The sequence below is a fragment of the Schistocerca americana genome, chromosome 4 (assembly GCF_021461395.2).
Source record: "Schistocerca americana isolate TAMUIC-IGC-003095 chromosome 4, iqSchAmer2.1, whole genome shotgun sequence".
In the NCBI taxonomy this organism is placed as follows: domain Eukaryota; kingdom Metazoa; phylum Arthropoda; class Insecta; order Orthoptera; family Acrididae; genus Schistocerca; species Schistocerca americana.
This window is the reverse complement of record NC_060122.1, coordinates 548,892,696-549,036,874: the sequence shown is the minus strand read 5'-3', so window position 1 is coordinate 549,036,874 and position 144,179 is coordinate 548,892,696. Positions and strand designations below refer to the sequence as shown.

Sequence of the window (144,179 nt, the reverse complement as noted above, 5' to 3'; positions counted from 1 at the left end):
AGCCATTTATATTAATAAATAACACAAAATACACCCTCCTATTTTGAAGTGATTAGCACTTAAAACTTGTGCTGTAGACGTAGACTCGATGGGAACGTCATAGTAATTAACACTCACGGTTCACTTGGACTCCATCAGGTGTTTTTAAGTTATTTATGAAACAACTTCTCTTATTATTAAAGTTTTTACTTTCCAAACAGATGACACATGGTAATATTAAGACGACGTTTTGATTTAAATGTTTAGGGCAAACCTATGAAACAGCTGTACTCAAGTTCCTTGCCAGTCCATCTAACCTTATTCTCATACAGTTTTTAACGTGAGTTATCGTAATCAACTGCTATTGACCACATTTCTGTAGACATATTGAGATTGCAAAACAAATTGTGTGAATACTCGTAGTTTAAGTATAAGGCTAATGAATGAAAAAGTAATTGAAGGCTAATAAATGGAATACGATCGTATTAGCACATGGAATGGTGTTCAGAACCCACTTGGAACCAGTGAAAAACGTAATATATGCCCTGAAGTAACATACAGTTCCCAAGAAAAGAAAGTAAATTGAAATTTCCGTTTTTCTTTTAATTTATTTTTGTGCAAGTATTAGCGTAGGGGTTCGGAGATAGACTGCCACTACTGTTAAACATAGCAGTTCATTTCCGATGACAGAACTTCTTGAGATAGTGGTGTTAGAATACTGGTTGAAACTGCTTGGCACATCGCTCATGTGTGGCGGGGTCGTGACCAGTGACCGATTGGAGCGATATCGCATGCGGCAGATCGCCGCTCGTGCGTGGTGCCCACTGTTCACGCATTGATAGCTTTCAGCTTATGCGTTATGCCTGCCCACTCCACTGTTTCGCACTTTGGCGTAGCTTGAGAAAAGAAAAACCGAGCGTGGTGGCGCAGTGGCTAGCACACTGGACTCGCATTCGAGAGGACGACGGTTCAATCCCGTGTCCAGCCATCCTGATTTAGGTTTCCCCTGATTTCCCTAAATAGCTCCAGGCAAATGCCAGGATGGTTCCTTCGAAAGGGCACGGCCGCCTTCATTTCCTAATCCGATGAGACCGATGACCTCGCTGCCTGGTCTCCTCCCGCAAAGCAGTAGCTTGAGAAAACGTCTGAAATATAGTCCTCGTCCTCTAGCACTGGTCTGATCAATTGTAATGAAACAAAAATACAATCGATCACTAATTTGACTCAACAAATAGTACCTCTTCAAAGAGAGCACCCCGTTCCCTTTGTGCAAAGACAGTGATGACTACCACGAAAAACAGCTGGCGACTGGAATTTCCAGGAATCGAAAGTGTGAAACATGAAATAGGCTGGAGTGTTTAAATTCATCAGATAAAATGCTACACCATGAAACGGCCATATCGGTCGCTTTGGAGCGCTGTACAACTGGTAACAGGCAGTCATGTGACCATCCACCTCTTCTTTTCTTCTTTGTCTTGTCTCTTTGTCACACATCGGCGCAGGGTCGATATGGTTATTAATGGGTCTGGCATGGTTGATTTAAGGAGCTGGGTGAGAAATATGAAAGTGTTCAGGTATCTGGGTTCACTAATTGATAGAACAGGCCAGTGTGAAAGGGACCTATGCCACAGGATAAGTCAAGTGAGGGTAGCTATGAGGTTATTAAATGCTATCTTTTGGGGTGGGCACTTACCAAGGCGAACAAAGAAAGTAGTGCTCCATGCTGTGGTTGAAAGAATTTTGACATATGACACTGGACACTGAACATTAACCCTGGACATTGAACACGAGACAAAGGGGCAGAACTGAACCTGCCAAAATGGACAGTTTATGGCAGAGTTCGGGAGGGACTCATTTGGATCGACAGAGAAATGGGTGTCTACGAATGGAGATGAATATGGTGGAACCAGTCACTGGACTGACGCTCGAGCACTGAGACGATATGGACATGTGTGAAGGATGGAGGGATGGAGAAACAATAATAGCTGCACTGTTTGCTCCACTGGTCTCTGCGAGGGAGAAGGAGCCGATGGAGATCGATGGCAACAAGAAGGGGAACTATAGCCAAAGCCATGTGAAGGAGAGGTGTATCGGAAGAAGATTGGCAGGATAGCAGTTTGTGACATCTGAGAACGAGCAACTACTGATGAATGGAAATCCCAGCTAAAGTAAAGTGAGTAATGTCCTTCCTGTCGCCCTTTTCCCTTGGTTGGACTATGTGTACCGTAACTGTGTGTGTTATGTTATTCATTCGAAAGTGAGCGATATGTTTCTAAATGTGTTCAGACCGTGTAAATGAGATGGGGCTTGGGAACCAGTCCAGTAGTCACCTAGCAGGACGCTAAAACCCAGGCTGGCTAGCACACCAGCTCTCGTTGTTAATACACCAGGCGGATTTGATCTGGGGCAGCATTCCTTCCTGCCCGGGAAGCAGTGCTCTAACATGCAAGGCTGTCTTGGTGGGTCATGTGGCCATAAGTGTGTCCACAAGACTGAAGTGGAGTTTTTGTGCATGTTGGATTGTGGAACCAGTACAGTAAGATGGAAAGACGTGCAGATGTCACAATATGAATGAGCTACTGTGCTTGAACATGCCTATGACCACACCATCAATGAAACAGTCATGTAATGCATAGGAAGAATAATGTCCAAAAAGGATCATAACTGGCAGGGACCAGAGAAGAGCGTCATGCCTGCTCAATGATTATCGATTTCATACTCGACAGAAATTGCTGCTGTCAGTGAGGTTGGAAGGAAACTGCAAGAGTGTCAGTTACAGGCAAGCATAGGTGTTACGCTTTATAGAATATAATACAGCCTTCACTGATTTGCGAGACAAATCAGCCTGGCAGCGTGTGGAAACAGTTGCCACAGCAGTACCCAAGCTGTAGGTGCCCTAAGCCTTTTCAAATCAGTGGCTACTGAAATGTTTAGCATACATACAGGGCAGTCCACCCTGAGACCGCAAGATCTGGAGCTGACATCTCACTGGCCCTGGGAAACACCTCGCTGATATTTGACTCGAGGGCAGTGAGGCACTGCCATTACATCCAGGGGTGGTGGCAAGGAGGGAGGCTAGGGCGGCTATAGCCCCCCCTTCCCCCCCATGGAGTATCATATTACCCTGGATAAAATGACTTCAGAAATCAGCTAATACACTCCTGGAAATTGAAATAAGAACACCGTGAATTCATTGTCCCAGGAAGGGGAAACTTTATTGACACATTCCTGGGGTCAGATACATCACATGATCACACTGACAGAACCACAGGCACATAGACACAGGCAACAGAGCATGCACAATGTCGGCACTAGTACAGTGTATATCCACCTTTCGCAGCAATGCAGGCTGCTATTCTCCCATGGAGACGATCGTAGAGATGCTGGATGTAGTCCTGTGGAACGGCTTGCCATGCCATTTCCATCTGGCGCCTCAGTTGGACCAGCGTTCGTGCTGGACGTGCAGACCGCGTGAGACGACGCTTCATCCAGTCCCAAACATGCTCAATGGGGGACAGATCCGGAGATCTTGCTGGCCAGGGTAGTTGACTTACACCTTCTAGAGCACGTTGGGTGGCACGGGATACATGCGGACGTGCATTGTCCTGTTGGAACAGCAAGTTCCCTTGCCGGTCTAGGAATGGTAGAACGATGGGTTCGTTGACGGTTTGGATGTACCGTGCAATATTCAGTGTCCCCTCGACGATCACCAGTGGTGTACGGCCAGTGTAGGAGATCGCTCCCCACACCATGATGCCGGGTGTTGGCCCTGTGTGCCTCGGTCGTATGCAGTCCTGATTGTGGCGCTCACCTGCACGGCGCCAAACACGCATACGACCATCATTGGCACCAAGGCAGAAGCGACTCTCATCGCTGAAGACGACACGTCTCCATTCGTCCCTCCATTCACGCCTGTCGCGACACCACTGGAGGCGGGCTGCACGATGTTGGGGCGTGAGCGGAAGACGGCCTAACGGTGTGCGGGACCGTAGCCCAGCTTCATGGAGACGGTTGCGAATGGTCCTCGCCGATACCCCAGGAGCAACAGTGTCCCTAATTTGCTGGGAAGTGGCGGTGCGGTCCCCTACGGCACTGCGTAGGATCCTACGGTCTTGGCGTGCATCCGTGCGTCGTTGCGGTCCGGTCCCAGGTCGACGGGCACGTGCACCTTCCGCCGACCACTGGCGACAACATCGATGTACTGTGGAGACCTCACGCCCCACGTGTTGAGCAATTCGGCGGTACGTCCACCCGGCCTCCCGCATGCCCACTATACGCCCTCGCTCAAAGTCCGTCAACTGCACATACGGTTCACGTCCACGCTGTCGCGGCATGCTACCAGTGTTAAAGACTGCGATGGAGCTCCGTATGCCACGGCAAACTGGCTGACACTGACGGCGGCGGTGCACAAATGCTGCGCAGCTAGCGCCATTCGACGGCCAACACCGCGGTTCCTGGTGTGTCCGCTGTGCCGTGCGTGTGATCATTGCTTGTACAGCCCTCTCGCAGTGTCCGGAGCAAGTATGGTGGGTCTGACACACCGGTGTCAATGTGTTCTTTTTTCCATTTCCAGGAGTGTACATTACTTCAACAGATTCAATCATTTTTTTTTATAATTATGCAGCAATATAGGTTGCAATGTATTTCAAACACATTTTAACCAAATAGTAAGAGCGGCAAATAGTTTACTTTCTAAAACAATAAATATCATTTAACTTAAAATGTGCGTCTTATTATTTATTAATATACATTGGATGTATGTTAATGTACAAGTACTACTTACAATAATCAAGAAAGCTAAATATGCCGAGTATGCCTACCAACACTTAAATTGCTGACCCCAGACAAAATCTTCGAAATTGGCGGACATCTGGATCAAATCATATTATTTTCCTGGGCACACACATGTAGCCACGTTTGTACCTTGAACTCCAAAACAGTTACCAAAAACTACTGTAAGCAACACCAAATTTTACCAGTTTGTCGGTGGAGGACCCCAACTCTCCTTTTGTTAAGCGATAATCCATTCCCCCAAACCCAATCCCACCCCCCTCCTCCGCCATTAGCCCCCCCCCCCCCTTGACCGACTTCTAGAATCGCCCCTGATTACATCACTGCCTTCTGGATAGTGTTGGGTGCTTGAGAGACACCACAAACATGTGGATACAGTTAGCCAAAGCTGGCCAGAGGCAGGCTGACATAGGCAGTTGCGTCAAAGGCCTTTGCCCTGCCAACGCTGTTTTCTGTCAGTATTGTAGGCGACTAAACGCAAGAGGCCTCGGAATTCTGCGGCCAAGCTGCCGCTTCCTGTACTGAGCTATGACAGGGTGCCATGAAGAGGTATTTGGAATTAGAGGCTGTTTAATTGGTGCTGCACTCCCAACCAAACTCATCACCAAGCTGTCGCACTTCATTAAGGTCATGGCTCACAGTGAGGACTCCAGCGAATCCCAATTTTACCACTTTTCAAATGATCTCATTCTCTGTGTTCACAACGGCTCATTGCAACCTTTAACTCACAATATGAGAAGAATGTAACATACTGAGGAAAGGGCCAGATTTCAGGCTGTCAATGTAACTTCATACACGTACACACCATCGGCGGGTATGTAAAAGATTAGAGGCGCAATTCCGTGACAGGTAGAACGATCACCAGAAGGCATTTGTTTTCTTCGGGTTTTTAGTGTTGTTACTAGTCCTGGTGGGATATATAACGGGCGTTAACAGCGTCTAATGTTGAGTGATCACTGTGAAGAACACAAAGAAGCTGTATACTCCTGTAAGACGACATTATCACAATGTGACATAGTTTGAAAAGGGCCTGATTGTGGGTCTCCATTTGGCCAGCTGGTCGAATCGTGCAGTATCGAAATTTATGAGGCATTTGGATATGACAGTGGCCTGATGTTAGACTGCATGGGAATGTAAGGGCAGGCACCACCATTGTCAAGGTTTTGGTCGACTACACTTCATCACTACAAGGGGGGCTTGTCCTATTGTGCATCAAGCGTATCTTAACACTTTCTAACCTGTGTCTTCCATCCAAGGACAAGTAATATACTCTCTGTAACATTCTGTGTCATCCCACACTATTGGTCAGAGACCAGCAACAGCTGGAAATTAACAACCTACAGACAGGCTACCATTAACTCTACAACAAAAAAGGCTGAGTTTGAAATGGTGCCTCCATGGGGAAGCATGGACTGCTGATGAATGGCATTGCATCATATTCAACGATGAATTGCAGTTTTGCACTATCCTGGAAGATCATCATTGGTGAGTTTAGCAGCGACCTGGGGAAAAGTCATATTCTTCAATGTTTTGGAGAGGCACAGCAGTGTTACTCCTGGCATCACAGTGTGGACGGCCATTGGGTATGACTTCAGATCACAGCTGGTAGTAACAGAGCGGACTCTGACACCACAACAGTATGTCTTGGACATCCTGCATCTTCATGCAAAGGTATCGTGCTACCATTGCTCGCCCACACATGACATGAGATTGTATGAACGGTCTGTGTGATCTTGAGGCACTCTCATGACCAGCAAGACCCTCATCCGTCCGCTATAGAACATCTGTGGGACCAGTTCGGATGTCAACTCCATCTCAGTGCCAGTACGCCGGATATCACATACGAGTTAATAAAATTGTGGGTCAGCCTGCCATGTGAAGTTTCGTTTCTTTTCCTCCTCTTCTGTGCGCTTCTCTCTCTCTCTCTCTTTTCTTTTCAGGCTGTGTAGTTCAGGCTGAAGGTAAGTCTGTAATATTGGTGGAGGGAGGGGAGGGTGTGTTATACCATAACTTGGGCTCACTCATTCGGGTTTACATGAACCAAGGTGTTTATTTCTTCTTCTAGATCTGGATGGTGAGTATGTAGCAGACACTTCCAAGATGAAGACAGCCTTGTTGAAAGCGCTGCACACATACATTCTAGATTTGAAGAAACATTTAGGCAACCTATGATATTTAGTTGATCCAGTCATATGGAACGTTTTGAGGACTGCGATACTGTTGTAAATTTATGAAATAATTTCTACTGCTTCAGTCATTTTTTGCTAATATTTAATTAGCACGACGCGTTTCGGCGAACTGCTCCCATCATCAGATTTTCTTGGTGTGCTAGGGAGTTTATAGGAGGTTATACAACGAAATACAGTCATGTATAGAAAGATTATACACTGATCATCCAGAACATTATGACCACCTACTTACTAGGCGGACGTCCACTTTGGCATGGATAACAGCGGCGACACATCGTGGTATGGAAGCAATGAGGCCTTGTCAAGTCGCTGGAGGGGGCTGGTACCACATCTGCATACACAAGTGGCCTAATTCCCGTAAATTCTAGGGAGGGGGCCGATATGCTGTGACAACATATTCAATTACGTACCAACACACCACATGTGTTCGATCAGGTTCAGATCTGCCGAGTTGGGGGGTTACCACATCAACTGGCACTCGCCCCTGTGTTCCTCGAACCATGCCATCACATTTCTGACTTTTGACATGGCGCATTGTTTTGTCGAAAAATGCCACTGCCGTCGGGAAACATGATAGTCATGAAGGGGTGTATGTGGCCTGGAACCGGCATATGATACTCCTTGGCCATCAGGTGCCTTGCACGAGCGCCACTGGACCCACGGATGCCACATGAATATTCCCCAGAGCATAATGGAGCCGCCGCCAGCTTGTCTCCGTCCCCAAGTGCAGGTGTCAAGAGGCTGTTCCCCTGGAAAACGACGGATTCCTGTGCCCCCATCAGCATGATGAAGAAGCTATCAGGATTCATCAGACCATGCAACACTGTGCCACTGCGCCAACGTCCAGTGCCGATTGTCACGTGCCCATTTCAGTCATAGTTGGCGATGTCGTGGTGTTAACATTGGCTCATACATCAATCATCGGCTGCGGAGGTTCACCGTTATCAGGGTTTGGCGCACTGTGTGTTCAGACACACTTCTACTCCGCCCAACTTAAAGTCTGATGTTAGTTCCGGCACAGTTCGCCACCTGTCATGTTTTACCGGTCTGCCCAGCCTACGACTTCCAACATCTGTAAATAGGGGTGGCCACACAACCCCATGATGTTTGGACATGGCTTCATCTTGGTTTCCCCACCTGTTGAAGACACCCACCACAGCACTCCTCGAACACACGGCCTAGTCGTGCAGTTCCTGAAATGCTCCTGCCGATCCTCTGGGCCATCACAAACTGCCCTCAATCAAACTCACACAGATCACGTGCTTTCCCCATTCTATACATTGACAGCATGCTCACTCATACTACATTCACCATGCTACTGCCTAGCTAGCAGTCATTCCTCGTCAGGAGACACTGCTGTCGCCTCGACGGGTTTATATCGATAACAGGTCGGTGGTCATAACGTTCTGGCTTATCAGTGTACTTCAGTGTGTACATTAAGTGATTTGCAAAATGGTTCAAATGGCTCTGAGCACTATGGGACTTAACTTCTGAGGTCATCAGTCCCCTAGAACTTAAAACTACTTAAACCTAACTAACCTAAGGACTTCCACACATCCATGCCCGAGGCAGGATTCGAACCTGCGATCATAGCGGTCGTGCGGTTCCAGACTGTAGCGCCTAGAACCGCTCGGCCACTCCGGCCGGCAAGTGATTTGCATATTTAGATCATTTGATTAGTGCATTTACTTATATTTTGAAGGATATTAAGTTGTCTGTAACACAGAGCACAGAGACAAATTCATCATGGCTTAACACTTTCACATACAGTTCTTTACATCATTGCAAAGAACCTTAACTGCTAAGAAAACTTTGTTTAAATTGCTAAGATGGTAATATGCAGTGATATTAATTTCTTCAAAAGCTTCTCGAAGGTTGAATGTTTATGTTATTGAAAATATTGTCTTCAACAACAAAAATTTGTCTTTATCGTGTAATCATACTATCTAATGTGTGCTAGGACATATATGCATCTAGATAGAAAAAAGTTTCATATTCACTGTATATTACTACCTTAACAATTGAAACTACTTTATCATAGCTATTAAGACTCTTTGGAATGATGTAAAGATCTGTATGCGAAAGTGTCAAGTTATTCTATTTTGTCACTGTGCTCTTTGTGCCAGACTACTAAGTATTTAACAAAATGCAAGTAAATATGCAAAAGAAGTAAATGTGCAAATCACTTAATGTACACATTAAAAGACATGTATCTTTCTTGTACGGAATGTACGAGGTGTTTGAAACAGCGTATACGTATCACAAAGTATTATGTTGTCAAAACTATGGATCGCTGCGCCACGGCTCGGCTATTGGAGGAACGAACACATTCTCTAGTTTGTACTCATTGACACTAGATGTCTGTTGTATTCTATTTGCTTGGTTACCGTCACATGTTGCAAAATGGCTACTCCACAGTAGAAATCATTTTGCGTTCTTGAGTTTGCGAAGTGTAATTCGGTGATTACTGTACAAAGACGTTTCAGATTGAGATACAGAACTGATCCTCATAATGAATGGAACATTCTCCGAAGGTATCGACAGTAGGTAGCCACAGGATGTGTGTGTGAAAGAAAGAGTTTTGGCCACACTCGTGTTTCTTACGGAAATTTCGCACGAATTCAGATGACTTTCTAAAGTAGCGCTACAAAACTTGTCGTGCTAGTTGGGATCTACAACTGCCTACAATAACAGTTTGACGTCGGTTGTTTATTCAGTGATGAAGCGACTTTCCACCTTAATGAGAAACGAACGCCTGCAGAACCCACATGCATACACTGAATGTGTGCGAGAGTCACCCAACGCCAATGCGTTTTGTGCGATACCCACACATTCTTCTTTGAGGAAAACACGATTAACGCTCAGCAGTATCGGTACAAAACAGGTTGTTTCCTAGGCTGAACGTGGGCAATTTCAGCCCCCCCCCCCCTTTCACTGAAGTCGCCAAGCTCGTGAATATCCGATGAAACTCTACCGAACCGTTGAACTGGTCATCAAACAGCCGGCGATTTAGCATTTATAAGCTGTCCTCCACGATCACCAGATTTGGCGCTTTGTGGTTTCTTCTTGTGGAGCTTCATTAAGGACAACATTTATACACTAAAACACTACCACAGAACCTAAAGGAGTTGAAGATCGGTCACCAGATACGACACCCTGTGGCTTCTTGTGGGGTTCCATTAAAGACAATGTTTATGCACCAACTCTACAACAGAATCTAGGACAGTTGAAGAACTCGATCCATACTGTCATAAAATCAGTGGCGATGGACATTCCTACCCGAATATGGGAGAATTCGAGTGTCGATGTGACATTATTCACGTCGCTTATTGAGGACATATTGAACATCTGTAATCTAAACATGAGAGATTCGTAAATTTTTGTCTCTCTTTTCATAGTTATGTGTCTTATAATTTAATAAATATATGATTTCGAAATATGTATACTCTTTTTGAAATACTCTGTGTTTTGACACATAGCCTCACTGGCACATGCAACGAATCAGCCTAATCACACTTCTGATTAACTTAATGTACATGTAATTGGAATGCACCTGATGATGGCAGCAAGCTGCCGAAACGTCTTGTGCTAATTTAGTCAATAAAAAGTAACTGAAACAATAGAAATTATTTCATAAAACCTCGGCTGGCCCATTAAATCACCCTGTCTTAATTCCACAGAAAATGTATGGGATTGTTTGGAACAGTGGGTGAAACACAGTATTCAACATTGGTAGCTCTACAAGCTCTGTTCATGGATGAGTGACTTCAGCTGGACATGGCAAACCTGAAGAAAGTTGTGGACTCAGTCCTTCTACGAATTAAAGCCGTTATCAAAGCTAGGGGCGGTGTTACTTGGTATCAACGTGATATCTTCGGAGGGACGGTCATCAGCGCCCGTACAAATTCTCAATTTTTACACAGTCCATTTTTTATTCACAATCCAGTCCAATCACTGTCATAAATTATGATGATGAAATGACGAGAACAACACAAGCACTCACTTCCGGGGCAGAGAAAATCACCAACCCGGCCGGGTATCGAACCCGCGACTCTGTGATCCAGAGACAGCAACGCTAGTCATTAGACCACGAGCCGCGGACGAAGCAAAGAGAATGTTTTACTAATTTCAATATAGTTCCAGATCACGAATCACTTCATTAACTGATTGTATACGAGTTAGGTTCCCTTCAGATTATGCTAATACAATAGCTCCAGACTTAGCAATCATTTATAGCCGCTCGCTCGTCGAAAGATCCCTACCTACAGGCTGGAAAGTTGTACAGGTCACATCAGTACTCAAAAATGGAAATACGCGTTATCATCTGAGTTACAGATCCATATCACTAAGGCGATTGCGTTGGGATTTTGGAACATATACAGTTTTGGAGCATTATGAATAACTTCGAAGGAAACGATTTGTCGACAAATGGCTAAGGCGGATTCGTTCTTGTGAAACACAATTAGCTCTTTATTCTCACGAAGTAATCAGTGCTATCGATAGGGGATGTCAAATTGATTCCATATTGTTAGCTTTCCAGAAGGCTTTTGATGCCCTTCTTCACAAGCGACTTGAAATCAAATTGCATGCCAATGGACTTTATTTTCATTTCTGCGACTGGATTCGTGATTTCCTGTCAGAAAGCTCGCAGTTCGTGGTAACTGATGGAAGATTATTGAGCTAAACTTAAGTAATATCTTGCGTTCCCCAAGGAAGTGTTACAGGCCCTTTGGTGTTCCTGATCTATATAAACGATCTACGAGACAATGTGAGCTCCACCCCCCCTCCCACCCCTCTTAGGCTGTTTGCACGATGCTGTCGTTTATCGTCTTGTAGTAATCAGATGATCAAAACCAATTGCAAAGTGATTTAGGTTCAAAATGGCTCTGAGCACTATGGGACTTAACTACTGAGGTCATCAGTCCCCTAGAACTTAGAACTACTTAAACCTAACTAACCTAAGGACATCACAGGATTCGAACCTGCGACCGTAGCGGTCACGCGGTTCCAAACTGAAGCGCTTACAACCGCACGGCCACACCGGCCGGCCAAAGTGATTTAGACATGATATCCGTATGGTGCAAAAAGTGTCAATTGACTCTAAGTAATGAAAAGTGTAAAGTCATCCACTGGAGTAGTGAAAAGAATTCGTTAAATTTCGATTACGCGATGCATCATACAAATCTACAGGCTCTAAACTCAACTATATGCTTAAGGATTACAGTTACGAAAAACTTAAATTGGAATGATCACATAGATAATATTATGGGGAAAACGAACTAAAGACTGCGTTTTTTTTTGGCAGAACACTAAGTGGATGGAACAAGTCTACTACAGAAACTGCTTACACTATGCTCATCCGTCCTCTTTTGGAATATTGCTGCGCTGCGTGGGATCCGCACTAGATGGGATTGACGAAGGACACCGAAAGAGTTCAAAATAACAGCAGTTAGTTTTATGCTATCGCAAAACAGGGGATAGAGTGGCGTGGATATGATACACGAATTGAGGTGGCAATCATTACATTAAACGCGTCTTTCGTTATGGCAGGCCCTTCTCACGATATTTTAATCACCAACTTTCTCCACTGAATGCGAAAATATTTTGTTGGTGACCACCTGCGTAGGTGATCGTAATAATAAAAGTAGAGAAATCCAATCTCGCACGGAAAGATTTAAATGTTCGTTTTTTCCACGAGCTGTTCGAGAGTGCAATGGTAGACAAACAGCTTGAAGGTGGTGCCAGGCACTTGTTTATGAACAGCAGAATAGTCATGTAGATGTAGATGTAACTGCTTTGGCCAGCCTTTGTGGCAAAGCGGTTCTAGTCGCTTCAGTCTGGAACCGCGCGACCACTACGGTCGCAGGTTAGAATCCTGCCTCGGGCATGGATGTGTGTGATATCCTTAGGTTCGTTAGGTTTAAGTAGTTCTAAGTTCTAGGGGACTGATGACCTCAGATGTTAAGTCCCATAGTGCTCAGAGCCATTTGAACCATTTATTGTAACTGCTTTAGACTCATCACTGAGTCTCTGAGAGCGTCTTACGCTCCGTCCTTTGCCATTGTTCGTCCAGCCGCTTCTCTTTCAGCTAAATAATTAAACGGTATCGACGCAGTAAAATTAGACGGCCTGTATATCGACAGCTACCCCTCAGACGTTTTACAGACCCATGCCGCGAGATCAGAATTTAATATTCACCTCAGCTGAGCGTCTGTGCCCCATTTCTTTCTGTCACTATTACCAACTCACATAGTTATTACTACTGCCAGTCTCGTAAGGTACTCACAAGGGAACATCCCCATCGCACCCCCCTCAGATTTAGTTATAAGTCGGCACAGTGGATAGGCCTTGAAAAACTGAACACAGATCAATCGAGAAAACAGGAAGAAGTTGTGTGGAACTATGAAAAAAATAACCAAAATGTAGAAACCGAGTAGTCCATGTGCAACATAGGCAACATCAAGGATAATCTGAGCTCGAGAGCGCCGTGGTCCCGTGGTTAGAGTGAACAACTGCAGAACGAGAGGTCCTTGGTTCAAGTCTTCCCTTGAGTGAAAAGTTTATTTTTTTATTTTCAGACAATTATCAAAGTTCAGGCACTCCACACAATCAACTTCGCTCTCCAAAATTCCAGGACATGTTCAGATTTGCTTGGACGTATGCAGGATTTAACGGTCTACACACGGAAACATTTGAAAACGTAAAAAACATATGTTTTGACAGATCACAGGGAAAACTGTGCGACTGTGAAACTGTTGCATTCATTTGTTGCAGTTTATGTGGCAAACTCTTATGTTTTCACAACTTTTTTGGGATTGATTATCACATCCACAAGAAAACCTAAATCGAGCAAGGTAGAAGAACCTTTTTACCCATTCGCCAAGTGTACAAGTTAGGTGGGTCGACAACATATTCCTGTCATGTGACGCACATGCCGTCACCAGTGTCTTATAGAATATATCAGACGTGTTTTCCTGTGGAGGAATCGGTTGACCTATGACATTGCGATCACATGTTTTCGGTTCCCATTGGAGAGGCACGTCCTTTCGCCTACTAATCGCAGGGTTTTGCGGTGCGGTCGCAAAACATAGACACTAAACTTATTACAGTGAACAGAGACGTCAATGAACGAACGGACAGATCATAACTTTGCGAAAATAAAGAAAGTAAACTTTTCACCCCCGAGACTTGAACCAAGGACCTCTCGTTCCGCAGCTGCTCACGCTAACCACAAAACCACGGAGCTCCTGAGCTTACAATATCCTTGATGTTGCGTATGTTGCTCATGGACTAATCACTTTGTATATTTTACTTATTTTTTTCGTAGTTCCACACAACCTCTTCCTGTTTTCTCGATTGATCCGTGTTCAGTTTTTCAAGGCCTATCCACTGTGCGAACTTATAACTAAATCTGAGGGGGGTGCGATGGGGAGGTTCCCTTGTCAGTATTACTAATTGTATAATGCTTTCTTTGGGTTAGTGTTGTTACTGTTGTAAATACATCATTTTCCTAAGCACAATCTTAGAAAGTGAGCTCTGCTGGAAAAAAAGTCAGGTAATAAGCTTAGCACTGGTTCTCTGTTACAAGTGTGTGCCTAAGCTATATTTCGTGCATTTCGACAAAGATAACAACACATCGGAGAATATTTATGGAAGTTCAGGACACAGTATCAGTGAAGCTACGAGTTCTGGAAAGTCATCTTTCGTTTCAGACGCTCTTACGCACTTTCTCAGTGCATTAATCTCACATATCACACGGTAAGACTCTACTGTGTAATGAACGTGGCAGTCATGTGTGGTAATGATGTGTGTGTTTGTGTGAGCTACAACCATCCACTGAAGTGGAATAGCGTACTCACAGGCTGGGGATGCGATGTTGGTAAATTTAATTAATGTTACTTACGAGTGTTGCATTTTAAGTTAGTTTTGGATAGATCCGTGATGGTAATTCAGTTTCAATATTGTAGATGCTATGAAAGAGACACCAGACGCCTACAAAATTTTTGCCGCACGTTACTGATACTGACTAAAATGTATAATGTAAGTTTATGAACTTCCAATTTTCAGGAATATTCTGAAACTCTTCAGGGCTAGTAGTGCACTGAAAACTATTTGTAGGCCTCTTATCGATTTAGAATATTCTACAAGAAGATTCTCCTACGTTGCCATATCAAAAGGAAGAAAGAAGATTGAGGTCTAAAGTCCAGTCAGTGACGATGTCGTACGAGGGGCGTTCAACAAGTAATGTAACACAGTTTCGTTCCGGACAGTTTCGGTTAAAAAAATGCGGAAATTGTTGTGGGACATCATGGAAAATTCCCGCCTCAGTCTTATAGTTTCATGAAGTTCCGATAGGTGGCAGCACTATACGTACCCTTAAAAATGGCATCTATAACAGAGGTGCGTTCCAAGCAGAGAGCAGTCATTGAGTTTCCTTTGTTAAAAAATCAGAGAATCGTAGGTATTCATAGGCGCTTGCAGAAAGTCTACGGAGAGTTGGTAGTGAACAACAGCGCGGTGAGTCGCTTGGCAAGACGTCTGTCATTATAACAACAGGGTCGGGAGAAGCAGTCCGATCTCCAACGTGCCGGCCTGCCGCACACAATATAGTGATACCATGTGGGCATACAGGCTCTTCCAGTAAGGTGGCGCAAGGGCGTCGCATTGAACTGAGATTTTGTTGAAAAATAGGGTTTATATATACATATACGAGGGTTGGAACTTTAATTAAGGCAGCTATTTATTTACAGCTTGTACAAAATAGATATGTGTTTCAAAGTTTTACTGACCTTCAATGTAGTCACCAGCATTGTATATAACCAGTTTCCAGCGATGTGGAAGTCGTAGGATACTCTTAGCAGTGCCAGTTGTGTTGACATTTCGAGCGGCGCGGTGTGTTGCCCGACGAATTTGTAGCAGTTTGAAGCGAATGGTTCATATGGCTCTGAGCACTATGGGACTTAACATCTGAGGTCGTCAGTCCCCTAGAACTTAGAACTACTTAAACCTAACTAACCTAAGGACATCACACACATCCATGCCCGAGGCAGGATTCGTACCTGCGACCGTTGCGGTCTCGCGGTTCCAGACTGCAGAGCCTAGAACCGATCGGCCATGAAGCGAATGCCGTGAAGTGTTTCTTTCAGTTTAGAAATCGAGTTGAACTCAAGAGGGCTTAAGTCAGGGGAGTGCAGTAGGTGGTATAGCACTTAGCGGCCCATCAGTCAAACAAATCAGTAACAGTTTGCACTGTACGTGCTTGGGCATTGTCCTGCAAAATGATGGCCAGGTCGTGCAGAAAGCGTCATCACTTCTGTCTCTATGCTGTTTATTTTTGGAACACAACCTACGACCATCTTAGAGACAGAAGTGATGACACTTTCTGCAGGACCTGACGATCATTTTGCAGGACAATGCTCAAGCACGTACAGTGTAAGCTGTTACTGATTTGTTTAATGGGGCTGCTAAGTGCTATACCACCTACTGTACTCCCCTCACTTAAACCCTCGTCAGTTCAACTCGATTTCTAAACTGAAGCAAACACTTCACGGCATTCGCTTGAGAACTGCTACAAATTCGTCTGGCAATAGACCGCGCCGCTCGAACTGTCAACACAATTGGCACTGCTAAGAGTATCCTACGACTTCCACATCGCTTGCAACGGGTTATACACAATGCTGGTGACAACTTTGAAGGTCAGTAAATGTTTGAAACAATTACTTTCAGAAAAACGCTCCTTGTACAATACGTACAATCTCGAATTGGGGAAGAAAATCGACCGTGACCTTGCAAATGTACTATTCTGGGGTTCACCTTAAGACTTTAGGGAGATCACGGAAAACCTAAATTAGGATAGCTAGACGGGGATGTGAACCACCGTCTTCCCAGTTACGAGTCACTCCAAACTTTTCTATGGCGCAGTATCGTACTGGTAACGTGATGATTGGTGCAGATCGCTTAACTTAGGCTGTAGAACATACGTTCTCTTTATTTTTGTAGTAGATAATGGGATCCCTTGTCTCCGAAATCGTTCATGTCACAGATGAAAAGGTGGAAAGATTTAGTTTCGTACTGAACAACTATCTTAGTATAAAGCAGGCAGGGCATTAAACTGGAAACGGTTGTCACAAGTGCCAAAGTTTCATGTGGTCACTGATGATTCACTTGCTGGGAAATCCTTCCCTGTGCGTTTCTGATCACTGAGATAGAGCGGAATGTTAAAGATTGTGCCAGAAATCTGTATAATGTGATCATTATAGCTGGTAGGTGTTGATATTGGACTACAGCTATACAGAAGCGGATGATTTTGGCACACCCACATCCTACTCTTGTCATATGCGTACAGTGTAATGTTGTTGCTTTAATTTGTTGTGAAAGCGGTGCTGATAGACAATAAAAGCGGGTTAAAAGCTGTGAGCTGTCTGGGGAAGTTAACCTTGCATTACTGCGCAACTGTTTCACCAGGTATCCAGTCTAGCTTACCAAATTCCCAACCAGACTAACATTAATTATAATCTTTTAATAGTCATACGACAACTGGTGATATATATATATATATATATATATATATATATATATATATATATATATATAAGAGAATTTAAATAAAAAGAAATAAATCCGTTTATATTTGGAAATTTATTTTAACATTGATCATTGAAATTACAGCATATTAAACTTGATTCATAACTGACCTGGTGCCTTATTTAGGATTGTGAAAATGTGAGTTTGTAATCTTACAGAACACATCAAATACGGAGCCAAGATTGGGAGACTGCATACAACACTGCATTCATAAAATAACACACGAAGAACATTGAAACATATGCAAGAGGAAATTAACAACAACCAACCGATTCAATTTTCACCCAAAGAAGTTACATTCGTAGCGCAATCCTGTCCGTCATGTAATTACCACACACTGGTATACTAAATTCATACTAACTCTCTGTGAAATCTTCCCGAAAAGAATAGCTGAGAGCTACTTTGATGATTACACCACATGCTTCACGTGGTCAACTTGGTTTACACAAAGAGTATAACTAAAACAATAATTATGATAATTAAAATAAATTAGATCGAAAAGCAATTTACAAAAGAAAAACCTCGAACTGGTTACTAACGTCTTACTATTAACCTGATGGGTCAAACAATTGTATAAGCACGTGGTACTGGTCTCACAAAGTACACCCAAGTGGGTTGAACATAAAGAAAAGTTGCTATATTGAAAAATATTGTCAAGACGAGACGTTATAATCTCACTCATATTCGCATTTAAGATTGATGATCTTAGTTAGAGTTACTGATCAACACATGGTTCCACTTTACTCACAAAGTAGTGACAAAGCAACTACTGGAATATTCTGAACTGTACACTCGAATCACACTGCGTTGCAATTTAAGATAACATTAGATATTTTATAGCTAAACCTGAAATAACGGTGATTAAATTTTCAATTAGGCTGAACTTAAGAAATCCATTGTCCTACGGACTTTGCAGAGACGCGCTTAGCCGGAGATCTTACCACTTCAGACGCTCGCCACGGACAGACTGACGTGCTCCCTTCCTGAGGGTGACTCACAAATACAAACGGAAGCGGCCAGAGAGGCAGCTTCCTATACCAACATGACAAGGGACGGACGGGACCATACCAAGGATAGAAACCTCTTTGCTTTTAGAAAGCGTAGCTACCTGTTCCGACGTTGGTCCTACTGTTCTCTAGCAGACAGGCTTGTCTGCTACCATCCAGCATGCAACTAGAAATACATTTGCTCATTCATCCTCTCACAAAGAAGGGAAGGGGGATTACAGTATCTTATCATATACAGTGTATAAAAGAAAGCAGATGTAGGTTCCATATGAGACTGTGTGACATGAATTACATATAAACTGTGTTTTAAAGTATAGTAGTGTGACAGATCATTCTTGTTTATGTGTAAAAGTAACACATTTCACTGCTCAGTCTCCTCCCAGATAGTCAGAAACACCACAGTAAATTTAGAAGAGGAATTTATGCCATAAATGACAACCGATTTAAGAAATTAACATGAAAGGAATCCAACAGAGACCTTACATAACCCCAACGCTCCAGCAAAAGACTGTGCAGGGAATTTTCTGGCCATGCTAGGACATTCCCAAGCAGGCTTCTCACACCCAACTTAAATCAAAAATGTAATGAAAAGGCAAAAGGTCACCAGCTACTTGCTAAAACACGATAATTTCAACACATCTTTAGAATCTACCAATTTCAAAGAGAAAAAAACAATCTGTGACACCTATTTAAAAGATAGCAAGTAAAAACAATGGTTCCTGTGTCATTAATATGAAAACAATTTCTGGTTGTTACCCATATGGAGTTCACCAGTATTTGCTCATTGCAAGAGCCAACTGATCACAGGAAAATTTATGACTGTTTATTAACAAGTAAAATTTATGAAAATAGCAAAGGTGCACAAGCAAACATGAAAATAACATCAGTATTATAAAGCAGAACATTACAATGCACAATCCGCAAAAGCAAAAAGAAAAGATAAGAGAAAAAACATGTTTTACAAAGTGGTTATCACAAAAAATTCTATATCTTATAAAACTATTAATTTGTAGAATTAAAATAACTATGTGGCACTAATTTAATGACTCTACTATATTTCAGTTAGTTAGCAAACAATGGGCACTGTGTCATTATACTGAAACTACAATAATTATGTGATTCTTACCCTTATGGGGTTTTCACTATAAATATGCCCCATGCAAAGGCTAATCGATCACAGTCCAATGAGAATGAATAGCCAGCTGACTGATAAACGAAGCAATGCCACAGGAATGAATTTACGAAACAAAATATCACAAATCTAATACATCACACAAGAACAAACATTGATCAATAAAACAGCTCTGAAAGTACAATAGTCAACATCTAAAAAAAAACAATAAATAAAACACCTGCAAAATACAAGAGTCAAAGCCTAAAAAAACAATAAATAGAACACCTGCAAAATACAAGAGTCAGTCTTATAAAAACCAATAAATCGAACCCCTGCAAAACACACCAGTCAAAGTTTCTGTGACAGAAACACACGAATACGCATTGAACTAAGAACCGTATAATCAATGTTCACTGACACACTCAAGTTCCACTGTTCCGAGGCACAATATAAGGGAAGGGGGGGGGGGGGGGAGGGCACTTCGTCGCCGCAGCTGTCAGTAGGGATTTTTTGTCCATCTGTTGCGTGCCATCCCGCCGTCTCTGCCCTCTCATGAAGTTTCTCTTGGTGGCCCGTGTCACGTACATCTCGATTTGGTTCCATGTTTGTGTTGTCAAATTCGTGCGGTATCCTCATTTGACACACCAGGTTGATATTCCTGGGCAAGAATGACACTTAATGGCTCTTCTTTGTGCCACCCTTAGCTACCAGAGAACATCGAAGTATGATTTACTGTCGCTTGACAGTGGGCATCCGTCTGGACATGTTGATAGGCGTCGTTGAAGTCTGCCAGTTTCTCTGGACAGTATGTGTCAAAAGGCTCCACGCCCCTTGTGTTGTTACATTCTTGAGTTATCCTCAATTGGCTCGCTGGTTTGATATTCCTGGGCAAGGATGACATTTAATGGCTCTTTTTTGTGCCACCCTTAGCGACCAGAGAACATCGAACCATGATTTACTGTCGCTTGACAGTGGGCATCCGTCAGGAAATGTTGATAGGCGTCGTTGAAGTCTGCCATTTTCTCTGGACAGTACCTGTCGAAAGGCTCCACGCCCCTTTATCCCCTGTCTTCTGTCATTTCACCGCGCCCGTCTCGCCACGGTCACGTGCGTGTGGTGCGTTGCCAGCAGATGGATTTCCGCGCGGTGGACCGCTCGTCCATCTCAGGTCATCACCTCCACGAAGGGTCGCACTGGTGCGGCCGGCCATTAGCTCCAGGTGCAAGGGAAAGTATTTGTCCCGTACCCGTCTTTTGTTGTCGACCTCGCTCCCGAAGTGGCCTGGTTGACAGTGTGTCCTGCTGGGAAACCCGCCTGTTTGCAGCTAGTCCTCCTCCTCTTTGCCCCCGCTGTCTCGTAAGAGTTTAGCCGGTTCGCTTTCATGTTCTCAACTGCATTCACAGAGGATTCGGATCTTTTGTGTCTATTGTAAGTTCAATACGTTAAGATGAAACTGTTTTACAGAATAGAGGTGACCACAATTTTGCCATTCACGAGAAATGAATCCAGAATGACCACCACAGGCGAAATAACTGATTTGGAAGCGAAAGGTAACTTAAAGAAGGAACGAAATGGGTAAGAAAATGTAGTATAACCTGTATAATGAAAATATTTTAACCCTTCTCAGAGTCATGTGTGATTAATTCTTGTGATAACGTAATTTTAGATGAAATTTTTCTACTGTTTTATGTGTGAATATATGAGTATGATAAATGTATAATTGCGAGTCTCTTATCAGATGTGTCAACTGGTATAAATGTTTTGGCGTGTAAATAACAATTGTTCTTTTTACTGTGTATGTTTAAGGAAAGTTTCTCCATATTTATCATGTGACAAGACATATGCCATGAGCGTCAAGAAGAGGACGAATTACAACAATGTTGTAGTGGGATAAACACTGTGTTGAAGTAGCATTGAAGTAGCTTGTTGGATTAACTAGTAGTGGATTGAAGTAGAATTTTGAGTAATACATGTTTATGGGTAGTTAGTTTGTAGTATAGACAACAGGTGTGCTTGTGTGTGTGTGTGTGTGTAAATAACATGTGAACCCTATGCTGTCCTGACCTATGCTTGCACAAGGCATAATCCTATTCATTTTAGTGAATTAATAAGTAGCATTTGATTTATTAAAACGCAAGTGAACCACATTAGTGATGTGGATTTAGATATTATATTGTCAGTTCATTTAATTTTTATACTGTCAAGTCATTTCACTTTTATTTTTATATTGTCAAGTCATTTAACTTTTATTTTTATATTGTCGATTCATCTAACTTTTTTATTAAAAAAAATTAAGTCTCACTTTTGGTCTTAAAAATTGTGAAAGACAATATTAAGTGGTATTATGTATGACATTTTGTAATCACATAACTTTTCGTTATTTAGAGTAAATTGCCACTTTTCGCACTATATATCATGTCTAAATCATTTTCCAGTTTAATTTGTTCATATGGTGACTTAACAAGATGGTAAATGACAGCATCATCTGCAAACAATCTAAGAGGACTGTTCGGATTATCTCCTACATCGTTTATGTAGATCAGGAACAGCAGAGTGCCTATAGCACTTCCTATGGGAACGGCAGATATTAATTCTATTTTACTCAATGACTTTCATAGAGGAATGCAAATTGCCACCATAAGGACACCATAACAATGTCAACCAGTGGATGGGCTTGCCTGCTCGTCTAGTGGACAATAGCTTTGCATCTATCTTCTACACGCTATACACTGAGGTCACCTAACATTGTGTCGAACATCCTTTTGTCCAGCATAGTGCATCAGTTAGACGTGGAATGGACTCAATAAAACGTTGGAAATCTCCTGCAGAAATATTGAGCCATCCTGCCTCCAGAGCCGTCAATAATTGCGAAATTGCTGCCAGTGTAGTATTTTGTTTACTAACTGACCTCCCGATGATGTCCCATAAATATTCGATGGGGTTCGTGTTGGCAGATTGGGTGGCCAAATCATTCGCTCCAACTGCCCCAAACAATTCTGGCCCAGTGACACGGCGAATTGTCATCCATAAAATTCCATTGTTTCTTGGGAACATAAGGTCCATGCGTGACTGCAAATGGTCTCCAAGTAGCCGATCATAACCATTTCCAGTAAATGATCGGTTCAGTTGTACCAGAGGACCCAGTCCATTCCATGCAAACACAGACCACATAGATATGGAGCAACCACCAGTTTGCACAATGCCTTGTTGACAACTTAGGTCCATGGCTTCGTACTGTCTGTACTACACTCGAACCCTACCATCAGCGCTTACCAACTAAAATGGGGTATCATCTGACCAGGCCATGGTTTCCAGTCGTCTAGCATCCAACCGATTTGGTCACGAGCCCATGAGAAGCGCTGCAGGCGATGTCATGCAGCTATCAAAGGTACTTGCATCGGTCTGCTGCTGCCATAGTCCATTAACGCCAAATTTTACCGCTCTGTTCTAACGGATAGGTTAGTCGTACTTTCCACATTGCTTTCTATGGTTATTTCATGCAGTACTGCTTGTCTCTTAGCACTGACAACTTACACGACGCTGCTGCTCTCGGTTGTTAAGTGAAGGCTGTCGACCACTGCGTTGTCACTGGTACAAGGTATTGCCAGAAATTTGGTATTCTCGGCACATTCTTGACACTGTGTATCACGAAATCTTGAATTCCCAAATGATTTCAGAAATGAAATGTGCCATGCTTCTAGCTCCAACTACCATTCCTGGTTCAAAATCTGTTAATTCCCATCGTGCGGCCATAACCTTGTCGAAAACCTTTTCACACAAATTGGAATGGAAATGAAGTCCCATACTTGAGTACAAATGGAACCTCCTCCAATGCATTGTTCTTTTATACCCTGTGTACACAATACTACTGCCATCTGTATAGGGGCTTATCCCTATCCCATGACTTTTGTCGCCTCGGTATAATCTAACTTGAGTAATTCCATTCTCTGTTCTACACCTCCTTCCAGTTTCCAGGCTAAATATCAATTATTGCAAAGATTGTTGAGTTTTTCCATTCTGGTGCTATAAAGTTCTTCGGTTAGCCGCCCCCAGCTAAATATACGTGATTTGAGTACTATCGCCGTAGTATCAGTACCATAATTTCGTTTAGTCGCGATTATTGTGGAATGATTTCGTATGTTTGGCTTGATTTACCTGTTTCTTTCCCTTTTACCTCATGTTCCCAACAAACTATGGAATATTATGGATGACAGTTCGCCATGTCACCGGGCCAGAATTGTTTTGGACTGCTCGAATGAATGATTTGGCCACCCAGATCGCCTGACTCGAATCCCATCGAATATTTATGGGACATCATCGGGAGGTCAGTTTGTGAACAGTATTCTACACTGGTAGCACTTTCACAATTATTGACGGCTCTAGAAGTAACAAGGGTCAATATTTCTGCAGGAGACTTCCAATGACTAGTTGAGTTCATTCCACGTCTAGCTGATGCACTATGCTGGACAAAAGGACGGCCGACACAATATTAGGTCACCCCAGAGTACGGCGTGTAGAAGATAGCTGCACAGCTATTGTGCACTAGACAAGCAGGCAAGCCCAGCCTCTGGTTGAGAATGTTTTGGTGTCCTTATCGTGGCAATTTGCATTCCTGCATTTCAGTCATCGAGCAAAACAGAAGTAATATCTGCCGTTCCCAGAGTAAGTGATATAGGCGCTCTGCTGTTCCAGATCAGCATAAACGATTTAGGAGACGATCCGAGTCGTCCTCTTCGATTGTTTGCAATGATGCTGTCATTTACCGTCTTGTTAAGTCACAAGATGAACAAATCAAATTAGAAAATGATCTGGACACAATATCTGTATTGTGCAAAAAGTGTCAATTGACTTTAAATAATGAAAAGCATGAACTCATCCACATGAGTACCAAAAGGATTCCGCTAAATATCGGTTAGACGATAAAGCACACAAATCTAAAGGCTGTAAATTGGAATAAATTCTTACCGATTACAAGTGCGAATAAACTGGAACGATCACATAGACAATGTTGTGAGAAAAGCAAACCAAAGACTGTGGTTTTATTGGCAGAAAGAAAATGCAACAACTCTACTAAAGAGATTGCCTACACTACACTTGCCCACCCTCTTGTGTGTTGCTGCTGCGCGTAATGGTATCTGCAAAAGATAGGATTGACGGAGGACTCTGAGAAAGTTGCAAGAAGGGCAGCTCGTTTCGTGTTATCGCGAAATAGTGATTAGAGTAACACGGATATGAAACACGAATTAGGGAGGTAATCTTTGAAACAAAGGCACTTTTCGTTGCCCATGAAATTTCAATCACAAACCCTCTCCTCAGAATGTCAAAATAATTTGCTGGAGCCGGCCGTTGTGGCAGAGCGGTTCTAGGCGCTTCAGTCTGGAAACGCGCGACCGCTACGGTCGCAGGTTTGAATCCTGCGTCGGGCATGGATGTGTGTGATGTTCTTAGGTTAGTTAGTAATAGTAGTTCTAAGTTCTAGGGGACTGATGACCTCAGATGTTAAGTTCCATAGTGCTCAGTGCCATTTGAGCCAATTTGTTGGAGCCCGTCTACATAGTGAGAAACAATTATCATAATAAAATAAAATAAATCAGAACTCACTCGAAAAGATTTTCCGCGTGCTGTTTGAGAGCGGAACGGCAGAGAAATAATTTGAAGATGGTTCGATGAACCCTCTTCCAGGCATTTAATTGCGTTTTGCAGAGTAAACATGTAAATGTGTATAAGTCGGATATTTCAGCATAAGGCAATGGTTGGATTCATATGATTTCATATTAATACGCTGAGTTTTGAAAGAGAGTCTAAGGGTCGATGACCTAAGCAGTTTAGTTCCTTACGAATTCACACACATTTGAAAGAGCATTTTGCAGCTTTCTCTGAGTCCAGTGGTGTTTTCAATTTCTTGATTAACTTAGACCACAGTCAGAGGAGGTGGCTTACATCTGGAAACTTTGATCAATTGCTTGAAATCTTCAGGTGTTCCATTAGTGCCATCGTATTCCATAATCCAATAATTTATAGCATTCTGAGAACGATTACCCATGTACAGAGAATGTAATTTTTTATCTTCTTCAAGTCACTAACGTGACTGAGGTGACTGAGAAATGGAGGGGTAGACGGTGAGGTTTTTATTTTGACCATCAGAATAATCACAAAATGTGCAGGATGTCCCAGAGGCAAGTGTCAGTATTCAAGGATATGATCGGAACGATCATTCGAAGTCAAAAAGCCTAGTAACCATGGGCTCTAAAGTGCATAACTTAACTGCTATGATCACTTATTCTCCTTCGCTATGTGAAACAAATTTATTTTACTGAGGATGTGGCCGAGGCTCGTTAGGTATGCATTTTAGAGTCCTATACGTTTTGGTTCGAATGATCGTTCCTGTCGTATCCCGGAATATTGACCACACCTCCTAGGACACCCTGTATACAATCTTCAGTACCTCATCCACGGCATGAATGCCGAAGTGAAAAAGGAATGACGTTACTTCATTTGCGCTGTTTTTCACAATTCTTTCAAGATAAACATAAAGGAGAATTAGCCCATTGACAGAGCATGGATTTTGGCAAGGTCTATATTTTTTGCAATGTTTATGCAGGTAGCCATTTTCTTCTTGTTTTTCCTTGACTCCAATTTATGGAGAGGTGGGGCTTGGGGAAGGGAGAGAGACTGCATCAGAATTCTGTTTGCTCTGCCCTCTCGTTGCCGAATGAAAGTGGTTCAAATGGCTCTGAGCACTATGCGACTTAACTTCTGAGGTCATCAGTCGCCTAGAATTTAGAACTAATTAAAGCTAACTAACCTAAGGACATCACACACATACATGCCCAAGGCAGGGTTGCCGAATGAGTCACCACTGACTTGGACTTGCCAGTTTCTTTCCCCTGTAAAATTATCTTAACTGGTTCATTTCCCTTACAGCAAAACTTTGAACGCTAATATCTCTGGAACCGACTTACTCTTTTTTTCCAGTTTTGCTCTCTGAACAGAAGTGTATGATCAATCTGAATGGAGATGTCACAATGACTCAAAATATTACCACAAATCATGGAAGACAAATCGAGAGCCAAGTACTCGACGAGCTCATGTTATTATATGGCTGGAACCATCTGTGCACAATAAACTACAGTCCTGCCATTAAAATGGCATGGTGAAACCTTTCCATAGCACACTCAAGAAATCGCTAATCTATTATCTGTCAGAGTGGACAGTAACACTCATTGAGATTACGTTTTTCAATAACGTAAGATATTCAATGCTCTCCAACACAATTACCTTACGGTGAAAAATTCTGAGTTCCAGTGAAAATAATCTTGCCAGCAAACGGAACCACAGTTTTGCACACAGTTTGTAGAACAGCTTAGTGTTCGAAAGAGGAACATAGAACCAATCAACACCACCAGACAGTAAATGAAATTATTCTTCCACACATCCCATGTGTGGCTTCAGTCCGATGCGGTTCGTTCCGCACCTATTGCGCCATATGCTGGTCGTTACAAAGTGATGAAAAGGGGAAGGCACACTGTCAAATTCGATAAACACAGGAGAAAAGGAATGGTCTCCATCGAGAGGCTCAAACCATCATACATGGAAGCCGAAGACATCACTTTCTGAGGAGCAAACTGATAAGTGAATCGACAGTTCCACGGAACGGGCAAAGACATCAAACCCAACACTTCAGTCTTCACATGAGAGCAACCTACTGCTGCACCCACTATTTGTACGAGGACCGGCCATCAAGTAAGTGGAAGTTCCCTTACATACCAGGAACGCCTGGCTTTAAGGAAAAGGGGGACCCATGTGGTGACATCAATCAGACGATGCGTCACAACAAGTGGCTAGTGTTCTCTCTGGAATGTAAAAGGATTATCTTTGCTGCTGTCAGCAAAGGAACTCGTGTTTGCTCCCTTATGTTTTCCTTTGTAATGTGAGTTTGCGAGACGCAAATAAATTATTGTTTGAAGTAACCTTTCGTATTCTTCTGCAACAAATGCATATATGACGAATTCCCAAAATTCCTCGATGAACTGATGGGGAAAGATAAGCGACGTTGTTTACTCACCAAACATTCTCCCTAACTGACACAACAGTCGGTGAAGTTCATTCCTTTACACACCAGTACCTCTCTCACATGTGTAACGATCTGATGGCACAATTTTTTATCGTGAACCATGTGCACCACGACCATATTATTGTCAATATATTTTCGATAAATGGCAGCATCAGGTGTAAATAGTGAAATCCGTTATTTTGAACAATAAAGAATTTCAATATTTACGACCCATGCTGCCACTTATCCAGAAAATATATACAAATTTTCATTTAAAACATTCAAGTTTTCAACATGTTTCGACAAATTTACCAGACCAAATTTCGTTAACTCGCTTGCACTATCGATATCGGCCAATGAAAAATTACTACTGTCATTACTGTCAACCACAGGGCGTGTTTTATCTGGACACAACAAAGTAACCATTGACAAACATCAAAGTAACCATTGACGATTCTGTGTTCCATTTAAGGAAAACAGTCTACATTACGTTTTGTTGATACATGTGGATGATGCACATACTCCACCTTTAATCTCCAGAATTAGCGTTGTTCCTTTTTTGATACTAAGCACATACCTATGTCCAACACAGTTCCTACCAGAAACACTGAATTTTAGTTCACACTCAAAAAGCTCTCACTAAGTAGTGTTTTGATAAATTTTACCCTGTTCCATGCATACAGTTTCACAGTACGACACCCAGTCCATCATGAAGTTTACGATCACCAACAGCAACTTTCATTGAGCAGTTTCTGAAACAAATTCCCTTATTGCACATATGCTCATTGGTAACTGCAACCATGAGCCAGTAATCTTGGTCAACTCCTTGACTCATACACATAAAGGCATTTACATTCTGAGTCTTTTTGCCTTCCTTGTACTTCAACGCTCTGCAGTCTGTCTTCAAATGACCTCTTTTCTTACAATAACTGCAGCTTCTCGTTTCTTCCTGCGTTTTATTTTTTCAGTCTTTTGCAAGACAGCCCTCTTTATTACAAGCATAACAAGTAATTTCTTGCTACCGTCTTGCACTGGCCAAAGCTACTTCCAGCCTATGGTTTCTCTCTCCCTCAGTGAGCAGTCTTGTTGTTAACTCATTAAGAGTTTGCTTCTCAAAAGGGACGAACTCCCATGCTGAACAGAAATGTTTGCACCTCTCGGGCTGAACAGAAATGTTTGCACCTCTCGGGCAATGACACCAACACCTTTGTTATAATAATTTTCTCTGAGAGTGTTTCACCGACTTGCTTCAATTTAGTGTTAATTCTTCTATATTCGATATAACTGTAACTACCAAGTCATCACCAAACTGGAGTGAAAAAACGTTTGCTGAAGAAGATGAATGCTCACTGTGGCCTCCTTCTCGTACATGGTCTCCAATTTGGCCCACATGTCAGCTAATGCCATCCATATCACAATAAGTTACTGTGACTTTACATCCTTTTCCAGCCATGTTTATCCTCTGCTTCTTTCTCCTTCGGAAGCTTAATAGCTGTGCCACTGACAATATCTAAAAAGGCTTTTTCTCTGAATATCACTTCCATTTGGAATTTCCATACTGCCGAATTGTTCTCTCCAGATAACTTCAACCATTCATACATAGATTGTTCCATGCCAACAGCAATACCGTAATGACAAATTTTCTGTTGCTCTTCATACCCCCAAAATAACTCTGCCAATATCTGAAAAAGAAACTTATTCACCTGGTCCCATAACCTGTTATGCACAGAATTCAGTTGTTATCTCTTCATTGAGAGTCCTACAGTCTGCTTACAATGATACATCCATTCATATAACATCACCAAAAACAGCCATTGAAGCCGTTATCACTGAAAGGTTGGCTTGAACATTCGATTGGTTTTCTGTTGTAGGTGATATGCCTTTGCCTCTAACCTTTCAATTGACCTACTGTCTAACATGGACTCAGAACCATGCTACAACTATGTATTTTACACATATAGAAATCATTGCCAGAAGTAAAAGAAATAAAAAGAGACAAAATATTCTTGAACCCCAGAGCCTTGAATGTTTACTCTAACACCCACCTAGGCACTGAACACACACACAAACACACACACACACACACACACACACACACAGACACACACACACACACACACACACACACACACACACACACACACACAAACACACACAACCTATTTTTGAACTTATTCTACTTGCAGTTAAGAACCTGGCTGTGGAATTTGAATAATCATCTTATTATTTTCTTTGGTAACAGACAGAACAGAATGTTTGGCAGATAAAGAGCACTTTTTCATGCTTGTATTTTGTGTGTATTTCTCTATGAAAATTGTCACTATTTCTTGTCTCATACCTATGGACTTGACTCTATAACACTGAGAAATCCAAGAGTGCCTCCAGAAAACATATACTTTCATGAATGTAGGTGAATGATAGGGTCGGGATTTTATATTTCTTGAAAATAGAGGGTGCTTGATTCTCTATATATGACTCCTTTAATTGCTCATATTGTTGCTTTTGATAAATGTGTATAAATGATCATTTAATCATACTGGTATTCGCCAAAACACTATGCCATATTGAAAGGTTCCTGTTGTCCCCTTACATTATCTTCATTTACCTTCTGGTGATACAAAAATCTCTGGCAGGCGTGAGTGAATCAATGTGGGTGTGTTTCTTGTTGGCATACGGTGGTTTAGTCTGCTGCAGAGAATCAGCAGTAGTCGTACAGAATGGCCAACCCCTCTAGTTTTCAGGAAGGCACAGGGGTTTGCTCTCCTTGCTTAAAAGTTACTGGTGTTAGGTTCGTGGCGGAAGTCTCATCTCTGGGTTTTCCTGGCTATGGAATCGCGTAGGAGACGTTGGAGTGTGCGAGACGGTCAGTCTGCTTCCAGCGCGCCGAGGGTCTGCAGCTGATTCAAAATGGTTCAAATGGCTCTGAGCACTATGCGACTTAACTTCTGAGGTCATCAGTCACCTAGAACTTAGAACTAATTAAACCTAACTAACCTAAGGATATCACACACACCCATGCCCGAGGCAGGATTCGAACCTGCGACCGTAGCGGTCGTCCGGTTCCAGACTGTAGCGCCTAGACCCGCAAGGCCACTGCGGCCGGCGTCTGCAGCTGAGCTCTCTTCGAAGGCAGGTGAGTTGGTTTAACTGCGTGGCGCGTTGTCTCGTAGCGAGAGGGGAGCTTTTAGCTTTTGGTCTCGCATCTCGTCTTATAAAGATTCTTTAACCTTGTCACAGCAAGGAATTCGAGGCTTCTGTTGACTTTCAGTTTGATTCCTATTGCAGACTTTGAACCGTAAGAAGAACATAACACAAAGATGTTTCATATGTAAGAAGTGCGCCCTCGGTTAAGTGTGAATGTTTGTCTGCCGGCAACTGCGCCTGTTTACGTTCTAATCTTTCCTGAACCTTAATAATTTTGCCTCTCCGTGAATTTTCTTTGTCTCATTTACCTTTTGTCCATTGGAAGCCATCCACGTGGTTTAATATTGGAGCTTGTTGGCCCACTGCCATCACCTTTTGTCCATTCAAATGTGCCTTCTGAAAAATGTTAATTGTTCGCGGCTGCGTGGTTTAATGTGGTTAAAACTTGGCCACAATATGTAGAAACTGTGTCTCTGCAAACCACGTGTGCATACGAGTGTGTTGTGAATCGTGTACCGTTTCACAAGCAATTGAACTTAGTTACCAGGCAACAGCAGTTTAGTAGATGCATTACATCAATGTACTAAGGAATAAATAATTTTACCACCAATCTTATCCTGTGTACCGACGTTATGTCTTATTACCTACGCCATTTACCTTGTAGTTTCCTTGTTAGTCCATCCATAGCGTTTCCATGTGCACAGGCCCAATAATTAGTGTTCCCTTTTCATTTAAAACAAATTCTTTAGAATAGATGTTGTTTTCAGGAGTGCTGCTGCAAGTTGCTCTTATGCACAGTGTTCACACATTATCTACTTTATTTTAATATTTGATTCATGTGAACGATGCCTGGACCAAACTAGTAATTACATCCCATTCTTTACGAGTGATAGGACAATGAATGTTCTCTTATGAATCTTTTTCTCATGATTAAATTAATTAATTTTCCAATTCAGCCAAACCCTTTATTTGTCATGTGGGTAGAGTTACGGGTGACCCAATATTTTACATTGATTTCAACGTCAGATAGCATTTTCTTATTCAAAGTGAGCTTCACGCAACTTACACATAATGCCATTTTTTTCCCACAACATACATATAGTGACCATGATGCAAGCTAACTTACAATACCTTAAAATGTTACATTTGAGTGTACAGTAAGTACATAACACTGTTTCAATACTAAAGGAATTTTTAAACAATGTTAGTACATGATAGTACTGATTTAATTTTTTTGTTTGTCGATTCTGTACATTTTACCTATCTTAAATGTTCATCCAGCCATACTCCTAATAGTTAGTATGTGGTATCTGTTCTGCTTTATGCTGCCACAGTTCTACTGTTAGGTTGGTTCCTAGTTTCTTTGTTTTTTGGGTAAAGTTAATATGTTCTTCTTCTGTTGTCACTGTGACTTTGTACGGTATGTCATCTGCATTGACTGAATTAACAAACAGTAGCATCATCACCAAACAATATTTTATCTGCTGCTGATATATGGCTTGGTATGTCACTCATAAATAATAAGAGCAGTAGTGGTGCCAGTGCAAAGCTCTGTGGCACCCAATTCAAACTCTGAAGTATGCTAAGAATAAATATTAATGTCGTATCTATACTCTTTGATGGCTGTTAGGAGGATGGGATTTCAACCAATGATATATCAGTACTAAAGGGTAAATTGTTGTTCAGTAATTTAATCATGCTTATATCTCAGTGTGCTGAAACTGGACTGCTACACGAAAACTCCCTTGTGCAACCAGTGGCAAACTTTATTGAATGTGTTCACAACAGAAACGGCAAGGCATCCGATGTGAACAGTACATTCAGCTAATTCCATAAAGATGCACTAATAATTAGGAATGGAAAATACTAAAACATAAATCAAAGACTAAACAAAACCAAAACACACGTGTGAAACACTGTGCCTCTGGTGTCTGGCATGAAATATGTGACAGTGAAATGTTTGTAAGCACATGCACTCGGCGTAAACGACACAACACTACGTAATGGAAGATGGTCAGTACATCAGTCCCCTCAACGGAAGTGGAATGCTATCAAAAACGTGGGCTGGAAAACTATCATTACGGCTTAATCGTTAGACGTGTTCTGCTGGTGGATTCGCTAATGCTGGAGTCTTTACTAGTGATGGTGGTGTTGGTACAGCTGAGAGATGAGGTTGGAGCCATAGAACTTCTGATGGGAGTGCTTCTTGAAATATGTATTCCAGCTAGACTCTGTTGATGGATCATAGTGGATTTCCCATTAATCGAAATGTCAAGTGTTTATTTTACCCTTACTAGCACACTATGTTAGCCTCTGTACTTATGCTGTAGAGACAGTTTGATGTTCATCATGTAGCATGACATGGGAACGGGTACTGAGGTCCTGATACACAAAGGTACAGGATGTTTCATATTTGGAATGCTCGCTTTTTGTGGTCTCTAAGTTTATGGACAATTTTGGGCTGATCTTGATCCAGCAACGGCAAAGTGTTCCAGTCCACAAATTCACCTGATATATGCAATGCTTCGCTGTACGCTAGTTAAGCCTATGAAGCGTCTGATTTATAAGTGTTGCAGAGGGCTTAATAGCACCATGGGAAGGGCCTTAGTTCACTTGGTGTCATGGAATGTCAGTTCTGCTTTAAATAAGTGGTGCCATCTCTCAATCATCATGTTGCTGGCCAGATGGTAGCTCGTCGTTTTGGCAAAATTTGTCGAGTTGCACAGACAGATCTGACTCAGATTGCTCCGAACGGTCCATTATGTTGTGCAGCGGACAGCTAAGTTGTGACACTCAGTGTGATACAAAAGTAAAGGCTACATTTCTGCTGAAATATTCTTCTGACCAATGTGTGAAACAGTTTCGGGAGTAGATAGCATTGGTCATTGGACAATGGTAATGACCCGGCAAAATTGATGTGGACATGGGCAAAGCGAGTGGTTGTGTTCGGAAAGTTCCCTATAAGTGTGTGCATTTGTTGGTGACCTTTAATGCGACATCAATATTAATTGTTTTGCATTTCTGGTCATATATAACGATTTGTCATCAGAAGAGTTCTTGATCGTATGCCAGGGTGGCACAAATCGTGTAAAGTAGTGAATTCATCTCTTCTGAATGTGACTGGTAGGAAAGGATGAGGTTTCAAGGTGACATGTCGCAATACAGTTTAACATCAGTTTCAGAAATGTCAGTTAGCTAGAGGTATAATGCTGATTATGCTGCTGTTAGTAGTTCCCACAGTACATGGCCTGTTGGTTGCACTCTGGCAAGCTTAGTGTAATCGATCATGCTGTAGATGCTGCTGACCCAAAAGAGACAATTCACCACCACACTGTTAATGCCAGGTATGTGTTGAACATAGGTGCTGAACTGTGAGATGACTACGAGCTCATTGTGCCGCCTTGTCAAACAGTTCATGTTCTGAGCAAAGGCATACACAACAGTTTGTGATCTGTATAGATTATAATGACTTTGGCCTCCAGCTGAGGCCTGAAGTATTTAATGGCCTTGCACATGACTACAAATTCTCAATCATGCGTTGCAAAGATGACGGCTTGTGTGAGAAGAATGCTAATAGTTGACACATGTCACTGCATCATTGCTGTAGCACTGCACCAATTGCTGAGTGATTAGCATCAATTACCATTACCAAGCGTGCATTAGGCTTGGGGCATGCAAGCAAGCAAGCAATGCAGAGTGTGTGATACTCTTTTAGCTGCTTCAAATGCCAAGTTCATACCACCAGTCTGTGCTATGTTTGAGATGCCTTTATTCTTCAGGTCAAATTAATGGCTATTGGAGCCCAGCCAAGTGTGGCAGATGGTGGCAGTAGAAATTCAAGGTGCCCAGAAATTGGTGCAATTTCTTGGCGGTGCTTGGCCTTGGGACTCACAAGATAGTTTCCACCTTCTCGGATAGCAGTAGCAATCACACTGATGATATTCTGTACCCTGGGAAATCCACGTGTATCTGGCCGAAGATACATTTAGTTCTATTGAGGACTACACCATATCGTTCCAACTGTTTTTAACACTTCTATTGAATGCTGACGATGCTGCTCTGATGAGGCAAAAAAATCAAGATGTCGTCAAAATAGGCAAAGCAAAAGGACAGACAACGTAGAGCTGAATCAATAAATCTTTGCCAGGTTTGTGCAGCATTCTGGATACCAAACACCATAAACATGTTCTCGAACAGTCCAAAAGGAGTAATTATAACTATCTTTGGGATATCCTGTTCGGATATGGGTATCTGCATTTGTGTTTTAGCACAATATAGTACACTGAAGATATTGGCACCATTCAATGCATAATTGTGGTCATACAACAACAGGACAAAGTATCTTCCTGGTATTGTTTTGGTGTTATGTGTGTGGGGGTTTTATTTTGTGTCATTGCACGATGGATTGATGCAACCAGTACCCTTTGGTTCCTTCAAGAAACAATTTCCACCTCACACTATGACAGTAGTCAGACAGACGCTCCTAATGTACCAACAAGAACTGCTTGAAAAACATTCAGCAACAAATATCTTCTGGAGTAGTCCGCTGTAAGGAAAAGACACAAAAAGAATTGTATATTCTTACGTAACTAGTGGAATACTTGGATACTGGAGTATTGCTAGTTAGTGTAAAAAAAACATTAAACGAACGAAATATGTTATTTATTGTAAAAAAATTCTGAGAAATCAAATGAAAAATAATAAATTTCCAGGTTCTTTTCAGAACAGTAGATTGCCTCTTATGGATAGGAATGCTGTTATTTTACAAAGTATGGAAAGGTTGTTTTCTCCCTTTTCTTTAAGATTGTTATTTACTCTGCAGAATGGCTGAGAGCCACGTCTACACAACTTGAGTAACTTTCCTAGGTACAGTCAAGGCTGTCGTGTGAGAAATGTAATGGAGTGTAACATTAGGGAGGAAAGATGGGGCTCGCATACACTGTAGCACACAATACAGTGAGCTGTGATGGCTGCTGCCTGCATCGCTCGCTGCTGTCAAATAACACAACTATCTCTTTCTATCTCGATTGACCTTCGCCAATCAAACTCTCCCTACACCCTGATGAAGTCAAGGACTCCTGTCCACCCCTAGTCTAACTATTGGCGTGGTACACTGGTCAGATAACCAGTCCACCGCGATGCCACTCAGTATTCGCTCACAGGCATTTAACTAGTATTCTGTGTGTGTTCACACCGCACAATAAGTGTGGCAGCCAACACAGTGAACAAAGCTTAATCATGAGCGACTCAATATAGAGTATCAGTCCGATTCGCTAACGTCAGAGGTGCTCTCCCAGTGAAGTACTGACGAGAGACTTTGTACCTCGCTCTTTACATACACGTATGAGCGCACTCGCTCTCGTTACGTGTTCCCGTTCCAAGAGCGACAAAGGAACGGCCCCATTTTCTGGAAATGTTTGCAAGGGTATATCATTCGCTGTCTTCCCTCACTCCTCTGGCTCTTTGCGTCAGAAATATTCCACCAATCAGCGTTGCTCTGTTAAACAGGAGAATGACGTTAGTTTGATTTGACCAATGCGGAAATATGTAGCATCTCCGTTAGGCGTATACTGTCCTCCTGTGAGAACTCCGTAACTGCACAGCTGGTCCATCACTTAATGTGTCTTCTGGGCACTCACACACAATGTAGCGGAATTTGCTTTTAAGTCGAACACGGGGGTCATTATCCCTTCGCTCTGGCAAAAGCTGTCCTCTCTGTGGGCGGTCGCTTCGGCTGAAGTAGTTGTGCACCTACCCCTCTGAAGAGACGGACCTCCCAGTAGGCCGGCCGCCTCCCTAGAATGAAAATTCCTGTGGCCGACATGTTCTGTATGCCAGCCTCCACTTTTTCAACCTTGGTGCGCGCTTGTGATTTACTTATTAGATTTGAATATCGCTTATATGAATTCATACAAAATTGACTCTACCTTATAGAGTTTGGGTTCGAATGAAGCATCTTGATGAGCAGAATACGGTTGTGAGGACGGAATATGTAAGAAATGAAGGTCAGGAGACCACACCACCTTACATCCCCCCCCCCCCACCCCCTTGTGACAAAAATTTTGTCTGGGGTTTCTTAATGCTGAGGAAAACATTGGCAAAGTCAGGCAAGAATTGTTCTTTTACATTTTCCAATAAACTTCCTCAGTCATTCTTAACAATTTTGTAATTATTTCTTTATACCTATTGTTTCTATTTTTTAATTATACAATTTGTGTTTTGTTGTTATGCAAACATAGACTTTACAAAGGTTGATTTTCTTTGTCATTGCCATTACGTGTCTCTGTTTATCTTTTTCATTTCCAAAAGTTGCTTTTACAATATTAATTTTTTTAAACTCATTAGTGTACAGTGTATCATGTCTTAGTGTGGTTATTTCTTTTCTTCAGTTAAGCTTTGCGTGAATGTTTGCAAAAGCTCTGTTGTGTCACTTTGTTTCGTTTATTTATTTCTTTTATGTGTCACTGTTTTTCTTTTTAAAGAATGAAGAAGCTTTTCTCTTAATTCTGTCCTCATTACTGATGTTATGATTGCAACAAAAATGTATTTATGAACATTCTTTACAGAAGGAAAATACTACATAATTCTTTTTCTAATTCTGCATATAAAGGAAATAAGATTGTATGACTATCCTAATTCAGTTTCTCTCTCAAAAAACTTGAGGTATGTATAAATTAGGGACTTTGTATATTTAATAAAATAATTACTTTTACGAATAGAAAGGTAAGTATTATTCACATATATCTAATTTTTATAATCTACACTGGTTGTATTTACTCTGTCCGTTTCTTTGTTCGATGATCCCCTTTGGAAGTGCTGGAAGGCGTTGACTCATTTATATGGGTGTCACAAATCATGTGAGAAGCACTCTAGCATGTGATGCTGGATCTTATTTGTTGATGTTGTCATCATGAAGTGGTATTTGTAACCGACGATGATGACTGGAGTTTATTGAGTATACGGTAATGTCTTGGTACTCCTTTGCTGTCACACCTGCGGTGTATGGTCGTTCGATGATTGTAGTAAGTTGGTGATTACCGACGATCGTCACCAAATATATGTGCTGTGACGTCTTGGTACTCCACACCTGGTTCGGTATGCCAGTTTGGTGATGTGGTAGGGAGAGTGATGTTTATTTTGCTGAATCCATTTCTGGATAATGTTTGTTGGTAGCACTTAATATTCCATTTGCTGTTCGTTTGTATTTGTTTGACTGTTCCAGGTTTATTTTTGGAGTGATGGTTGTAGTAGTTACCATGCCTCAAAGTTCATGGAAAGAGTTTTGTAACAATTGTCTTTGTAGGATAGGAGAGAAAAGTATCTTGCTGTCTTCTGCCCTTCTTCGTCTTGCATCTTCTGTTCTTCTCTTCTTCCTTGCATTCTTCTGTTCTTATTGGGCTAGGGATATGTGAATTTTAATGTAGGAGAGATTTAGGATTTGTAGGATCTGACTGCCTTTCCGAATATAAGTTGATGAGTTTATTTCATGTACCTTCTTTGTAGTCTCATCATATCATGATTGTCACCACACTTGTCCATTAAGTAGCAGTATCGTACCATATGACATGTCCATGGTGCACGTTGTTCTTCTGAAGTCCAACCTGGTTGCGACCTGCATTTCCAGTGTGACATTGGTCTTCATGTTGTTGTCATTGACCTAAGTGCTTTCTCAACATGTCTGTACCCTCTCTGTCGCTATCTCTGTAATATTCCTTCTTTTGACTTGTGTGTGTTATTTACTATCCTGATATGCAAAACCAGATGTAATACTTGTGTGTATTTTGTATTCTCTGAATTGGTTTACAAAACATACTGTCATGCAAAGCCAACTGTAATACTCTTATACTATACTGTTAATAATAAGCAATGTAACAAACAGAAATACAGTTACCTATCCAGACAGCAAAACCACAAAAACAAGTGTAATAACAGTGTGTGTTAACCTAAGGAATAAGCATCAGATTTTAACTCGTTTCTTCAAATAAGTCATTAGTTCAGAGGTATGGCAAATAACAGTAGTTAGACTACTATTCTTCATCGATAACAATATATGTGGTTGGTATTACACTATTATTTGTCAGTCTAATTAGGCACACATAATGAAGCTGAGTAGGACAGCAGAAAAGATTACAACTCCCTACTTACCTAACAGACTTCACTTTAAATTTAGATAAAGATTGTTCAGCAATACAAGAATAATTTAGCTGCCCGAAACAAAACTACAGCACCCAATTGCTTAATCAAACAAACTGATTTCATGAAAACAAAAGTAAATTTGGACAGGGGGGGGGGGTTTCTACGTCGACATATTTGCTACTCAACATTTCATTGATTCACTATAAACTGTTTAATGTTACTATTTATCACCATTAATCATCAACGTAGTATTTCCTTTCATTAATACATAATGTGAAAGCAGCAAACAATTTATCTAATGTGGTCTCTGAATCTGGCATAACCTTATGTAATCAATTTAACACAGAAAATAATAGCAATGGTAATTATGAAATTCTCAGTTATTCTTTCCATCAATTATTTCACTGATTAATCACTGATTTGCCAACAATATATTAAAGATTTCACAGTCTTGGCTGAATGCAGGTCACTCGGAATTTTCATTTACCAGTTTAGGATCCTGCTTGGTTTACGAGCGGGATAAATTACCAGGTGGATACAATTGTTAATTTGGATGATGGTTATTATTCTTAAAGCACATTTCAACTTCCTGGTACACACTATAATACATAGCTAAAATGTCGTGCCCTGTAAACTGTGATCAGCGACGATGGCGTTGGTGGCAACAACTGCATTAATATCAGAACGGCCAAGAGCAGTTATCCATGTCAGACTTATTTCCTCTTCATAGCGATGATCCATCTTGTAATCATTAGCCCGTTTTTCTCCCCATAGCAGGCCGTGATAAACTGCAGTTTTCAACCGAGGCAAGATGCAACAATACGGCGCACTCCACACTATGCTGGCGCTGTACGTGCTGCGTCTAAGATCACTGGCCACCGAGTGACTTTGTTCGTGCCCGCCAAAGCGCGGCAAACGTTTCCGCTCCCACCTTTTCCTATGCTTACACAGCTTTCCGTTCCTGACGGAACTACTCCATCTTTTGTACTATACATATCTCATACAGCCCAAAGTGAGTGCCAGTAGCTATTACATACATAATTATAGCACCTTTTTACATTTAATAATTATAACAAATAGCTATCTTTACAATATTTAAAAGTAAATATTACACCATTTTTCTTAATATGTACACTCATTTTAATCTTATCAAAGAGTCTCAGTATCGATTTCGCTGCAAACAAGAAATCTCTACTTCTGCTTTTTAACGGTTTCAATAAAATATTTACAAAAATAAAATTTAACAAATATGAACGATAATGTCACACATGCTACTGTTTCAGTAATGTGTGCTACCATTAAGCATTATTGAAACAACCAAAGTTACAGTTTTTCATATTTTTTTAACTTCAACACCTCAAATTTTTTTATGTTCCCTACATAACCAATAAATCTCTTATACTAAACATCATACACTTTATAGTCATATAATAAATACACATAATCTCATGAAAAATAGAAATGGTTTCATACTAATACTGTACCTACATATCCACACAAGAAATACCTATGATTACATGAAAAAACATACCTTCTGTCATACAAGAAAATATACATAATTACACAAAAAATACATAGTCACATGGCAAATACACCTAGTACAGTATAACATTACTTTAGCAAAAAACATCTATGTACCCTTCGTCAGTTGTTTTACCTAAACTATATGCTTTCACACCTCTATTGCTGCCCCCAGTATGAGTTACTATGGCAGTCCATTATTTCAACAAATTGCTCTTTCACACCTTATGGCTGCCTCTATGTTTCAATATACAGACAGTCCCTTTTCAAATTTATACTGACTTTTTAATCACCCGGTATATGTGAAATTACCACACGTTCTCAGCAGAGATCCAAATAAATCCACGGATAGCAATTCTAAACTATCATTTGGTTTGATACTTTGCATTGCCCTTCTACTTGTAATGTTAGTAACCTTTGACCTCTGACATACATCACAGGATTTTAACCGACTAGTTACTTTCTTCAAAGCGTTGATACCAATTTTGGCTATGCTTGCTAACTTGTCGTAGCACTTCTTTGAACCACAGTGCCCATAAGCCAAATGAAAATAGTCTATCAATTCGGTTTCGAATTGTGACAGCCAGCAAATTTGCCATTCCTCACTGTCCTTACTTTTCCTCAGAGTCTATATTCCTTTAAATATTTTATAGAACTTAGGTATCTGTGGACAATCTTTACTGTCAAATTTGACCTTTACTGATTTCCATACTTCATCGTCATTTTGCAATCTCCTCATCTTTTTGCAAATAGAAACTATCTTCTTGCTGTCCACTACACCCTTTAAATGCAATATTCTGAATGGCCCTTTGTCATAATTACCTTGCACATTTAATCCTTTACCATCTGGTAATCTAGACAAAGTGTGTGCTACATTGTTTTCTGTTCCTTTTACATACAGAATTTCCTAATCAAATTGTTGCAGATAAAGAGTCCAACGAGCTAACCTTTGGTTTATCAACCAACAGTCCTTTAAAAATGTAAGTGCTTTATGATCTGTGTGTATAATTAATTTATGTCCCTATGAGTAATTATGAAATTTTTGCAGTCCCCAAATTATAGCTCATGCTTCATTTTCTGAAATTGTGTAATTCCGTTCATATCTAGTGAATGTTCTGCTTGCAAAAGCAATTGTTTAGTGCACAATGCTGCCTTCTTGTTCTACCTCTTGAAATATTTCTTCTCCTGTCCCATAGTTACTACTGTCAGTACTCATGTGAAATGGTAGTGACAAATCTGGATGGTGTAACGGGTTGTTTTTTAGTAATTCAGTCTGAATTTCTTCAAAATCCTTTTGACATTCCTGCGTCCAAATAAACGCACTGTTTTTACGTAACAAATTGTTCAATACTTCACTGTTAAATGCATGTTCTTTTACAAACTTCCTGTAAAATCCGCATAACCCTAAGTATGCCTTTAATTGTTTCTTATTCTTAGGAGGAGGACACCTTTCAATGACTTTAAGTTTTTCAGGGTCCTTTACAATACCAGTGGTAATAATATGGCCTAAAAATTTTATTTATTTTCTTACAAGTTCACATTTTTTAAATTTCAGAGTTATTCCTCCCTTCTGTAAAGCCATCAGCACTTGTACCAACAATTCGCAGTGCTCCTGCCATTCTTGGGTAACTATTAACATATCGTCTTCATATATTGTAAGTCCAGTACTCAAAAGTTCTATCAAGTACCCAATCCAAACCACGAGTAAATACTGACACTGATGTGTTCAGTCCGAATGGCAACACTTTATAGTGGTAACACCTTCCGGCGAAGAGAAAAGCGGTATACTTTCTCGATTCGACACTGAGCTGCACCTGCCAGTAGCTAGCAGTCATGTCAAGGCTAGATAAATGCCTTACATTATAGAATTTCTGTAGCATATCGTCGAGAGATTCAGGACGATCAATTTCCTTTTTCACAATTTTATTCAGTGTCCTTGCATCAATGACTATCCCACTCCACCATCCCGTTTGGCCACAATAAAAAGCGGGTTACTGTATTCGCTATTACTACGCACAATAATTCCCCATTCTTAGATTTTGTCGATTTCTGCTTGAACTGCCTGTTTCTTTGCTGCAGGCACTGGATAAGGATGAACAAAAAACGGTTTGTGTGGTTGAATTTCCATTCTGTATTCAAAACCTTTTATTCTACCTGGTTTGTCCGAAAATACTATACAATTTTTTTCCAAAATTTGTAGTAGTTCCTCCTTTTGACTTTGATTTAACTCAGGTATATTGTTTACTAGGTTCATAATTTCTCCCAACATCTGTTCTTCATGCTTCTCATATGGTAAGCTTCAAACAGTTCAGATAACCCTTCGTTAACTGTTTCTACGTCATTCATCATAGATGTAAAGTCCGCTTCTAACTTCTCGTCGTTTCCTCAAAACCCATATCCAAATTTACGTCCTCGTTTGTTGTGCTAACTGTCTCGTTACCACAATTGATACTCACCTTTTGTTTGTGCAGTCAATCCACACCTAGGATTACTTCAGTACGAAGCTCTTCAATTACTAGAAAGTCATGTGAAAACGTTTGTCCTTTTATCTTAAAATCGATCAAGATTTGGTTCTTTACCGGTTTGCTCCTTTTCCCAGTAGCCCATATAATACGTATTCCTTGGACAGTCATTACTACTATTCCAGGTTTGTTCTCTATATATTCATAAAACGACTTAGACAACGCGCTAACCTGCCATCCTGTGTCTAATAATGCTCTTAATTTATAACCATATATCTCAATCGGTATAATAGTCTGCTTCTTAGACTTCTCTTCCGTATCGCCATGTTCAAATGGTTCAAATGGCTCTGAGCACTATGGGACTTAACATCTATGGTCATCAGTCCCCTAGAACTTAGAACTACTTAAACCTAACTAACCTAAGGACACCACACACATCCATGCCCGAGGCAGGATTCGAACCTGCGACCGTAGCAGTCGCGCGGTTCCGGACTGAGCGCCTAGAACCGCGAGACCACCGCGGCCGTATCGCCATGTCCTTCCAATAACAAGTCCTCATCCACCATTGCATCTTCCCACGAAATTGCGTTCGTTTCCTTTGATTGTACGTCTGGCGGCTCTTTCTTCCTTCTGATCGCAAATTCGTCCACGATCTCCTTCTGCAATACCTGACACATTCGTTCATTCAGTTCTCTCTTGTCGTTTTCGGTTCCTTCATCTGTAAATTCTTTCTGTTCTACGTTAGCATCAGTTTTCGGCAATTTTCCGCATGAAAGGTTTTCGTTTTCCGATTCTACTGCTTTTATACAACAAAGTTTTTCTGATAGTTGTCTTACTTCGATTTCAGAGTCACTCGAATAATTACTTTCTTCGTCTTCTTCCGAGGGAGCACTTTCTACACCGCTTCCAGGCTCTAGCAAGACTGCTTGTCGTAACTTCTTGGTAAATTCCCACGTCATTACTAGTCTCGAAATCCATGCATTGTTGGATTCTTTCGAGAGTAGTAAGATCTTCCTCCTTATTTTCCTTTGCAGTTCCCAGGTCTTTACTAACACAGAGATTGTTTTCATCCGAACTACTTCCTACATCTTTGGCAATGACATCTGCTTACACTTCAAATACACTGTAATCCTTGTGGAGTTCAATTAATCGCACGCATTCATTGTCTTTTAATTCAGGCTTATGGCTAACAGCAACACTTTCCTTCGTTTCGTGGCCGCGGAATGATTCATCAGCAACGTGTAAGATTCCATCTTTCATTGTGCGGCTAAGTACGGCTTCCTCCTTTTCAGCCACTCGTATTCTTTGCACGGTGCTTTTTGTTTCGTTTAAATTGGCAGCTCGCGAAATCTGCGCGGCTCCACTGCAGAAACTTTCCTCCGTTCCTGCTGACTTCGCCGTTTTAGCGCTACTTTGTGTATCTTTACACTGCTTCAGACCGTCATACAAATTGCTCATTTGTATATGCCATTTACCTATTCCTTCGGACCAATTCTCCGTTTCCTTTGCCTCCCATTGTCTACCGCCTGCCCGAGACATTCCTACTGCGAGCGAAACTCCTTCCGCCTGCTGGTCTAGTCTACTACTTCAGCTGATTGCCTCGCCAGGCTACTGACCGACTCTATTGCGTCATCTGCCGTCCGAACTGCTTGAGAGAACTTGCATTCTGCCGCGGCTACTTGTAAACGCGCCGTTGCGCCGTCACTGCGCTCTCGCCTGTCAAATTGCGGCACGCTCTCCGCACCATGTGTCACTGCGCGGCGACTGCTCCAGCTCGCTTTAGCACACACACAGCACTGCGGTACTTCTGCACTGCGCTAATGAGGTTGAAAACCTTTCTTGCGTCTGGGCCATTTACTGTGTTTCTTTACCGAGTCCGTCCGACCCTTAACATTCGCGGACTCTAGTTTTCCGAACAATCCAGTGCGGAATAATTGCGCGGTCCATTTCCTCTACCGCGTCTATTAAAATTACCTCTTCCCCTTCGCATCGTATTGATTTGATAACGTTCGTTATCTCTTTAGTCGTCATCATGCAATCTTTGGTTCCTATTCCCGTTATTTCTATTCTGGCGGTAATTATTGCTTTCGCGCCAATGGTCCTATCACTGACCTTTTCCAGAAACGCTGAAAACGATCTGTGGTTACTACCCACATACCTCTTAGAATCTTCTGGCAACTTCTGCCAGAGTTCCCAAATAATTTCGTAATCTGATCTACGATTTCTTAAATGAGCTAACTTACTATAACAAGACTCGCAAAACTCTTTCATGGTCATTCGATTCCTGCTTTCGAACATTTTGACCATTACAAACTCACGCCATACGCTATTTTGTATGTTTTCGGACCAGTATTCGTCCAAAAATTGTTGCCTAAACGTACAGAAGGACATTTTTTCAGTACTCAGGTTTATGCTCCATCTTTTAGCATCTCGTGCTAATCCACTAATTACGATGTTGATCTTTTCCTGATCAGTGCTATTTTCAGGAAAAAGCCTCACGATTTTTTTTATGAAATCCACAGGGGATAATCCGCTGTGTTTTTGTATGGGTCGAATTTTTATTTGCCCTCCAATACTTTGCTATGATTTACTCCATTTACTACGTAAGAGATGTTGTTCTTAATTTGATTTTCAAGGTTGGTAACCTTCTTCTGAATGCAAGTCGCGTTATACAGCATTTTGCCTGGCAAAGTTCTACCTGTTTCTTTAGCCCTTTTTTCAGTTTCTTGGACACTATTTCTCAGTTGAGATATCTGTTCTTTATTCCTCTGAATGATGGTTTCCTTCGCTTGTGAAACCTCCTTTTTCACTTCAGCTTTAACCATAGGTTCGACCTGCTCTTGTATTTTCTCTACTTCTGTTTCAAACCTAGCATTGATTTCAACGATTTCAGTTTGAATGTTACTAACATCTTCCTTCAGATCCTTAATGTTACTTTTCATATTTATTAATTCCTCAGTAAGAAATCCTATTTTATTATGTACCTTTTCTATATGTTCAGTTTGTTTTTTAAGCTGTGTATCTACTTGTTTTGTGTGTTCTTTAAATTGTTGTTTTGTGTGTTCTTTGAGCTGTTCATTCTGAAATTTAATTTGCTTAGTTTGCCTTTGAAGCTGTTGTTTTGTTTGAATTTTAAGATGTTCACTTTGTGATTTGATTTGTTCACTTTGGGATTTGATATGTTCACTCAAATTTTTGGCCTGTGTCTGTATGTGCATACTAATGCCGTTCAACAAAGCATACCAATCGACTTGTGATTGTGCTATTTGTTCTGTGTCATTTCCCTGATCTCTGTCTTCCTCTTCAGAATCTAACTTTTCTTTCTTTATCTGGGATGGATTTAACAACATAAAACTCTCATCTTTCAGATCTACCTGCTGTACTTGTTTTTCTACCAGTGAGAGAGATTCATTTATGTTTTGTTCACTATCACTGTGTACAGAGCTTGTTTCACTATCATCCTCCTGCTTCACTTCCCTGTATTGCATTGCCATATCTTTATCCATTTTTAACAACTTCTCAAAGCACATGTATTGTTCCTATGACTGTAACAGATCCGTGCCCCTTAACTTTCTGTACCTCTCTCAAAAGTCCTGGCACGCTGCGCCAAGTGTAATATTCCTCCTTTTGACTTGTGTGTGTTATTTACTATCTTGATATGTAAAACCAGATGTAATACTTGCATGTATTTTGTCTTCTCTGAATTGGTTTACAAAACATACTGTCATGCAAAGCCAACTGTAATATTCTTATACTGTTGTTGTTGTGGTCTTCAGTCCAGAGACTGGTTTGATGCAGCTCTCCATGCTACTCTATCCTGTGCAAGCTTCTTCATTTCCCAGTACCTACTGCAACCTACATCCTTCTGAATCTGTTTAGTGTATTCATCTCTTGGTTTCCCTCTACCATTTTTATCCTCCACGCTGCCCTCCAATACTAAATTGGTGATCCCTTGATGCCTCAGAACATGTCCTACCAACCAATCCTTTCTTCTAGTCAAGTTGTGCCACAAACTTCTCTTCTCCCCAATCCTATTCAATACCTCCTCATTAGTTATATGATCTACTCATCTAATCTTCAGCATTCTTCTGTAGCACCACATTTCGAAAGCTTCTGTTCTCTTCTTGTCCAAACTAGCTATCGTCCATGTTTCACTTCCATACATGGCTATGCTCCATACAAATACTTTCAGAAACGACTTCCGGACACTTAAATCTATACTCGATGTTAACAAATTTCTCTTCTTCAGAAACGCTTTACTTGCCATTGCCAGTCTACATTTGATATCCTCTCTACTTCGACCATCATCAGTTATTTTGCTCCCCAAATAGCAAAATAGCAAAACTCCTTATACTACACTGTTAATAATCAGCAATGTAACAAACAGAAATAGTTAACTATCCAGACAGCAAAACCACAAAAACAAGTATAATAACCGTGTGTGTTAACCTAAGGAATAAGCATCAAATTTTAGCTCATTTCTTCAAATAAGTCATTAGTTAAAAAAAAAGTGTAATAACCGTATGTGTTAACCTAAGGAATAAGCATCAAATTTTATCTCGTTTAAAAAAAAATTATTGAGTGTCATGTAATATTTTGTCTAATGTAATATCTTGTATAGACACCTTTTATTAACCTTAGACGTTCCCCATCATTAGGAAGTGTCGTATTCATGATCTATGGAACAAGTACTAATCTAATCTAATGGAAAATAACAGTAGTTAGACTAGTATTCTGCATTGATAACAATATCTGTGGTTGGTGGTACACTATTATTCCCCAGTCTAATTAGGCACACAAAATGAAGCTGAGTAGGACAGCAGAAAAGATTGCAGCTCCCTACTTACCTAACAGACTCCATTTTAGATTTACATAAAGACGGTTCAGCAATACAAGAAAAGTTTAGCCACTCGAAACAAAACTACAGCACCCAGTTGCTTAATCAAACAGACTGATTTCATGAAAGCAAAAGTAAATTTGGACAGGGGGGGGGGGGTTCCTACATCAACATACTTGGTACTCATCATTTCATTGATTCACTATAAACTGTTTAACGTTAATATTTATTACCATTAATCATCAATGTAGTATTTCCTTTCATTAATACGTAATGTGAAAGCAGCAAACAATTTATCTAATGTGGTCTCTGAATCTGGCATAACCTTATGTAATCAATTTAACACAGAAAATAATAGCGATGTTAATTATGAAATTCTCAGTTATCCTTTCCATCAATTATTTCACTGATTAATCACTGATTTGCCAACAATATATTAAAGATTTCACAGTCTTGGCTGAATACAGGTCACTCGGAATTTTCATTTACCAGGTTAGGATCCTGCTTGGTTTATGAGCGGGATAAATTACCAGGTGGACACAATTGTTAATTTGGATGATGGTTATTATTATTAAAGCACATTTCAACTTCCTGGCACACACTATAATACATAGCTAAAATGTCGCACCCTGTAAACTGTGATCAGCTACGGTGGCGTTGGTGGCAACAACTGCATTAATATCAGAACGGCCAAGAGCAGTTATCCATGTCAGACTTATTTCCTCTTCATAGCGATGATCCATCTTATAATCATTAGCCCGTTTTTCTCCCCATAGCAGGCCGTGATAAACTGCAGTTTCCAACCTGGGCAAGATGCAACAATACGGAGCACTCCACACTATGCTGGCGCTGTACGTGCTGCGCCTAAGATCACTAGCCACCGAGTGACTTTGTTTGTGCCCGCTTACACAGCTTTCCGTTCCTGACGGAACTACTCCATCTTTTATACTACACATATCTCATACAGCCCTAAGTGAGTGCCAGTAACTATTACATACATAATTATAGCACCTTTTTACATTTAATATTTATAAAAAATAGACATCTTTACAATATTTAAAAGTAAATATTACACCCTTTTTCTTAATATGTACATTCATTTTAATCTTATCAAAGAGTGTCAGTATCGATTTCCCTTCAAACAAGGTGTCTCTACTTCTGCTTTAACAGTTTCAATAAAATATTTACAAAAAATATTTAAAAAATATGAACGATAATGTGACATCTCGAAGCATATGGTGTTGAGGGAGTTGATGATTGATGTTGGTGGCGATGTCCGTCTGATGCGTAGAAATATTTACAGTTTTTGTTTTACATATATTTGTTATTGTTATTTACAAAAAAACTCTGATTTTATATAATGCAAAAATTTTCTGATAGCGGCAAATATTATATATATATATATATATATATATATATATATATATATATATATATATATATATATATATATATATATATATAATATGATTTCTTTTCTTTATTCTAATTATGGCCTACCACCTCTTCATCCTTTTATGGGTTGTGTGTCATTTCTTGTTTGTGTGCATGTTGTAGGATTCTCAATACTACAAGAAATTGATAGCCCGTTTTGTGTGCCTTTTTTTCTTTTAATTATGTTGTTCTGTTGATCTATTAATTTAATTTTTATTTAGTCGTTAGTATAAGATAGGGTGGACGTTAGTTTGCCTAACCTCCTCTGCATTTTTTTGCGTCAGTCTTTATGTTTTGCAATATTCGGTGGCTTAACCTCTACTTCTGGTTTCCCTTTGCTGTGTTGTTCTTGTCTCTGTGGACCATGATTTCCTGTGTAGTTATTTGCGCTTTGGTCTCGCGAGTTGCTGTTTCTGTCATCGTGACCTCTTTCAAAGGTCCTAAACCTATATCCACCACTGTATGAGTATCCATTACCGTTTCTATTTCGGTACCAATTATTCTGGTTCTCGTTTCTATGCCAATTACCTTCATTATGCCACTGTCCTGGTCTGTTAAATTGCCTGAAATTATTGGTATTAGGATTACGATAATTATTATTGGAATATTCGTTCCTAGACCTCTCCTTTTGCTGTTCCCTCTCCTTTCCTTTTTCTTTCACCTTGTCTTCTTTAAACATAACTTAACTTCTGAGGTCATCAGTCGCCTAGAACATAGAACTAATTAAACCTAACTAACCTAAGGACATCACACACATCCATGCCCAATTCAGGATTCGAACCTGCGACCGTAGCGGTCGCCCGGTTCCAGACTGTAGCGCCTAGAACCGCACGACCACTCCGGCTGGCCTGGTCTGTATCATGTCTACCCATAAATCCTGAAACTCCTATGCCCTAACAGCAACACAAAAATCGTAAAAATCCAAAATTTTCCAACACAATATACCACAAGACCTTGTCCCTACAATTCTACTTTCCTCGCTACTGGTGTCTATTCTAACCCTAAATATTTGCAAATAACTCTTTAATACATGAAAGAAAATTTTTCAGAGTGTTAATGCTGCGACCTGCCATACCTAACTATCATATATCACCTATTCTGACACTTGTCTATCTTGGCAACGTACCTATTTTACATATCCCGTCAGTTTTACCTGTCCTGGCAGGGTCGGAATATTCTGTGAGTGTGAGGGTTTTATTTTGTCACATTGCACATGGATTGATCTAACAGGTACCCTTTGGCTCCTGCAGGAAACAATCTCCACCTCACTCTACTACAGAAGTCAGACAGACGCTCCTAATGTACCAACAAGAACTGCTTGCAAAACTTACAGCAACAAATATCTTCTGGAGTCGTCCACTGCAAGGAAAAGACACAAAAATATTCTATATTCTTATGTAACTAGTGGAATACTTGGGTACTGGAGTATTAGCAATAGTGTAAGAAACACATTAAACGAACGAAAAATATTATTTATTGTAAAAAAATTCTGAGAAATCAAGTGAAAAATAATACATTTCCGGGTTCTTTTCAGAACAGTAGATTGCCTCTTATGGATAGGAATGCTACTATTTTACAAAGTATGGAAAGGTTGTTTTCTCCCTTTTCTTTAAGAACGTTATTTACTCAGCAGAATGGCTGAGAGCCACGCCTACACAACTTGAATAACTTTCCTAGGTGCGGTCAAGGCTGTTGTGTGAGAAATGTAATGGAGTGGACTGTTAGGGAGGAAAGATGGGGCTCACATACACTGTAGCACACAATACCGTGAGCTGTGGTGACTGCTGCCTGCATCGCTCGCTGCTGTCAACTATCTCTTTCTGTCTGGATTGACTTTCGCCAATCAAACTCTCCCTACGCCTTGATGAAGTAAAGGACTCCTATTCGCCCCTAATCTAACTATTGGCGTGGTACACTGGTCAGATAACCAGTCCACCGTGATGCCACTTAGTATTTGCTCACAGGCATTTAACTAGTACTCTGTCCGTGTTCACACTGTACAATAAGTGTGGTGGCCAACACAGTGAACAAAGCTTAATCACGAGCGACTCAATATAGAGTATCACTCCGATTCGCTAACGTCAGAGGTGCTCTCCCAGTGAAATACTAAGTAGAGGCTTTGTTCCTCGCTCTTTATGTACACGTAAGAGCGCACTCGCTCTCGTTACGTGTTCCTGATCCAAGAGCGACAAAGGAACAGCCCCTTTTTCTGGAAATGTTTGCAAGGGTATATCATTCGCTGTCTTCCCTCACTCCTCTGGCTCTTTGTGTCAGAAATATTCCACCAATCAGCGTTGCTTTTTTAAACGGAAGAATGACGTTTCGTTTGAGTCGACCAATGCGGAAATATGTAGCATCTCCGTTAGGCGTATACTATCCTTCTGTGAGAACTCCATAACTGCGCAGCCGGTTCATCACTTAATGTGTCTTCTGGGTGCTTTTAAGTCGAACACGGGGGTCGTTATCCCTTCGCTCTGGCAAAAGCTGTCCTCTCTGTGGGCGGTTGCTTCAGCTGAAGTAGGTGTGCGACTACCCCTCTGAAGAGACTTACCTCCCAGCGGGCCGGCCGCCTTCCTAGAATGAAAATTCCTGTCGCCGTCATGTTGTGTACGCCAGCCTCGACTTTTTTAACCTCGGTGCGCACTTGCAATTTACTTATTAGATTTGCATATCGCTTACACGAATTCACACAAAATTGACTCTACTTTATCGAGTTTGGGTTCGAATGAAGCGTCTTGATGTGCAGAATACGATTGTGAAGACGAAATATGTAAGAAATGAAGGTCAGGAGACCACGCCACCTTACAGTGTCAATAGCTCTATAATCACCACAAGGATACTATGCACCACACTTATTCGGAACTATATGTATCGGCGAGGACCATAGACTGCTGGACAAGGCATTTCTCCCTAATGGATCATACTGTAAAACTCTGATTCTGCCATCGCCATCCAGCCCAGAGCCAAATGTCATGGTCTACAAGATGTTGGTGGTCCATCTGTTGTCTTGGTGTAACGAACCATGTTGTGTATTACTTACTTAGGGGCGCCATATGGTCATGTCAGGGCTGGAAAGCCATGCAACCATTTGGCGTACTCTCCATCTGTGAGATGAATCAGTTTGGCAGAATGTATAGCTGCATCTCGATGAAACCCAGATGCTGTCAGACCAGTGGCGTTATCAGTTAGGCGCATATTCTTTGTGTCTGGCTAGAAAGTCTGCTCTGATAGTGGGTTTAGTGATGTCCACGATGGTGAAATCCTGTGTGAAAGCTCGATGCAAACCCAGATCTAATTCTGGTTGCAGAGTACCATACATCGTTATGACCGAATTGTTCGCTGCAGTCAGACAGAATCATCATCTGCGCATCATGGTCCATGGACAAATACACAGATTGGATCCAGTGTCTATTAAATATTTCCAGCTAGACAGCCAATCTTTACCAAACAGGTGTGGAGATATGGACCAGCAGTTGGTGGAGGCACCTAGTTCCGACTGTCGCTGACATTCAGGTAAGTGTAGGATAAGTGTAGGAATTTGTGTATTTGAGTGCCTACTCGCGAATACCAACAGTTACCTTGCTGCTCAGGCCCAATTACAGAAGAAGTCGTTGATGATCTGCTCCACGAATGTCAGCAGTTCCGATTCCGGCCCCTGCCGTTTCTTCAGTCGTGACGAGATAATAATTCGCCCATCTACTGCGTCACTAGATCTACCTTGGCTTCCAAGACGTCGTATTGTGCGCGCGAAGCAATTGGCATCGGGCTAGCACACAACGTGGTGAATGCGCTGACAGGAAGTAGCGTCATTGCGTCTTGGAATTTATCTGACAAACCCTCTAACGCGTTCAGCGATGTGTCAGTCTAGGATGATATGATTACTTCGATGGGCGGTGCTAAAGGACTGCTCCATATTGTGCGCAGTGAGTTGTCTGGTACCGTTTCAAATGGTTCAAATGGCTCTGAGCACTATGGGACTCAACTGCTGTGGTCATTAGTCCCCTAGAACTTAGAACTAGTTAAACCTAAGTAACCTAAGGACATCACAAACATCCATGCCCGAGGCAGGATTCGAACCTGCGACTGTAGCGGTCTTGCGGTTCCAGACTGCAGCGCCTTTAACCGCACGGCCACTACGGCCGGCTCTGGTACCGTTTCCGCGCCCATTTTGCTTCGTAGGTGCCGCAAGTACTACAAAGGGTTTCTGTCTGTGGTATATTCTTGGGTGAGCACCATAGGTGAGCACCTGTCGGATTCGTTCATCCTGCGATGCTGACACTTGCCAAATCGATTCTTCTTGCACTGCAGCGGTGTACTGGTAACCTAATTGACTTACTACCGCCGCAAACTTAATAGTATCTGCTGAAATTTCGGAATAGAAAAACTAGGCTCCACCTGCACACACTACAAAGCCAAATTGTGTGGCCAGAACGGTGGTAGACATACAGCCAGTACCGACAGGATTAGTCGTAGACGGTGAGCCAGTCATTTTGCAAATCTCCTCCACGAGCACTCGTTAATTCAGTGATACTATGCAGGCGATCACGTCTGCTGCGCCAGTTTGTCGGTACAAGCCAGATAGGCTTCGTTCGACGATTTAATCCTGTGTATTTATCTCAACACGGTGAAACTGAAGTACTACATGAAAAACTTACTCATGCAATGTGACAAATTTTACTGAATGCGGCCAAAGGGGAAACGGCGAAAAAATATAACGGCTTCTTAGAATCCAATTCACAACTTAACATAAATAAGCCGGGAACATGCCATTCAAGTTATGCCGTAGCTATGAACTAATAATCAGACACAGAAGACATAAAACCTTAAAAAGCATAAATCAAAGAGTAAACGAAACCAAAAACATGCATACAATACAGTGCCGGTGGTGTCTGGTGCGAAATGTTTGACAGCACAATGTTTGTAAACACACGCACACGGCGCGTGCGTCATATCGCTATGTAACGACAGGTAGTCGCTACAAATCCCATGGAAGTATAATTTCGTGAGCAGAAAATTATGATCAGCGACACCGAACACCTTACGTAGATCTAACAGGCTAAAATTCAATTTTTTTATTGTTGTTGTTGTTGTTGTGGTCTTCAGTCCTGAGACTGGTTTGATGCAGCTCTCCATGCTACTCTATCCTGTGCAAGCTTTTTCATCTCCCAGTACCTACTGCAACCTACATCCTTCTGAATCTGCTTAGTGTATTCATCTCTTGGTCTCCCTCTACGATTTTTACCCTCCACGCTGCCCTCCAATACTAAATTGGTGATCCCTTGATGCCTCAGAACATGCCCTACCAACCGATCCCTTCTTCTGGTCAAGTTGTGCCACAAACTTCTCTTCTCCCCAATCCTATTCAATACTTCCTCATTAGTTACGTGATCTACCCATCTAATCTTCAGCATTCTTCTGTAGCACCACATTTCGAAAGCTTCTATTCTCTTCTTGTCTAAACTATTTATCGTCCATGTTTCACTTCCATACATGGCTACACTCCATACGAATACTTTCAGAAATAACTTCCTGACACTTAAATCAATACTGGATGTTAACAAATTTCTCTTCTTCAGAAACGCTTTCCTTGCCATTGCCAGCCTACATTTTATATCCTCTCTACTTCGACCATCATCAGTTATTTTGCTCCCCAAATAGCAAAACTCCTTTACTACTTTAAGTGCCTCATTTCCTAATCTAATTCCCTCAGCATCACCCGACTTAATTAGACTACATTCCATTATCCTTGTTTTGGTTTTGTTGATGTTCATCTTATATCCTCCTTTCAAGACACTGTTCATTCCATTCAACTGCTCTTCCAAGTCCTTTGCTGTCCCTGACAGAATTACAATGTCATCGGCGAACCTCAAAGTTTCTATTTCTTCTCCCTGGATTTTAATACCTACTCCGAATTTTTCTTTTGTTTCCTTTACTGCTTGCTCAATATACAGATACTTGTGGAATTTATGACCAGTTATAAAAATTTGGAGATGGCTGTGTTAGATGGAGCAGTTGTAACATAGTAATTTTAGACTCTGGTTATAACGACAAAGCAAACGCAATAGGAAGTTTGGAATCATTGGGTAATTCGCATGATTGCAAACAATTGCGTCAAAGATGTGCTAAAATACTGACGGTGAAAAAAGCAGGTCATGGAATGAACCTGTACCAGAAGGCGCTGGAGAAATGTAAACAAGAGGAAAGTGTGAGATATAATTGCAGTCATCCTTTTTAGGCGCCAAACTTATGCGAAGCTATAAACTAACTGCAATGCTATATTAAAAAAAAATGGAGATTGAAAATTTTATCTTTGACTTGGACGCTGACATCTCATTGGTTACAATCGTTTCGTCTGCAGCGTATCAACAAACTCAAACTGAAGCGCTGTTTACGTGTAGCCGGAAAAGGCTTGCAAGAGATAACGTGTGTTTGCGTTGACATTTACTCAACTGTTATCGTTTGTTTTCCTTATGTAAGCCATTTTATTTGTTTTAAAATTAATGTAGAGAAATTGCTATCTCTGTGACTGTGGTTTATTGAGAGCAAGTTTGGATAAGATAAAGTTTGGCCCATTTCGTAGGCACTTTATCGCTGCTGTACAGTGACAGCGCACACTGTTTACTTTGCGTTTCAACCTGTTCGCTGTCGTTGCAAGTAAGAAGGTAAGGACGCCTCGCGTTTTAAGTTTATGTCATTTTAACGATGGGATCCGTCTGTTTGGGCTTATCAGCCACTGAAATTGTATTTATAGCTGTGTGTCACAAAATTTGTATTAGTGAGCCTTAGAACCATCCACGAAAATGCAGTCGTTGAGTTAAAATTTATGTAAAACTATAAGTCGAAATGTTGTTCCCAACACAGCTTGTGCTTATTGTAGTTTTTGGCTGCTCCACAGAGATGTCAACTTAGTGATCAAAGGCCGGTTGTTGACGCCGTGGCCCAGCTATGGCCCAAAATATTAGAATGTGAACCGGGAATCGCCGTAAAAGTATGCAATAAACTCTTGCGTAATTTGTGTTATTCCATATTTATTGTTTTAAGTCTCGTATATCAAACAGATCCGAAAATGTTGTAGGTTGCAGACATTCCGAAGCATCTAAATGACAGCACCTTTTCTGTGGTTTTCACCAAAGAACCAGAGTCATGAGAGATACAGACGCATGTTCATGGGAAAATATGTTGTAAAAGTGAGAGTCTTCCGCTGTAACTCCTTGAAATTGCCTTAGATATTCAGAAAAACCATGTCACTTATACTACTTATATTACATAAGTAATTCATTGAACTTTATCATAACTGAGTGAGGTTATGCCACAATGATTAACACATTAGACCCAAATTCAATAGCAGTGGTCATGCCGGTTTAGTTTTCCTGTAGTTCTGTAAATCACTTAAATTGCTATAGTAATTATTTTTGGAGTCCATGCCTCAGTCTTCCCTTCAAGTGTCCAATCCGAGCTTTTGCTCGTTCAGTAATGACATCAATGTTATTGGATTACTCAGCTCAAAAACTTAATTTCTTCACTGTTATTAACAGGTATCTGCAAAAATATATGAGTGTTAGGTTATAGCAATTGCTTCTAATGCTATTGTAATGTGTGGAACCAGTTGCAAATACCCTTTTTTCTTTCTGTAATAGTAATCATCGCAATGACCAAATATTAAATGTGTCTATCTCATGCAATACTGTGTGGAATGATGATTTTTTGAGTGAGCAATGTGAAAAGGAAAAAACTAAACTCCACCTCCTAGGCAGTAGGTGGGAAAAAGTTGCGTCTTGAATCCCTCATCCCTGCATTTTTCAGCATGGCATGGATGGAAACGTAAGGCTTCTCTATGCCAGTTAGTTACACAACCACATTTTCTGCTTTCACATTTGGTGTCTTTGCCATGTCACAGCCAGTTGTCACCTTCCAGATTAACCTAGACCTCGAGCTGGTTTATGGATCAGTCTGTCACCACAACCAAGATGTCAGAGCGGCCAGTTTGTATCTTTAACCCATAACGTCTTGGTGGAGGAAGTTATGCACAGAAACCATGCACATACTCATTTTAGAGTGTGGTACAACAACTTGGAAGTTTCCTAAATAGTATTTGTAGAAGAAAGAGGGAAAATTTTGAAGTGGCAGTATTTTACTTGTCAGAAATATGTTAAGTCGCTACAAAAATGGTCAAAGGACAGTAACAGACTGGACCAACTATGATAAATGTGAGTAAAGGCATACTCTTTATGTGATAACACATGTTGAGTACTATGTTTGCTAAAATTCCTCCAGAGCAAGCAGCTCTATAAATTCCAAAGTGAAGTGTAGTGACAATTTTCCATGAGAGAGATAATTTTCCTTTAAACTATCTGTGGTTATGTCATCAGGCCTTTTGATCTAGTGGTAATGCACTTGACTGGAAACCGAGAGGTCGCAGAATCAAATCCCAGTCCCACCATAAAAATTTTTCAGTCTGACTTGATGCTAACTTTCACCTCACAGTGATGTGAAGATTTGCCAGGAATGACACGTAGTTCAGGTGTTACGTTAAACTGTAGGTCGCCTTTCTCTGATAGAATTACTGTATTAGGTTAAGAACACACAAATCGCCGGAGTGGTATACAATTGAGCAAACTTGTGAACAGCTCACTGACCATCCCCCCTGAGTGTCTCCTAGCCAGACATGCCATACAAATTTACTTTACTTGTGGTTTCACCAGTGGGAATAATTAACAAACAACATAATGTTTCAGGTAGTGTGTGTGTTTATGAAAAGGAAAGCACCTTAGAAAGAATATCATTCATTTAAAATAAGAAAGGCTCAAAGTATATTGCAGGATCTCTTAAATCTGGAGAATCTTAACAGGACAATGTTAATAAAGAAGTTGACATTTCGCCATGAGCCGCACTACTAGATACTACCAGGTTACTAGGAGACTCTCCTGTTATGATACACTCTTTAGATGAGTTTAGTCCTGCTGGAGCTCAGAAAAGAATGAAAAGGGAAGATTTCACTGATGTGAAGGACTAATGAGAAAGCTGAACACAAACCTGGAAGAAACAGCCACTTTTATAATCATATTTAGGTTTCCATTTTTTTTTTTATTTTTTTTTCCAAAATGCATAATAGCTGGATTCCTCTCTCTTAGACATAACCTACTATTCAAAACTTGGTGAAGTGCTCTAAGTGTCAGCAGTCTGTGCCACACAAGTAGAGAAATCTGCTCAACTGACCCTACCAGTACTCGATGTTGACTTTTTCCTGTGACATAATGATGTGACATGACATGTGCAAACAGCAAGAGAACAGAACATTGGCAACAGTTTTTTTCTTTCTTTTTCTGCCTTATTTTTTGGAATGTAGGTTGTGGTGATAGACTGATTTGCAGCATAGCCTGAGGTCTAGGTTAAATTCAAAAGTGACAGTTTTCTTGAGAGCTGGTGAAGCCAACGAATGCGATTAGAAAATTTCAGTTGTGTTGAAATACTTTTCCTAAAATGCTTCAAACAAGGAAACAGATATAAACAGAAGAATGTAGTACCACCAAGAGAAACCTCAAATCAAAAGAAAAACTGACCAAAATGACACTCAAGCAGTGAGCCTGTAATCACTGGTAGAATCTGAAGAGACAGAAGCTGATCCAACTAAAAGTGACATGCATCTTCACATCTTCCTGAAAAAGCTCCAGGTTCTTCAACCAATTTCTTTTATTTGAAGCTGTTTCCATCTCAGTGAAAATATAAAGTGAAAGCAAAAGAGAAACCTCACCAGTAAAATAGTTAACAGAATATACGGAAATACGGAAGCGTCCGATCCCACCCGTCTGCTTTGACCCATGACGTCACAAATATGGCGGAAACAAAAACAAACACACACACTTTCCACAAGAAGCCTAATGACACTAATGGGACAAGCGCGGGAAATGGGGTGTTTTGGGTCGGGGGCAAACTAAATATAAACAAATTTAGATGCCTTGCATAACTACAACGTGGAAGTGAAGACAGCCATGCATGAATACCCACCCACCTCCCCAGGGGTCGTAACCCCTGCAACCCATAGAAGATAAAGATGCTTCAGTAGCTGATTAGTGTTTTTTGTCTTTAAAAAAAAAAAAAAAATCTCACGGGATAGAACGAACAGATCAGAAAGATAAATATAATAAACTAAAACAGAAATTCGAGGAAACAGCTAATTATAATAAGTAAGAAGTGTTTTTAAATTTTAAAAAAATGTCACGAGATAGAACGAACAGATCAGAAAAGTAAATAAAATAAGATTAAACAGAACTGGAGACAGCCACACTCAATCCAAACTCCGCGCCATCATGACGTCACACGCGACAACACCCTTACGTCACGGGTCAAAGCCGACGCGTGGGATCGGACTCTTCTGTCGACCCGAATATACTAGAACACAAATGGATTGAGAACTGATCTCTGGGAAATGTGCTTCTCGGAATAGCAGAAACCTCTCCCTTCTCTGCAAGACTCCAATTTTGGATATAACAAACCTCGGGTAATGGAAATGTCCGATTCCATCCGTCTGCTTTAACCAAGGACGTCACCAATATGGCGGAAACGACCATTCACAACTACTCCCATGTTGCTACTATAACGTCATTAGGTAAACATGACAACAAACACGAAAATAGGAAAAAAAACCATCAAACACATATTCCTGCTATAATATAATGAAACTAATGGGACAAGCCAGGAAATTGGGGGTTTTGGGGTGGGGACAAACGAACAATAAACACACGCCACTAAACCAAACGACAAAACCGGTAAAATAAACAAACCACAACATTCGCAAAATCAACTAGAAACAATATCCAATGGAATCGAACATTTCCCTTGACCTATATAGGTCAACGGAAACTACTTATACCAATTCATAAACCCCAAAACCTACAACCACTTCCACAATCATCACTACCTCAAAAACCACAAGAAAACACAATACTTGGATTCAAACACTTCCCTTGACCTCACAGGTCAACAACAACACACAAAACCAACTCACCAATACCAGCAACACAACCTCCCCGACACATTATCCACAAATCATCTAACCAGACAAAAACATGAAAAAAAAAATTATGAAAACTCGCCACATGAAAGAGCCGGCACTGCCTACTAGATCGGACACCACAATCTCTCTCTCTCTCTCTCACCACACACACACACACACACACACACGCACACACACACACACACACACACACACAATCTATACACCCAACTTCCCCAACAGAATAAAGGACAACCAAGCAAATTTCCCAATCGTTGGTACTAATGGCAAACAGGGACGATTTAGGTATTCCTGTAATTCAATGTAAAGACAATTTAAGCTGAGGGAGCATCCCCCTTTCCCCACCCATTCCTATTTTGTGGAGGTCTTGGATACATACAGTGCACTACGGGGGCCAACACTTACCCTCAGAAGTACACTGTTGAGTGCCTCAAGTCTAAAGAATTTGTATGACTTTTGAACAGAGGTTAGTGCACACACTTCGGCACTGCTGTGGCATCAATCTCCACAGTCAGTATTTCAATATTCACTGCTGTCTTCACACACACTGCTCATGGGGATGTAGTTGATAACTTGCTGTTTCAATCTGGATTCACTTATCAGAACAGTGCTTAGAGATAAGCCTACGAGAAAGATGCACAACAAGGAAAACTGGGACCTTCATGCCAATCTCTTCATCCAATTGTAGCATTTCCATCCAACACCCTATGTTATTTGTTGGATGTATTCCAACCTCCGTCTTCCCCTAGATTTACTGCTCTCTACTAGTACCATGGAAGTTATTCTCTGATTTTTTTTTAACACCTGTTCTATCTCTCTCCTGGTCTTCTTGTCACTGTTTTTCATGCATTACTTCCCTTAACAATTATAGAGGTAGCTTATCTTATCAGTTCACATGATTTTCAGCATCATATTGTAATACCACTCTCAGAATCCCCAACTACCTTCTTTTTGGTTTTACCGTAGTGCATGATTCACTGTTGTGCCGTGCTGTGCCCCAGTCTTACATTCTCAGAAACTTGTTCCTTTAATTTGTGGCCTACGTAAGATGTTAGTGAACTTCTTTTAGCAAGAAATCTCCACTTTGCGTATGCTAGTCTGTTGTTATAGCTTTCTTGCTTCGTCCATCGTGTGATATTTTCCTTCCAAGGTAGCAGAATTCCTTCACTTTCGGTACTGCATAATCCACAGTTTTGGTGTTTAGTTTAATACTAAGCTCTTTTCTACTGCTCCTCAGTACTTTCATCTTTCTTTGGTTTATACTCAATTCAGTCGTTAGACTGTTCATTCCATTCAACAGGCCCAGTAATTCTCCCTCATTTTCAATGAGGATAGCAATGTCATCTTCTTTGCTAAAATTATAACTCTCCCAAAGCTGTGTTATACTGTGACTCTAACACAGGTTACTCTGTGTCTTCCACATGGACATCCTTTTCCTCTTCTACCACATTGGCAGACAGTTGCTTATCCACGGAAATTCCATCATTGTATTCTTTTTACCTATCCAGTCTCTCTTCTATTTTTAACAGTAGAATTCCTTTTATACTCTTGATGATGATGCAATTGCTTTAATTTTGCCAAAAGCTATTTTGGCATTTTGTAATGTTGATTGTGCTGCTGCTACGGATTTACTTTTTGTTTTCTTCACATACTTCCTGTGGCCATTATGCTTTATTTTCCTAACACTTCATATTAATTTCATTCTTAAATGATGTATATTGCTCTCTCTTTCTCCTTCCCTCTCTCACCCTCTCTCCCTTCCCCTTTTTTGTGTTTGGAGCATTATTGTTTTCTTCTTTTGTCAATCGATTGAAGTGCACTGTTTCTTCTGTTAATAGAATTTCTTTGCAGTTACATTCCTCTTACTTGCATTTGTTTGTCCAGTTCCTGTGAGGGCTAGTTCATGTATGTCCATTCCTCATCAAGATCAAGTGAACTCCCTGCTGTGGTACTTATGAACACTGTATTTGGAGTCTCAGAGAACTTTAAACAAACCTCTTCATTCCTCAACAGTTCAGTATTGTGCATATTTATTGGATAGATTCTTCCTGGCGATTCTCTTAGAATTCAGCCAAATCTTCACCATTATCCTACAAGATTGTGGTCTGAGTCTGTTTCTTGGTATCCGTTAAAACAAATATCTGATTTTGGGCTCTCTCTCTCACCATAATGTAATCCCACTGTTATCTTCCTGTGCCCCAGAACATTTTCACATGTATATTCTCCTTGTGTGATTCTTGAATAATGTGTTTGCTACTGTCCGTTGAAATTTATTCCAGTAACCCTGTCTTCTGCTCCGTCCCAACTACAGCTTTCCAATCCCCCTGAATTATGAAATTTTATGAAATTTCCATCTTTCTTTACGTACTGAGTTACTCATTAATGTCCTTATACACTTTCTCTTCATCTTTTATTTGTGACATTAGTATGTACAACTGAACTCCCATTTATGTTGGTTTGCAGTTAAATCTGATGAGAATAATCCTATCCTATTCACAATAACTCACTCTTTGCTCTATCTGCGTATCCGTAACAGACCCTACCCAGTTATTCCATTTTCTACTGTTCTTGATATTACCTGAATCAGACTGAACACAAATACTTATCTACTTTCCATTTTATTTCAGTGACTCCTACTATATCTAGATTTAGTCTTTACATTTCTCTTTCCAGATTTCTGTCTCACCTACCACAGTCAGAGTTCTGACATTCAATGCTTGGGCTCACAGAATGTCATTTCTTTCAGTGATTACCAACATGAATCGCTACACTGGTGAACCATTCACTCCACAGAAATTGTGGCTCTTGACTGAATAACAAGTCCCATTTGCAATCAGCACAGGTGCATAGCCATGCAGAAGTACAAAGCAAGACCATCTGTTGTAACACAACACACTTTTAGAAAGAAAGGGTAAAATGTGATCATCCAAATAATGAATGGAAGAAGAGATCATAATAGAATTCTGGAACTCAGGACATCATTCTGCTACATCTTCAGGTGAATGGGAGATCACCAGAAGGATTTCAGACAAGGGTGCAAATATCAGGCAGTGCTTCAGTGAAAAAAAGATTTCTTCAGAGCAGCAGTGAAGATAATGCCCAGACCATGATGGAGCGTTTTGCACAAGGTACCACCATCACCAATCAAGAATCCGATTTCCAGCCTTTCTGCAGGAAATGTATTTTAATTGTACTGACATTCCTGTTCTGAGGGGATGCACAAATCTTGGAAAGGATTACGTGAGCAGAGGTGAGGTTGACTGTGTAACCTGATTCCTCCCTCATTGCTGGGTAAGACAACTGCAGATTTATAAATGAGAAGGACAAAACTGTATGTTCAACACCTTGTAGAACATCCACATTTTTGTACGTTTATTTATAAATATTAAATGACTTTGTTTATGACATGACACATATCACTAATGTGCTGTCACAGTTAGAAACCTTCACACATTTTTTGCTGTAGTACATATGGTATATAAGATACCAATATGCTCCATCTACTTATAATCATCAGAGCTTTTAGTTGGCACAACTCTCACTGACTTCATAATGTAACTGCCCAGCAGATATAACTTGCTAGGTGATTTCAGTCCACACAGTGTGCTGTGGCACTACCTCTAGATATGTACTTGTGACGAGCTTTGTAACTGCTTGGGAGCTACGTATTCTCAGCATTGGCTGACACATATTGTTTGTTACTTTTACAGCATTACCTGCCCTGGATATCTTCTTCTCTTTCCTCCAGTCCTCGCATATTGTTCACTGGGAAGTTGTCAATGATCTGCATTCTGCTGATCAGTTCCCATTCTGCCTCCATCTCTCAGATGGCAAGTCCATGGGAGAGTCAAAGATGCGTGGGTAACAGAGCAAACTGGACATTTTACACTTGAGATCGGAGAAAATGGCTAGAGCTGAAATTACAAGCCATGCTATACAAGATTGAATCACATTAGTCAGTGTAAATAACTCCTCACAAAACTAAAGAGTAATTGGAACTGCAGCTGTGTAGTGCAAAACAATACACATTATGAAAACCCACAAGAATTCTTAATGTGCTTTTCATATGACACAGATGTTGTCATGCAGTGTAGTCAAGGGTGGAAAAGCAATAAGAAATACTTCAATGTAACAGTAATTAGTATAATGGCTTCACAGTTCTGTGGCATAATCAATGGACTGGAAAGCAGCAACATGATGCTAGTGTCAGTTTGTATCCCACATGTGGAATTGAAGTTCATATTATTGCATTATTTTTTTTTTTAATTTGTAAAAAATAGAAGACAGTAACAAAATAAATGTTTCAGAGTACTTAATAAGTCATTTATGATCATCAAAAAGGCAGAGCTTGAGGTTTCCTTACCTCTTGATGGTTCAGCCAAACACCTGTGACTTCAGTAACTATCTTTATCTACACTCCTGGAAATGGAAAAAAGAACACATTGACACCGGTGTGTCAGACCCACCATACTTGCTCCGGACACTGCGAGAGGGCTGTACAAGCAATGATCACACTCACGGCACAGCGGACACACCAGGAACCGCGGTGTTGGCCGTCGAATGGCACTAGCTGCGCAGCATTTGTGCACCGCCGCCGTCAGTGTCAGCCAGTTTGCCGTGGCATACGGAGCTCCATCGCAGTCTTTAACACTGGTAGCATGCCGCGACAGCGTGGACGTGAACCGTATGTGCAGTTGACGGACTTTGAGCGAGGGCGTATAGTGGGAATGCGGGAGGCCGGGTGGACGTACCGCCGAATTCCTCAACACGTGGGGCGTGAGGTCTCCACAGTGCATCGATGTTGTCGCCAGTGGTCGGCGGAAGGTGCATGTGCCCGTCGACCTGGGACTGGACCGCAGCGACGCACGGATGCACGCCAAGACCGTAGGATCCTACACAGTGCCGTAGGGGACCGCACCGCCACTTCCCAGCAAATTAGGGACACTGTTGCTCCTGGGGTATTGGCGAGGACCATTCGCAACCGTCTCCATGAAGCTGGGCTACGGTCCCGCACACCGTTAGGCCGTCTTCCGCTCACGCCCCAACATCGTGCAGCCCGCCTCCAGTGGTGTCGCGACAGGCGTGAATAGAGGGACGAATGGAGACGTGTCGTCTTCAGCGATGAGAGTCGCTTCTGCCTTGGTGCCAATGACGGTCGTATGCGTGTTTGGCGCCGTGCAGGTGAGCGCCACAATCAGGACTGCATACGACCGAGGCACACAGGGCCAATACCCGGCATCATGGTGTGGGGAGCGATCTCCTACACTGGCCGTACACCACTGGTGATCGTCGAGGGGACACTGAATAGTGCACAGTACATCCAAACCGTCATCGAACCCATCGTTCTACCATTCCTAGACCGGCAAGGGAAGTTGCTGTTCCAACAGGACAATGCACGTCCGCATGTATCCCGTGCCACCCAACGTGCTCTAGAAGGTGTTAGTCAACTACCCTGGCCAGCAAGATCTCCGGATCTGTCCCCCATTGAGCATGTTTGGGACTGGATGAAGCGTCGTCTCACGCGGTCTGCACGTCCAGCACGAACGCTGGTCCAACTGAGGCGCCAGGTGGAAATGGCATGGCAAGCCGTTGCACAGGACTACATCCAGCATCTCTAGGATCGTCTCCATGGGAGAATAGCAGCCTGCATTGCTGCGAAAGGTGGATATACACTGTACTAGTGCCGACATTGTGCATGCTCTGTTGCCTGTGTCTATGTGCCTGTGGTTCTGTCAGTGTGATCATTTGATGTATCTGACCCCAGGAATGTGTCAATAAAGTTTCCCCTTCCTGAGACAATGAATTCATGGTGTTCTTATTTCAATTTCCAGGAGTGTATATTTCTTTCCTGGCACCTACTCTGAAGCTTCAACAGTCATTGTGGTTTCCTGGTGCAGAGTAAGGCGACTTTTCTGGTATGGTACATTTTGTCTTTGTACATATATCATCAATGAGGCTTAGGTTTCATTCAGAAGGCAGCCAGGTGAGGAGAGAAATCACATTCCATTCTGAAAACCACTGCTGAGCAGTTCCTAATAGGGATACCAAAGACTGACCCTGCTGAAACTGACTAATCCCTCAAGATGTACATTTTCTGATCAAAAATATCTGGACATGTCTATGTAATATGTAATTGACCACTAGGTGTCATGAAAAGTGGACCTGCCAGTATAAAAGTAGGCAGGGAGTATTATGTTGTCAGTAGAGAGGTAGTGACAGCAGAATTGATTCATCAGGAGAGGTAGCTGACTTCAAGTGTGGATAATATATCAGATGTCACCTGATTAAGAAATCTATCAGGGACATTTCAACTCTTGTAAAGCTTCCTAAGGTGAGTGTTGTTAATGTGATTGTGAAGTGAAAATGTGAAGCAATAGTCACAGCTAAACCGAGACCAGTCAGACATCATATACTAATGGACAAGGTCCATCGAATATTGCAGGGAGTGACTGTAAAAAAAATGCATGAAATTAGTGGAAGGAACCTCTCATGATTCCGAGAATGCTACCAGCAGTCCAGATAGCACAATGACCGTGTATAATTCTTGGTTATGGTGATCATATTCTCCAAAGACTTTCATATGAGAGTGGCACTGTAAATGGCGGTGAATTCTTGTGTGTGATACATTTGTGATGTACACTATTTGGACCATATCATTCCTGCCTACGAACTTTCATGCTTATAAGTGTAGAGATTATCGCAGTCTGTGTTTGCTCTGTCATCTTCTTGATCATTACACTCCTTATTTCTCTTCAACTCGTATACTATTGTCTGAACAACACAGCCGAAATACTTGTTTTCAACTAAGTAAAATCTGATCTGTGCCACTGTACAATACTTACATGTTCTCTAAATCATTTTCTGTATCAGGAATCTGACTTTGGAACAATCTTTCTCAAGATATTATAGAAATTAAAATCCTTTCAAACTTCAAAAGACATCTAATGGTCTACCTTCTGTCACTGTAACTATCTCTTCCATATACTTGTCTGCAACTCACTCTCGTCAACCCTCCCTCCCCAACCACTTTTCCTTACCATTATGAACAGAATTCTCTATTGAAATTCACTTGTTCCCTAAGCCGTTAGCATTTTCATTTCAATCTTGTCCTCTTTCATTACACCTTTCACTTCTTCTGATACCAAACAAGGCTTCAAAAATGCGAAACTAATTAATATCATTCTTGATGTCACCATTCTTTTATTATTATAATTATAATAATAATAATTATTATTATTAGTGTTGGCATACCATCACCTAACCATGAACCCCTTACTGACCATTTCAGACTCCTGCAAGAGATCTTGATTGGTGTGCATTTGTATTGAAAAAATAGATCTTTGGTTGTCATCCTTGTATATATAATTCATTTCAGTGCCCAAATGCAGTAGTATTTGTATGGGTGCTGGATCATGTAAGATGTCTGTTCTTTAAAGATCTGCTCTTCCACTGTGGACGCACACCAAACCTGATCCCTTGCAGAAATCCTAAATGGCAAGTGAGCGATTCATGGGTAGGTTGCTTTGCTAGTAGTGTTAGGTGACAGCTCCCACTAAATTGAAAATGCAGGTTCGTGTTCCGCTCTGGCACAAATTTTCACCTGTTGCCATTGAATCATTCCAATGCCCAAAACCTTTGAATAAGGATCATATAAGGAGTCTGATACTTCGGACACGTCCAAATCTAGATTGACAAATTATTATGATTGTTATGTAGTATTTCTAGTATGTGTTGCTCCTGGTCAGTTGTAAGACAGTGCCTTAAGGCCCTAGTCTGGTCTGGCTAGAGAAGCAATAAATAAGTAAAAAGAATGGGATTCAATGCTCAAGCAGCTCCTCATAAGCCGTTTACATTTCTGTAGCCACTGCTAACCGATGCTTGAGTTGGTGTAAAGAGCAATGTCACTGGGCAGTAGATGACTGAAAGTGCATAGTTTGGTGTTCTAAATAATCCTATACCCTGTGGTAATCTGATGAAAGAGTTTAGGTTTGACAAATGCATGGAGCACATTACCTGGCATCATGTGTAGTGCCAACAGTGAATTGCGCAAGAGGTGGTGTTACGGCATGGGAGCGATTTTTGTGGTTATTGTGTGGTCCTCTTATTGTCCTTGAGAAAACATTAATTTTGGAAGAATATGGTCATATTTTACAGCTTTGTGTATTGCGTACGTTAGGGGAACAATTTTGAGATGATGATTGATTGTATTGGCATGACATCACATCTGTGCAGCAGTGGTTTGTGAACAGTAACACTCCTGAAATGGTTTGGCCTGCAGAGTTGAAGCCATCATGAAGGCGAAGAATGAACACATCACATATTATTGTCCACTAATAGGTGCCGGTATGCTTTTGATTTATTAGTGTAGTTGTCATACTTATGGAATCATAATATAGGTTACGCTGGGCAGCATCATGCTGGCCATCTATCTTGTGAAGCATTCTAAGACCCACAGGACCACATGCAGCTTCAAACTGTTGCAGACACACAGCCATGCTGAGATGAATCATGGATTATTTTGAATCAAAATGGGCACTTTGTGGCATATATAAATGTATTGGACCTTGATTTGCAGAGGAAAGGGTGATTAGTCAGAAAATGTCATATTGTGCCTGTCACAATGTTGTCTTCTGTAAATGCTAACTGTAATGTGGGTTCCAAACCATGTTCACTGAACCAGGAAATGCAGCTGTATTTTCTGACTACTTAACCTACTGATACTGGATGTCAGTTTCAGCCTATGACATAATGATGAGGTGATGTATGTTGTAATACATGCAAAGAAGAAAAGCATTGAGAAACTTTTTTGGTATATCTTATCCACCGTTGTGCTGTGTGCTCAGAAATGCCCCAGACACAGGTGCTGTCTAACTACCTTCCTCCATAAGGGCATGGTAACAAACAGCCTGTTGATGGTGAGGCATTTTTGATGAATAATTTTTCTTTTACTTCATTTTGTTTACAAGTTAAAAGTATCAGGAAGCAATCATAATTTATTTCACTTCTTGTCATACCAGAAATAGCAGTTCTATCAAAAACCTTTTCGCAGCTGGGTTCTTGGCATCTGTCCATTTCTGAACACTTCATACTCCAGAGATCTCAAAGGGCTTCTTCTACAGGGATCAGGTGCCAGTCACCACATAGGGGTTTTCACTTTGTGTAAATGGCCAGTTGTCTGCAGTGCCTGCTATTGCTCATTGCTTTGCAGCGGGTAAAGTGTTTCATTATTGTTACATTATTTTTAATAGAGAATATCGATGATAAAGGTAGTAAATACTGGATATGATTAAGTGTCAGACATTCTTACAAAGATAGCATCTAACACACACAATCCTGCACATCAAAACAGTCTGAAGGGATAATAATCTGACAGTTCAATCTCTGGTTGTGTTACTGCTCATGCATACATTTGTTCATCGTCAAACTTTCTAGTCATGTATTGCAGCTGGTAGGAAGTCATCACAGGGCTGATAGAGGAACAGAGAACTGAAAAAAATATTCCACAAATAAACACTGTAACTGACTGCTTGTGCCAACTGTAGGGTTTATATTAATAATATTTTCTGAAGGATTACCATTCTCCTGTTTCAATATACCAGAACTTTGTCAGTTTGGTACATAGAAAAGTGTGCTTTCCTATGTACAGAATTGATAAAGAGCACATTTTTGTTTTCCCTACATCTGATGAAGGACTTGCTCGATAGCTTATAATAGCTAGCAGTCTTTTTTCAGTATGCCTGTCTGCCACTTAGTGCCTTCTCTATTTGGTGATAGTTTACCCGTATCATATTGTTTGTATTCAATACATTCTGATGAAAATTACCTACTTACCAAATATTGTAACAGGAACAGTAGTTTGAGCCAGATCTTTGTAACACTGAATATATGTATTTGAGTAATTTAATTTGTTTCTAAAACTCAGATTGGTTGGCTCCAGTTGTGTGCTTTTTTTTCCTCTCATTTCCATACAGAGCCATTTTTAATGCATTTTGAAGATATTTTCTTCTTATCTTTGTTTTATCTTTTTTAAACATTCATGCATGTAATTTATATGTACTATGTTGCAAATTTACTCACATAAATTATTTTTATAGGAAGAAACACATGGACTTGCCAGCTAGTAATAATGATAACATTCAGGTCATTCAAATGAGAAAAGATGATGTGGAAGAAGCCAGATTTCTCTCTCTCACACAATTATTCGAAGCAAAGTTCATGGAGAAGCCATCATTCTATGTCCGCGTTCCAGGAAGGTAGTTATGATGCACAGCGACTGCTAATTTAAATACCGAAGTATATCACCATTGGTGCGAATGTGTCATGAAATGTCAGATGGTGTGTAATGCTTTTGGAATTTTCCATTTGTTGTTTGGAGAAACTCTTAATACTGTAAGTTCTTGTGTGATTTATTGAATGTCTGTGTATCAACTTCTGCTTGGTAGCTAGTACATATGGACTTCCATAATGTATTCAGTTGTAACATTTGATGTTTAGTATGTGGCATACACTTTTTTCCATTTATGTTGCTTTTCAGCTATATATTCTCACAGAAAATCCTTAATACCTACCTACTTAATTGTCTCAACTGCTCAAAACTAAATGTACAAGAAGCAAGGAAACCAGAATCTTATTTATTTACCTAACACTCTTGTTAATATAGGTGAAGTTTCAGATAGTGAAGTAAAAACAGATCAGACAATGTTGTGTAGAGATTTTTGACAGCATTTAATAAATGTTAACTGTGACTACAGTCACTTTGATTTTCATAATTTCCAGTTGAACAATGGCCTCTACATTCATGATTGTACTGTATGTATATCTAATCAGTCAGTTGTGAATTATCTCTTCAGATACTTTATCTGTGCCTTCCATCTCTCTTGATTTGGGGTTTATTGACTTTTTCTTTTATCCATCTTTTACCAGTTTCTATTTGCCTTTCCTTGTCAGTGAAGAGACATTCATTGTAGTCCCAAAAGCAAGATATTTGTCTCGTTATTTAGTGTGCCAGCACTTTTGTAGTTGTTTCTGTCATGGGACTATTAAATCTCTTCTCACCAGAATTACCTTAATGTATCTCTTTCCAAAGGTTTGTGGTTCCATCAAGGCTGGCCTACATGTAACTTTTGTCATCATTCTTGTATGATCATGCAAGACTGATGACAAGAATGACACAAACCGCACAGCTACACTATTCAAACTTTTGCTCAGTTTTTCCGAAATAGTTGTGGAAGAAGAACTGCCATCAATGACAGCTGCACTATGTGCTCTGAGAATACAAAGCCTACATGTTGTTCACAATGGTGTCGAGGTTGGTTATTGAAGAGAGGGGCATTCCCCTGTGTGAACTTCCTCTGAGAACTACAGCACGAACTAGAAAATTGGAGCAATTATGTACTTATGGACACTGACATGTACAGTAAAGTGTTAATGCTTGTAACTCCAGAAATTGAAAAAGAAGATAATGTCATATGGGCAACTATAAGCTTCCACTGGGTCATTCTGGTTTTTAGTAATTGCAGGCACAAGGACCTAGGACTGAATAATTTTGTATGAGGTACATAATAAATAATAATTTTTGCCCATGAAAATTACAAGTGGTTTTTATTACTTAACTCATTTTCAGACTCTTCTATGTCTGACAATGATATTTGACATTCAAGGAGGGAAGTAAATCGAAGTACCACAATGAATGTTTATAAACTTCTTCTGTACCAGCTCTAGACCTCATATACCCTATAATTTTTGCACTCTAGATTAGATTAGATTTGCTTTCATTCCAATTGATCTATAGCAAGGAGGTCCTCCAGGATGTGGAACATGTCTGAAAAACAACAATATATGACAAATATTTACATCTCAAACAAATAAGCTAATGTACCAATCCACAGGTGCCAAGTGGAATGATCATCATTTTTTAATGAACACTATATGAAAGAATCATTTTACAAATACTAATGCACTGAATTAAAAATAAAAAAGTGTTTTTATTTATTTATGGGGTAATAAACGTGTAATACAACTACTACAATACTTATTTACAATGAACACATTACTGCACTGAAATGGTACAGAAGTTATATTGTACTTATATATATACATACACACAAATCAGTTGGTTCTACTGAGAAATTCATCAATGGAGTAGAAGGAGTTGGCCACTAATAAATCCTTTAGGCTTCTCTTAAACTGAATTTCATTGGTTGTTAAGCTTTTTATGGCTGCTGGCAAGTTATTGAAAATGTGTGTTCTTGAATAATGCACACCTTTCTGTACAGGACTAAGTGACTTTAAATCCTTGTGAAGATTATTCTTATTTCTAGTATTGATTCCATGAATTGAGCTGTTGGTTTGAAAAAGTGATATATTTTTAATGACAAATTTCATTAAAGAATAAATATATTGGGAAGCAGTAGTTAGTATCCCTAGTTTCCTAAACAGGCTTCTGCAGGATGTTCTTGAGTTCACACCACATATAACTCTTAATGCATGTTTTTGTGCCTGGAACTTAAGCTTGGCTTGATGAATTACCCCCAAAAAATAATCCCATATGACATTATGGAATGAAAGTAAGCTGCCAGCTTTTTCATTTTCATATCCCCTATGTCTGACACAATTTGCATTGCAAATAGAGATTTGTTAAGATGCTTCAGCAGTTCTGTGGTGTGCTTTTCCCAGTTGAATTTGTTATCAAGCTGTAATCCCAAGAATTTAACACTGTCCACTTCTTCTATCTGCTTGTCATCATATGTTAGGCATATACTCGTGGGACACCCCTTAAAAGTTCTGGACTGCATGTAGTGTGTTTTTTCAAAGTTCAGTAACAAGGAATTGGCTAGGAACCAGTGATTAATGTCCAAAAATATTTCATTAGCTGATCTTTCTAAGACTACACTTGATTTGTTATTTATTGCAATGTTTGTATCATCGGCAAACAAAACGAACCTGGCATCTGGTAATGTTACTGATGAAAGGTCGTTGATATACACAAGAAAAAATAAGGGCCCTAAAATTGAACCTTGTGGGACCCCCACATGTAATTAGTTCCCAGTTGGATGATGCTTGATACATGTCTCTTTCCTAATAACATGCTTTGTTTCCTGCCAGAGATATAAGATTTGAACCATTTTGCAGCATTTCCTGTTACACTATAATATTCTAATTTACTTAAAAGGATATTGTGATTTACACATTCAAATGTCTTTGACATATCACAAAATATTCCGGTTGCCTGCAATTTTTTATCTAATGAATTACGCACATTTTCACTTAAGTGTAGATTGCCTTCTCCATATCAGAACCCTTTAGAAATCCAAACTGTGACTTTGACAGTATGTTATTTGAGATAAGATGGTTATAAAGCCAATTGTACATTACTTTTTCTAAAATTTTTGAGAATGCTGGCAAAAGTGAAATTGGATGGAAATTTGATGCTATTTCTTTATCTCCCTTCTTAAACAGTGGCTTAACGTCAGCATATTTTAACCATTCAGGAAATATTCCACTGATAAACAACTGGTTACACAGATAGCTTAATATGTTACTTAACTCAGAATCACATTCTTTAATTAGCTTTGTTGATATTTCATCATACCCACTAGATGTATTTGATTTTAAAGATTTTATGATAGACATTATTTCTGCTGGGGTAGTGAGGGTCAAATTCATATTATGGAAGTTACTTGAAATCTCTGGTCTGAGGTATTCCATAGCAGCATCTGCAGAACCTGACAACTCCATCTTTTCAGTAAAAGTTATGAAATGTTTGTTAAAAAGTTCTGTAACACTATACACATCTGTCACCAGTGTATCATTGCTCTTAATGCTATTTGTCCCTCTTCATGTCTGGTTCTACCGGTCTCCTCCTTCACTATATCCCATATTGTCTTTATTTTGTTATCTGATATGACTATCTTTTCTTTGTAATATATTTGCTTTGATGTCCGTATTACAGTCTTTAATATTTTGCAGTATTTCTTGTAATGTGCTACATCAACATCGGAACTGTTTCGGATTGACAGATACAGTTTTCTTTTTGTTTTACAAGATACCCCTATTCCTTGAGTAATCCATGGCTTCTTTGTAGACTTTGCTCTAACCTAGGTAAGTTTTTGGGGAAAACAGTGTTCAGATAAGGTAAGCACTTTATTAGCAAAAGTGTTATATTTTTCATTCATACCATGAGCACTGTAAACATCAGTCCAGTGAATTTCTCTGAGGAGTGTCCTAACATAATCAATTTTTGGCTTATTGATTACCCTCTTGAGCTCAGATTTAACAGATTTTATATCCTGTTCAGTGTTAACATTTAACAGAAGGAAATGCATGTCATGATCTGAGAGGTCATTGACTATTGGTTTTGTAATATAATTTTGTTCATTGGATTTTTCTATAAAGATATTATCAATGGCTGTTTGTGAGCAATTGGCTATCCTAGTGGGGAACTTTACGGTAGGAATTAAGTTGAATGATAGTGTTACTAACTCAAATAACTTCTTAGTGGGAGAGTCTTTAACGGAATCTACATTGAAATCACCAGCAACCACTAGTTCTTTGTTTTTGGTAGTTAAATGGCCCAGTATTGCTTAAAGGTGGTTTACGAAGAGATTAAAGTTACCTGCAGGTGCTTGATATACACTTAATATTATGAAGGATTTTTTGTGAAATTCTACTTCTGTTGCACGTGCTTCCGTATGCTGTTCTAGGCAAAATTTATGAATGTCTATGTTCTTAAATTTATGACAGTTCCTGATGAATGTGGCAAACTGTTCAAAAGAAGTTGCCCATTTTGGTGACCAACTCTACTGTTGCGTCAAGATCCACTTTCTTGTACTTATTAACCAAAGTGATATATGCCTGGTTTTTCTTGCTTTTGTTGCTATAATTCTTAGATTTTACTTGCCAGAGACAAGGAAAACTTTGGTACACCGTATGAACTCTGCGAAAAATTTATGAGCCCAGTGCCATAAGTCTATAATTTTCTTTTGCCACTTATATCCACTAAAATGACAGTTGGATTCTCTAGCATCACTGAGAGTAGACTGGCAGCAAAGCTAAGTTTGAGTGATACGGCTCATGTGTGTCTACATACACAGATTTGTCAGCAGTCTTGCATGTACACAAAGCTCCAGTCCAAGACTGTCAAACTTCTGTCCACATAAATGCTTTATTTGACAAATCTGGTATGATCATGCTAGACTGATGACAAAGCATTATGTTTAGACCAGGCTTTAAATTTCACCATTATTTAAAACAGAATATCTGCTGCTGTTAATGTACTGTGACCTACATCGGTTGTCTGTGATTCTCTCTGTCCCATTTTCTTTCTGTACCAGTTTAGTTAGTAATTTCATATACCATTGGAACCACCCTAAATCATTTACTGTTATTGTATTATGCTACTTGGGAAATATATGCTTAATCAGATTTGCGATAGTCTTTTTGTTGTGCCTATCTGCGAGTCAGCATCTCCACTATATGGTGAGTAGCAGCTTTCCTTTTCATAATATTGTTACAATCAGATTTTATGATGATTCCAGTCTGACAAAATTTTATGCAGTACCATGTGAGTGGTCTGTTATCACATGACTTGCAGATATGCAAGAACCCATTTTTCTCATATACAAAGTGTCTGTCTTCCTCCACTGCTGAATAGCAGATATGTTTAATATAATTTAACTCCCGACCAAGGCATTAACAAAGAATCCTCATCTTTGAGGACGTTGTTCAGTTTGATACTAAAAAGCTCCAGCATATCACACAATAAAGGCTCAGAGGTGTTCTGTCCCTTGACTTTTGAGCCACCTTGATATGGTTGCATTTAAAGAAGATACTTACATCCATCCGTAATGACATCTGCCCACACAATCAACCTACTGCCACAATGTTATGATGTTTCTTGCAAAACTATGTTGTTGTTCCCTCCATATGTAAACTATATGGCATTGTGGGCCTGTCTTGATGCAAACGTGGATTTGCATTCTGGAGGACAATTCAAATTCCTGTCCAGCCATCCAGATTTACGTTTTCCATGATTTCCTTAAATTGCTCCAGGTATATGCTGGGATAGTTAGAAAAGGGCATGGTCAGTTTCCTTCCCCATCCTTTTGCAATCTAAACTTGTGCTCTGTCTCTAATGACCGCACTGTCAACTGACTGTTAAACTCTAATCTTCCTTCCTTTTGATGCAAACAAGGCAGATCCACAAGCCCAGATTGTTTTTACACAGACATGGACCAACAGAAGAACTGTTCAAGTTACAATGATTCCATATGCAAATATGTTGCTTACCAAACCCAACAATATAGTTAATGACTCGTTAGCGAACAATGCTCATTCCCCTTTGGTGTGTTCCAGTCCATGGCATTCTCTCAGCCAAGTTTCATAGGTACTATAATACAGAACTTTTTTTAAAAAATATTAATCAAATTTCACAAGGTTATTTTATCCTGTACCTGGATGAAGATAGAAACTTGAAGTAAATTTTAACTTGGGCATTGAAACTGAAAGTGCACCTTCGCGGCAGTTGTAAGTTGCCAGTTCATGTGCTCGTCAGTAAAAGTTCCCCTGTTTCAGCTAGCTCACTCATTCATTAGTCAGTGTATGTCAGAGTGAGATGATGATAATGTAGCAGCAAAAGTCATTTTGAGTTTGCTGCTAATGGGTACAATCCAGTTGCAACAATGCAATGTGATCTCCATTGGGAGTACAGCACAGCTCAGTGCAGTAGTTGGTGACACCAGCAGTTTCAAGACACTTTTTTAGGCAAGGGAAAATTGACAGGTGGCCCCATGTGCTTGATCAAGACACTGAGCCATTCATCAGTGTTACACATAAACCACAAAAGTCTACCTGACGAGCCAATCAAGACTAGTCATTCCTTTGTGTCTGTTCACCATATTTAGTAGTGACATTCGTGTTTCAGACTGTACAGGATTTGACTGCTACAAGCCCTTCATGATAATAAACAGCATAGTGTATATGGTTTTGTGAATTTGTTCTTAACATGGGGATAGAAGATAACAATTTCCTTCCACATTTAATGTTCAGTGATCAGGCTACATTCCATTGAAGTGGAAAAGTGGACTACCACAATGTAAGAATATGGGTAACACAGCAGCCCCCTGCTGTGGTTGAGTGCAAGACTGACTCTCAAAAGCTCCATGTGTTTTTTATCTTCCAAGATAACAAATGAGGACCATTCTTTTCTTGTGGAAAAGACACATACAGAAGTCACATTCCTGCATGTCATGGTGATGTGGAGTTTTCCACTGTTAGGAGAACATGCCAAAAGTTTCATATTTCAACATGGCGGAACACTATCCTACTGGTGCAGCGAGCTGCCTCAAAGATGAATCGACCATAAAGGGAATTTGGGCCTCAGATTGCACGGTTGGCCTCCTACGGCACCTGATCTCACAGTTTTTGGAAAATTTTTGTGGGAGTTTGTTAAAGATTCCATGTATATCCCCTGCCAATAACATTGGGTGAAATGTGGCACAGAATAGCAGTAGTAGTGATTGCAGTATGTCTAAATACACTCATAAAATTGTCTTAATGTTGTTGTTGTTGTTGTTGTTGTTGTTGTGGTCTTCAGTCCTGAGACTGGTTTGATGCAGCTCTCCATGCTACTCTATCCTGTGCAAGCTTCTTCATCTCCCAGTACCTACTGCAACCTACATCCTTCTGAATCTGCTTAGTGTATTGATCTCTTGGTCTCCCTCTACGATTTTTACCCTCCACGCTGCCCTCCAGTGCTAAATTGGTGATCCCTTGATGCCTCAAAACATGTCCTACCAACCGATCCCTTCTTCTAGTCAAGTTGTGCCACAAACTTTTCTTCTCCCCAATCCTATTCAATACCTCCTCATTAGTTACGTGATCTACCCACCTTATCTTCAGCATTCTTCTGTAGCACCACATTTCGAAAGCTTCTATTCTCTTCTTGTCCAAACTAGTTATCGTCCATGTTTCACTTCCATACATGGCTACACTCCATACAAATACTTTCAGAAACGACTTCCTGACACTTAAATCTATACTCGATGTTAACAACTTTCTCTTCTTGAGAAACGCTTTCCTTGCCATTGCCAGTCTATATTTTATATCCTCTCTACTATATCCTACTCTACTGATGATACCATCATCAGTTATTTTACTTCCTAAATAGCAAAACTCCTTTACTACTTTAAGTGTCTCATTTCCTAATCTAATTCCCTCAGCATCACCCGACTTAATTCAACTACATTCCATTATCCTCGTTTTGCTTTTGTTGATGTTCATTGTCTAAATACACTCATAAAATCATAATGCAAGTTTGACTATCATCTGAATGTTTGTGACGTGTTTGGTGGAGGGCACAGTGAGCATTTGTGAAAGGTAAGTGAAAAATTTGATTCTAGGTGCAATTGTAAAAATTACTCCAGGGTCACATCTGCATGCATTGAAATGATATGCCCTTAAAAACTGATTGGCTCTTTTCAAAACAAAACCTGCATAGCCCTATGCATAAGTTAAAACTCAACCCAAATTTCTGTCTTCATTCACACAGAAGATATTGTCTTGTGAAATTTGATGTTTGAAACTGTTGTTAACTCACTCATCATGGCTCTTATTGCACGTAAGCTGCCATGGCAGAGATAATTGCTGATGTTTAGGTTGGTGTTCCACAATCTTGTCATTGTTAGTGAGATTTAGTACTGTTGCATAACTTTCCTCTGCCTATCCTGGTTCACTGTGAATTTGAGACTAGAATCATTTGTGAATGGTATGCCTGAGCTTCATTGAATATCTCATTTTGTTTGAAAATAACTGAGAGCTTATACACTGGGACTCTCCCTATTCATTCTTCCTGTAACATTACTGATAAGATGCACCCAAAACTTGTCACAGGCACAACATTCCCCCCCAAAGCACAACATCCTGAACCCCCCTCCACCTCTCAAATCACAACATTCCTTCAAGTGACGCTGTTGTAACGAAGTGCCTTCATTCAGACCTTATTGCTGCCTGAGTTTAAACAGTTAAAACATTGTTACATGAAAAACCTATCACCCTGCTACAGAGAACTGACTAAATTGAGATCTAAAGAGTCTAATTTACTTCAGCATGCAGTTTTCTGTAGCTATAGTGCATACTCAATTGTATACCTAAAAATGGCTATTAATAATTTATTGATGTACTATAACAGATACAAGGCATCCCAGGAGGAATGAGTATTCAGGGATATGAGAGGAACAGTTATTTGAAGCAAGAAAGTTTAGTAAACATGGGCTCTGGAATGCGTACCACAAGACCTATGAGCACTTGTTCATAAGAAGCCATGTGTGTGATAGCAGTGAAGATGAAAAAGTGTTTACAACTCTTAAGATATGCACTTTAGAGCCCACGTCTACTGTATATTTTGGCCCACATTACAATCTCTCAAAATATGAAAATCAAAGAGCTTGCAGAACAAGAGATTTGTTTCACATTATCGAAGATCATGTAGTGTCCATGCTCTTACGGTATGCATTTTAGACTCCAAGTTTACTATAATTGTTGCTTCAAATGATCGTTCCTGTCATATCCCTGAATATTGACCAGTCCCCTGGGAGACACTGTATACCGATAATAGGTAAAGTGTCCAGGATGTTTTGCGGGTGTCTCAGTTGGGGGCTATTTCCATGTTGAAAATAAATTATATATTGACAAAAGTAGTTTTTACATCAGTTTCAACCATGTTCCCATGCTTCATGTATTTCAGCAAGGAAATGTTCATGTGGTATCCTGTGTCCCTACCTCTAGGTAAAAGTTGCAGACTCTGACTCTATGGCTGATTGCCACTCTCATGCTATACTCCAGTATTGATGTGATCCTGATTTTGGTTACTGTACTGAGATTGTGGCTGAACACTTCTTTGATACTACAGATATTGTTAGAAATGACCCAATGCATGAAAGAATGAAGGTAATTGGAGACATCTCTTGTCTCAATCAGTCAGGAAGGTCACAGCTACACTTTCTGAACGTGGAAGACTGATTATGCATTATCATCATGTATTCATTGTTCTAACTGTTTAGTATCGTATACCAACAATATTTTACACCTAATTCTGAAATTACTTTCCAGATGTTTTTAGGTATACACTGAGGTGACAAAACTCATGGGATAGTGATATACATATATACAGATGCTGTAGTATCATGTACAAGAGGTGTGGAAGGGCAACACAGTGGCGGAGCTGTCACTTGTACTCAGGTGATTCATGTGAAAAGGTCTTTGACATGATTATGACTGCACGGCAGGAATTAAGAGACTTTGAATGTGGAATGGTAGTTTGAGCTAGACGCATGGACATTGATTGCATTTTGGAAAACATTAGGGAATTCAATATTCCAAGGTCTACAGTGTCAAAATGGTGCTGAGAATACCAGATTTCAGGCATTGCCTCTCACCATGCACACCGTAGTTGCTGACAGCCTTCACGTAATGACCAAAGCATCAGTGTTTGTGTATAGTTGTCAGTGCTAACAGACAAGTAGCACTGAGTGAAATAACTGCAGAAATCAAAGTGTGACGTATGACACATACATCCATTAGAACAACACAGCGTAATTTGGTGTTAATGGGCTATGGCAGCACATGAGTGCCTTTGCTAACAGCACATCATCACCTGCAGCACTTCTCCTGGGCTCGTGATCATATTGGTTGCACCCTAGATGACTGAAAAACCGTATCTTGGCCAGATGAGTCCTGATTTCAGTTAGTAAGAGCTGATGGTAGAGTTCGAGTGTTTCGTAGACCCCATGAAGCTGTGGACTGGGTTCGAGTGTGGCACAGACTCCACGAAGCCATGGACCCAGGTTGTCAACAAGACACTGTGCAAGCTGGTGGTGGCTCCGTAATGGTGTGTACTATGTTTATGTGGAATGGCGTGGATCCTCTGATCCAAATGAACTTATCATTAGCTGGAAATGGTTATGTTCAGCCAAATGGAGACCATTTGCAGCCATTCAAGAACTTCATCTTCCCAAACACTGATGGAAGTTTTATGGATGGCAGTGTGCCCTGTCACCAGCCAACAGCAGTTAGCTGTTGGTTTGACAAACATTCTGGACAATTTGAGTGAATGATTTGGCCACCTAGTTTGCCCAACATGATCCCATTGAACATATATGGGACATAATCAAGAGGTCAGTTTGTGCACAAAATGCTGCACCGGCAACACTTTCACAATGATGGATGGCTGTAGAGGCAGCATGGCTCAGTATTTCTGCAGGGGACATTCATTGACTTGAGCCCATGCCACATCGAGTTGCTGCACTACATTAGGCAAAAGGAGGTCCAACACGATATTGGAGGAATCCCATGACTTAATTGTCACCTCGTTGTATGAGGGGATGTTCAAAGGTAAAAGTATGGAACCACATTGTAGGTATAATTTAAGTCTTTATTCAGAAGTAATTATCAGAGGCCTGTGCACAACTATCCCACTGTTTCACAAGCCAAAAGATCCCCTGTTCCCAGAATTCTTGTTTCTGTGACAGTAGCCCAGTTCTCCACTGCGTCCTTTAGTTTGCCGTCAGAGTCCTAGCACTTCTCTTTGATGTTTTTTTAGGAGACCAAACTCTTGGAAGTTGCAGAGTTACATGTCTGGAGTATAGAGGGGATGTGAGGGGATGTTGAAGCTACCCCCACTTGATGACCTTGGCCATTATACTTTGTGTGACCTTGGAGATATGTGGACATACATTATCATGAATTAGAATCACTCACTCTGTGTGTAGCTCTAACTGTTTGCACTTGGTGGACTTGTGTAGGCTCCGGAGTGACTCACAGTACAAGTCGCTGTCAATGGTTTTTTCTGTGCTCAAGGAATTTGGTGAGTAGTGGGCCTTGGGCCTCAAAAAAGACAGTTAATATTACCTGCCTGCTGAGAGTGTCGCTTTGAATTTTTTGGAGGGAGATGGTGACACTACATTCGCATCCCTAGATGTCTCACTATGTTATCCCAAAATGCAAATTTCAACCAGTTTGTTTGTTACAACATTTTGTACCCCATCATTTGAATGCTTCTTATATTTAGTTCTGAGAATATTTTCCATATTTCCAGAGGAAAGAAGCAGTCATTCCCTTTTTCAAGCTGGCAAGAACAGTATGTTGATAAATAGTTAAAATAGTGATATCCTGACAAAAGTTTTGGATATAGCTCTGGAAAGAGCATTTTCTGATGACTTATGCCATATCAAGAAATTCAAAAATCCCAGAATGTTTTCACTGTGACTAATGGGTATCATGTAACACTTTGAATATCCTAGGCTTGATGGTTGTAGCTGTTCATGATACTTATGTGCATGAACATGACATTATAAAACTGCCTCGAAACTTAGAAAACATGTATGGCTTCAAGATATTTCACAAGTCAGGATTGAAGTTGTGTTACTTAACAGTTTTTTTTGGATGCGTACTAGTAAGCAAATCTTTTTATTCAGAAAAACTTAATCTCTCAAGGATCTGTTCTAAGTGACATCAATCACTTAGTGCCTAGCAAGAGAACTATTCTGCATGTTTCAGGTAGAGATTATTTTGCAAAATACCACTTGCTGTCTAACCTGAAAACTATTGAACTTGTTAGAGATTATGCTCTAAAAATCAGACAGTTTAGACCAAAGTTTGGAACTGCCAGTAATTTTATTCAGTTTTCACAAAATCCTCGACAATTTAAGCATTGTGTAGGATTGGAAATTAAAGGACAGTAATGAATACCATAAGACAAACAAATGAAGAGATAGTGACTTGTGATACAGATTTAAAGGCTAGGATGGAAAATAAACTAAGAGAATACAAATGAAAATGAGGACAGCAATGGAATTGGACGTCATACAATAGAGACATACTACAGGAAGCTTTTGAGGAAGTGTTGTTGACTGACTGTAGAACAATTCTACTGCTTTTAATGTTCTTTTAGGGTAAGGACTGAAAGGAGAAATTAAGAGTGTTACAGCTTGTACTAAGGCATACAGGAAATTATTTTCTCCTCACTCCACTTGTGATTGGAGCAGCAAAGGACATGTCTTGCAATGGACCACGCAGTATTGTGGGAATCTGTAGAAATTTATCCAAGAGACGCAAGACTCTAAAAGTGTTTCTTTCGACAAAAATGTATCATGTCCCCAGAACTAAATTTGAGAGGAAGTACACCAGACTTCAAATACATCAAATGTAAGCAATGTTGAACTTGGTCAAGAATGCCGCCCTATTGCTGATTGCACTATGAACTGTCATTTTTGACTTTGAAATCTGTGAGTCCGTAGCTCGTGGTCTAGCGGCTAGCATTTCTATCTCTGGATCACGGGGTCTTGGGTTCGATTCCCGTCCAGGTTTGGAATTTTCTCTGCCCGCGGACTGGGTGTTTGTGTTGTCCTATCATTTCATCATCATCCTTTGGAAAATGGCTAAATTGGACTGTGTAAAGATTGAGACTTTGTACGGATGCTGATGACCGCGCAGTTGAGTGCCCCACAAACCAGACAACAACATCATCGTCATCATGATCATCATCATCATCAAAATGTGTGGGAATCAACATCCCAAGGGAATATGTGGTTTCATTGACACCTTTCATACTGCCATGTGACACCATTTCGTTTCAATATTGAGCAGCAGTATATCGGAAATGTTTTCCTCAGCCACTCATAAGAAAACTACATGATTACAATGCTGGACATTGTGCTTCTGGCTGCCACCACAGAGGCATCAAAAAAGGGATAAATGTGGGTAAGAGAGGGTGTGACAATCTTCTCATCATGTGACATCTCCACAGTGGCGTAGGTCAGAGTTGTGGTGAAATTTGGCGGCAGTGTGACATCACTGACCCACCTTACACCTTGCATGAACTTTTCTGCATCTGTTGACATTTCGTTGTTTGAAGTGTCATCAAGCCCGAGGGTAACGATGCAGGGCACCTCACTTTTGCACTATTACAGGGGGAGGTTGCAGGCACTTTTCAGCTAAATTTTAGTCTTCTCCGTTGCAATGGGTGACAGTTACGGGGTTTTAAAAAGTCATCCTTTTATTGTGTTGCAACCTTCTTTGTGTGTGTGTGTGTGTGTGTGTGTGTGTGTGTGTGTGTGTGTGTGTGTGTAAAAGAATTCAGTTTAAAAAAGAAAAAAATCACTTAATTAAATTTACATTTTGCTTCAGAGTCAATATCATTGGAGAACACATAGATTACTGCGGCTACTCTGTGTGTCCCATGGCAATTCAGAGGGATATTTTAATGGCTGTTAGTCCATCAGAAAGCAAGATGTTGCAGCTGTGTAATACTGACTCCAAATGTGAAGATTTAACCTGCTCTATTGACAATATCAAGTAAGCATTCAAGCAGTAGAACTAATGTTACATAATGGATAGTCTGAGAATGAGTAATTGTAAGAACATGTTTGTTGCAATATATTTGTAATGTATTTGTATATCTATAATTTATTACAGGAAGGCATGAAAAGACTGTTAACATAATTTCATAGCAACATGATGAATGATGATTGAAATGGCTTATTGTGGACATGCATAAATATTTATAAGACTTATTTTGGTCTCTTCACATGAAAAATGATTTTCTTCCAACCTGGATTTCTCATTGTTTGATTTTATTAATGATTAATTTGAAAAAGCAAATTATCTGACTTTTAAAAATACAGCATTATTCTCACTTCAGAAATACTGCTGAACAGTAATAAACATAACTTATTTGTTTGCTGTTTTGAACAATTGCATTATGCTGTTTTCAGGATTAAAATTTTAGAAATTAATGTTTTTATGTGTTATTTTCTTGCCTTTGTCATGGAATTTATATTTATGCTGTTCAAAGTCCATTTTTTCCATCTAGAATTGAAGTAGAAAAGGGCAAACCTCCAGAATGGTACAATTACTTCCTGTGTGGTGTGAAAGGAATTATGGATATTCTGCCAGACAAGACTTCAGTTGGAATGAATGTAGCAGTGACTGGTAATATTCCCTGGGGTTCTGGTTTATCCAGTTCAAGTGCACTAGTAAGTGCTGCAGCACTTGCAACAGCTCATGCAAATAAGGTAGATAAAATGAAAATTATGCAGTTAAATGCTGTGATGCCTATAAATAGTTTTGTTATAAATCTCTGTGTTCTTTCAGGTTAGTATGAAAAAAGTGGAGATTGCAGCATTATGTGCCCATGCAGAGAGATATATCGGAACACAAGGTGGTGGTATGGACCAAGCAATAGCATTCTTAGGGTCAAGAGGTAATTTGGAGTGTCTCAGTTCACATTTTTTACATCTTCTGTGTGATAGGTTGTAATCATTGAATTTTAATTGTTTACTCTACATAGGCAAAAGACCACAGTGTCTGCATTAAAGGAATTAGCAAGGTAGTTGATTTGTTACTGAAGTTCTATTTCTGTAATAGGTTTTTTAGTGGCATGTTGTACACTCGTAGTAATGGGATAATAATTTTTCAACTCCTGGAATGTCATTTATTTGCAAAGGCACAAGCATATTACTGATCCTCCCAATTAACTACATTGAGGAACTTGCAGAGAATACAGGGTGGTCCATTGATAGTGACCGGGCCAAATATCTCGCAAAATAAGCATCAAACGAAAAAACTACAAAGAACGAAACTCATATAGCTTGAAGGGGGAAACCAGATGGCGCTATGGTTGTTCCACTAGATGGCGCTGCCATAGGTCAAACGGATATCAACTGCATTTTTTAAAATAGGAATCTTCATTTTTTACTACGTATTCATGTAGTACATAAAGAAAAATGAATGTTTTAGTTGGACCACTTTTTTCGCTTTGTGATGGATGGCGCTGTAATAGTCACAAATGTATAAGTGTGTGGTATCGTGCAACATTGCGCCAGTGTGGACGGTATTTGCTCCTCGATACATTACCCGTGTTAAAATGGACTGTTTACCAATTGCGGAAAAGGTCGATATCATGTTGATGTATGGCTATTGTGATCAAAATGCCCAATGGGCGTGTACTATGTATGCTGCTCGGTACCCTGGACAACATCATCCAAGTGTCTGGACCGTTCGCCAGATAGTTACGTTATTTAAGGAAACAGGAAGTGTTCAGCCACATATGAAATGTCAACCACAACCTGCAACAAATGATGATGCCCAAGTTGGTGTTTTAGCTGCTGTCGCGGCTAATTCGCATATCAGTAGCAGACAAATTGCATGAGAATCCGGAATGTCAGAAACGTCGGTGTTGAGAATGCTACGTCAACATCGATTGCACCCATACCATATTTCTACGCACCAGGAATTGCATGGCGATGACTTTGAACGTCGTGTACAGTTCTGCCACTGGGCACAAGAGAAATTACGGGACGATGACAGATTTTTTGCACGCATTCTATTTAGCGACGAAGCGTCATTCACCAACAGCGGTAACGTAAACCGGCATAATATGCACTAGTAGGCAACGGAAAAACCATAATGGCTGCGACAAGTGGAACATCAGCGACCTTGGTGGGTTAATGTATGGTGTGGCATTATGGGAGGAAGGATAATAGGCCCCCATTTCGTCGATGGCAATCTAAATGGTGCAATGTATGCTGATCTCCTACGTAATGTTCTACCGATGTTACTACAAGATGTTTCACTGCATGACAGAATGGCAATGTACTTCCAACATGATGGATGTCCGGCACATAGCTCGCGTGCGGTTGAAGCAGTATTGAATAGCATATTTCATGACAGGTGGATTGGTCCTCGAAACACCATACCGTGGTCCGCACGTTCACCAGATCTGACATCCCCAGATTTCTGTCTGTGGGGGAAGTTGAAGGATATTTGCTATCATGATCTACCAACAACACCTGACAACATGTGTCAGCGCATTGTCAATGCATGTGCGAACGTTACGGAAGGCAAACTACTCGCTGTTGAGAGGAATGTCGTTACACATATTGCCAAACGCGTTGAGGTTGACGGACATCATTTTGAGCATTTATTGCATTAATGTGGTATTTAAAGGTAATCACACTGTAACAGCAAGCGTTCTCAGAAATGATAAGTTCACAAAGGTACATGTACCACATTGGAACAACCAAAATAAAATGTTCAAACGTAACTACATTCTGTATTTTAATTTAAAAAACCTACCTGTTACCAACTGTTCATCTAAAATTGTGAGCCATATGTTTGTGACTATTACAGCACCATCTATCACAAAGCGAAAAAGTGGTCCAACTAATACATTCATATTTGTTTACGTACTACATGAATATGTAATAAAAAAATGGGGGTTCCTATTTAAAAAGACACAGTTGATATCCATTTGACCTATGGCAGAGCCATCTAGCGGGCCAACCATAGCGACATCTGGTTTCCCCCTTCAAGCTAGACAAGTTTAGTTCGTTGTAGTTTTTTTGTTTGACGCTTATTTCGTGAGATATTTGGCCCCATCACGATCAATGGACCATCCTGTAGATGGAGAGACAAATTAAAGTTTTAGGAAGAACTCCGCTTACAGCTGGTAAAATTGTTGTTTATTGAAAAATGACCAGTTTCACAGCTTTAAGCCGCATCATCAGGTGAACCTAGGTGGTAAAAAGCAAAGTACAGAGTCACCACATTTTGCGGATATTAAAATTAGTGAAGGAATGTCTTAAATATATTCATAACATCAAAATATCTGCTGTGGTTACTCAGAATATAAAATAGTTTTCAAATTAAAGTTCTTGCAGATGGAAAACAATGAATGTAGTAGAATATTTAGACATATGAGAGATTATGCAGAAGCAACAACTTCTTTAAAAATGTGAAAAAACCAGTAATTCTGCGCTAAGGGTTTAAGATGAAGTATGTTTCTGTGGAGAAATTGTAGTATAGTATTACATAATATAATAATTTATTCATCTAAGGATCATTATACTATGGCATAAGATTTTTATACTTAATACTTGAAAATCATGTTATGTATACAGTCGTGTAAATATGTACACACTTCCAGAATGAATTTTCACTCTTCAGTGGGGTGTTGCAGAAGTCTGGATTTTGGCTTGAGGGACATTCACACTGGCGCAAGTATATTTGTACCATTAAACAACAGGGGGCCTGACAGATTAAAATGGTGCATCAAACTGGGACTTGTCTCTGAACTTTTGCCTTTCATGGGAAAATGCACTACTGACTGAATTATCCAAGCATGACTCACCACCTGTCCTCATTACTTTACTACTGCCACTAAATCTCTCCTATGTTTCAAACTTCACAGTAGTTCTCCAGCACACTGTGTGAAACAAATATTCATGAAAGAAAGGATACTGAGAAGAATTGGTGTAGCCACAGCCTAGGGGATTGTTCTAGTATGAGTTTTCACTCTTCTTTAGAATATGTGCTGATTTGAAACCCTCTGGTAGATATAAACAGTTTGCCAGAGAGGGGCTCGAATCTTTAAACTTTGCTTTTTGCAGAAAAATTGTCTATTGGGCCGGGCATGCCTGCTGCAGAAGAACTGTGCAGTTTTGAAAGTTTGTTGAGGTATTGATCTTAGTAAAGTTGTTGGAGTCTGTCATTAGTTCATTCTCATGCCAGATAAATCTAACCAGGTAAACTAGGAAGAAGGCTGCCACTTTGAAAAAGCTACTGTCTTCTCAGCTGAATTAAGAGCTGCTGTTTTATTTCACATTTTTTGGGTTAACATTGACTTGATTACATTCACATTCTTCAAAGAAAGTAAGTATTTCGATCTGTGAATACAGATTCCTGGTTATAGATAGCCAATGCCCTGGTTGTGATTTAGATTTGCAACAAACTCTGTTACTTGCCATATATCTAACAGAACTTTCAGACACTGAGTCCAGATGTTTGGATAATTTATAAAACGAGTGGCTAATGAATTACATTTTCTTTATTTTTGTTTGAACTGGTTGGGGGTTCCCAATTTCTTTGTTTATATTAGAAGGGAATTTGTTGAGTACCTTTGCACCAGAGTACATAACTCCACTCTGAATTCTGTAGGAAGAGGAAAAGTCAACATGAAAGTAATTTTCATCTCTCACATTGTGATTCTGTGTGTTAAAATTTGACTGAGAAGTAAATGTATTGGGAATTGAGCATAACTATTCCAAGATCCTTAAAAAAGCTTCTGGGGTATGAGTGATTACTTTATACAATATTTGTACTGCTCCCTTCTGCTGAATGAACAGTTTATTTACTTTAGGTGCACTGTGCCACAGGTAATACCATAAGACAACAGAGACTGGAAATAGGCAGACTAAGCTAATGCCCATGTCGTTAGGTCAGCACAGTGAGAGAGACCTCTAAGAGCAAAACATGCTGAATTTGGCTTCATGTTTGGTTTGTCTATGTACTGACTCCTTTTAACTTGTTATTCAGCCAGACTTCAAGGAATTTTTCACAAATTGTTTCACTTAATTTATGATTTTTAATGGTTGCAATGAAGGTAATTGCGAAAAAACCTTGGGTAACAGAAGAAATACTTCGACTGATAACTGAAAGAAGGAAATAAGAAATGTTGAGGGGGAACACTGGAGTACGGGAATATAAATTACTTAGGAACAAAATAAATAGGAAGCGCAGGGAACCCAAGGCAAAATGGCAGCAGGTCAAATGTGAAGAAATTGAAAACTAAATGTATGTTCAAAAGATTTATTTAGCATATAAACTAGTCAGAATAACCTTTGGTAAAATCAAAAGCAAGGGCAGCAACATTAACAGTGCAATGGGAATTGCAATAATTGTAGGCCTCTGTAGGGAGGGGGGTAGAAGACTTGTCTTTAGAGTTCATAGATGAAGAAAGTGGAGTCGATGAGGAAGACATAGCGGATCCAGTATTAGAGTCAGGATTTAAAAGAGCTGTGGAAGACTTGAGATCAAATGAAGCAGAAGGGATAGGTAACATTCCATCAGAATTTATAAAATCATTGGGAAAATGTCAACCAAATGACTATTTGAGTCAAGTGTGTAGAATCTGAGAGACTGGTGACATACCTTTGGACTTTCAAAAAACATCACCCACAAAATACCAAAGATAGCAAGGCCAGATAGGTGCAGAACTGTTGCACATTCAGCCTAGGATGTCATGCATCCAAGCTGTGACAAGAGTAATAAACACAAGAATGGGATAGAGAACTGAGAATCTGTTAGATGCTGATCAGTTTAGCATTAGGAAAAGTAAAGACACCGAGGATGTAGTTCTGACTGCACGCTTGATAATAGAAGTGGCGATGAAGAAGAATCAAGACACATTCGTAGAATTTGTTGGCCTGGGAAAAGTATTTGACAATGTAAAATGGTACAAGAGGTTTGAAATTTTTAGAAAAATAATTGTGAATAACAGGGAAAGATATGTAATATACAGGGTGAATATAATTAAAGTTAAACTTCCAAACTGCCGTAGAAATAACACCACTCATCAGAATGACATCAAATTGCAACGAAATATTATTGGAGAAGGGAGAAAACATGTGGCACAAGAAAAATAAACAGTTACAAAATGTAGCATTAGATGGCACTGTAAGCATCATAAATTAATAGTGGTCCACTACAAATGACAAATGAATCATACAACAATGCCTAAGGTGTACGTTTGACATTAAACAAACTGTACTACTCAGTGTGCTTCGGTGTACAGGTGTGATACTGTTAGTTACACAAGCCCATCCACCTCAGCAACGTCATATAACATCGGTTGGCAAAAATTGGTTTTTAATTGTCCTGAAGCAAAACCACATTAAAAGCATCAATCACATCAGTTTTTTTATTGTCATGAGGCCAAAAACTGCATAAAAAGCATCAATCACATTGCTTTTTAATTGTCCTGAGGCCCAAAACCACATGAAAAGCATCAATCAAAATCAAATCAGATTATTAATTTCCATGTGACTGGCACAAAACATGTTCAATGTGCTGTCCACCATTTTCCGCAACGAGTTGAATTCGAGAAACAACATGTTCCACAACTGATCAAAGTGTTTCCGGGGTCACATTCAGAGTGTGTTGCACAATGCATGCCTTCAATGCAGCTAAGTTTGCAGTCGGAACACTGAACACAACATCTTTTTGCCATCTTGCATAAAAATGAGCCCAACCATGCGTCCCCCCTTTTGAAGAGCTGGAATGACGTGGTTGTGCAAAAGACATTCGGAGCACTTACCAGTGATGGTACAGGTAACAGGACCACAAGCACCTGCCTCTTTGGAAAATTGTGGCCCTATGATAAATGATGCGGTAAATCTGCACCACACAGTGACCTTTTCAGGATGAAGTGGTACTGGTTGATTTGCGTGTGGATTTTCCATTGCCCATGTTTGACAATTCTGTGTATTGACATATCTTGTCAGATGGAAGTGGGCTTCGTCTATCTGTGAAATCTTCCACGGCCAATCATTGTCCACTTCCATGAGAGCAAGAAATTCTAAAGCAAAGGTTGTTTGTGCTGGCAGATCAACAGGAAGCAACTTGTGCACACAGATTATTTTGGATGGATACCAAAGAAGGATGTTTCATAGGATTTTACGCACCGTGCTCATGGGTACGTCCAATGTTTGGGCAATTCTCTGTGCACTACACGTTTGCACACCACCACTCGTCTCCTCCTGCATTGCTGTGGACACTGCTTCCACTGATATCGAATCAATTCGTTTCCTTCCTCTATCAGGTTGCACACCAAAAGAACCTGTCTTTTTGAATTGCTGAATCATTTTCTCCAGGCCCACAGCAGTCATCGGACCAATGCCTTTTTTCAAACCCTTCAGTGTCTGGAACTTCTGCAGAGCAACGTGTGCCCAGTCATCACTCTTGTAACACGGCTTTACAAGCAGAGTGTGATCCTGCATTGAGACAGTCATGGCGAACATCACAGACGTGAAAGGAAGAAAATCCGTGCACCTGGTGTGTTTATACCAACTTCAATGGGTCGTGCACATAACAGGTGTTTTCATTTACATATTCTGACACATACAGCGCCATCTGTTGATCAATTTTCACACTATTTTTCTTTTTCTTCTGCTGTACGTTTTCCCCCCTTCTCCAATAATACTCCATTGCAATTTGATGGCATTCTGACCAGTGGTGTTATTTCTACAGTATTTTGAAAGTTTAACTTTAATTATTATCACCCTGTATGATATGTACAAGAATGAAGAGGGAAAAATAAGAATGGGCGACTAAGAATGAAGTGCTCAGATTGTAAAAGATGTAAGTCAGGGTTTCAGTCTTTCACCCCTGCTGTTCAGTCTTTTCATCAAAGAAGCAGTGATGGAAATGAAAGAAAGGTTCAAGAATGGGATTAAAATTCAGTGTGCTTATGACAATGCTATCCTCAGTGAAAGTGAAGAAGAATTACAGGAACTGTTGAATGGAGTAAAGTCTAGTGAATAGAGGATATGGATTGAGAGTAAACCTATGAAAGAGAAACAGAAATGAGAGTAGCAATGAACTTAATGTCAAAATTGGGGACTACAAAGTAGACCGATTCTGCTACCTTGGAAACAAAGCAACACACAATGGATGACACAAGCAGGACTTAAAAAGCGGACAGCGAAAAGAATTGAAGTTTGTGAGATTTGGTGCTATAGAAGGATGTTGAAAATTAGATGAACTGATTATAAAAAAGGGAGTGGTGCTCTGCATAATTGATGAAGAAAGGAACATATGGTAAACTATGATAAGAAGGCAGCACAGGATGACAGGACTAGTGTTATGACATCAGAGAGACCTAGAGGTAGGTGTAAAGGGTAAAGACTGTAGTGGAAAACAGAAATTGGAATACATCGAGCAAATAATTTAGGATATAGGGTGCAAGCACTACTCTGAGATGAAGCGGTTTCACAAGAGACGAGACTGATGACTCAAAAATGTCATCTTCTGGTGCTAGCAGGCATTCTGTCCGTGTTTAAAACTGCATAATATTATGTTTTGTTCATGCTGAAGGGAATTTTTCTCTGGGACACTGTGTGCTCTTAGCACCAAAGCTTTAAGATACTAGTGGTTTATAAAGATTGATAGCAGTTATTGGTATGTAAATAGAGATTTGTGACAAAGGATCTGCAATATTCTGTGTGCCTTACTTCAGAATCAACTTCATGATGAACTGGGAATTCCAGAAATGGGAAGCAGCCATCCTTTTCTATATCCATGGTGAATTAAATACTTGCATGAATGAAATTAAATAACTACAAAAATTGATATAAGTCATCCTTCCTGCATTGTACACTTACCTCCAGAAACCTAGAGGTTTCAGACTTACAGAATCAAGTGCCTTGACCTCAAAATCTCCCATAAATAAATCAGCCATTATATTGGGCAGAGGGCTTCCCATGACGACTCTGTCAGTATGTTCATTAAATTCACCACTGAATAGAAAATAAGATGACATTAGCACACAATCGAAACAGTTCTCTCTTTGTCAAAATATTGGGGAATGAGAGAGGAGGAGTCTTCTAAAGGTACCGTGGTATATAGTGATACTGTATCAAAACTAACCAATGCATCAATGTGGAGTTTGGCTGTGTGGCATCGCCCGCTATACCTGTGAGAGGACAAGTGGCTGCTCCTTCAGCAAGGTCCGAGCAGGCACGTGGGGGGGAGGGGTTTATTAGTTATTGGGAGCTCCAACGTTAGGCGGGTGATGAAGCTCCTTAGGGAAATAGCAGAAAGGTCGGGGAAGAAGGCCAGTGTTCACTCTGTCTGCTTGCTGGGGGGGCGTCTCATCCGAGATGTGGAGCATAGAGAGCACTGGGTGCACCCGACTGCAAATTGTTGCTCATGTTGGCACCAATGACTCCTGCCGTCTGGGTTCAGAGCTCATCCTCAGTTTGTACAGGTGGTTGGCGGAGTTGGTGAAGGTGGAAAGCCTCGATTGCAGGGTGGAATCTGAACTAACTATTTGTAGTATCGTTCCCAGAACCGATTGCGGTCCTCTGTTTTGGACCCGAGTAGAAGGCTTAAACCAGAGGCTCAGACGATTCTGCGGAGATCTGGGGTGCAAATTTCTCGACCTCCGCTATCAGGTGGAGAAATGTAGGCTCCCCCAGAATAGGTCAGGCATGCACTACACGCAGGAAGCAGCCACAAGGGTAGCGGAGTACGTGTGGAGTGCACGTATGGGTTTTGTAGGTTAGAGAATTCCCTCCCTAGGCCTGACAAGAAGCCTCCTGAGACGCGGCAAGGTAGGAGTAGGCAAAATGCAACAGGGAATAACAATATTAATCTGCTAATACTAAACTGCAGGAGTGTCTATAGAAAGGTCCCAGAACTGCTCTCATTAATAAACGGTCACAATGCCCACATAGTACTAGGGACAGAAAGTTGGCTGAAACCAGTAATGAAATTCTAAACTCGGATTGGAATGTATACCACAGAGACAGGCTGGACAGTGAAGGGGGAGGCGTGTTTATAGCGATAAGAAGTGCGATAGTATCGAAGGAAATTGACGGAGATCCGAAATGTGAAATAATTTGGGTGAAGGTCACGGTTAAAGCAGGCTCAGACATGGTAATTGGATGTCTCTATAGGCCCCTTGGCTCAGCAGCTGTTGTGGCTGAACATCTGAAGGATAATTTGGAAAATATTTCTAGTAGATTTCCCCACCATGTTATAGTTCTGGGTGGAGATTTTAGTTTGCTGGATATAGACTGGGAGACTCTGATGTTCATAACGGGTGGCAGGGACAAAGAATCCAGTGAAATTTTTTTAAGTGCTGTATCTGAAAACTACCTTGAGCAGTTAAACAGAGAACCAACTCGTGGCGATAACAACATATTAGACTTTCTGGTGACAAACAGACCCTAACTATTTGAAACAGTTAACGCAGAACAGGGAATCAGCGATCATAAAGCGGTTACTGCATCGATGATTTCAGCCATAAATAGAAGTATTAAAAAAGGCAGGAAGATTTTTCTGTTTAGCAAAAGTGACAAAAATCAGATTTCAGAGTACCTGACGGCTCAACACAAAAGTTTGTTTTAAGTACAGATAGTCTTGAGGATCAGTGGACAAAGTTCAAAACCATCGTACAATATGTGTTAGATGAGTATGTGCCAAGCAAGATCGTAAGAGATGGAAAAGAGCCACCGTGGTACAACAACCGAGTTAGAAAACTGCTGCGGAAGCAAAGGGAACTTCACAGCAAACATAGCCAACGCCTTGCAGACAAACAAAAATTACGTGAAGCGAAATGTAGTGTCAGGAGGGCTATGCGAGAGGCGTTCAATGAATTCGACAGTAAAGTTCTATGTACTGACATGGCAGAAAATCCTAAGAAATTTTGGTCTTATGTCAAAGCCGTAGGTGGATCAAAACAAAATGTCCAGACACTCTGTGACCAAAATGGTACTGAAACAGAGGATGACAGACTAAAGGCCGAAATACTAAATGTCTTTTTCCAAAGTTGTTTCACAGAGGAAGACTGCACTGTAGGTCCTTCTCTAGAGTGTCGCACAGATGACAAAATGGTAGATACTGAAATAGACGACAATGGGATAGAGAAGCAATTAAAATTGCTCAAAAGAGGAAAGGCCGCTGGACCTGATGAGATACCAGTTCGATTTTACACAGAGTACGCCAAGGAACTTGTCCCCCCTTCTTGCAGCGTTGTACCATAGGTCTCTAGAAGAGCGTAGCATTCTAAAGGATTGGAAAAGGGCACAGGTCATCCCCGTTTTCAAGAAGGGACATCGAACAGATGTGCAGAACTATAGACCTATATCTCTAATGTCGATCAGTTGTAGAATTTTGGAACACACATTATGTTCGAAAATAATGACTTTTCTGGAAACTAGAAATCTACTCTGTAGGAATCAGCATGGGTTTTGAAAAAGACAATCGTGTGAAACCCAGCTTGCGCTATTCGTCCACGAGACTCAGAGAGCCATAGACATGGTTTCCCTGGTAGATGCCGTGTTTCTTGACTTCCGCAAGGCGTTCGATACAGTTCCCCCCAGTCGTTTAATGAACAAAGTAAGAGCATATGGACTATCAGACCAATTGTGTGATTGGATTGAAGAGTTCCTGGATAGCAGAACGCAGCATGTCATTCTCAATGGAGAAAGTAAGAGTGCTTTCAGGTGTCCCGCAGGGGAGTGTCGTAGGACCATTACTGTTCACAATATACATAAATGACCTTGTGGATGACATCGGAAGTTCACTGAGGCTTTTTGTGGATGATGCTGTAGTATATCGAGAGGTTGTAACAATGGAAAATTTTACTGAAATGGAGGAGGATCTGCAGCGAATTGACACATGGTGCAGGGAATGGCAATTGAATCTCAATATAGACAAGTGTAATGTGCTGTGAATACATAGAAAGAAAGATCCCATATCATTTAGCTACAAAATAGCAGGTCAGCAACTGGAAGTAGTTAATTCCATAAATTATCTGGGAGTACGCATTAGGAGTGATTTAAAATGGAATGATCATATAAAGTTGATCGTCGGTAAAGCAGATGCCAGACTGAGATTCATTGGAAGAATCCTAAGGAAATGCAATCCGAAAACAAAGGAAGTAGGTTACAGTGCGCTTGTTTGCCCACTGCTTGAATACTGCTCAGCAGTGTGGGATCAGTACCAGATAGGGTTGATAGAAGAGATAGAGAAGATCCAACGGAGAGCAGCGCACTTCGTTACAGGATCATTTAGTAATCGTGAAAGCGTTACAGAGATGATAGATAAACTCCAGTGTAAGACTCTGCAGGAGAGACGCTCAGTAGCTTGGTACGGGCTTTTGTTGAAGTTTTGAGAACATAACTTCACTGAGGAGTCAAGCAGCATATTGCTCCCTCCTACGTACACTCCTGGAAATTGAAATAAGAACACCGTGAATTCATTGTCCCAGGAAGGGGAAACTTTATTGACACATTCCTGGGGTCAGATACATCACATGATCACACTGACAGAAGCACAGGCACATAGACACAGGCAAAAGAGCATGCATAATGTCGGCACTAGTACAGTGTATATCCACCTTTCGCAGCAATGCAGGCTGCTATTCTCCCATGGAGACGATCGTAGAGATGCTGGATGTAGTCCTGTGGAACGGCTTGCCATGCCATTTCCACCTGGCGCCTCAGTTGGACCAGCGTTCGTGCTGGACGTGCAGACCGCGTGAGACGACGCTTCATCCAGTCCCAAACATGCTCAATGGGGGACAGATCCGGAGATCTTGCTGGCCAGGGTAGTTGACTTACACCTTCTAGAGCACGTTGGGTGGCACGGGATACATGCGGACGTGCATTGTCCTGTTGGAACAGCAAGTTCCCTTGCCGGTCTAGGAATGGTAGAACGATGGGTTCGATGACGGTTTGGATGTACCGTGCACTATTCAGTGTCCCCTCGACGATCACCAGTGGTGTACGGCCAGTGTAGGAGATCGCTCCCCACACCATGATGCCGGGTGTTGGGCCTGTGTGCCTCGGTCGTATGCAGTCCTGATTGTGGCGCTCACCTGCACGGCGCCAAACACGCATACGACCATCATTGGCACCAAGGCAGAAGCGACTCTCATCGCTGAAGACGACACGTCTCCATTCGTCCCTCGATTCACGCCTGTCGCGACACCACTGGAGGCGGGCTGCACGGTGTTGGGGCGTGAGCGGAAGACAGCCTAACGGTGTGCGGGACCGTAGCCCAGCTTCATGGAGACGGTTACGAATGGTCCTCGCTGATACCCCAGGGGCAACAGTGTCCCTAATTTGCTGGGAAGTGGCGGTGCGGTCCCCTACGGCACTGCGTAGGATCCTACGGTCTTGGCGTGCATCCGTGCGTTGCTGTGGTCCGGTCCCAGGTCGACGGGCACGTGCACCTTCCGCCGACCACTGGCGACAACATCGATGTACTGTGGAGACCTCACGCCCCACGTGTTGAGCAATTCGGCGGTACGTCCACCCGGCCTCCCGCATGCCCACTATACGCCCTCGCTCAAAGTCCGTCAACTGCACATACGGTTCACGTCCACGCTGTCGCGGCATGCTACCAGTGTTAAAAACTGCTATGGAGCTCCGTATGCCACGGCAAACTGGCTGACACTGACGGCGGCGGTGCACAAATGCTGCGCAGCTAGCGCCATTCGACGGCCAACACCGCGGTTCCTGGTGTGTCCACTGTGCCGTGCGTGTGATCATTGCTTGTACAGCCCTCGCAGTGTCCGGAGCAAGTATGGTGGGTCTGACACACCGGTGTCAATGTGTTCTTTTTTCCATTTCCAGGAGTGTATATCTAGCGAAGAGACCATGAGGATAAAATCAGAGAGTTTAGAGCCCACACGGAGGCATACGGACAATCCTTCTTTCCACGAACAATACGAGACTGGAATAGAAGGGAGAACCGATAGAGGTACTCAAGGTACCCTCCGCCACACACCGTCAGGTGGCTTGCAGAGTATGGATGTAGATGTAGATATTAAGCCTGAGGCCACTAAGTGTCTCAATAAACTTCATGGAGTTACCTGTGTGGTGGGTACACTTCCCTGAATGAATGGTTTTAATAATTAAGCTATATATTTAACAGAAAAATACATTGGGGAGCCAGTGGTGCTTATTATTGGCTGCATGGATGAAGGCAAAATGTCTCTTGGCTCACTCCTTGTTATTACATCTGTGGTAAGAGAAGGAAGGTGTCCAAAAAATGTAATCTCATAGATCCAGTAAATAAATGCCCACGCATGTGCAGTGATGCCTTGAAACATTTATATACTGTCAATTTGGGCCAATTTTGAACACAGCTGTATAAGTCTTGTTTTTCCAAGAGGTTTGATGGCTTGTGTGGCCATATGTAATTCCAGCAGTTGAGAATTGTGGGCAACCACGCATACAGGACTGATGGACACATCTGTGAAGCTTAAAGGCTACTTGATGTTCAACATGAGGATGCCATTATTGAACAGTACATGACCCAGTCGGCTCATTACTGATAGTGTCTGTTAGCTGTTTGTGTAGTCTTTGTGGGTTATCCACTACTTTAATGTTTTGGAAGACCTTCAAAAATCACTTGGCCTATGACTTCCAGTGGCACAATCAAATGGACATAACTGGAAGTTACTTCAATAAAGCCATTTACAGTAACTGGTCATTCAAAACCTGATTTAATGCAATGTATATGGGATGCCTTAAAAGCAAAAATAGTGATAAGGAGTACAGTAATACCATTCACAAATCATAAGGAAGAGAGATCCAGGAAGCTGAAATGATATTTCTTAGAGCTGTGAAAGTTCGTACACCGAAGTAGAGAGATAAAGAAACAATGACATTAGGAAGGAATTAAACATATTTAATGTAAGAAACAAAACTGAAGACAACAGAAGAAAATGGAATGAACATTTTGGCAGATTGAACAGTGGCAGAATACTTTACGAAGTCAGAAATTAGAATGAGAAGTCTGGGAAGGGCAAGAAACAGATGTGCACCATAGAAAGTGTAGGCCTAATACTTGAAATGCAGGAAAAGAAGAAGAAGAAGAAGATGTGATATTTGTTTGGTCTGTCTGCTTCTCAAGTGACCACTGGCGTGAACTCAAGGTTTTCGGAGAGAGTTGTTTTACAGTATTCATCAGAAACAAAATCGAATTCAGGAACTGCTGCATCAAAATTCTCCCTGAACAATGTTTTTAGTCTTTGATATAATTTTGCATTAACCTGAACATTTTGATTCCACCCATCATAACTGGAAGAACTTTTTTGAACAGTTTTTTGGTCACGCTGCTGAGAAAAGGAGTTCATTTTGATTTTGCTGTAAAATTTTGCATTTTGATTTTGCCACAATAACTACAGCAAAATTTTGTGGCATTCATATGGTGTAAGGGATGAAGACTACTGGTAAAATCCACTGAAGTAGAATGTCATTGAAGCCATGATTTTTTAACAGGCAGCTTCCATGAAACAGGTGAAGGAGCATCCCTTTGGCCAGTCACCTAGGCATTGTGGGTTTGATCGGTGAGCAAGGGAGTCAGAAGTCTTATCAGAGGTGGGGGACTGCAGCTAAAGAGATAGGTCATAGTAAAACTCTATGTTGTTACATCAAACTGGAACAGAGACAGATGCATGTCCTTGTCCAGTTGGCACAGAAGCTTTGTACTCGGTGTAGCATTCAAATAACTTCCGGGAATTCAGCCAGGTAACACTTTCAGTGACCGCCGATATTTTGGCGGGAGAACACCCCGCCATTTTCAAGGCAAACTGCTACGGACAGGCAGCGTACATGCAAATTTAAGACCTCGGTTCTCGGACTGAAGCAGGAAAGATAACACACACACACTGAACACTAGTGCCACCAAGGTGGTGCTGTATTAACTAATCTCTTTCGCATTTGTTGATATCCACTTACTTTTTATTTAATGACCAGTATTACGAGCAGACAAATGGAGTTGCAATGGGTAGTCCGTTGTCTCCTGTGATCGCAAATTTGTTTATGGAAGACTTCAAGGAGCATGCATTGGAGTCGGCGCCTTTGAATCCCGCCTGTTTCTTTAGATACGTTGACGATACCTTCGTTGTTTGGCCTCATGGTAGGGAGAATTTGAATGTCTTTCTAGAACATCTGAACTCGATCCACCTGAACATTCGTTTTACGATGGAGGTGGAAGAGGATGGTTGCCTTCCCTTTCTTGACGTGTTGGTTAGGAGGAAGGATGATGGATCATTGGGACATGCAGTCTACAGGAAATGTACTCACACCGACTTGTACTTACAGGCTAATAGTTGTCACCATCCGGCTCAGTGTGAAGGGGTACTTCGTACCTTGGTACACAGGGCACATGTCGTTTCTGACACTGAGACTTTGCCAACTGAGCTGTCCCATCTTGAAGTTACATTTTGTCAAAATGGTTTTAGTGATAGACAGATTGAATGTGCGTTGCGCTATCGACCAACTGTACATCGGGTGATTGATGATAATTCTGAGTCAACACCTAAATCTACTGCCTTTTTGCCTTACGTAGGAAACACGTCTAACAAGATCGGTTGTATTTTATGGAAATACTATGTGAAATGTGTTTTCCGACCGCCATCTAAAATTAGAGCACTTTTGAGTTCCATTAAGGATGATCTTGGACTGCATAAGGCGGGTGTATAACATGTTCCTTGTAGCTGCGGCATGGCATATATTGGTCAAACTATCAGGACCGTGGAGGACCGATGTACTGAGCATAAACGGCACACACGATTACAGCAGCCAAGTAGATCTGCTATTGCTGAACATTGCTTGGAGACTGGTCACCCCATGTTATATGAGATCCGAGATATTGGCATGCACGTCCAGCTATTGGGACAGTGTTATTAGGGAGGCAGTTGAGATTAAATTAGGGAGCAACCTCGTTAACGGGGATGGAGGTTTCTGTTTAAACTCTGTTTGGAATCCGGCTCTCTCCCTTGTCAAAAAACAGAGGGACAGAGTCAATGCTACCTCACCTGAGAATTCATAGTCTCGCTATCGATAGCTCTGACTTTGGTCATCTTTGGTGGCACTAGTGTCCAGTGTGTGTGTTACCTTTCCTGCTTCAGCCCGAGAACCGAGGTTTTAAATTTGCATGTACACCGCCTGTCCGTTGCAGTTTGCCTTGAAAACGGCGGGGTGTTCTCCCGCCAGAATATCGGCGGTCGCTGAAAGTGTTACCTGGCTGAATTCCTGGAAGTTATTTGAAAGTTGTATACGCCAGGAGAAACTCTGGTCTCACATTGGTGTAGCAGATTTGACCATGCTTGAAGACCTCCACACTGCTAAGAGAAAGCATGCTGATGATGCATGCCAGCCGGAGTGGCCGAGCAGTTCTAAGTGCTACAGTCTGGAACCGCGCGCCCGCTACGGTCGCAGGTTCGAATCCTGCCTTGGGCATGGTTGTGTGTGATGCTCTTAGCTTAGTTAGGTTAAAGTAGTTCTAAGTTCTAGGGGGCTGATGACCTCAGCAGTTATGTCTCATAGTGCCCAGAGCCATTTTTTGATTATGCACATGGCGATGTTAACCAGCTGATGCCTGTGCAGCATCCTTGCAGCAGGCTCAGCTGCGGTCAGGGGAACCAATTTCAACTTTATAATGGCCTGTTGCATTTGCAGGATTCCATGAACAGCCCAGTGTCATCAAACCTCAGATCCTGCCAAACTCTCTGTTACTGGGTGGGTCGTATTCTGCCTATTTACAGTGTCCTCCTGTTAGCTACCCATGGGCGGAGGCACACCAAGTCAATTGATAAAATGCTGCATTGGCATCTAATCATAAAGAATCTTCCCACATAATGCCATAATGCTTGGGAGGCGGGGGGGGGGGGGGGGGGGGGGTTGGTTAGCAAGTTAGCAAGCCTTCAAGAACAGAAAGTGAACCACCATGCCTTCATACTCCTTGGGGGTCATGTTATTCTGTCTGCATCACTACTATCTCAATTGGGAGTTCTAAAGGGAAATTAGTGTTCTGTCATAGGCTTCCTGTAATACCGGCAGATTACTCTTCAAATCTGAATGTCTTCAGTTTTCAATAAAACAAACTGTTATAAACAAGAAATGCAGACCTACTCTTCTAGTGGTTGGACTCCACATGGAGTCAGTATTTCCCACACAGGCAACTTTACCTACTATCTTGCTCTTGGGTGTTAAGTAGAAAGAGCAGGAGAAAAATATACTGTTTGCTTCTTGTGGTGCTTCATGAGAAATACTAAATTCTGTACAATTTACTTTTTAATCTGTTCAAATAAAGAATAACCAGCTAATAAACAATAGTTGATAGGAATCACTACAACTTCATGTGAAGACAAAGTGCTAAATGGCAGATAGGCACATTAAAGTATGGATGACTGTTCATTAAACTACAGTGAGGTGATGAAATATTCCTGTGTTTGTACTGCACTTCATTAGCAAAATTATTTCAAAAGAATGTAGTAAATGAAATTCAGTGAGATTACTATTTTCTACTCTCTAGAGCAACGTTAACATATTTGATAGGTGCATGGTGGAATTTTTGTCCCCCAATACAATGCAATCCATATAGTATACCAAGAGAGTGAGTCAGAAGTAAATGGCAGATCAAATGAAGTGAATATCCATGTTCATATTTGTTATTCTTTGTTACTGTCCTAGTGAGTTACAAATTGGCAAGTGTATGCTAAGTTTTAGATTAATTAATAATATGCGTAATGTATAATTTCCCTGACTCCTGATTTTGATACCATTTGTACTGCAACACATAAGCATATGAGAATTGAAAATTGTGATTAATAATTGCAGACTGTCTGTTTTTTTAATGAGAAGAAGCTGCTATTCTCTACTTCTTTTGTTTTGGTATTATTCTCATTGCCACACAGCTTCCTTTATGGTGATTGATTATTATTTTTTACAGAACACTTTGTAATAAAAAGTTTTGTATTGATTTAATTATTTTTATCTTGTTTTAGGATCTGCCAAGCACATTGAATTCAATCCTTTAAGAGCTGAAAACATTAAGCTTCCAAGTGGCGCAGTTTTTGTCATAGCTCATTCTCTTAGTGTTGTGAATAAAGCTGCAACCCATGACTACAATTGTCGTGTAGCAGAATGCCGTTTAGCTGGCCAGGTATTTCTCATTAATATTATTCACAAGAGCATAAGGTTGATTATAATATCTTATGGTTGTCATAGAAATTAACAAAATAATGTGGGTTTATTGTAGCTGGAAAAATCCATGTATTAGTTCTCAAATTAACAGTATTTACATTGGTAAAGTTCAAAAAAATGTATTCTGCCACAGGAATTAAACAAAATCCAAATGTTCTTATTTTTGAATCTTGACTCTGATTTTCCTTTGATGTGTGATTTCATCAGACAATTTATGACTTCCAGGAAATCTTCAACATATGTGTTAACAGAATTATGATATTGCTTTTTCTTCTACACTCAGCATTTAATAAAGTTCTTAAATTTAATATATTTATTATTATTTTATCATTTGACATGTTTTTGTAAAAGAAAACATGTAGCTCTCCAAGTAATATAGGTATATAAGCATGTAATTTATATAATGGAAGGAAACATTCCGCGTGGGAAAAATTATATATAAAAACAAAGATGAGGTGACTTACCGAACAAAAGCGCTGGCAGGTCGATAGACACACAAACAAACACAAACATAAACATACACACAAAATTCAGCTTTCGCAACAAACTGTTGTGTGTATGTTTGTGTTTGTTTGTGTGTCTATCGACCTGCCAGCGCTTTTGTTCGGTAAGTCACCTCATCTTTGTTTTTATATATAAGCATGTAATTTGATACACCACAGAAATAACTGCACATAGAAATGGACAGAAAATGCAAAATAGCACGGCAACAATGACTTGAGGAAAAATGCAGAGCTGTAGAAGCCTGCGTGACTGTGGGGAATTTAAAGAAACCTCAGAGAAAAGAGAAGTAACTTTACATAAAGAAAGACCTCAGAGGGCAAGTTAGTACTAACAAGGAGATATTCCCAGAATGGGATCAACTTTTTGAAACTATCTATACAGCATGATAGGGTAGGGTCCCAGGTATCACAACCTGAAGCCATTCTTCAAAGTGGACCCTCATTTGTGAATAATTGATGAAAGACTTCTGTGTGACACTCTGGAGCAGTGGCCGTCAAACTTCTTTGCTCAAAAGCCAATACTGACATTGTGGGGTGACACCTCAGGCCACAAATGTGAAATACCATAAAGATAGTGAAGATGAAATACACTGGCCACCAGCCTGCAAGTGACAATTGTTAAAAGTCGACACCATTTGGAACACTTTGTTCAATTGTTCTCTATTTCAGATTGCTGCCACCTCTAGCAACCCCGAATTTGTGACAGTTTAACTGTGTGACAAAGTGTTGTGTGTGTGAGTGGATGATAAATTGATTAATAACAGTAATTGTATTTATATTTAAATGTGCTCTTGAATATTAGGCACGATCACAAAAGTTTGAGAAGTGATTTAAATGCCTGTTTTCCTGTCCTGTACTGTACTGTATTACAAGAGCCTTAATTAATTTTATGTCCCTTGTTACAATAAGTATTGTGTTTCTAGATAACCATCTCTGTAATGCACATTTGCGACTTCCACGTTACTTTCATGTCAAAATTTATACCATAGCAGGCAATTAGTGCAAGTTGTGTATGCACATGAGCTGTCAGGACTGGACATTCCCATCTCAAATCTAACCCAGCAGTGACTGCACTGCTTACCCCTCTGTGGCTGCACTGCTTACCCCTCCATGACTGGGGTAAATGGCCAAATTTACTTAGCTCATAGCCAAATTCACCATTCTCAATTAAAGCTTTTGACATTATATACACCACCATATAGATGGTTTCAAAAAGTCAATCCTACCCCTGTGGACCTCCCCTTGTAAGCAAAGAAGGGAAGGCTGATGAAGAAGAAATAGATGAAAGTGAAGTGGGCAATTTGATACTGTGAGAAGAATTTGACGAGCGTGTGAAACACCTAAATAAAAACAAATTTCATGGAGTAGACAACATTCCCTCAGAATTATGTGATTTGTGGGGGAGTCAGCCATGACAAAATTGTTTCACTTGCTTCAAAAGCTGCAGCATAGTTGCGAATAGAATCAGTGATCCAGAGTGTGTAAAATTAGTTCATTTATTACCGTCTATCATCACAAAAATTAGCATGTGATGACAATTTTTGTGACTATAGATTGGGATAACAGAAACATACTTAACTTGCTATGCAAGATAGATGAGACAGTTGAAAGACCCTTAGATTTTAAAAACAAAGTAATAGTCCCAGTTTCAAAGAAAGCAAGTAATGACAAATGTGAATATTATCGAACTATCAGTTTCATAAATCGTGGTTGCAAAATACTGACATGAACTATTTTCAGAAGAACGGAATAACTGATAGAACCCACCTTGGAGAGGATCAGTTTGGGCTCCGCAGAAATGTAGGAACACATGAGACAATACTGTCCCTATGATTTATGTTAGAAGATAAGTTAAAGAAAGGCAGATCTATGTTTATAGCATTTTTAGACTTAAGAGAAAGCTTTTGAAAGCATTGAGTTGAGTATGCTCTTTGAAATTCTGAACATAACAGGGATAAAATACAGAGTGTGAAAGATCATATACAACATATGTAGAGACCAGTTTGCAGTTATGAGAGTTGGAAGATATGAAAGGGATGCAGTAGTTGAGAAGAGTGAGACACGGTTGTAGTCTGTCCACAATGTTATTCAATCTGTGTACTAATCAAGCAGTAAAGATGACCAAGGAAAAAAGTTGGAAGGGAATTAAAGTTCAAGGAGCAGAAATAAACACATTGAGGTTTGCTGATGACACTGTAATTCTGTCAGAGATAGCAAAGGACTGGAAAGGTATGTTGAAGGGAATTGATAGAGCCTTATATTGTGGCTTGAAGGGGTACAAAATATCCTCGTAAGGCTGCTGCAAATTTTTCATTGATCTAAAAATGTTCTCCAGCTATAACGGTTTTAGACGTGGGGGCAGATGAAAGTCAGCAGTTGCAAGATCTGATGAATTGGATGCACGTGCAAAAAATTACTATTTCAAATCCTTTCTCACATTCTTCTACATATATAGTAGCTCTTTTTCGCAGAAACAGAAATGTTGAAATCTGCAGTCAAATATTCCTCTACATGGAGGACTCAGGAGTATAGCCCTTGTTTAATTCTCAGACCACTGCAAGGATGAGTTATACAGAGATATCAGTGTCAGTGTGATGAGAAACAGCTAATATTGCTAAAACATAATCAACATAATTATCATCAACGATAGCAGCAGCAGCAGCAGCAGCCATTTTTCATCTACTGTTGGATCAAGTCTCTTCCAGGCTTCTAACGTACTAGCATCTTCAATCTTATGCATGAAAGTACATCTCGATTGTTTTCTGAGATTGTCTACCATCTTGCAGTAGATTGCTGTCTTGGTCACTTTCTGTGATGAGCAATTCAGCAAAAAATGTAATCCATCTATCTTCTAGCAGCTGATATGGCTCTGTTAAGCATGGTTTAAGCAGAGAATCTGGATTGGTAAAAATTGTTTTGTGACATAGGTGTTGCACATTAATTTTGTAAATACCCGTCTACACAGTGACATCAGTGTACCCTGCAGTTTTGACATTTTGTGAGTGCTGGAGCATCACTGTCATCTCTAAAATGAAAGTTGTGATGGTAAATTAGTTGTGATGGAGTTCATGCTATTTGCTTGAAACCAATACAAAAGGAGAAGGACATACATGTTTGAATTTGTGATTTGATAAAATCAACTATGTAAGAATGATGTCAGAGCAATTTAGAGACCTTTATAACAATGTTCAATAAGAAAAGAAGATATTGTAATGCATGATGCTTTACTTAGGAATTGAAACTACAGATCTCGGAGCACTTCTTTGACTTGTGTAGATTCTTATTCACCTCTATAGTATCCATTTCATGTTCCAAAATCCACAGTTGCCAACTTATATAATGACATTTACATCTGCACCTATAATCCACAAGGCACCTTGCGGTGTGTCGAGGGAAGTACTTTGTGTACCATATCACTTCCCTGCTTCCCTTTCCTGTTCTGGTCGTGCATAGTTTGCAGGAAGAATAATTGCTGGTAAGCCTCCTTGTGGGCTCGAATCTCTCCAATTTTATCTGTACCATATCACTTCCCTGCTTTCCTGTTCTGGTTATGCATAGTTTGCAGGGAGAATAATTGCTGGTAAGCCTCCATGTGGGACTGAATCACTCTAATTTTATTTTCATGGCCTTCTCATGAGATGTACGTAGGATGAAGCAATGTATCTGAAGATTCATCTAGGAACATACACTCTCAGAACTTTAACAATAATCCACATCTTGATACAGAGCACTTCCCTTACAGTGTTTGCCAGCTCAGGTGATTGATCATCTATCTGATGCTTTTGTGGATACTAAATGAACCTGTAATGAAATGTGCTGTTCTTCTGTGAATCTTCCCTATTTCCTCTATCAGTCTGATCTGGTGCAGATCCCATACTGAGAAGCAATATTCAAGTATTGGTTGAATGAGTCATTTTGTAAGCTACTCCCTTTGTTGATGGATTAAACTTCTTGAGGATTTCTCCAATGAATCTGTGTGGCATCTACCTTATTTGTGATTGATTTTATGTGGTTATTCCATTTCAAATCACTTTTTATGCATACTCCTAGATATTTTAAGGAAGTAACTGATTCCAGTGATTGTTCTGAAATTGTGTAATCATACAGTAATATGTCTTTCCGTCTATGTATTCGCAATATGTTACATTTCCTAATGTTAAGGGTCAATTGTCACTTCTACACCAAGCGTTGATCCTCTACAGGTCTTCCTGCATTTTGCTACAATTTTCTAGCATTGAAACTTCTCTATCTATACTACAGCATCATCTGAAAAAAGCCTCATGTAACTTCTGACAATATCTATTGGGTCATTTATATGTATTGGGAAAGTAATGATCCTTTAACACTCCCCTGGAGCACACTTGAAGTTACTTTTATGTTTGAAAACTTCTCTCCATTCAGACTGACATGCTGTGTTCTGTTTGCTAAAAACTCTTCAATACTATTAAACAGTTGGTCAGATATTCCATATGCTCATAGTTTGATCATTAGGCAGTAGTATGGATCTTGAGTATTGCTCATCAGTATGGGACCCTTACCAGGTTGGATTAATAGAAGAGATAGACATGATCCAGCGAAAAGCAGCGCGATTCGTCATGGGGACATTTAGTCAGCGCGAGAGCGTTACGGAGATGCTGAACAAGCTCCAGTGGCGGACACTTCAAGAAAGGCGTTACGCAATACGGAGAGGTTTATTATCGAAATTAAGAGAGAGCACATTCCGGGAAGAGATGGGCAACATATTACTACCGCCCACATATATCTCGCGTAATGATCACAACGAAAAGATCCGAGAAATTAGAGCAAATACGGAGACTTACAAGCAGTCGTTCTTCCCACGCACAATTCGTGAATGGAACAGGGAAGGGGGGATCAGATAGTGGTACAATAAGTACCCTCCGCCACACACCGTAAGGTGGCTCGCGGAGTATAGATGTAGATGTAGATGTAGATGTAGATGCCTTCCAGAAGTCATGGAACACAAAATCTACATGGACACCTTTATCTATTCTACATATTCCTGAAGCTTTTGGATGAACAGAGCAAGCTGCGTTTCATCCAGTGAAGCATGTTGCTTCCTACTGAGCAATTTTTGGCCTCCAGCAGTGTTGTACTACATGAGCATAAAACATATTCCAAAGCTTTACGACTGACCAACGTCAGATAGTTTTGTGCATCTGTTTGACGATCCTTTTTGGGAACTGGTAATACCTGTGCTTTTTTTTTCAATCATAAGGAACACTTCGCTTCTTCAAAGACCTCCAGTACACGGCTTCTAGAAGAAAAGTGAATTCTTTCACATATGCTGTGTAGATTTGTATCGGTACCATGTCAGGTGCAGTGACCTTCCCTCTATTGAGAGATTTCAGTTCCACATCTTCGCAATGTCATCTATTTGGTAAGTTTCTTTTCTTTGACTTTCAGTTGTCAAATCTTTTTTGTTTCACATAGACTGAATTGTGTATTTTCACCTTTAACTTCACATAACATACTTTGGATAACTTCTGCATTTCCTCAGCTGTGCTTTTAGCGAAGCTGGCAATTCAGTCAAGCTTTTCAGGGTGACTTCATATTGAGTGAGAGCATTGATTCCTTTTCTAAACCCAGAAAGGACTCTATATTAATCTTAGATGTCTTATTGTTTCTTACAGTATGTATTTTGGTCAGTAATTCAAACATCGTCAATCATTTGATGCTAATACCACAAAAACTGTCTCAAGTGCCGCACTGCATTGCACGCTGTTCTTTTAATAATAATTATCATTAACACACTACAAGGACCTGTGCATAGTGTAACTGCTGAAAGGCCAACCATTTTCTCAATTCACCACTTTGTTGCATTTATTGAAACATCACCTAGAGCAGAAACGCACATACCAGATTGTTTCATGTCATGGAAATTTGAATGCTCCAAAACTGAATAGTTTTTGCCAACGACTTTTGCCGCTGCACTCCATGCATTTACAATGACTGGCAGCAAAGTTCTGAAACTTGTTTTACAACATAGTCTTGCTATGTTAACGAGTTCTTACTTTCCCATCTCAGTTGCAGTTTCATAATAGTATCAGTACATTGTATTTAATATAAATGACAACATTGCCAACTAGATGGGTACTCTTTTTCAGATTATAGCAAAAAAACATAATTTGAAATGGAGAGAGATATCTCAGCTGTCTGATCTTCAGAAGAAAATTGGATTAAGTCTTGAAGAAATATCTGAAGTTGTGTGCAGTGCATTACATGAAGAGCCATACACAAAAGAAGAGGTATGTCTCAGCAGGCACTACTTATGTTTTTTATAGCTATTTTAGGATTGTGTAGTACAGGTAGTTAAACAGAATTTTTGATCTTTATGATTTTGTTTACCATTAACATTTGGTCTATATACATAAGTATGCACTCTGTTTCTGATACAGCAAAAATAATGCTGACTACGTAAATAAATTTACAGATTTGCAATGAGCTTGAGGTGAGTGAAGAAGAGCTACACGAGTACTCTCTGACTAACAACACCACACACATCAGCAAATTCAAACTTCGACAGAGGGCCCTCCATGTGTTTCAGGGTTTGTTAAGACTAATGTTTAGTTAAAAATCAAGTTTCTAAGGACTTCAGCATTTTATTGAATTTGATGCATTTGCTAACATTCTTCTAAAGGCATTCACAAAATTGAATGTTATATATGATACAGACGCTATGTATGTAACAGAAAATTGTGAGTTAGTTTTAGATACACTAATGAGCCAAGCTTAATTTCTTTTTTTTTTTTTTTTTTCAGCATACACTCCTTCAAATTTTTTGAGCACTTGAACAGTTATTTCTGTTGCAGTATTGTATGTTCCTTACTGATATTGTTTCATATACAGGGGAGGAGGAACATACTCAGAGTATGAGGAGGAAGTACAGTTACCTGCAAACTTCATGCTGTTTAGATTATACAACCTAAAATTGTAGGCTGGATTGGTACTGTAACGTGGATACCTTCCTTTCTTTGAAAATGTGCTACTTGAACAAACCTGTGGTGCATTTGAATCTTTCAACCCATGACAACTCTTTCACCTGTTTCTTCCAAACTTGACAGAGGCTCTCCCAAAATACTGATGTGCTGGAGCCTATTCCATCTACTTCCTGGGGCATATTGCCCAGTTGCAATTGATAAACCGTTCATACTAAATGGCAAGCACGTCTCGAAACTCATTGGATGGTGGAGATTGGTGAGCACCAGCTGGTGGCTGGTGAATGCCACAGGTTCCATGCAAACATGAACGTAAGATATGTTCCAGTGAATACCGTGTAACACCATGGTGGGATACTGTGTAATACTGTGCTAGAATGTTAAACAATGGAAAATCCAGAATGGAATTCAGATATTGTTGTTATGGTGGAATTTTGTGTGACACAACAAGAAATGGAAACCTTGGCTTAGCCATCTGGATTAGGATTATGATACACAAACTTCTTCAAAAAGAAAATTTCAAATGGATGTGCTCTGTACTGAATGGAGGGATGCTTCTTGAGGCGAAATAGTCATTGCTGGGCAACCTCTGGAGCAGCTGCTACACACCAGTGGCTTGAGTAGAGCTGTGGTGCTCAGTTTGACTAACATCACCTTCCCTAGCTCGTTGTGGAATGTAAATGTGTCTCACATAGTCAAATAGTATCACAGCCAACAGCTCAGATGATACATTAGGAAATGTCTGCATCCAAAGGCCTCAAATATGTTATACTTATTAGCAACGGATAGACTGTTACTCACAACAGAGATGACACATTCTGTTGCAGACAGGCACAATGGAAAGACTGTCACACATTGAGCTTTCAGCCAAAGCCTTCTTTAGAAATTAAACACCTATTCTTCTCTCTCTCTCTCTCTCTCTCTCTCTCTCTCTCTCTCTCTCTCTCTCTCTATCTATCACACACACACACACACACACAAAAGCAAGCACACCTCATGCACGTGATTGCTATCTCTGGCTGCTGCAGCCAGAAGCTGGAGGTAGCAGCCATAAGTGTGTGGAGTGTACTTGCTTGTGTGAATGTGTGTTTTCCTTTTGAAGAAGGATGTGACAAAAGCTCAATGTGAACAGTCCTTTTGTTGTGCCTGTCTGCAACTGAATGTGCCATCTTTATGGGAAGTAGCTATCTTATCTTTTTTGTAATATTGTTGATATTCAAACCTGCTCTTTAAGTCGTCGTTTTTCATGTTCCAAACTAATCAGCAGTAGTAGGTAGTTATAGAATACACTCTGCTTTCCAGAACTGAATTATTATCATAAAGGGGATAGAAGGCATCTTTGAGTAGTCCTCCCCGTATTACATTTTGAAAATGCTGGGTACATTGAAATACATAATGATAACCCACTGATTCAAATGGCAACAGCAAATTGGGTATTACAGCCACTAAGCACAAGATTTTTGAAGGATATCCCATGTAATGTCAAAAACACACCAAAGTTATTTACAATAATTTCTGTAAAAAATGTGGGAAACCCATATGTGAGGGGTAAGCTAAACCATCTGTCTGTTGCATTACATGCTTGAATAATCATTCAGTGTGGAGTAGAGAAGCAGAAGATTCAGGGTATCAAAATTACAAAATTAATATCGGAAGCAGATGGGGGGGGGGGGGGCTATGTAAGGCTCAGTAACCACCAACATAATCTTCACCTCTGCTTCCAAATTTAATTCAGCAACACTGACAGTTTCTCCCAGAACTATTACTAAAGCCAGGTCACTCCAGAGTTACCAAAAAAAAGCCCAATCAATGTGTCCTTGGCCTAGAAATAAACTATCTTTCTGAGGAAGAAGTTTCTAAAAAGAAGAAGAAGGAAGAAGTGGTGTGCTGTGCCAAAGAGGAAAGGTTGTATGGTTGTATGCCATCTGATAGCAGAAGATTGGTGTTATCAGCCCCCCCCCCCCCCCCCCCCCCCCCCGTGCCATCCATACAACCCTCCCCCCCCCCCCCCCACACACACATACATACAGTGAGAGAGAGAGAGAGGGAGAGAGGGGGGGGGATTGGTTTTGGTGGCTTGCTACATTGCCCCAACACTCACTGCAGCCCAGCTGGAATGAGGGGTTGTGTTGTGTTTTGTTTGAAAGGTGTGAAAGTAAGTTGGGGATGAGGAAGGAGAGGGTGGGGTGGACAGAAGGGTGGTTGGTGGTTGGGAGGAAGAGGCATTACAGAAACTCATTATATACAGTTCAATACTTCTCATAAAACATCAGAAACTGTAAAAATAGTTTACTCAAACAATGAAGTACGAGGGCATTTCGAAAAGTAAAGATACAATGGCTCGCATTCCTGAAATAGAACATTTATTTAGAAAACGTCAGTTACATCTTATTAACTGGATTATTTGTTATTTTTCGACATAATCACCTCCGTTATCAAAACATTTGTTAAGTCGGTGCACAAGCTTTTGTATCCCACAGCCTGTTGTCGGAACCACATTTCAACTTCATCTTTGATCTCTTCATCGTCGTGGAATGATTTTCCACCAAGATGTGACTTCAGGTAATGGAAGACATGGAAGTCGGTGGGTGCAAGGTCCGGGCTGTATGGCGGATGGTCCAATACGCCCCATTTGAATTGTTTGAGTAGTGCTTTGGTTACAAGCGCTGTGTGAGGCCAAGCGTTGTCATGAACCAGGCGGACTCCACTTGTCAGCATTCCTCTGCGTTTGTTTTGAATTGCCCTTCGAAGACGTTTAAAGTGTGGCAATATGCAGCAGCATTAATTGTCGTTTCAGGAGGCATAAATTCCAATAGAAGAATGCCTTGTCTGTCCCAAAAACCAGAAGCCATGATTTTCTTTGCTGAAATCGACGTTTTGCATTTCTTGACTTTTGGTGAATTCGAATGGCACCATTGCATTGATTGTTGCTTGGATTCAGGTGTATGGTGATAAACCCATGTCTCATCACCCGTCACAATGTGATCAAGGAACTCATCACCTGCTTCAGCATAGCATGTGAGGAAGTCGAGTGCAAAGCCCATCCTTTTCTTTTTGTGTTCTTCTGTTAATAATTTTGGAACCCAGCGCGCATACAATTTCCTGTACCCTAACTTGACAGTCACAATGTCATAAAGAGTTGTCATTGACACGTCCGGTATGATCTGTTGCAATTCGTCCAATGTGAGATGTCTGTTCGCACAAATTGCATCCTATGTTCTCTGAAGAAGGGCATCAGAGATCACAGATGGCCGACCTGTTCTTTGTTCATCGTGAACATCGGTCCTACCTTCAGAGAAATGACGACACCATTTCGTTACATTTTGTCGATTCAAAATGGCTCTGAGCACTATGGGACTTAACATCTGTGGTCATCAGTCCCCTTGTCGATTCATAATGTTCCCATAAACAAAAACAATTTCTTTGTGAATAACGTATGCCAGAGCGCACTTCGCATTTGGTGGGATTCTGAATCGGCGCAGTCATTTTAAACGCGACCTACTCTGACCAGAAGCAACGTTCAACTGCCGAACGACTGCGAGAAGAAAGCTAACGGTTCAAGGTTAACACCAGTGTTGCCAACTTGCTCGCCAAAACTCTTCTGTTCCTATGGTGTACGGTGTATCTTTACTTTCCGAAATACCCTCATACAAGAAGTGGAAAATGTTACATTGTAGGGACTAAAGACAGGTCAGTCAGAAAACCCACATGACTTGAAATAAAGAAGCACCTGAATTCAGCTACACATATGGCAGACATGACCAATTCTACAAATAATTTAAAATTAAGTAGCTAGCTTATTGTGCAGTTTTTTAATCAGTAACAAACTATAAACTGATTTTTTGAATGAGGTCAACTTTCGGGGATAGTATTTTCAGAAGCTAGAATTATGTTATAAGAATTATATCTGTGGACAAGAAGTGTACTACATGCTTGGATATGCAAATGAGTGGTATATCAACACATCTTCACACAGTATGAGGCTCATTGAGCAAGTAATGCAGCACTTTTTTTAAAAAAGCTTTATTCAGGACACCAATGCGTCATATTATTCCTCACTTTTTTGGTTACAAAACCCTATTTTTTAACACAATCTCCATTCAATGCGACGGCCTTACACCATCTTACTGGAAGGCCTTTATGCCCATATGGTGCCACTCTACTGGCCTACATGAGAACCAATGTCTTGCTGCATCAATAATCTCCCCATCATCCATGTACTGATTCCCACAGGGTGCATACTTCATTGGGCCATGGTAGGTGTGAGATCAGAGCTGTAGGGTAGATGAAGAATAACAGTCCAGTGAAGTTTTGTAAGCTCCCCTCAGATGCGCAGACTTGTGTAAGTCCTTGCATTGTTGTGGAGAAGGAGAAGTTTGCTTGCATTTTTGTGGCAACAAAGATCTGAAGTCCAACATTGCAGGAGTCACAGCTATGTACGGCCAACAGGCACGCGGGAGATCAGACAGGTCTGCACCTATGAGTAGAGATGCTCTGGTTTTCTACCAAGAGAAACTCAGTGACAGCTCTCTGCTTGGAATGTATCCCTGTTACAGGTGCCATTTTAAAGACTACATATAGCACTGCCACCTAGCAGAATTCATGAAACTATAGACACTGAAATGGAAATGTTCCATGATGTCCGACACAAATTCTGCACTTTTTTTCAATTGCAAGAAGCTGGAAAAAAATGTGTTACATTACTTATTGAATGCCCCTCATGAATCGGAGTAATGCCATCTTTATTCTGTAAGTAAAGAAAAATTATGCTCTGGGTTTCTCATGCAGAGATTGCATTTGAATTGTGTTTGTTTGATAGAAAATCATGTTATGGCTTATGTAAGATGGAGAAACATCTACCGGCACTTGTGCATTTAGACAGCGACAGGATTGTAGCTTATCAACTCTGCATTTTATCATTCTGTAATATTATTGCTCATTGGTCAGAACCCCATGACAGAATATGGAATTGATGGGTTCAGGAGGACCATACTCAATGCTATGCAGCATTTCTGTGGCCTCATATTACTGCACATTGTTGAGTCAGTTCTGCAAAATCATACAGCCTTGAGTCAGGAAAACATGGGCCCTTACAGACCATGTAATGATATCTTAAACACCATGATATATCAGCATGATGACAAGTCTTGCAGCTTCCATTGACACAGCAACAGAAGCAGCAAGAAGCATGCTGGCAGTGGTGCACCCAGTGACAGCACGGGACACAAAAATGTCACCATGTCATCAGTCCCAGTGCTCCATACAGTGTGACAAGGGATGTACGTGTATGGGGAGGCTCTGAGGAGAACAAACAGTACCAAACTGCATTTGTCATCATCATATGGGCCCAGCACCTCGCGTTGGTGTATGGTGCCATTGGGTACACAACTCGATCGCCTCTGGTTTACATAGCTAGTAATTTTGACAGCAGCTGTCATGTTTCTGACATATTGATCCTTTCACTGCTACAGACATGCTTTTTGCATTCCATGCTGAGGCAGCTTTTGTTATGGCTGTATTGCTTGCCAAATCCTGGTAACAGTGCTGAGAGATGGTGTTCTGGCCAATATGAAATACTTACCATCCAATTTTTTGGAAACTATTTAGCGGAAAAATTTGAGTTTCACATAGCTTACAGTCTGATACCTTTAATCAAGAAAGAATTGAATTTCTCTTATTTGTCTGTCACACTTACTATGCTGCATCAAATTAAGTAAACATTGCACAAAATTTTAAAGATTTTGCATTACATAAACTTTGTATATGGTTAATTTTAGCTCATACATTGCAGTGAATGGTCTGTAGATAAGATATTGAAATTTCATTTAAAATTGAGAGAAGAAGAATGCTTCATTTCATTCTTGAGTTATTGGGCTTTACATCCAAAGGACAGTCACATGTGACGCATCCATTCATATCCTTGCGCATCGTGAATCGTGTGGTCATAAACATCTTCGTATCTCATAAATGACTCAAGATATAGAAGCAAGGGTTTTTGCAAATGACCACACTTAATAAAATACATACGTTGTATGATAAATACTCGAAACTTTTTTATTCACTGAGATATGGAACTAACTTGCTTGCAGCTGTGAGAGGTCAGTGGCTTGGGACACTTCCAGATGCCTGTAGCACTGAAAGGAAATCCAAGCAGTGTGCTTATACAAGTCCACAACACCTGGGGAATGGCATAGCAGGACGTGTATACACACCTGCAGCAGTAAAAGGGTCAAGGCTGCTGATTGTGCCCTATCTTTGAGGTCTCTGTGATGTTATCTTCCAACAATATAAGGCAAGAATGCATGTTGTTCATGCTGTATTGATCTACATCTATACAGGAGCTGTTTGACTGTTGCCTTCACCACCATATTCCCAAGATATTTCACAAATTGAAAACATCTGCTCACAGATTCTCAAGAGACCATCACATCTCCATTTGCCAATCACTACTGTTGGTGAATTTGGGCATGGTGTTGAAGCACCATGGAATTACATATCCATATCTGAATGTCATTTTGACTCAATGTCCCGCCAGATAAAAGCGATTACTGCTGCAATAGTCGGGTGTTCTATGATTTAAATTTCACATCCTGTTTTCCCTCAGATCAACTCCACAAAGGTAAATCATTTTGTTTTAACTGAGGAAACTCTTCTTATCAGGCATATGATGATGACCACTCTCTGTACTGTGGGCATGAATATGCCTGTGTCACATTAAGACAAGGGTTGAGTAAACTTTCAGTTGACTCTGTGCTGATAATGAGAAGAGTGATGATACAAATGGCTTAAAAAGATTAGCGCTTTTTGCCCTGTTAGTGGCTGTGAGTAATTTAAAAATTTCTAAGTACACCATAAATTCTTGTGCTTCTACCACTATTGTTTATGAAACATGGCTGAATGGTTGCAGAACAGTTAGCAGATGACAAGATATTTGACATCCATGCCTCATCTAAACAGGTGGCTATCAGAGGATAGCATGCTTTATGTAGTGAAGTAAGCATCAACCTGGGATCCAAGTGAGACCAGACCACCATGTAGCAGAAAGATTCAAGTGTTTTGAGGTTCATTGAAGATTTCTGCAAATGGGAAATGGAAGAAGACAACTTGTGTGTTTGTGCTAACACTCAGACTTGCTCAATTCAGATTGAAATGAGTACTGTAGCATTGTGAACCACTACATTACGTTCTTCCTTTTAAGCAGGACCATTTGACCCATTACATCAAACTAATGATCATGTCATTATATGTCATCTTCCACAGAATGCTTGCTTGACCACTAGTACCACACAATGTTTGCATGTTGATGGTAGCAGGTCATTTATTTGAGGATTCATGGTCTCTATGGGCAGTACAGAAAGTTCCAGAAAAACTGTTATGATTTCCGAGATTGACCTCGTTTAACATACAAGCACTCTTCCAGCTACCCAGCCTCTTTGACAATTCAGTTCCTGCACTCTAGAAGAAGTTCAATAGACAACATGTCTGAGCACCAAAACGTGTCTTCTGACATCAGCATAGTTGATGACTACTTCTCAGCTGATGATGGTGTCTTTCTCATTGGAATGTGACAAAACCACTTCCTTATATGGCTCCATAAACTTTCCCAGTGTAATAATTGATTTATTGATATGAGGTCTCCAACCAGAACATATCATCATCTGGGCACATTATTTTGGCGGTCCACCTGGCCGCCACCTTCAGGAGAGTAGGCCGTTGCACTATCTTGCCGGAACTGAGATCAAACACTCCGTTGCCACTCATCTATACACCGACTGTGGGTCCACCATGTGTGTGCGAGCATAACTGCCCTCTAGTGACAGGCACAACAGTGCGCTGCTGAAGAAAGCTCGCAGAAATGATAAATCGATATCAAACACTGTTGACAGTTTTTGAAGACCGAAACAAGGACTGTTGTTTCTTAATATCAAACAGAACAAGGTTCCATCTCTTACTTAAAGGATACCCGTTATCTCTATTTATAATATTGTCAGATAGCCAGATTGCAATGGCTTCTTTTTCTTCACAGCTCCAATATCCCGACATTGGGACAACACTTGTGCCTCATTGTACAACATATTATGTTGTTTAGTACAACAATGTTCTGCCACTGCAAATTTTTCTGGCTGAAATAAACACATGTGGTGATAATGCTCCATGCAGCGATCCAGGACTGCATGAATCGTTTGTCCAGTATATAGACTCCCGCAATGCCTGGGACGCTTGCAGACCCCGGGTTTTATCAAACCCAAATCTTCCTTCACTGAGCCCAGCAGAGCTCTGGTGTTAGCTGACAGATGGAATACACTTTTAATCTCTAATTTCTTTAAAATTCTTCCTATTTTTGAGGATATGATCCCCACAAAAGCTAGGAATGCCACCAATTTGTTTGTATCTGCTGTTGGTTCTCACAAAGGTCCAACCTGTAGAGCACGACATGTCAGATTGTCAGTATAACCATTCTGAACACAGCTTTTACATGATTGTGTTTTTGTGTCAACTATCTGCATCTGATATGACATAAGCTCTTTTTACCTATGTACGTAGAACCCCGTTTTATTGGTATTACAACTTGATGTGTTAAGATATCAGTATGTATGCATGGGCTTACGATAAACACTATGTCCTAATGTCCCATCATCCCTTCTGTAGACCAAGTCATTTTAAAAATGGAAGTTTTCCATCATTTTCAACTTCCATGGTTAATGTTGGGCTGCAGACATTTAAATGATCTAGGAAATGATCCAGAACATTCCTCACATGTGGCCATGCCATAAACGTATCGTCAATGTATCTCCAGAAGCAAGTTTGTTTCAAGAACACCATCTTCAGTGCCATGTCCTCAAAATCTTCCATAAACAAATTGGCAACTATGGGGGAAAGTATTCGTCATTAAATAAAAAATACGTTGACTTCAGCACATGGGGACAAAGCTTAGTTGTTTCTTCATCCAATTTTTCACCAATTAACTGCAAAGAATCTCCAAGAGGAACTCTGGTAAACAGACACAACATCAAAACTAACGATAGAATCTTAGGGACTGAGACACAAAGATTTCGAACACTGAATAAAAATCAGAGAATTGGAAATATGATGTTCGCATTTCTTCCAGCAGACAAGGGAAGCACAATGGTTCTTCTCTCATGGGATAATTATGTGGGTAAAATGGATCTTTTACTTGCAGACTCGGCATACCAAAGATTGCAGAACGATCTGTCTGAACATATAAAATGCAAGTTGCTTTCACTTTTGAAGAAGAGTTCATTATCTGACAATGTTGTTAAAAAAACTTAGATCTGGTGCTGCAGTCCCACCGAGATTATACGGTTTGCCTAAGGTACACAAGCAAGGTGTTCCTCTTCGGCCTATTGTTTGCAGTTTGGGTGCTCCTACTTACAAGGTAGCCAAGTATTTACCGTCCTTTCTCAGTTCCCATGTCGGAAAATGTGAATATCGTATTTCCAGTTCTCTAGTTTTTATTCAGTGTGTGAAGTCTTTGTGTCTCAGTCCCATGGATCCGCTCATTAGTTTTGATGTTGTGTCTCTACCAGAGTTCCTCTTGAAGAGTCTTTGCAGTTAATTGGCGAAAAATTGGATGAAGAAACAACTAAGCTTTGTTGCCATGTTTTAACATCGACATATTTCTTTTAATGACAAATACTTTGAACAAACTGACAGAGTCGCCAATTTGTTTATGGAAGATTTTGAGGATACGGCACTGAAGACGGCATTCATAAAACCAAGCTGTTTCTGGAGATACATTACCGATCCGTTTGTGGTATGCCCACATAGGAGGGATGCTCTGGATTGTTTCCTAGATCATTTTAATTGTCTGCACCCCAAAATTAAGTTCACAGTGGAGGTTGAAAACCATGTAAAACTTCCGTTTTTAGATGTCTTTGTCTAGAGGATGGATGATGGGACATTAGGACATAGTGTTTATTGGAAGCCCACGCATATGGACCGATATCTTCGTACATCAATTTGTCATCCATTGTACCAACACAATGGGGTTTTATGTTCATTGGTAAAAAGAGCTTATGCCATATCAGATGCAGATAATTTGACACACGAACTGGATCATCTAAAAGCTGTGTTCAAGCAGAATGTTATACTGACATCAGATCTGTCATGCTCTACAGATTGGACCTTTGGGGGAACTAACGGAAGATACAAACAAATTGGTGGCATTCCTATATTTTGCGAGGATCATATCTTCAAATATAGGAAGAATTTTAAAGAAATTAGATATTAAAAGTGTATTCCGTCCACCGACTAAGACCAGAGCTCTGCTGGGCTCAGTGAAGGATGATTTGGGTTTGAGAAAACCTAGGGTCTACAAGATTCCCTGGCATTGCGGGAAAGTCTATGTTGGACAAATGATTCACACAGTCCAAAATCGCTGCATGGAGCATCATCGTCACATGCATTTATTTCAGCCAGAAAAATCTGAGTGTTGAAACATTGTCTTACTGAAGGACATAAAATGTTGTTTGATGAGACACAAGTGGTTGCTCCTGTATCGCAATATTGGGATTGTGTAGTGAAAGAAGCCATTGAAATCTGGGTATCTGACAATATTATAAACAGAGATAAGGAGTATCCTTTAAGTAAGAGTTGGAGTCCTGTTCTGTTTGACATTAAGAAACAACAGTTCTTGTTTCAGTCTTCAAAAACTGTCAATAGTGTTTGGTATCGATTTATCATTTCCGTGAGCTTTCACCACCGATGCACTGTTGTGCCTGTCACTAAAGGGCAGTTATGTGCGCACACGTGCATTGGACCCACAGTCGGTGTATAAAGGAGCAGGTGCGGTGTGTTTGATTTCAGTCCCTGTGAGAGTGCGATGGTATACTCACCTGAAGATGAGGGCCAGGTGGACCGCCGAATTGTTGTGTACAGATGACGATATGTTCTGGCTGGAGACCTGATATCAGTACAAGCACTTCCTTATAGTCTTCTAGATTTCTTGACAGTACTGTGGACATCTGATGCTGCTATTTATCTACACAGTGAATCACAACTGTCTCATGTACTAAAGCACGCTATTGGATGGATGGCCAGAATATTATGGCTGATAGTTCTGGGAAACTGCTGTAGGTGATATGGAATTTGCTCTATTTCATTAACTAAGAACTATTTTATTTTAAAGAGATCTACAGAAGATTATGATTAGTCTGAGAGCTAATTCTGCTACTGTTTCCATATGAACACCTGCTTGTATTTTGTCAGAACCAACACAGTTTTAAATTTCTGTATTTGACACTGGTTTCCAACACAACTTGCATTAATATCTGTACTACTCAACTTGTTAGTGTATAGTGTTTGGGTGCCAAAGGATTCCATGAGTTTCATTGTGAGCTTTCATTTTGCTGGTGTCCATGTGGTTGAAACTGTTCCAATAAGCAAAGTTACCATGAGCATTAGGAAATGTATCACTGATAGCTGGATTCGGAGATGATCACAGCGATAGAAAATCCTGTCAATCTGGTCAGACTTACGTTAAGATATCTTCTGAATCAGTTATGTGATTAATGTAAAAAAGAATGAATAAAAGAAATGATCAGGAGAAATGCACATTTGACGAGATCTGAAATTATCATGTGTGTGTTGTGTTGCTGTCTTCAGTCCAGAGACTGGTTTGATGCAGCTCTCCATGCTATTCTATCCTGTGCAAGCTTCTTCATCTCCAAGTAACTAATGCAACCTATATCATTCTGTATCTCCTTAGTTATTCATCTCTTGGTCTCCCTCTATGATTTTTACCCTCCACACTGCCCTCCAATACTAAACTGGTGATCCCTTGATGCTTCAGAACGTGTCCTACCAAGCGAGCCCTTCTTCTAGTTAAGTTGTGCCACTCATTAGTTACATGATCTACCCATCTAATCTTCAGCATTCTTCTGTAGCACCACACTTCAAAGGCTTCTATTCTCTTTTTGTCTGAACTATTATTCGTCCATGTTTCACTTCCATACATGGCCACACTCCATACAAATACTTCTGTGTGTCTCTTGTATGCACAGTATATGGACTGGTGCTGACTGCATAGCAGTTCTTTTTTGGCTGGTTTTATGCCTTCTATGTTAATAGGTATAATCATTAACTGTGGCCCTGAAAAGGGCTCAGGTATATATGTTTCTGTTGTGAAAGGATGAGCAGTCAGATTATTTTGATCATATTCTGAAGTTGCCCAGGTTACACGCGATTACTTTTATCATTCCGATCGCAGATCATTGCAATCTTCTTGGAGGCTTGTTTCATGTGCAAGTTGTGACATGCGCCGACCAAAAATAGAACAAATGCTTCTCGCCATCGAAAGACCACATTTTAAATACAGAAGTGCTATTTTGTTCATCCAGATACCCAGATCTTATCCACAGAATTCATGGAGGAAAAGAACTATGAAATTCTTATTTTAGAAATAGTTAATTGCACCATTACATTACTTAATAAATCACCTGGTGCTGAATTCACTGTTAACAAACCATCCAATTTTCAAAATAAACATGTGCAGACTGTGATCGGTGATTTCATCATCCATAGTACCATTTGGGGCTATGATCATGAAGATGAGAATGGGACAGCAGTACAAGTGTGGGCAGAAGCAAGTCACCTGACTTTAATCCATCATGCTAAACTGCCTGGATCTTTTAACAGTGGCAGTTGGAAGTGAGTTTACAATTCTGACCTAAGTTTTGGTTGTACCAGTATCAGTCAACAATGTGTAAAATCTGTCTGCTCCTCGATACCAAACTCGCAGCATAGACCAATAATGTGTCAATTATTTGCTGCCATAAGACCATAGAAGGTATCTTTCCAGAGAAGGTTTAATTTTAAGATGGCTGATTGATTATGATTTGTGGAATTGCTGGACATTGAAGTATCTTATATAGAACCAATACGTGAATGCTATGACACCTTCACGGCAGCTGAAAAGAGATGTTCGAGAATGTCTATTCCTTGCGGCTGTCGAATATCTTATAGCCCCGGGCTTACTTCACACCAAGCCACCCCAATCTTATTTCCTGTATAAGGGAGGCAAAAAGGGATAAGTGGATAAAAACTATAGAAAACTTGGATCTGAAAAGAGACAGCCATAAAGCTTGGAGACTTCTGAGACACCTAAACAATTATCTGACTAAGACCATTACACATCATAATATCACTGCCAATCGAATAGCACATCAATTACTGATGAACGGGAAGCCAACACACAAATCACAAAAACAGAAATTGCAAAGAGAAGAGCAAGAGGAGAATAATGACCTTACATCCTCATTCAGCCTGGAAGAACTACAGAAGCCTATCAAACAAAGTAAAACAAAGGTAAATCAGCTGGCTTGGATGATATACGAACTGAGCAAATCGAACACGTCGACTTAAATAAAAAGAAATGGATTCTTCAACTTTTGAATAACTGTGTAAGCAGAAACCAAATTCCAAAGATATGGTGGAAGAGTCGAGTGATTGCTTTGCTGAAACCTGGCACAGACGGAAATGATCGAAAGAATTTTAGACCAGTCGCACTGTCATCTTTACAAATTGCTGGAAAGACTGATTTTGAATCGCCTATCACCTGCAATTGACCCCTCACTTATACCTCAGCAATCTGGATTTCGTCCAGGTGAAAGCTGTACTGGACAGTTCTTAAACCTCACACAGTTTATAGAATATGGCTTTGAAGCTCGGAAGGTGACAGGAGTGGCATTTGTCGGCTATCAGAGGCATATGATACGGTCAATCACCGGGTACTACTAGTCAAGGTCTACAATCTGACCAAAGATTTTGGACTAACAAGACTCATCGCCTCCCTTCTGCAGAATCGCAGGCTCTTCATTGACTTTCAAGGACAGCATAGCCGATGGAGATTACAGAAGAATGACCTTCTGCAAGGAAGTGTTTTGGCTCCAATTCTGTTCCATGTATATACAAAACGACCAACCTATAGACCCCAATGCCAGGAGCTTCTTATATGCTGACGACTTCACTCTAGCCACCCAAAGCACAGATTTTGAATCAGTGGCAAGCAACCTCATGAATGCCCTTGAAGATCTGTTCAGATACTGCAACACAAACCAGCTTAAACCAAACTCTTCAAAGACCCAAGTGTTGAGAAAAAAGGAAGCCATATGCAAGTCGAAAATAGTATGGTTGGGGGTTGAACTGGAACACTACGAGACTCCAAAATATCTAGGAGTGACACTTACTAGATCTCTCACTTTCAAAAAGCACTGCATGAAATGCAAGTCAAAAGTCTCCACCAGGAACAATCTCCTATGGAATCTGTCCAAATCACAGTATGGTAGTCAACCTGAAACAAGCTGAACATCTGCAATGGCACTATGCTATTCTGTGTCAGAGTATGCCTGTCATATTTGGTATAATTCAATCATGTGAAACAGGTGGATGTAGCTGTCAATGAAACCTGCAGAATTGTAACAGGTCACTTGAAACCCACTCCAGTTGAATGGCTTTACCACCTCACAGGAATAGCACCACCACCTGTTCAAAGGGAGATAGCTGCAAACAAGGAAAGTAAGGTAGTGGAACAGGAAACTAATCATCCTCTGTATGGGCATGAACCGCATCTGCAACAACTGAAGTCAAGAAGAGTTTCCTTAGGACATCAAAGGAACTTATAAACACTGCTGAAAAAGCTAGGTTACAACTATGGAGGGCTACAACCTATCTTCCCCCTGGTTGTAAAAGAGTTGTTGAAGCTTTACCTGCAGGCCATGGTGGGGAATGGACAACTTGGAAGTCCTTGAATAGAACCTGGCAAAATGGGGATATACTGATCCAAATAATATTTGGTGTGACTGTGAAGAAGAACAGACAGTCTGGTACATGCTTCCTTGTCGATTGTGTCCAGCCTCCTGTACAGAAGATGACCTTCAACAAGCAACAGAAAATGCACTGGAAGTTGCCAAGTTTTGGTAAAAAATAATTTAATCATAACTGTGTAAAATGTATGTACATGTACCTGTATGTTTCTGACATGAGAGTAATAATAATACTACAAATACTTTCAGAAAAGACTTCCTGGCACTGAAATCTATACTTGATATTAACAAATGTCTTACTTGATATTAACAAATTTCTCTTCTTCAGGAATGCTTACCTTGCCATGTCCAGTCTACGCTTTATATCCTCTCTACTTGAGCCATCATCAGTTATTTTGCTTGCCATATAGCAAAACTCATTTACTACTTTAATTGTCTCATTTCCTAGTCTAATTCCCTCAGCATCACCTGATTTAATTTGACTACATTCCATTATCCTCATTTTGCTTTTGTTGATGTTCGTCTTATAAGCTCCTTTCAAGACACTGTCCATTCCGTTCAGTTGCTCTTCCAGGTCCTTTGCTGTCTCTTACAGAATTACAGTGTCATTGGCAAACGTCAAAGTTTTTATTTCTTCTCCATGGTTTTTAATTCCTACTCCAAATTTTTCTTTTGTTTCCTTTACTGCTTGCTCAATATACAGATTGAATAACATTGGGGATAGGCTAAAATCCTGTCTCACTCCCTTCCCTGCCACTGCTTAGCTCTCATGCTCCTCGACTGTTATAACTGCCATCTGGTTTCTGTAAAAATTATAAATAGCCTTTCGCTCCCTGTATTTGACCCCTACCACCTTCAGAATTTGAAAGAGAGTATTCCAGTCAACATTGTCAAAAGCTTTATCTAAGTCTGCAAGTGCTAGAAATGTAGGTTTGCTTTCCTTAATCTATCTTCTAAGATAATTCGTTGGGTAGGCTTAGTGGATATGAAGAGTAAATGGGTGAAATGGAGAAGATTACTTGTGGGAAGTGGAGCTCAATAGCAGCGAAATAATTTTATGTTCTTGCAACTGCTTTTCCTGACTATCTTCCTACCTTCTGGTAAATTCTGCCTTGATTTATTTCATATAATTCTATCCTATTAACCAGTCAGTATTTGATATTACAGTTTTTCTTCTCCTTGTAAGGTTTTACCAACCTGTATGTTAATTTAAGATGAATGTGAATAGAATATAAATATTAAACGTACATCCAGTTTATCTCATAACTACTAATGTTAATCATTGCATGAATTGATTAATATTTTAAACAAACAATTCAAAATGGAATGTTAGTAATATTTTAGTCTTCAAAGAGGAACAACTGGAGTAGGACTGAGGGTACAAAATATTAGAAAATCTTGTTAGATGTGTAACTTTTTGGAATTCTCGACCAAAATAAATAAGATGCACACAAAGAAGCAAAAGACATAATTATCCTCATGCAGTACTTCCCATTACCTTGTTAACAAACAATATCCTGTTGATTGTTTGTTTACCACAACCAACTTCACATAAAGAGATTTCTTTACTTCCCTCATTGTGTCTTCAAAACACAAATTAAATATCAGTGATGGCAGCAAGCAACATTATGTTACACTTCACTGATTTTGACCTCACTGACTTCTCCAGAGACTTTTTTTAAACAAAGTGAATGGATAGTTCTTCTGTCCTTGCAGTTTAAGTGCAAAAAATTATTTGTTACATTTTATCAAAACCTCCTTCAGATCTATGTGTGCAATGTATGATTTCTAATTTTTCTTAAATATAGCTCGTTATTGAACACAGTGCTAAAATTACTTCTAAGTGATACTGATTTTCCTGAAAATGACCAGAACTTCTTGTAAACTACTTTCAGTTTTACATTTTTCAATAACATACTCTTGTGAATAGTTTTGACTGATATGTAGAGTGGACATAGGTGACGACTTTCCAGGTAGAATAATGGAGACCACAAATACCAATAATCTGCACTTTATTGGAAGATGGAAGCACATGAAAACACATGCATTTATAAGTCATCAGTTATGAACTGAGGCAAATATTGTCACTGCAGCAGAGCTGTAGCACTCACCAAAGAATCTCCTTGCTGGATTCCACGACTGCTGCTAGGTCATCACAGATGTGATACTTGACAGATCGTGCTATAATTTTCAAATCTGTGTGCTCTTGCTTTCTTTGAAAGTGCAATAATTATATTCTTTTTCAAGATGCCATGGAACTTTCCAAGTTACATATGTTTTGTTGTTGTAGTATGCTGAAAATGGCCTTTAGGATAGAATAATGACTAAGTTGTGATTGTGCATGCTCTCCTAGTTTGTAATGTTTTACATCTACATATGCACACATAGTACACAAACCACTGTATGGTGCATGACAGAAGGTACCACTACTAGTCATTTCCTTTCCTGTTCTACTTGTACAAATAGAGCGAGGGAAGAATGATTGTCTATGCGCCTCCGTATGAGCCCCAATTTTTTGTATATTCGTTCTTACACAAAATGCCTGTTGGCAGTAGTAGAATTGTTCTGCATTCATCTTCAGAAGCTAGTTCTGTAAATTTTCTCAATAGTGTTTCTTGAAAAGAACATTGTCTTCCCTTCAGGGATTCTCATTTTGGCATTTATCCGGTAATAAATATGCAATCAGTCTTTTTTTTACGATTTTTTTCAACCATGAACATGTTTTCGAGCCATTGCAGGCTCATCTTCAGATGGAGGAGTTACAGGAACATTATGTTGTGGACCAAGTGTAGCTAGATGCAGTGCTGGTGCTGCTGGCGAAAATGATGGAAATTTAGTAATAGGTGACGAAACATTTACGAATCTGAAACTTTTTTATTGTATCTGAACTCATAATCTGTTCAAGAATTCTGCAGCAAACAAATGTCAAGGATATTGGCCTGTGGTCGGCAGGCAATGCATGATTGTGTCCAAGATTTGCAGTCTTTCTGGACATTTGGACAGATGAAGTAGTCTGTGAGAAGCTTCATTACTGGACAAATCCCAGTATGTGAAAGCCCAAGTAATTTATTGAAAATAGTTCGTCTCATGGTGTCTGATACCAGTAGATAAAGGCAGTTTTGGGAGACATCACATAGTACTTGTTTTGAAGAGCCAAGGATGTTGCGATGTTTGATGTGCAGTCACTCTGTGTTGCCGTCTAGGAATTTACATAATGTACATGCTCTAGCTATGCTGTTGCAAGTTTGTCAAAATCAGTATCTATTGAGATCGAGTTCATCTGTGAAAGGAAGCCAGCCATGACTGTGTCCACACCATGTAGACATGGAACATTGATTGTGAATTGTGCAGTGTAAGTATAAATGGACGAAATACCATAGGCAACAGTCTTTTGCAGAGTTTCAAATAGAATCCAGTGATGGGTGATAATTCATATAGACTGTCAAAGATGTGCCCTCATGTCATCTTTGAAGTATTGTATTGCTTTCGACAATGCCAACAGTTCTCTGTCATAGGCCAATCACTTATGCTGTGAGTCGGTCAGTTTTTTTGGAAAAGAAATGCTGTAGCTGTTGTGTGCATGCTACTGACTGTTGAAGAACAGCACCAGTCACAAAGTTGCTCATGTGCATGGTGACCATCAGCTGGGTAGTGGATGAGCTAGGGTCTTAGCCTGAGAGAGACAGTTTGTAATTTTTTCAAATGCTTGTCGGATCTGTGGGGTCCAGTGAATAGTCTTTTTGCCTGAGATGTGTTTGCTTGTAAACGCATCTGTACGAGGTACCTGGATGGTGGCAGCATTAGGCAGGTATCTACAATAATTAATTATCAAGCTGAAAAATCAGTACAAGTTGTGAAAGGCCTGTGAGTGCAGCATGTGATGTTTAGCTTGTTAAGGTGCAGACCAAACGCAGTCATGGCAAACCAAATGACCAAAGAAGGCAACCTGAGACTGGCTCATCTGACACTTGTCATAGTTGATCGTGACACCAAGTTTGTGTAAAGTATCGAAAACTGGTTTGGTGTGGTCTTGTTCCTTTTGGAAGCAGAGAAAACTAAAATGTCATACAAGTAGGTGTAGCAGAAGGGAAATTTGAAAAGAGCATTGTCTATGAATCTTTGCCAGGTTTGGCTTGCATTTTTAAGTCATTATGTCGTATAAAGAAATTCATACAGTCGTAAAGGGATTATGATTGCAGTCTTTGGAACATCCTCTGGGTTCATAGGAATCTACAGACATGCTTTCTTACAATTCAGCTCACTGAACACTGGGGTGCTTGTCAGATAATGTGCAAAATCTGAATGTTAGGGATAGGCTAAGTGTCTGGTATCATATGGGAATTATAAGGACTGATAACCACCGTATAGGCTATAGGTGCCATCCTTCTTAGGTACAAGATGAATGGGCAAGACCCAAAGACTATCAGACTGTCTAATAATCCCAGTTTGTAATAACCTCTTTGTAAAGAACTTAACCACAGTAAGTCTGTTCAGAGGTAGCCTACACACTTAGGGTGGGCCTAGGGTGGTGTTTGTTTTATGAACTATACTCTTGTTGATAGCACACATGGATGATGGGAGATGGGAAACATATATGGGAGGTGCACGGGCACTAGAGGAGCAACGCACTTGACTAACCTGTACAGGTGCTGATGAAACTGTTACAGTTGGCTATGGTGGTGTGTGTGTGTTTGTTGCCGTATGTCCTGCATCTGTTGATTCATTTGTGAGGGGGAAAAATTAAATGATCAAGCTGTTCCAAGTATATATATGTCAGCAGTTAGCACAAATTTTATCGGAAGTGGCGTGCTTTTCTTCACATTGGTGAAATGTTTCCTTCAGTACGTCGAATTATTGCTGGGTGGTACATTGTAATTCCGCTGATGATAACAGGCAGTCTTTTGATATCTATTGACTGTGTTTGTACATATCAACAGCACTAACAGTTTGCGAGAAGAGGTACATAGTCATTGGTTACATGGGGGATGATACAGCACTGATAATTCCATTCACAGAACGTCTGCTTCTGTGACGTAGAAGAGGTCCACAAGCCAAATCAGGACTGAGGCAAGATGTCTTAGAACTTCAGACCCCAGTACTGGTTTGTGACATCAGCAATGAAAAATTTCCAAGAGTACATGTCTTCTAAGTCGAAGTGAAAGCTTCAAGACATGTTTCCATACACTGCAGTGGATGAATGATTCACTGCAAGGCACTGGTTGTAGGTACATGGAATAACACTCACCTCATATCCCATGTCAACGAGAAAATATTGGTGGCAAGTGTGACCCAGGATGTAGAGTCTGTCACAAGAAGATGGTGTGCAGTGAGATTGGCTCACATGTCAAGGTAGTAGGCGTCTTGAATTGGGGCAACAATTGTTCTTCCCATTTAGGTAGTCTCAGGATGCCTTTCAGTTGTGAGTAATAGTGCCAGAACAACCAAGGAGCCAACAGAGGCGTGTTTGTGTCTTTTTGTCAGGGAGCTGATTGCTGTTGCCAACCAATTGCCTGTTTGTTTTGGCTGGCCGATGGTCACTGCCTGGGTGGGTGGGAGTGACGTCATCCTCAGCAGCATCTGTGTGTGCTCAGAATTGTTCAGCTGCCTATTGCTGCATGTCAAGGCATGCTTCCCAATTGAGGCAGGACTGGTTGTTGTTGTTCAGTGAATTAAGACATTGTTGATGTTGTAACAGGGCTTGAAGTATGTCTGCCAAACTTCATTTCTTCTCTTGTGGCTCAATCTCTTTCAAGATAAGTGCTCATTCTCACCTGGGGAGGTAACTTCACAACCCACACTGTCTTTGCTATGTCATATTTGTTGGTAGCTGGAGGTGACAAAATAACATCACTAATGAGATTTGCATACTTACCAAGATGGCACAGTAATGTGACGAACATGGAGCTGATGTCAGAAACGCCATGACTGCCACATAGTTGTTTTGGCTGGAAAGAAAGTGTTTGTGCATGGCCCAACTGAGTTGACTCCATTTGGCAACGTGAATAAATTTGGCAGAACCGAATGTGACACAGTAGGTGCAACACATCGAGTGACATTCGATGTGTGTCCATGACAGTTTGTTGAAAGATGTCTCATTTGTTTATCGAAGAGTGGCATTCATAGCCAAAGTCACCCAGAAGGTCGGTAACTCCAACATATTGCTCAGGTACGTAGAGGTCACAGTTCATATCACCAGCACTGCACAAGAAAATATCAGTTTCACATTTAAGCAGAGGCAAAAATTGTCACTGTTGCTGCCGAGCACTTAACTCAACACCGTGTAAGTCACTGCCTTGTAATTGCTTAACTTCAGCACTAAGGTTGTGTGATGACTCCATTGTTTCTGCAAGCAAGATGAGTCAAAGAACATAAAATAGTTTATAGCTCTTAGTGTTGTTTGACGCGGGGTCACCAATGTAGATTTTCAAATCTATGTGCTTTTACTTTCTTTGGAAGTGCAATAATTATACTCTTTTTCGAGATGTAATGGATCTTCCCCAGTGACACATATTTTGTTCGTGAGCTTGTATAATTCTTGCTCTGTTGTGTGGTATGATACCTGTGGAAATACACTGATATTTCATCAATATCTGGGCAGTCTTGCCTTGTGTGTTTGTGCAAAACTTTTTGAAATACAGAAAAAGAGTATGGGATTTCCCTTTCATCTTCATGCCCCATGTCCTTATTTTCAGTTGGCCAAATTTTTTTGTGGCAGGTTTAATATTTCTCCAAGTATTGTTTCCATTTATTCACCTTATTTTCAGCTTCCATTTCCCAACTATATTTTTCGTCTCTAGTCACTATACTCCACAAAGTGATTGTTTAGCATATTTGTACAGAATCACATTACCCTTTTTCAATTATGCATCGTATTTTGTGAAATCATTTCTCCATTCAGTCTTTTTTAGCTTCTCTACATTTCTAGTTAATATCGTTTGTCAGTGACATAAAAAAAAAGGTTGAAAGTGAATGGCACCAGTATACATTTTTTCATTTCTTTACTGCAAACAATATTTCATGCATTATCCAAGGGCATTTTCTGTCTTTTTCAATCGTAATCCTTTTCTACTGCATTTCATCATATTTTCCTGAAATGTGCTCTTTAGTTTTCATTTCTTTTAGCTTGTCTAGGTTCCAACATTTCAGTCAATTTCTCTGTAACTTCTTGAATTTTAACAAGCGTTTCATAAATACTAGTGTGTCAGTGATATTTTTTCACGCACTTGCGCTACATGACGTCAGAGCGCACAAGGTGTTTTTTTGGTGATGTTGTTTTTTAAGTTTGCTATAATGTTATGTAGTTTCTTAACGTTGTTGGATTCTTCTGGTCAAGTAATTTTGGCAAGACTGAAACTAATAAAGAGTTTCCTTCATTATACACTACACTCATTCTATTTATGTGATGTAGGTCCATGCCTACATAATTGATGATCTCTGACTAAGGATTTTCAGGCTTTTAATTGATTGATGTAAGTCTGTGGCAGTTCTAAACAGTTGGAACAATGAACAACAATGGCAAATGATAACTGTCTGATAATGGAATAAATCTGCAGACTTCAGAACGAAATAGAAATGTTGCAACTGCATCTTTCAGAAGATACGAACTTTGAGTGTATGCTGAACAAAAGAAATGATATTGATTCAACAATGCCAACACAGTGCAGTAAGGCAACATTGTCAGAAATGTTGACCACACCACAGCAAGAAACAGCTGTGGATCTACCCACTGGTGTCAGCAATTCACACACTCAGTGGTTGCAATTATGAACATTTTCATTCATGCCTTTCCAGCCACATACGAGGTTTGCAATAAGAGAAAATGTATTTCAACAACAGAGAGTGACCTAAACCACCAGACCTCGGCATCGATGTCAGATGTGATGGTGAGCTCACCTACAGAAGGAGCATATTGCAGACTGAAGGAAGTTCTAATTTCTTGGTGCATGAAGGCAGTAGACATCAGCATCAAGCAGGTACTGTACCAAGAGAAGCAGGGAGGTAGGACCCTGTCAGAATACTGGTGACATTTACGCAGCCTGGTAGGGTGTTCGGCAGTCCCTAAAAGGTTACTGTTACAAATGGCAATAACTTCCAGCAGAAGTAAGGACTGTCCTAGCCATATACAAGGAGAGATAAGCTGACAAGCTACTACATGCTGTGGACAGAATCTATGAGATGCGTAAGCCAGCTGCAACGTTACAATGATGTCGACAGATTCCACATATGATTACCACCATGATCAGCAAATTGAAACCGGAGCCATAACTATAAACAGTGCCACAGTCACACCATGACATGCAACAAACATTTCAAATGAGGTTAGAGATTTGAAAGCTATTCTAGAGGACCTGAGAACACAACTTTGCAGGCAACAGCGTGACAAGTTAACATTAATCAGGTGTGAAAATGAGCTAGGCGTGAAACACGAAGCCAGGAAGAGGATGTACATAAAGTATGTTGCTACAGTAAATATTTTGAGATGCACGTCACCATGTTTCTACTCAAAGAGCCGAGGTACATGCAGTAACAGTGCAATGTTTTTGTGTCAGCAACAGCAGTCATCACCGCATACATCTCCTTTTATTTTGAAGAAGTTGTATGTATTAGAAAAGCATACAGCCATTAGGTTTTTGGTTGATACTGGGTCAGACATCAGCTCGCTTCCTGACAGCCATGCACCATGCAACGAACAAGACATATAGTCATGTGTGAAAGTAGTGAATAACACTGTGTTTAACACATATGGGCATAAAGTATGCAAGATTGATGTGGGTTTCTTCAAACAGTTTACATGGTCTTTTGTGATAACTGATATATTGGACCATTGATTGGGCACTGTTTTTCTAGCTCATTTCACATTGACAGTCGACTTACAGCGAGAACATTTATTAAATTTGACAGACAACAGTACTGTATCAGGTACTAAAAGAGGTACGATGCCTGAGAAGCTTCAGGCGATTGGCAACTCTGTATCTGAGGAGCTACATAACGAAGAGAAAAGTCAAACTTCTGGATAACCAGGCAATATTAACAATGGATAATCAACCAGAAAGGCTCACTGAAAAGAAGTTAAACATAGTACGGTACTTTATATTCATACCATGCTGAGGCAGTCAGTTTCATGACTAGCACAGAGAGTTGCACCAGAGAGGCTGGCAGAAAAAAGGTGATATTTAAATAAATGTTAGTTGGGAGTAATTTGCCAGCCAGATAGCCAGTGATCTTTGTCCCTACACTTGGTATGGAAAGACGAACAGATAATGGAGGCTGTAAGGGGTTCACCAGGCACTAAACTTGAGGATCATCCCACATAGGTATCCAGTACCCAAAATAAAGGACTTCACATGTTCTCCGGTCAGTGCGAAAATTTTTAACATTCTCTACTGCAAGAAAGCTTACAACAAGATACTAGTAGCTCCAAGAGGCATTCTGAAGACAGTAATGACTATGCCATTCAAGTTATCCAAGTTTTCCTTTGTGCCTTTTGGCCTTCAATAATGCAGTACCAACTTGGCAGCATTTTATTGTCAAAGTGATAAAGGCATTGGCATTTTATTTTGCTTATCTTGATGACATTTTGATGTTCACACTGGATACTCAAACACATGAACACTGTCTGTGTCAAGTCTGCAGGTGACTCTTTGATCATGGAGTGGTGTTAAACGAAAATAAGTGCATCATGCACAAGAACCAAGTCGCTTCCCTTGGACATACTGTGTTGTCAGAAGGTACATTGCCTCTGCCAGAGACGATCATGGCAATACAGTCTCTGCCAAAACTGGTGAACTATCAAGAGCTGAGACAATATATGGGAGTAATAATTTTTTTTTCAAATCATCTGCCAGCAATGGCTGATGTGCAAGAACAACACATTGGTGCACTCAAGGGACATGATGCCAAGGGTCAGTGACTGATTAGGTGGACACCAGAAATGAACAAAGCATTTAGTGATCTACAAGCAAGCCTCAGCCAGGCAGTGATCCTCACTCAAACCAGTACAATATGCACAGCTAGCTATTGTTGTAGACGTGAGTCAGTCAGCAATTGGGGCAGCGCAGAAAGGGCAGTGGTAGCCACGCAGTTTTCCTCCAGGAAATTACAGGTATCAAAGCAAAAATGGAGCACATATGACTACGAATTGTTGGCAATCTATGAAGCAATTAGATACTTCTGCCTGCAAACAGAAAATAGATGAGTGACCGTGTTTACAGACCACAGACCAATAACATGTGGCTCTAAAAACACTAGTGATAAGTTCTCCCCGAGACAGTTCCATTATATTGAGTTCATAAGCCACTTTACGACATATTATGTAGAAGAAGTGCAGAGAATTTGATGGCTGACTATTTTTCACATATTTGTGAGAGTTCAGAGATTATAGACTATGATAAGCACAGACTGTGGATTCAGAACTGCAGCAAGTGTTAAATGACCCTTCTACAAGTCTGAAATTTGAACAAATTGTGGTGCCTAACTCTTAGCTGAAACTGTGGTGTGACATTTCTTAAAGCAAGCCAGGACCATTCATTACGGAGATGTTCTGAAAGACTGCATTTGGCAGTGTCCACAGCCAATTGCACCCAGGAGTTAGTGCTACAATCAAGTTGCTGACAGAGCGCTTTGTGTGGCCTGCTATGAAGAGATGTGCACCTTCGGGTATGTTCCTGCATTCCTTGTCAGCAAAGTAAAGTGGGCTGAAATGTACTCTTCCACAGCCAGAGAGTTACAGGTATTTATTTACAGCCATAGATAGGTGTACAAGGTGGGCAGAGGCAACTCAAACAGGCAGTATATCAGTCAGTTCTACAGCGAGGATGTTTCTATATATGTGGATTGCATGACTCAGATGCCCCCTCCATGTTTTGACTGATCAAGGATGTCAGTTTGAGTCGATACTGTTCCTAGAGCTGGCCAAAATGTGCCGTTTCCATTGCCACCACATGACTAGCCATCACCCAGCCAGTAATGGTTCGGTGGAACAGTGGCACAGAACTCTGGAAGGAGATTGATGTGTCATCAAATGAGATGGATAGAAGTGTTACCATTAGTATTGTCAGGCCTGCGAACACCTTACAAACTCAGCATTGGTGTGTTTGTGGCTGAGATAGTTTATGGTGAACCGCTACAGTTTGCAACAGACTATTTAGTACCAAATTCACTGCCAAACCCACCGGACATCACTGCATGAATATACATTGTCCACTGCCTTCCCATGATGGCACCCATAAGGTGTTTGTGCACAAAGACTTACACAATTGCTCTCACATAATGTTATGAACAGACTCAGCCAAGTCATCCTTACAACCACTGGATACCAGCCCTTTTAAAGTGCTGGTTACGTCACCTCCACAAACCACAGCTCCCGAGAGATCCAACGCACACAAGAGACGACCATCAGATTAAATTAAAGTATCAAGACAGCCCATGGGCCCTGCACTTGGGGGGGGGGGGGGGGGGACACAGGAGCTGTGTGGGGCTGTGATATTTTCTTGTGCATTTGTGCAATGTGATGTCAGAGTGCATGAGATGTTTCTTTGGTGGATGTTGTTTTTTATCTTTGCCATCATGTTATGTAATTTTTAGTGTTGGCTAATTCTTCTTGTTGTTAAATAATTTTGACTAGATTGGGCCAGATGAAGAGATTTGTTCATTCATTATATGCTATGCATATTTTATGTATGTTTGTAGGTTCATGTCTACATTAGGTTATTTTCGCTGTAGTCGTCAACACCTGGATAATGCCTTCAGTTCTTAGCTGCATTACATAATCTCTATTTCACCAAAATATAGGCAGTCTGATCTTTTTTAGATCCCCTGGCATCTTCATACATGTATCCTTATTGATGCAAATTTAGACAGTGTGTTCTCAGTGATTAAACTGTGACCAACACAAAATTATTTTGATTTTTCTCCTCTCTTGTTTTGCCAAAACTAAAAGCTCCCATTTGTTTCTGTTCTATTCGTTCACCAATGAGTACATTCTAGTCTAATTGAAGTCCCACTTGACATATTTTATGATTTCAGTAATATTATCACTATCTTCTTCGCGTTCACTGTCATTGTCATTTGTGATGTCATAGATATGCATGCTTTGTTTGATCACAATATGTACTAGATATCTGTTCAATTTCATCATCAGTGTTCTTTCTGTTTGTAACAAATAAAACTTTACTGTCTATTTTCTGATTCATTACTTTTTTTTACTCCTTCTATACAATTAAATGAACCAAAAACCACCTTCTTCTGGTCACCACATCTCACTGATTTCTTTTTCTACCTTCAGATTTTCTGGTTTTTTGCTCAGCCTTAGAGTTATCACATTTCACATTTCACATAATCGCAATAATCACCATTCTCTTTTTGTCAGATAACTCCTCCTGAGTGGTTCCTGCCTGGAGATGTGAATCGTGGACAATTTTAACTTCAGAATATTTCATCAAGAAGGAACCCAGCAAGTCATTTTTGCCAGAGAACTTGGGTAAAATATTGTAAAATCACTTAAATAAGCAGGCCTATCATCAGGAAGCTGGAACTAACATGGATTAGACTTGACTGTATCCAACAATGTAACTTCTATTGTAAAACAATGGCAATAATAATAATAATAATAATAATAATAGAAATAATAAAAGTAAGATGCTTGTGGTAGTTTTCAAGTCATATCATGATGGATTACCTTCCACAGAGTTGAAAGCTATGGTTTCCCGAAATTTTTGTAAAAGGATTTTGAATAAGCGTGTGTTCAAACAAAAATATAAAACATGTGGCCTGCTCTGGTCTTAAGCAACTTAACAGCCATACATTATGACTGCTCTGTCATCAGTATGTTGGTAATCTCTGGTAATCAAAACAATAGCTACTCTGAATGTCTTCTGCAACTCCATGATGGGTGAGTGGAGTTACATAGCACAGATCATCTAATGCCTGCACATTCTGATAACAAAATGACCTTGTACAGTATTGGGATTAACAAACCAACATCTAACTTGGAGAAATGATGACTGTTTTGATGCTTTGCAGTTGAGATACTCTTGTTTGAAATTGTGCTGCCAAGGCAAATAATGAGATACAAAGCCTTGGAACTTGATAGTCACATTATGAGGATCTTAGGGTACTTGAAATAAAGAAATTATCATGATTTATCTGCAGTATGGGCGTGACATGGTGATCACCGATTACATTTAAAATGCCTTAATCTAGTGATGTGTCCCTCAAAATGAGTCACTTAATCTCAAGTGGTCGGGACCTTGATGTATATATTACCACCTAATGTGTCATAGCTTTTGTAACATATTTAACAATTGTGTTATGATGTTATGATTAATGCTCTATACATTTGAGGAATGCATACTTTTGTACAGTTCTTATTGGTTTATAATTTATACTTACAAAACTGGTTGTAGAGCTGGTGCTCTCACTTACATCAGTGTACAAATGATTGTCTCATTCCTCTCACTGCATGATAACATAAGGTTCCATTTTATTTAATTATCTTCCTTAAAATGTGAAAGTATGATGCGTATCATTTTGATGTACAAAGAGTGAGGTTCAGAAAGTTTGTCATACTCATGATTACTTCAGTTGTCAAATATAGCACCAAACTTTTTGTTATGTAGAGAGCATCCAACAAAAGTTTATTTTCTTGTCTTGCAGAGGCAGCCCGTGTGAAGAACTTCTGTGCAGTTTGTCAATCTGAAGCAAGTGATGAAGAAAAACTGGTACAGCTGGGAAAGCTCATGAGAGAGAGCCATCAAAGTCTGCAACATTTGTTTGAGTGCAGTCATCCTTTGCTGGACGAAGTTGTTCTCTTGGGAGAAAATGTGACACTGGGGTCTCGACTAACAGGAGCTGGGTATGTAGCCATATAGGTATAGTTTATAAAGTGCTAAGCTCCTACAGTCTTTCATACTTGTTTTCATATTTGTTTTACAGATGGGGTGGCTGTACTGTTGCTTTAACAACACAAGATTCATACAAAAAATACATAGAGAAATTGAAAACCAGTTTCTATGCCAAACACAGTGAAATACAAAATATTGATACACTTGTATTTGCAACAGAACCAAGTGAAGGTGCTGAAGTTTATGTAGTTGCTTAAAAAGAGGGGATAGAAATTATCGATAGCATTCCTGTTTAATTCTGGAATGATCACTACGCTTACCTTAATCAAAGGAAATAATATGGCTTTAAATGATACGCATATATATTTTCATAAAGTACTCTATGCACTGAAGTAACTGCTATTATGAGCCGTGCCATTAGATAAAATGCTCTTATTTATGAAAATCATGTATACTTCTATGTGATGGCAGTAAAACAAATTTGAAACACTTTCAGGTTAGAGTATAGCTGAGGTAGTAGAAAAAAAGAAAAGGTAATTTTTCTTCTCAGTGTCTGTTCCACAGTGTATACTGCGAACCTTCTTAAAAAAAAATCAAACTTGTGTCGAGCTTTCCACTATATTTTTACTGTGTATGAGATATGCAGAAAGGTTTCCCTCTAAGGTCATCAATAAGTTACGTGTGTTTCCACTGAGTGAAGAAAGAGTGATTGATGATGCACTGGACTCACATTTAGGAGGAGTGGTGATCAAACCCTTATGTGGACATCCAGGTTTAGACTTGTCATGATTTCTCTGAATTACTTGAGGACAATGTCACAGTAGTTCCTCTGAAAAGGCCACTGCTGATTTGGCATCCAGTCCTTGCTCACTCTGAGCTTGTGCTCTGAGGACATCATCAATGAAACCAGTCTCTAAACCTCCTTTTAAAACCTTAGAGCAAGTTATGTTTGCATGAACTTTGCATGATCTTTAAATTTTGACATTGTGTCCACTCTGTTTTACTTTGAAGTTTTTGTTATTTACTGGCTTTATCATGTTAAATATAAATTATTTTAACACTTTAGGAGTAACGAAGACCACTCACTGAATAGCAGAAGTGGTGAGTTGCCCACAGACAAAAGAAAACAAAAATTTGCCAGCTTTTGGAATAAATCCCTTTTGAGCTAGAGTACAAACACACACACACACACACACACACACACACACACACACACACACACACACACACACACACACGCGCACGCATGCGTGCGTGCGCACACAGGCATGCAAACCTGTGTCCATCCATTGTATGAGCTGTGTTCAGGCAGCACATCTCCTTTACTCCTGAAGTATTTGCATGGTGCCAGGACTTTCCTCACAGTGATTATTTTAAGCAGTTTGAGTACAGAGGTTTTGCCTTTCGTGAATACATGAATTACCAGATTTTCTGTGCAGACTTATTTACTGAACCCATTTGCCACCATATCATCACTCTGAAGATTAATTTCCTCAACATTATGTTCATGGTTCAGTGCTTCATTTGGTACTTGAATGCTCTATGTAAAGTAACACAACACTCCTATGTTGCACTACTTCTAATTTTTGACAAAATAATTTAATTGGACAGATAAAAATCTACTCACCAAGCAGCAGCAGGGAAATGCACACGTGAAAGACGGTTAATTCTAATTTCTATTTTTTAATTTATTCTTACTGTTCCCTTTCTAATGACTGTTTCTGTTATTTGTTTTGCACAGTAATCTGCTGTTTTCCAATCTTTCTGGATATGTTTTTCTCAGTTGCAATCCTATGGTGGTTTTTGACATTCCATATACTTCACAAGTGTAGATAATCTCATCCTTTGTTGTAATATCTGTGTTCCTAATCTGATAATTATTCCTTAGTTTTGGTAAGGTGGTTTTAATTTTTTAAATTCATGTTACCATTGCTACCACTTTCGTGTCAGTAAATCACTGAGATACATAATGTTCCTCCCTTTTGTGTATGATTTGTATTATCAGAACATTAGATGCCTGCATGTATGAAAATGTAAATTTTCTTAGTGGTGTGTCCCTAGCAACAGCCAGATTGGATGTAGTATTCAAGTAGTAATACACATGTGAAATGTGGTGTACGTGAGGGGAGAGTTCTTGAGAAAACATAACAGAATAGAAAACTTACTTATAAACTGAATTGTAATTACAAGCATGAGTTTCAAGCTGATTTTTTCAGTTTGTAGGTGTGATAGAATCTACCTCTGTTAAAAAATCACAGCTAGTCTATGTTACGTCAGGGGAGTAATGATAAATATGAAGTCCCAAGTATAAAACACATGAAACTTTTAAGTTTGTTGGATAGACACAGCTATTATTAAACTGTGAATGTATGTAAATAGAGCTGGCAGATCATTTTAGTTGAAAACCAGGAAAATTGTGAGCCTGATTTGTGGTTTTGAGTGATATTTTGTTTTGAGATTGTTTGTGACACAATTTGTATCTCCATATGTAAACTATCTGGATTCAAATAAAGCATAATTATCATGTATTTGAATAGAATGGTACAAAAATAAGTTAAAATGTTGTAACGTATAATGGTACTCATTCAGTGTGTAAAAGAAATGTTATAGATAGAAAAATGTAAGTTCATTGCATTAAATTCATTTCCTGTATGAAGATGTGATGCAAGAATATCTTGGCCTATGGTGAATTGAAAATTGTCTTGTTTTTGATCGTAATTAGGTTTATTAGATCACCAAATTTTTTTATACTAGTGTAATAATTGTTTGTCCTTCAGATGATGATGGTGGTGTTGTTGTTTGGGGGGTCTTCATTGCAAAGACTGATTCCTGTTACTCCCATTGTTTGTGACCCTGCCTCTGTAAATCATGCAATCTCATGAAGAAACGTTAAAACATAATTTGTAATTATCTGATTGGTGAGCAGTGTAGGTATCAATTATATATATTCTCTCTCTCTCTCTCTCTCTCTCTCTCTCTCTCTCTCTCTCTCTCTGTGTGTGTGTGTGTGTGTGTGTGTGTGTGTGTTTAAACTACCGTATGATTATACGTTACTAGTGAGCATTTTGTTTTACAATGGATGATGTTAATATTTCTTGAAAGATTTTTTTCTCTCTATGGATACAAGAATTTATTTTGCTTCATTTTGTAATTGTGTCAATGTTTTCAAGACCACATTGTGTTATCTTCTTTGTCAAAGATCCATATTTGCTTGGTGTTTGAATTGTCATTTCTGTGCGTTGGCAATAAGTCAGAGGGCTATTGAGGTGGTTTAAAATAATGATTATGACACTTATAAAGTTATCACACAATCCACATGTGTCTGAAACTTATGTGTGTTAAATCAGCCATCAAACAGTGGAAAATCCAGGATACCTGGAACCTACCTTCCTGTATAAAAGATACCAACCATTTCCTCCACTGACCCTCCACAGTTCCTGTCCTTTTACCACACCATCCTAAGCCAACCTACTCATGTGCCATCTAGACGAATCCTTCCTAAAAACCCAGAATCCTAAACCCCTCACCTGGTTTAGATTCATTGATGACATCTTTGCTATCTGGATCGAAGGTGACGACACCCTATAGGTGTATAGAAAGGCCACACATACTGATCATTATCTGCATAAAGATTCAAACCACCACCCTAGACAAAAAAGAGGTGTAATGAAAACCTTGGTAGACAGGGCGTAATAAATTTGTGAACCTGTTTATTTAAAAGATGAGATTGAACATCTACGGTCAACTTCCGTGAATAATGGCTATTCTAGCAAGGGTTTAGATCGAGCACTTCACTCAAGGCAGAGAATCAGGAGCAACGACGAACAACAGTCTCCCAAGGGCAAAGTTTTTCTTCTGTTCATTAGTAAGGTCACAGATCGCATTAGGAAAGTTTTAAGCAAGTATGGGGTGGAAACTATTTTCAGACCCACCAGGAAAATAAAAGAATATTTAAGATCGGAAAAAGATGCACGACACCCTTTGACTAGACCGGGGGTATATAAATTTCCTTGTAGTTGTGGACAGGTTTATATCGGTACCACAAAGAGAAATGTGAACACCCATCTTGTTGAACATAAGAGGAATTGGCGCCTGGGTCACGCAGATAAATCAGCTGTAGCGGAACATGTTAACCAGGAAGGTGATCATGAAATAAAATTCAGCGAGACGAGCATCATATCAAAAACCTTGCATTATTATGCACGCATGTATAGAGAGGCTATCGAGATTGATAAACAACATAATAATTTTAACAGGAAAGATGAAGGTGTT

At 40.2% G+C, this 144,179-nt stretch overlaps 2 protein-coding genes across 2 annotated transcripts; one reads left to right on the top strand and one right to left on the bottom strand.

Moving 5' to 3' along the window:
- Positions 1–45,538: 45,538 nt before the first annotated feature.
- LOC124613607 (putative ankyrin repeat domain-containing protein 20A12) lies at positions 45,539–46,486 on the bottom strand. Its single transcript, XM_047142322.1, has one exon. The coding sequence runs from the start codon at positions 46,484–46,486 to the stop codon at positions 45,539–45,541; it is 948 nt and encodes a 315-aa protein (XP_046998278.1).
- Positions 46,487–55,462: 8,976 nt separating this feature from the next.
- LOC124612594 (N-acetylgalactosamine kinase) lies at positions 55,463–142,596 on the top strand. Its single transcript, XM_047140877.1, has 10 exons — positions 55,463–55,913; positions 70,360–70,518; positions 84,446–84,613; positions 85,131–85,332; positions 85,412–85,520; positions 103,626–103,783; positions 110,453–110,593; positions 110,779–110,893; positions 139,720–139,918; positions 139,999–142,596. Exons 2-10 carry the CDS (start codon positions 70,370–70,372, stop codon positions 140,162–140,164), a joined length of 1,407 nt encoding a protein of 468 aa, XP_046996833.1. The 5' UTR covers positions 55,463–55,913; positions 70,360–70,369; the 3' UTR covers positions 140,165–142,596.
- Positions 142,597–144,179: the final 1,583 nt, after the last annotated feature.

Bases quoted from the DNA above. Each gene is read 5' to 3' on its own strand.
- LOC124613607 (XM_047142322.1), bottom strand. From the start codon at position 46,486: ATGGATAAAGATATGGCAATGCAATACAGGGAAGTGAAGCAGGAGGAT.
- LOC124612594 (XM_047140877.1), top strand. From the start codon at position 70,370: ATGGACTTGCCAGCTAGTAATAATGATAACATTCAGGTCATTCAAATG. The intron at 84,614-85,130 runs GTAAGCATTCAA...TTTTCCATCTAG, and splicing joins TGCTCTATTGACAATATCAA to AATTGAAGTAGAAAAGGGCA. The intron at 103,784-110,452 runs GTATTTCTCATT...ACTCTTTTTCAG, and splicing joins AATGCCGTTTAGCTGGCCAG to ATTATAGCAAAAAAACATAA.